The sequence below is a fragment of the Eupeodes corollae genome, chromosome 1 (genome assembly GCF_945859685.1).
Source record: "Eupeodes corollae chromosome 1, idEupCoro1.1, whole genome shotgun sequence".
Lineage (NCBI taxonomy): Eukaryota > Metazoa > Arthropoda > Insecta > Diptera > Syrphidae > Eupeodes > Eupeodes corollae.
In genome coordinates this window covers 158080833-158188973 of record NC_079147.1, presented here as the reverse complement: position 1 = coordinate 158188973, position 108141 = coordinate 158080833, and the positions used below count along the sequence as shown (strand labels likewise).

The following is a 108141-nucleotide window of genomic DNA, read 5'->3' as shown; positions in this document are numbered from 1 at the left end:
CGGCACCTAATGGACAATTTTTGAACTAAAATATGACTTGATCTAGACCACCTAGATGCTGAAATTTCAGGATTGTGATCTAGGAATCATTCCCTTTCCATTGGTGTGCCTATCTTTGAATAAGACCAACTCTACAACAAGTTATGGGCAAAAATCCATGTCCAAACTTTAAATGCGAATATCTCGCTTAAAACGCATCTAAAAGGGATAAAAGTCGGCACCTAATAGACAATTTTTGAACTCCAATATTTCTTGATCTAGACGAACTAGATGGCTGAAATTTCAGGATTGTGATCTAGGAATCATTCCCTTTCCATTGGTGTGCCTATCTTTGAATAAGACCAACTCTACAACAAGTTATGGGTAAAAATCCATGTCCAAACTTTAAATGCGAATATCTCGCTTAAAACGCATCTAAAAGGTATCAAAGTCGGCACCTAATGGACAATTTTTGAACTCCAATATTTCTTGATCTAGACCACCTAGATGGCTGAAATTTCAGGATTGTGATCTAGGAATCATTCCCTTTCCATTGGTGTGCCTATCTTTGAAAAAGACCAACTCTACAAGAAGTTATGGGTGAAAATCCATGTCCAAACTTTAAATGCGAATATCTCGCTTAAAACGCATCTAAAAGGTTTCAAAGTCGGCACCTAATGGACAATTTTTGAACTCCAATATTTCTTGATCTAGACCACCTAGATGGCTGAAATTTCAGGATTGTGATCTAGGAATCATTCCCTTTCCATTGGTGTGCCTATCTTTGAATAAGACCAACTGTACAACAAGTTATGGGCAAAAATCCATGTCCAAACTTTAAATGCGAATATCTCGCTTAAAACGCATCTAAAAGGCATAAAAGTCGGCACCTAATAGACAATTTTTGAACTCCAATACTTCTTGATCTAGACCAACTAGATGGCTGAAATTTCAGGATTGTGATCTAGGAATCATTCCCTTTCCATTGGTGTGCCTATCTTTGAATAAGACCAACTCTACAACAAGTTATGGGCAAAAATCCATGTCCAAACTTTAAATGCGAATATCTCGCTTAAAACGCATCTAAAAGGTATCAAAGTCGGCACCTAATGGACAATTTTTGAACTCCAATATTTATTGATCTAGACCACCTAGATGGCTGAAATTTCAGGATTGTGATCTAGGAATCATTCCCTTTCCATTGGTGTGCCTATCTTTGAAAAAGACCAACTCTACAAGAAGTTATGGGTGAAAATCCATGTCCAAACTTTAAATGCGAATATCTCGCTTAAAACGCATCTAAAAGGTATCAAAGTCGGCACCTAATGGACAATTTTTGAACTCCAATATTTCTTGATCTAGACCACCTAGATGGCTGAAATTTTAGTATTGTGATCTAGGAATCATTCCCTTTCCATTGGTGTGCCTATCTTTGAATAAGACTAACTCTACAACAAGTTATGGGCAAAAATCCATGTCCAAACTTTAAATGCGAATATCTCTCTTAAAACGCATCTAAAAGGTATCAAAGTCGGCACCTAATGGACAATTTTTGAACTCCAATATTTCTTGATCTAGACCACCTAGATGGCTGAAATTTCAGGATTGTGATCTAGGAATCATTCCCTTTCCATTGGTGTGCCTATCTTTGAATAAGACCAACTCTACAACAAGTTATGGGCAAAAATCCATGTCCAAACTTTAAATGCGAATATCTCGCTTAAAACGCATCTAAAAGGGATAAAAGTCGGCACCTAATGGACAATTTTTGAACTCCAATCCTTCTTGATCTAGACCAACTAGATGGCTGAAATTTCAGGATTGTGATCTAGGAATCATTCCCTTTCCATTGGTGTGCCTATCTTTGAATAAGACCCACTCTACAACAAGTTATGGGCAAAAATCCATGTCCAAACTTTAAATGCGAATATCTCGCATAAAACGCATCTAAAAGGTATCAAAGTCGGCACCTAATGGACAATTTTTGAACTCCAATATTTCTTGATCTGGACCACCTAGATGGCTGAAATTTCAGGATTGTGATCTAGGAATCATTCCCTTTCCATTGGTGTGCCTATCTTTGAATAAGACCAACTCTACAACAAGTTATGGGCAAAAATCCATGTCCAAACTTTAAATGCGAATATCTCGCTTAAAACGCATCTAAAAGGGATAAAAGTCGGCACCTAATGGACAATTTTTGAACTCCAATACTTCTTGATCTAGACCAACTAGATGGCTGAAATTTCAGGATTGTGATCTAGGAATCATTCCCTTTCCATTGGTGTGCCTATCTTTGAATAAGACCAACTCTACAACAGGTTAGGTTAGGTTAGAGTGGCTGTCCAGATATCATTGACACACGTAGACCTCAAGGGTCCATTGTGATACCACTAATGAGGTTACTCATGGGAGAGTAATGAATTTAAACAAACCATTTTGTACTTTTATATTTATACTAAAGTTAGAGAGACGTTTTGTGTCAATATTTGCCAGTTCACTGGTATTATCGAAGAAGGGATTACCGAGAAAGTAATTCCTTCTAATGGAGAGTGCTGGACATGTACATAGAAGGTGTTGGACTGTTTCCTCTTCCTCCTCGTCCATGCAGCTTCTACAGAAGTCATTTGTGTAGACCCCTAGCCTCAGAGCATGTCTACCTATGAGGCAGTGTCCTGTTATTACTTCAATTGTAGACCTTATACTTTGTCTGCTTAGTGATATCAAGCCTTTTGACCGTTTTAAGTCAATTCTTGGCCATATTTGCTTGGTTGCCAGGCAGGTGGTACTTTGTGACCATCTAGTATTTGTTGTTTCTAAAGCATATTGCTTGAGAAGATATTTGCATGTAGCAAGTGGTGTTCCTATGTTATGTTTTTGTCTAACATTAGGCAGAAGTGTTCCGTTTTTGGCGAGCTCATCGGCTTTACAATTTCCCGGAATGTCTCTGTGGCCCGGCACCCAAATGAGGTGAATATTAAACTGTTCCGTCATCTCATTCAGAGATGATCGACAATCGTTGACTGTTTGAGAGTTTGTGGAGACAGACGCGAGAGATTTAAGAGCGGCTTGGCTGTCTGAGAAGATTCGTATATCCTTGCAAGAAATAACGTTTTTTTGAGCCAGGATAGTGCTTCTTTAATCGCCATTATTTCGGCCTGGAATACACTGCATTGATTGGAAAGTCTATAGGATAGACTGAGATTCAGTTGTTCTGAAAAGATAAAACTTCCAACTCCGTGATCGGTCTTTGAACCGTCAGTATAGAAGTGTACCGCATCGTCTTCCAGGGGTTTCTCTTCTTCCCAAGAGAACCACCATTTTTGGGGTGGTATAGTCTAAGCGATCTGTCTAGAATAGTAGTATGTCCAGTATTGTTACTGGTCCATTGAGAGAAGGCGCTAAGCCTTACACATGAGTTGGCAGCCACCTTTTTAGAGAAGATGTCAAGTGGTGTTAGGTTTAAAAGCACTTCCAGTGCTGCGGTTGGTGTTGTGCGAAGTGCTCCTGTGATGCACATACCTGCTGACCGCTGGACTTTGATGAGCTTATTTAGATTTACCATCTTGTCCAGTGCGGTCCACCATACGACAGCTCCATAAATGAGTATCGGTCTGATTACCGAAGTGATCATTTGATAGCCTTTTTGACTCTTTCATCAATATTTGCCTTTTTTGTTTAAAAAGAGGCCTAAATATTAACCTTCCGATGCCAAGTGGGGTTACCCATCACCCCACTACGTTTTATAAAACCTCAAAAGAATACCTTTCTCTGTTTCTTCTAATGTAAATACTCGATCTTTAATAAATTATAATAATTGATTTTCAGTTTCATTACTGTTTTTTTTTATAAAAGTTGATGGGACGATGAACAACAGCAGATGTAATTCACTAAGGCAAAAAAGCCTTGCCTTCGGAAGGTTAAGCTTGGTCGAAAAAGCTTAATGGTATTCATTTAATCTTGGGTGGGCTAATCTGAGGAATTTTGTATCTTCTTGGGGGTGCTTTCCAGATACTGATATTGTAACGTCGTCAGCATAGGCAATCACCCTGAAACCATCTGCTTCCAATGATGTAAGTAGGTCGGAGCCCACCTTGGGATGTGCCCCGATTCACCGATCTGGTGGTAGTAAAACTTCTCATGTTAAAAATTATTGTCCTGCTTTTAAGCATGAGACTTACAAGATCTATGAGTGATTTCTCTAATTTCAGCTTATATATTTCTGTTGTGATCGCCTGGTAACTGACGTTGTTGAAAGCTCCTTCAATATCTAGGAACGGTACCAGGTTATATTCTTTGGATTAGAGGGAATATTCAATAATACGTACCAGCGAATGAAATGCTGATTCTACTAATTTTCCCTTAGAGTAAGTATGCTGTGGAAATGAGACATGGTTTTAAGTTATAAATTTCAATCAATCTTTTCAAGGTTTTAAGAAGGAAGGATAAAAGGCTGATAGGTCGTAGATCTTAAGGGTTAACGTGGGAGGGTTTCCTTGCTTTAGGAATGAAGACTGCTTTTGCCCCTCTCCAGGCTTTGGGAATATATCTCAATCTTACACAGCTTGTCAGAATGATTTAAAATGGTGGAATAATCATGTCTGAGCATTGTTGTAGTTCGGCCGGAATGATTCCATCTGGTCCTGGAGATTTATATGGATCAAAGGTGTCTATAGCCCATTGCAGTTTTCCCGCGTTATTAGATCAACTAAATCGCTTGTAGAAGCTTGAGACTCTGATGTTAAGTCGTTGAGTATGTTAGAACTACCTGGAAAGTGGGTGTCTAATAACAGATTAAGAGATTCTTCATCTGTGATAGTCCACGTGCCTGCTTCTGTCTTTAAAGCACTGGGTATTGTTGGACTTTTTGAGAGAATTTTCCTGAGTCTCAAGGCTTCTGAAGTATTTTCTATTTTACCACAAAAATTTCTCCAAGAAGACCTCTTACTCTTCCTTAATTCTCTTTTTATTGCTTTAGAGCTTGTTTGTATAAGTCCCAGTCATAAGGAGATCTAGTGTTCTTAGATCTGTTGAAGAGTTTGCGACAGCTCTTTCTGAATGGTTCTAGTTCTTTATGCCACCAATAAGGTTTCTTTTTACCCTTTAAAATGGTTACAAGGCAAGAAGATCTCATTGATTCATTTAAGGCTTTGGTGAGATGATTTACAGAAAGGTCTAGTTCATCTTTACTGGAGGAGCTTTTAAGAAGGTTGTGGTCAAGCAGTTGTATTCCGGTGATTTCAAAAGCCCCTAGATGTATTTGCCACATCTTTAAGCTCAAACTGAATGTATTTGTGGTCAGAGAAGAAATTCTCTTTTAAAACATGCCAGTTTAAAATCATATTGTGGATCGAGTCAGAGGTAAGTGTAATATCAAGTACCTCTTTCCTATGCTTGGTTTCAAAAGTGGGTTCATTACCAATATTACTTATGAATAGGTTAGTGCTTAGTAAATAATCAAATAAAGACTCACATCTCTCATTTATATCAGAGCTACCCCATACCGTGTGATGGGCGTTAGCGTCTGAACCAATTAGGAGCCCAACTTTTTTCGATTGCGCGTCCGCAATTGCCTTCCTCAAGGTGTTTCCTGGAACTGGGCTGTCGTGGCCAAGGTAGGAGGATATGAGCCAGTAGGTGGCTTTATCCGTTGTTAGGACAGCGGTGGTGGTGTCCTTGTCGCCTTAATTGGGGAGTAAAAATATGTTTAAGTCATTTTTTACTAACATGCATGACCTTGGTTCACCTTTCTGCGATGCATACAATATTTTATAGCCAGGACTCGTGAGACCTCTGATGATGGAGTTTGAGACCCACGGCTCCTGTATTAAGACGATGTCTTCCTTGTTCATATGCAGTCGGAGTATCAGGTTGTTCGTGGCCATGATGGCGTGATGGAGATTAATCTGTACTAATCGCAGCATTGCTACTATTAGTCAGATCAACCTCCACCACTGTTTTGTCGGCGTTTTCCTCGTCTCCATGTCGGAGTTACTGTCGACTGTAGTTTTAGCCTCCACGTCGGATGGCTTATTTGGGACTGTGGATGTCGATGGTTCCACTTTTGGTGTTGCATCGACTTCCATTTTCGTTGCCAATGAAGCGCTTCCCTCCACTGAAGAGGCTTCAGTGGGGTGCGTGTTTAGCGTATCTTCATCTTTTTTGTATATGCGGATCATGATTTCATCAAAACCATACCTAATCACGCCTTTGGTCGCGGCCGGTGGAGCCAGTGATTCCCTATTGATCAGCACGAGAGCCGATCTATAGTGACCCACTGACTCCTTCTCAACCTTTGGTACTTTCCAGTCGTGCATAGGCAGGTCCGGATTACTTGTTCTCATCAGTTTCATGATCATGTCTGGGCAGTTGTGTAGAGCCGGGACCATTATACGTGCTCTTGGCCGGCAAGGAATATTCTCCCTTGCAACAACCTCGAGCTTGTCACCCGGCCAGACTTCTGGCAAGCCATTGACAGCAGCCCTTTATAGATCGAAAGATCTCGGATCACCACAGGCGATTAGTTTGATACGATTTTGGTACCATCCTGCATCGGCTGTGTCTGGGAGAGGCCCCGGATTTTCTTCCATGACAGATAGATAAAAATCTGAAACCGAGGTGAGCCTTGACCTCTGCCCACTGATCATGATACCATCTACATGACTCCTGTCAATGACCGCGGCAATGATCTTACCTTGGAGCGCGTCGCTAAAGGAGAGATCTTTGTTGACGGCTGTTGTGCTGTTAAAAAGCACCTTCTGCCTTTTGGTTCGGGCTTGTCACCCTCGAAAGACCTATCTCGCTTTGACGTTGAGTCGCCGCAGGTCGGTTTAGCTTTTTTGCTAAGAAAGCCACTAGCCCACTCGAGTTTACGCGTTTGCTCTGGGGTTCTTTCCGCCGCCGGTATGACACCCAATGCGGCTAGAATCCTTTCAGTATTGCGTTGGTCTCGATTGGACTGTGACTTCTTGGGCTCCTTTTTGGCCGGCCCAGAGCTATCTCCGTGTGACACAGATGTGGTCCACCTCCAGATTTAGTCACTACCGATACCAATCCGGGTGTGCCCTCACTCTTCGAGTCAATTCCACATGTCACAGATTTTGTCTCTTCGGATGGGGTGTCCTTTCTTGGGGTCGCTTGCGACGTCCTTGCAGGAGCGGGGAAGAGGTGGGGGTGTGGAATTGACGCCCTTGGGACAGCCGAGCGTCACAGCTGTTCCACTGACAGGTAATTCCTTCAAGTAAAGGTTGCGGCTAATAGAGGGAGAAGGACTCTCGCCACTAGTAGCAACCACATGGTTGACAACACGTTCACACACCTGATTTGGCTCGACAGCCTTTTCAGGAGATGTGACCGCATTGGCAGCCATGGCACGATTTTTTTGTTGTATTATTGTTTTGCTTGTTTTTTGTGATTTGAATTTTTCATTTTGTTCCCACGAGTATTACGGAAAGACGGTCAGCCCTGGCAGAGCCGCTTGCCGGGGTAAGGCAGAAATATGACGGAAAGCATCCGAAAGAGCTCGTTAATGGCTGGTTTATCCCCCAGCCTTTCATTCTTCGGCACGGTTTTCGTACAAGTACGCTCACACCACCACTGACATTAAGAACCTCTAAACTATGATTAAATTGGGTTTCCGAACGTTGCACTATTGAGGAGTTACAACAATTCAGCGATCCAACTCTACCTTAGCTAATCACCATCCTGCCAAAAACGCACAGGACTACTGTGGTAATCATTGCCCGCCTGGCATCCTGGCCGGGCACCTAAATGCATACGTATTCAATAAAAAGTATTATAATTTTAAAAACAACAACAAATGTTGCCTTTTTATTACGATTTTTGCGGTCAATAATTAAAAACCTTTTTTTAAATAATTAAAAAATGAAATACTGGGAAGATCGTATTGTTAGTTAGCAATTTGTTATTACTATTTCGCAATTTCTTTTTATTTTGCTAATTATTTAATTTCTAATTGACTTTTATTAAAAAACCACAAACCAAACTTGTCTAAAAAGTAACAGCTCGTGAAAATAAACAATTCCAATACACTAATTAAACTGACCTATTAACTGGGATTCCCCACTGTTGACTGGACAATTCAATCCTCTGCTCTAATAGGAATAATTGTACAGGGATCAGAGAATATGTCTTAAGCAAATTGTTAAGCCATAGAAGATGTTAAAATCGTTGAAAATTAGGTAAAACATCTTTTTTTAACCCTAATAAATTGCTAAAAAATGGCTTTAACATTTCCAACTCAAACAGCTCTTTATGAAAAAAATCAACCGAAAATGTCAAACTTAGTTTGTTCAAAACCCCGAATTAATTGTTGATTGCTTTTCGAAGTTCCTTAGATGAAAATCACTGCTTCGTATAAATTTGTAAAATTATAAAATATTTGCATATTTGTATATTATATAAAATTGGAGTTCATACACCTGAATCGAAATTTTCATTCAGATACGATTTGATTCGATCTCTCAAATCACTCTTTCAGGTTACTGAACAGAGTGTTAGTTCACCATAATTCATTCATTCATTCATTGCTTCATTCAGTTACATAGTTCATCTTCTTTATCTTTGTTGTGTGGTGCAGGTGATTGACGGCAACAGTTAGTTTGTAAATTCTTGTGCTTCGTGTTTGCGATCGTCTCAAATTGAAAATAAAATAATTAATTAATATGTTTACTTTTAGTGTGCGTTCAAATAAATTCAAGCAAAATGTTAAGAAAGTTATAAGGTTTGATTTTATTTAAAGTATTTTCTGTAAAATGTAAAATAGAATGCAATTCGTTTTCTTTTAATTTTCATTTTCATTTTCATTCATCGTGTAGCTCATTTGGTCGGGTGGGTATTCGTATTCGGTTCGGTTCAGTTCGGTTGTGTTCGTTGGCGGGCGGTTTATTTAAAAATTTGAATTCTGTCTGTTTAGTGATGATTTCATTATTTCCTCCATTGTGTAGTAAAAAAGTGAAATAAAATATTATAAAATTAGTGATTGGAAGTTAATTTATTTAAATTTTTATTTCTTGCCTCGCGATCGGATTCAGTAGTGAATTTCTGATGTTGACGGTATTTGAAAATAATTTCTTTAAAGGAGTAAGTAATTTTATTTCTCATTAAATTTTTTTAACAAAAGTGTTTAATAAACATAACAGTTTTCTGTTGATATATTCAGCAAGTGTAGGCAATGTGAACAATTTTCGTAGTTGTAAATATTGTGTTAAGTTATAAATAAATCTTATTTAAATGTTGAGAAAAGTGCATCCATATAATTCATGAGGTTATATTATAATAATAAACATTTCTTTCAATTTTAAATGGAACAAAATTATTGCGAAAAACAAAAAAGTACAGCTAAGAAAAATTAAGGCTTTTTAATATTAATACAAGCTAATGCGAAATTCTCGCTTAAAACGCGTCCTACAAGGTCAAAAGTCGGGACCTAGAGGGACATTTTTGAACTCCATTATCTCTCGATTTAGACCACTTAGGATTTCAGGATTGTGATCTAGGAATCATTTCCTTTCCATTGATGTGCCTATCTTTGAATAAGACCAATTTTACAAAAAGTTATGGGCAAAAATCCATGTTCAAACTTAATATGCAAATATCTCGCTTATTATGCGTCCCAGAGGGGCAAAAGTCAGCAATTTTTGATCTCCATTATATCTCGATCTAGACCACCTAGAGGGCTGAAATTTTAGTATTGTAATCTAGGAATCATTTCCTTTCCATTGCTGTGCCTATCTTTGAATAAGATCAATTTTACAAAACGTTATCAGCAAAAATCCATGTTCAAACCTTAAATGCGAAGGGTCAAAAGTCGGAAATTTTTGATCTCCATTGTATCTCGATATAGACCACCTAGAGGACTGAAATTTCAGGATTGTGATCTAGGAATCATTCCCTTTTCATTGGTGTGCCTATCTTTGAATAAGACCAACTCTACAACAAGTTATGGGCAAAAATCCATGTTCAAACTTTAAATGCGAATATCTCGCTTTATACGCGTCTAAAAGGCATAAAAGTCGGCACCTAGAGGACAATTTTTGAACTCCAATATTTCTTGATCTAGACCACCTAGATGGCTGAAATTTCAGGATTGTTATCTAGGAATCAATCCCTTTCCATTGAAGTACCTATCTTTGCTTTAGACCAACTCTACAACAACTTATGGGCAAAAATAAATGTCCAAACTTTAAATGCGAATATCTCGCTTAATACCCGTCTAAAAGGCATAAAAGTCGGCACCAAGAGGACAATTTTTGAACTCCAATATTTCTTGATCTAGACCACCTAGATGACTGAAATTTCAGGATTGTGATCTAGGAATCATTCCCTTTCCATTGGTGTGCCTATCTTTGAATAAGACCAACTCTACAACAACTTATGGTCAAAAATCCATGTTCAAACTCTAAATGTGAATATCTCGCTTAATACGCGTCTAAAAGGCATAAAAGCCGGCACCTATAGGACATTTTTCGAATTCAAATATTTCTTTATCTAGACCACCTAGATGGTTGAAATTTCAGGATTGTGATCTAGGAATCATTCCCTTTCCATTGGTGTGCCTATCTTTGAATAAGACCAACTCTACAACAAGTTATGGGCAAAAATCCATGTCCAAACTTTAAATGCGAATATCTCGCTTAAAACGCATCTAAAAGGGATAAAAGTCGGCACCTAATGGACAATTTTTGAACTCCAATACTTCTTGATCTAGACCAACTAGATGGCTGAAATTTCAGGATTGTGATCTAGGAATCATTCCCTTTCCATTGGTGTGCCTATCTTTGAATAAGACCAACTCTACAACAAGTTATGGGCAAAAATCCATGTCCAAACTTTAAATGCGAATATCTCGCTTAAAACGCATCTAAAAGGCATAAAAGTCGGCACCTAATGGACAATTTTTGAACTCCAATATTTCTTGATCTAGACCACCTAGATGGCTGAAATTTCAGGATTGTGATCTAGGAATCATTCCCTTTCCATTGGTGTGCCTATCTTTGAATAAGACCAACTCTACAACAAGTTATGGGCAAAAATCCATGTCCAAACTTTAAATGCGAATATCTCGCTTAAAACGCATCTAAAAGGTATCAAAGTCGGCACCTAATGGACAATTTTTGAACTCCAATATTTCTTGATCTAGACCACCTAGATGGCTGAAATTTCAGGATTGTGATCTAGGAATCATTCCCTTTCCATTGGTGTGCCTATCTTTGAATAAGACCAACTCTACAACAAGTTATGGGCAAAAATCCATGTCCAAACTTTAAATGCGAATATCTCGCTTAAAACGCATCTAAAAGGTATCAAAGTCGGCACCTAATGGACAATTTTTGAACTCCAATATTTCTTGATCTAGACCACCTAGATGGCGAATATCTCGCTTAAAACGCATCTAAAAGGTATCAAAGTCGGCACCTAATGGACAATTTTTGAACTCCAATATTTCTTGATCTAGACCACCTAGATGGCTGAAATTTCAGGATTGTGATCTAGGAATCATTCCCTTTCCATTGGTGTGCCTATCTTTGAATAAAACCAACTCTACAACAAGTTATGGGCAAAAATCCATGTCCAAACTTTAAATGCGAATATCTCGCTTAAAACGCATCTAAAAGGCATAAAAGTCGGCACCTAATGGACAATTTTTGAACTCCAATATTTCTTGATCTAGACCACCTAGATGGCTGAAATTTCAGGATTGTGATCTAGGAATCATTCCCTTTCCATTGGTGTGCCTATCTTTGAATAAGACCAACTCTACAACAAGTTATGGGCAAAAATCCATGTCCAAACTTTAAATGCAAATATCTCGCTTAAAACGCATCTAAAAGGCATAAAAGTCGGCACCTAATGGACAATTTTTGAACTCCAATATTTCTTGATCTAGACCACCTAGATGGCTGAAATTTCAGGATTGTGATCTAGGAATCATTCCCTTTCCATTGGTGTGCCTATCTTTGAATAAGACCAACTCTACAACAAGTTATGGGCAAAAATCCATGTCCAAACTTTAAATGCGAATATCTCGCTTAAAACGCATCTAAAAGCGATAAAAGTCGGCACCTAATGGACAATTTTTGAACTCCAATATTTCTTGATCTAGACCAACTAGATGGCTGAAATTTCAGGATTGTGATCTAGGAATCATTCCCTTTCCATTGGTGTGCCTATCTTTGAATAAGACCAACTCTACAACAAGTTATGGGCAAAAATCCATGTCCAAACTTTAAATGCGAATATCTCGCTTAAAACGCATCTAAAAGGTATCAAAGTCGGCACCTAATGGACAATATTTGAACTCCAATATTTCTTGATCTAGACCACCTAGATGGCTGAAATTTCAGGATTGTGATCTAGGAATCATTCCCTTTCCATTGGTGTGCCTATCTTTCAATAAGACCAACTCTACAACAAGTTATGGGCAAAAATCCATGTCCAAACTTTAAATGCGAATATCTCGCTTAAAACGCATCTAAAAGGCATAAAAGTCGGCACCTAATGGACAATTTTTGAACTCCAATATTTCTTGATCTAGACCACCTAGATGGCTGAAATTTCAGGATTGTGATCTAGGAATCATTCCCTTTCCATTGGTGTGCCTATCTTTGAATAAGACCAACTCTACAACAAGTTATGGGCAAAAATCCATGTCCAAACTTTAAATGCGAATATCTCGCTTAAAACGCATCTAAAAGGTATCAAAGTCGGCACCTAATGGACAATTTTTGAACTCCAATATTTCTTGATCTAGACCACCTAGATGGCTGAAATTTCAGGATTGTGATCTAGGAATCATTCCCTTTCCATTGGTGTGCCTATCTTTGAATAAGACCAACTCTACAACAAGTTATGGGCAAAAATCCATGTCCAAACTTTAAATGCGAATATCTCGCTTAAAACGCATCTAAAAGGTATCAAAGTCGGCACCTAATGGACAATTTTTGAACTCCAATATTTCTTGATCTAGACCACCTAGATGGCTGAAATTTCAGGATTGTGATCTAGGAATCATTCCCTTTCCATTGGTGTGCCTATCTTTGAATAAGACCAACTCTACAACAAGTTATGGGCAAAAATCCATGTCCAAACTTTAAATGCAAATATCTCGCTTAAAACGCATCTAAAAGGTATCAAAGTCGGCACCTAATGGACAATTTTTGAACTCCAATATTTCTTGATCTAGACCACCTAGATGGCTGAAATTTCAGGATTGTGATCTAGGAATCATTCCCTTTCCATTGGTGTGCCTATCTTTGAATAAGACCAACTCTACAACAAGTTATGGGCAAAAATCCATGTCCAAACTTTAAATGCGAATATCTCGCTTAAAACGCATCTAAAAGGTATCAAAGTCGGAACCTAATGGACAATTTTTGAACTCCAATATTTCTTGATCTAGACCACCTAGATGGCTGAAATTTCAGGATTGTGATCTAGGAATCATTCCCTTTCCATTGGTGTGCCTATCTTTGAATAAGACCAACTCTACAACAAGTTATGGGCAAAAATCCATGTCCAAACTTTAAATGCGAATATCTCGCTTAAAACGCATCTAAAAGGCATAAAAGTCGGCACCTAATGGACAATTTTTGAACTCCAATATTTCTTGATCTAGACCACCTAGATGGCTGAAATTTCAGGATTGTGATCTAGGAATCATTCCCTTTCCATTGGTGTGCCTATCTTTGAATAAGACCAACTCTACAACAAGTTATGGGCAAAAATCCATGTCCAAACTTTAAATGCGAATATCTCGCTTAAAACGCATCTAAAAGGTATCAAAGTCGGCACCTAATGGACAATTTTTGAACTCCAATATTTCTTGATCTAGACCACCTAGATGGCTGAAATTTCAGGATTGTGATCTAGGAATCATTCCCTTTCCATTGGTGTGCCTATCTTTGAATAAGACCAACTCTACAACAAGTTATGGGCAAAAATCCATGTCCAAACTTTAAATGCGAATATCTCGCTTAAAACGCATCTAAAAGGTATCAAAGTCGGCACCTAATGGACAATTTTTGAACTCCAATATTTCTTGATCTAGACCACCTAGATGGCTGAAATTTCAGGATTGTGATCTAGGAATCATTCCCTTTCCATTGGTGTGCCTATCTTTGAATAAGACCAACTCTACAACAAGTTATGGGCAAAAATCCATGTCCAAACTTTAAATGCGAATATCTCGCTTAAAACGCATCTAAAAGGCATAAAAGTCGGCACCTAATGGACAATTTTTGAACTCCAATATTTCTTGATCTAGACCACCTAGATGGCTGAAATTTCAGGATTGTGATCTAGGAATCATTCCCTTTCCATTGGTGTGCCTATCTTTGAATAAGACCAACTCTACAACAAGTTATGGGCAAAAATCCATGTCCAAACTTTAAATGCGAATATCTCGCTTAAAACGCATCTAAAAGGTATCAAAGTCGGCACCTAATGGACAATTTTTGAACTCCAATATCGATGGCCCCATGCAAAACTATACTAAGTTAACTTAGTATAGTTTTGAGTTATTTATGTCATGTAAACCGCCGTAGCGACTTCTATTTCTCATTTTTTTTTCATGGAAATCCGACAAAAAACCTTGAAATTATAGCTTAAATAACACTTAGTATACAACCCTTTTTTAGTATTTTTTCCAAGCATTATCATTTTAACTGCTCTTAGTATTTTTATTATGCAAATTTCCATTTGCAACTTGTATACTATGTTCACATAGTATTTTTTTGCCTGGAATTTTCAAAAGTCAAATGCACTCAAGTGGCACGTGGTATTCTTTTCTGTGTGCAAAAGAGATCGAAGATTGCACCTAAGTAGCTGTTAGTATGATTCATACTGTCTCTTTTTGTCTCATATCATATTGTTAGTACCGTTACAATGTTTATGTCTGGAGGAATTTTGCACATTCTTGTTCGTGACCTAAGTAAGTGATAAAGTTTTTCCAAACAAATAATAAATTATGGCATCTAGAGCAAGAAAAATGCTTAATCTAGCAAGAAAATCCAATCAAATGAGTAAGTAATAACATCTAATGTTGGAAAACAATGATAAGAATAAAATTTAACGCAGATGAAAATATTAGCTGTCCTGAGAACGAATCCAGTGATTTCAAGTTAATTGACGACATGGATACAAGTAAATTATCTTTCAAAAGGCAATGGTATAATAAAAAAAGTAAACAATATTGTATTTGAATAGGTGTTCCGACTTGCTCTGCAGATCCAAATACCCTTGAATTTTGTGACGAGGTGGATTTGTTAGGTAACTTGGTACAAAAAACTTTTTGTTCTCAACTAATTGCTTCTTTTTATAGAGCCCTTTCAAGATAGTGGAAGCGAATATGCCCCAGACAATGAATATTCGACTGACTCCAGCATTTCCACGCCAGCACACAGTATTTTGACACCTCCTCAAAAGAATATTTATGATCATAACCATCAGTACGACACTCCCGAAAACCTGAAAACCAAATCTGGAAGAAAGCGCCCCATCAATCAAAAACTTTGGAAACGGAATCAAGCCAAACGTTTAAAAAATTCAGGAAAACCTTTCACTTCTTCAAAAGGTGTTTCAAGAGAAGAAAAACGTATGCTGAAAGGATGTGGAGACACTTGCAGGATGAAATGTGAAAGTAAAATTTCAGAGGAGGCCAGGTAGAATCTTTTTAAAAGCTTTTATAAACTTGGATGCAGAACAAGGCAGTGGGACTTTTTGTCAAGGCTTGTTGAAAATAATGATAAAAAACGAACTCTTGTTGGTGTAACTTCAAAAAGGACATGCACTAGAAAGTATAATTTAGTTTTCATTCAAGATAATAGTGAACACAAAGTCCAAGTTTGTCAAAAAATGTTTTTGAATACGTTTTCAATCTCTGCTCAAACGATCCGGACAGTTTTTGAAAAGATTGCGATGAGTAATGGAATAATCCTAAGTCCAGATAAAAGAGGGCAGCATTTTAGGCCAGTAAATGAGTTAAGAGAAAACTCAAAAATGTTTGTAAAGGAACACATTGAGTTATTTCCGCTAGTAGAATCACATTACTGCCGAAAGGATTCGAACAAAAAATACCTAAGTAATGAAATTAAGTCAGTTGGAGAAATGTTTCGTCTTTACGAAGAATGGTTTGAATCTAGAGGTTATGATTTAATAAATAAAGTAACATTAAGGCAGTATCGTGACATCTTTAACTTTAACTTTAATTTAAGTTTTTATGTTCCAAAGAAAGATCAATGCGATTTCTGCTTGAAATACGAAAACATGACTCCTGAAGAAAAAATAGCATCAAAATTTGAAAATGATCAACATTTGTTCAACAAACAAAAAGCTCGAGAGTTAAAAGAAGCAGACAAAACAGCTGCACAAGCTTCATCAGCCACTGTTACTGCTTGTTTTGACTTCGAAAAAATACTTTCCACTACTACTGCCAATGCAAGCTGCTTTTATTATAAAAGAAAACTAGAAGTTTATAATTTCACGGTTTATGAACTTGCCTCTCATGAAGCCAATTGCTATGTTTGGGATGAAACCATCGCCAAAAAGGGGTGTGTAGAGGTTTCAAACTGCCTTCTTAAATTTATTGAAGAATACGTGACAAAAGGTGTACGAAATTTCCATTTTTGGTCAGACAATTGTGGTGGACAAAATAAAAACAAGGTTTTGTTCGGTTTTTTTGGATGGGCATCCAAAAACTTTAAGGTAAACATCACACATAGATTCTTAGAGAAAGGCCACACCCAAAACGAGGGCGATAGTGTACATGCATTAATTGAAAAAAGTCAGAAAAATAAAATAGTCTACACACCAATCCAATGGTATTCAATTATTAGGAATGCAAAAACTAAAGAACCGGTTTATAAAGTAACAGAAATGATACAAGATGATTTCAAAGATTTTAAAACTTTTTCATATTCTCTAAATTGGATAAAAAATACAGGGGTGGAATCGGCTAAGGTGATTGTTGATAAATGACAATCAAAATGATAGAATTTGATCTACATAAGGTGATAGTCAAATTGATACCTAAAAAGCTATCACAAAAAAATGTGATAGTCGTTTTCAAACAAATTTGTTTATTCCGAATAGAGCTACCAGACTCTTACACAAACGACTGGAAAATGTTCTTAGTTCACTTTGTTTCTTTTAAAAAAACATTCCTGTGACCGACAAAGCTTACGACATTCGAAAAAAAAGCAAGAATTTTATTCAAAATCAGCCAATTTGAAACTTTTATTTAGATATTTTATAAGAATCAATTTAAAATTTCACCAAGGCAACAACGAATTTTGACAATTTGAATCTAAAATTGTTCAATCGAATTGAATTGAGTTGAATCATCTTACACAGACGGAATGAAAATGATAGTCAATTTGACTATCAAAAAATTGATAGTCAACAATCACCTTAGCCGATTCCACCCCTGATAAGGAAAAACTGACAATAAGTAAAATTCGTGAAGTATATTTCAATGCTGACAAACATTATGTAATGAACTACAAATATTTGTTTGAAGATGAATTCAAAATAATAGAATTAAACGCTGCAAAAACAAAAAATAGAAACAAGAACCGATCAAAAAAGTTTTCGCAGGAAGTGTTTGATAGAGTTTACAAGGAACCTATTGCCGTTTCCACTGAAAAATATTTGGACCTTATTTCGCTTTGCAACCAAAATCTTATTCCTTCAATTTACCAGGAATTCTACAGGACATTAAAAACCGCATCTTCTGTTCCAGCTCCATCAGATACCGAAAATGATGACTAAACATAATTACAAACAATGTGAAACTCTTTTTTTTTTGTTATAAATAAAAACGTTGATCTTAAATCGTTCTTTTTATTATTTGTATATTCTATAATTATACATTGAAAGTGCAAAAATTTCATAGTAAACAATTCTAAGTAACACTTAGGGCCCCGTGTTCTTAATATGTTGCGTCCACTTTCATACTAAGTGAACTTATAATAGATTTCAAATATATTCTTTCCATGCAGTTTAATACTAACATGACATAGAATCATTTTAAGTAAGAGCTGAACACTATTAAACATACCAACTCCAATTTAACCTAGATGACGCATTAACACTGATTCGACGTTTAATTAAAAAAAAGCATCCAAATAATATAATGACTGATGTATTCAACTCAGAAATCTATCACGTAAAAAAAAAGTTATACTCAAAAAACTTTGAACCTCTCTCCTGAAAAATAGCATATTTGCACTTAGTATAGTTTTGCATGGGGTCATCGATATTTCTTGATCTAGACCACCTAGATGGCTGAAATTTCAGGATTGTGATCTAGGAATCATTCCCTTTCCATTGGTGTGCCTATCTTTGAATAAGACCAACTCTACAACAAGTTATGGGCAAAAATCCATGTCCAAACTTTAAATGCGAATATCTCGCTTAAAACGCATCTAAAAGGGATAAAAGTCGGCACCTAATGGACAATTTTTGAACTCCAATACTTCTTGACCTAGACCAACTAGATGGCTGAAATTTCAGGATTGTGATCTAGGAATCATTCCCTTTCCATTGGTGTGCCTATCTTTGAATAAGACCAACTCTACAACAAGTTATGGGCAAAAATCCATGTCCAAACTTTAAATGAGAATATCTCGCTTAAAACGCATCTAAAAGGCATAAAAGTCGGCACCTAATGGACAATTTTTGAACTCCAATATTTCTTGATCTAGACCACCTAGATGGCTGAAATTTCAGGATTGTGATCTAGGAATCATTCCCTTTCCATTATTGTGCCTATCTTTGAATAAGACCAACTCTACAACAAGTTATGGGCAAAAATCCATGTCCAAACTTTAAATGCGAATATCTCGCTTAAAACGCATCTAAAAGGCATAAAAGTCGGCACCTAATGGACAATTTTTGAACTACCATATTTCTTGATCTAGACCACCTAGATGGCTGAAATTTCAGGATTGTGATCTAGGAATCATTCCGTTTCCATTTTTGTGCCTATCTTGGAATAAGACCAACTCTACAACAAGTTATGGGCAAAAATCCATGTCCAAACTTTAAATGCGAATATCTCGCTTAAAACGCATCTAAAAGGTATCAAAGTCGGCACCTAATGGACAATTTTTGAACTCCAATATTTCTTGATCTAGACCACCTAGATGGCTGAAATTTCAGGATTGTGATCTAGGAATCATTCCCTTTCCATTATTGTGACTATCTTTGAATAAGACCAACTCTACAACAAGTTATGGGCAAAAATCCATGTCCAAACTTTAAATGCGAATATCTCGCTTAAAACGCATCTAAAAGGCATAAAAGTCGGCACCTAATGGACAATTTTTGAACTCCAATATTCCTTGATCTAGACCACCTAGATGGCTGAAATTTCAGGATTGTGATCTAGGAATCATTCCCTTTCCATTGGTGTGCCTATCTTTGAATAAGACCAACTCTACAACAAATTATGGGCAAAAATCCATGTCCAAACTTTACATGCGAATATCTCGCTTAAAACGCATCTAAAAGGCATAAAAGTCGGCACCTAATGGACAATTTTTGAACTCCAATATTTCTTGATCTAGACCACCTAGATGGCTGAAATTTCAGGATTGTGATCTAGGAATCATTCCCTTTCCATTGGTGTGCCTATCTTTGAATAAGACCAACTCTACAACAAGTTATGGGCAAAAATCCATGTCCAAACTTTAAATGCGAATATATCGCTTAAAACGCATCTAAAAGGTATCAAAGTCGGCACCTAATGGACAATTTTTGAACTCCAATATTTCTTGATCTAGACCACCTAGATGGCTGAAATTTCAGGATTGTGATCTAGGAATCATTCTCTTTCCATTGGTGTGCCTATCTTTGAACAAGACCAACTCTACAACAAGTTATGGGCAAAAATCCATGTCCAAACTTTAAATGCGAATATCTCGCTTAAAACGCATCTAAAAGGTATCAAAGTCGGCACCTAATGGACAATTTTTGAACTCCAATATTTCTTGATCTAGACCACCTAGATGGCTGAAATTTCAGGATTGTGATCTAGGAATCATTCCCTTTCCATTGGTGTGCCTATCTTTGAATAAGACCAACTCTACAACAAGTTATGGGCAAAAATCCATGTCCAAACTTTAAATGCGAATATCTCGCATAAAACGCATCTAAAAGGTATCAAAGTCGGCACCTAATGGACAATTTTTGAACTCCAATATTTCTTGATCTAGACCACCTAGATGGCTGAAATTTCAGGATTGTGATCTAGGAATCATTCCCTTTCCATTGGTGTGCCTATCTTTGAATAAGACCAACTCTACAACAAGTTATGGGCAAAAATCCATGTCTAAACTTTAAATGCGAATATCTCGCTTAAAACGCATCTAAAAGGGATAAAAGTCGGCACCTAATGGACAATTTTTGAACTCCAATACTTCTTGATCTAGACCAACTAGATGGCTGAAATTTCAGGATTGTGATCTAGGAATCATTCCCTTTCCATTGGTGTGCCTATCTTTGAATAAGACCAACTCTACAACAAGTTATGGGCAAAAATCCATGTCCAAACTTTAAATGCGAATATCTCGCTTAAAACGCATCTAAAAGGGATAAAAGTCGGCACCTAATGGACAATTTTTGAACTCCAATACTTCTTGACCTAGACCAACTAGATGGCTGAAATTTCAGGATTGTGATCTAGGAATCATTCCCTTTCCATTGGTGTGCCTATCTTTGAATAAGACCAACTCTACAACAAGTTATGGGCAAAAATCCATGTCCAAACTTTAAATGAGAATATCTCGCTTAAAACGCATCTAAAAGGCATAAAAGTCGGCACCTAATGGACAATTTTTGAACTCCAATATTTCTTGATCTAGACCACCTAGATGGCTGAAATTTCAGGATTGTGATCTAGGAATCATTCCCTTTCCATTATTGTGCCTATCTTTGAATAAGACCAACTCTACAACAAGTTATGGGCAAAAATCCATGTCCAAACTTTAAATGCGAATATCTCGCTTAAAACGCATCTAAAAGGCATAAAAGTCGGCACCTAATGGACAATTTTTGAACTCCCATATTTCTTGATCTAGACCACCTAGATGGCTGAAATTTCAGGATTGTGATCTAGGAATCATTCTCTTTCCATTGGTGTGCCTATCTTTGAACAAGACCAACTCTACAACAAGTTATGGGCAAAAATCCATGTCCAAACTTTAAATGCGAATATCTCGCTTAAAACGCATCTAAAAGGTATCAAAGTCGGCACCTAATGGACAATTTTTGAACTCCAATATTTCTTGATCTAGACCACCTAGATGGCTGAAATTTCAGGATTGTGATCTAGGAATCATTCCCTTTCCATTGGTGTGCCTATCTTTGAATAAGACCAACTCTACAACAAGTTATGGGCAAAAATCCATGTCCAAACTTTAAATGCGAATATCTCGCTTAAAACGCATCTAAAAGGTATCAAAACCGGCACCTAATGGACAATTTTTGTACTCCAATATTTCTTGATCTAGACCACCTAGATGGCTGAAATTTCAGGATTGTGATCTAGGAATCATTCCCTTTCCATTGGTGTGCCTATCTTTGAATAAGACCAAGTCTACAACAAGTTATGGGCAAAAATCCATGTCCAAACTTTAAATGCGAATATCTCGCTTAAAACGCATCTAAAAGGTATCAAAGTCGGCACCTAATGGACAATTTTTGAACTCCAATATTTCTTGATCTAGACCACCTAGATGGCTGAAATTTCAGGATTGTGATCTAGGAATCATTCCCCTTCCATTGGTGTGCCTATCTTTGAATAAGACCAAGTCTACAACAAGTTATGGGCAAAAATCCATGTCCAAACTTTAAATGCGAATATCTCGCTTAAAACGCATCTAAAAGGTATCAAAGTCGGCACCTTTTGAACTCCAATATTTCTTGATCTAGACCACCTAGATGGCTGAAATTTCAGGATTGTGATCTAGGAATCATTCCCTTTCCATTGGTGTGCCTATCTTTGAATAAGACCAACTTTGCAACAAGCTATGGGCAAAAATCCATGTCCAAACTTTAAATGCGAATATCTCGCTTAAAACGCATCTAAAAGGTATCAAAACCGGCACCTAATGGACAATTTTTGTACTCCAATATTTCTTGATCTAGACCACCTAGATGGCTGAAATTTCAGGATTGTGATCTAGGAATCATTCCCTTTCCATTGGTGTGCCTATCTTTGAATAAGACCAAGTCTACAACAAGTTATGGGCAAAAATCCATGTCCAAACATTAAATGCGAATATCTCGCTTAAAACGCATCTAAAAGGTATCAAAGTCGGCACCTAATGGACAATTTTTGAACTCCAATATTTCTTGATCTAGACCACCTAGATGGCTGAAATTTCAGGATTGTGATCTAGGAATCATTCCCTTTCCATTGGTGTGCCTATCTTTGAATAAGACCAACTGTACAACAAGTTATGGGCAAAACTCCATGTTCTAACTTAAAATGCGAATATCTCGCTTAAAACGCATCTAAAAGGTATCAAAGTCGGCACCTAATGGACAATTTTTGAACACCAATATTTTTTGATCTAGACCACCTAGATGGCTGAAATTTCAGGATTGTGATCTAGGAATCATTTCCTTTCCATTGGTGTACCTATCTTTGAATAAGACCAACTCTACAACAAGTTATGGGCAAAAATCCATGTCCAAACTTTAAATGCGAATATCTCGCTTAAAACGCATCTAAAAGGTATCAAAGTCGGCACCTAATGGACAATTTTTGAACTCCAATATTTCTTGATCTAGACCACCTAGATGGCTGAAATTTCAGGATTGTGATCTAGGAATCATTCCCTTTCCATTGGTGTGCCTATCTTTGAATAAGACCAACTCTACAACAAGTTATGGGCAAAAATCCATGTCCAAACTTTAAATGCGAATATCTCGCTTCAAACGCATCTAAAAGGTATCAAAGTCGGCACCTAATGGACAATTTTTGAACTCCAATATTTCTTGATCTAGACCACCTAGATGGCTGAAATTTCAGGATTGTGATTTAGGAATCATTCCCTTTCCATTGGTGTGCCTATCTTTGAATAAGACCAACTCTACAACAAGTTATGGGCAAAAATCCATGTCCAAACTTTAAATGCGAATATCTCGCTTAAAACGCATCTAAAAGGCATAAAAGTCGGCACCTAATGGACAATTTTTGAACTCCAATATTTCTTGATCTAGACCACCTAGATGGCTGAAATTTCAGGATTGTGATCTAGGAATCATTCCCTTTCCATTGGTGTGCCTATCTTTGAATAAGACCAACTCTACAACAAGTTATGGGCAAAAATCCATGTCCAAACTTTAAATGCGAATATCTCGCTTAAAACGCATCTGAAAGGTATCAAAGTCGGCACCTAATGGACAATTTTTGAACTTAAATATGACTTGATCTAGACCACCTAGATGGCTGAAATTTCAGGATTGTGATCTAGGAATCATTCCCTTTCCATTGGTGTGCCTATCTTTGAATAAGACCAACTCTACAACAAGTTATGGGCAAAAATCCATGTCCAAACTTTAAATGCGAATATCTCGCTTAAAACGCATCTAAAAGGTATCAAAGTCGGCACCTAATGGACAATTTTTGAACTCCAATATTTCTTGATCTAGACCACCTAGATGGCTGAAATTTCAGGATTGTGATCTAGGAATCATTCCCTTTCCATTGGTGTGCCTATCTTTGAATAAGACCAACTCTACAACAAGTTATGGGCAAAAATCCATGTCCAAACTTTAAATGCGAATATCTCGCTTAAAACGCATCTAAAAGGCATAAAAGTCGGCACCTAATGGACAATTTTTGAACTCCAATATTTCTTGATCTAGACCACCTAGATGGCTGAAATTTCAGGATTGTGATCTAGGAATCATTCCCTTTCCATTGGTGTGCCTATTTTTGAATAACACCAACTCTACAACAAGTTATGGGCAAAAATCCATGTCCAAACTTTAAATGCGAATATCTCGCTTAAAACGCATCTGAAAGGTATCAAAGTCGGCACCTAATGGACAATTTTTGAACTAAAATATGACTTGATCTAGACCACCTAGATGGCTGAAATTTCAGGATTGTGATCTAGGAATCATTCCCTTTCCATTGGTGTGCCTATCTTTGAATAAGACCAACTCTTCAACAAGTTATGGGCAAAAATCCATGTCCAAACTTTAAATGCGAATATCTCGCTTAAAACGCATCTAAAAGGTATCAAAATCGGCACCTTATGGACAATTTTTGAACTCCAATATTTCTTGATCTAGACCACCTAGATGGCTGAAATTTCAGGATTGTGATCTAGGAATCATTCCCTTTCCATTGGTGTGCCTATCTTTGAATAAGACCAACTCTACAACAAGTTATGGGCAAAAATCCATGTCCTAACTTTAAATGCGAATATCTCGCTTAAAACGCATCTGAAAGGTATCAAAGTCGGCACCTAATGGACAATTTTTGAACTAAAATATGACTTGATCTAGACCACCTAGATGGCTGAAATTTCAGGATTGTGATCTAGGAATCATTCCCTTTCCATTGGTGTGCCTATCTTTGAATAAGACCAAGTCTACAACAAGTTATGGGCAAAAATCCATGTCCAAACTTTAAATGCGAATATCTCGCTTAAAACGCATCTAAAAGGTATCAAAGTCGGCACCTAATGGACAATTTTTGAACTCCAATATTTCTTGATCTAGACCACCTAGATGGCTGAAATTTCAGGATTGTGATCTAGGAATCATTCCCTTTCCATTGGTGTGCCTATCTTTGAATAAGACCAACTCTACAACAAGTTATGGGCAAAAATCCATATCCAAACTTTAAATGCGAATATCTCGCTTAAAACGCATCTAAAAGGGATAAAAGTCGGCACCTAATGGACAATTTTTGAACTCCAATACTTCTTGATCTAGACCAACTAGATGGCTGAAATTTCAGGATTGTGATCTAGGAATCATTCCCTTTCCATTGGTGTGCCTATCTTTGAATAAGACCAACTCTACAACAAGTTATGGGCAAAAATCCATGTCCAAACTTTAAATGCGAATATCTCGCTTAAAACGCATCTAAAAGGCATAAAAGTCGGCACCTAATGGACAATTTTTGAACTCCAATATTTCTTGATCTAGACCACCTAGATGGCTGAAATTTCAGGATTGTGATCTAGGAATCATTCCCTTTCCATTGGTGTGCCTATCTTTGAATAAGACCAACTCTACAACAAGTTATGGGCAAAAATCCATGTCCAAACTTTAAATGCGAATATCTCGCTTAAAACGCATCTGAAAGGTATCAAAGTCGGCACCTAATGGACAATTTTTGAACTAAAATATGACTTGATCTAGACCACCTAGATGGCTCAAATTTCAGGATTGTGATCTAGGAATCATTCCCTTTCCATTGGTGTGCCTATCTTTGAATAAGACCAACTCTACAACAAGTTATGGGCAAAAATCCATGTCCAAACTTTAAATGCGAATATCTCGCTTAAAACGCATCTAAAAGGTATCAAAGTCGGCACCTAATGGACAATTTTTGAACTCCAATATTTCTTGATCTAGACCACCTAGATGGCTGAAATTTCAGGATTGTGATCTAGGAATCATTCCCTTTCCATTGGTGTGCCTATCTTTGAATAAGACCAACTCTACAACAAGTTATGGGCAAAAATCCATGTCCAAACTTTAAATGCGAATATCTCGCTTAAAACGCATCTAAAAGGGATAAAAGTCGGCACCTAATGGACAATTTTTGAACTCCAATATTTCTTGATCTAGACCACCTAGATGGCTGAAATTTCAGGATTGTGATCTAGGAATCATTCCCTTTCCATTGGTGTGCCTATCTTTGAATAAGACCCACTCTACAACAAGTTATGGGCAAAAATCCATGTCCAAACTTTAAATGCGAATATCTCGCTTCAAACGCATCTAAAAGGTATCAAAGTCGGCACCTAATGGACAATTTTTGAACTCCAATATTTCTTGATCTAGACCACCTAGATGGCTGAAATTTCAGGATTGTGATCTAGGAATCATTCCCTTTCCATTGGTGTGCCTATCTTTGAATAAGACCAACTCTACAACAAGTTATGGGCAAAAATCCATGTCCAAACTTTAAATGCGAATATCTCGCTTAAAACGCATCTTAAAGGGATAAAAGTCGGCACCTAATGGACAATTTTTGAACTCCAATACTTCTTGATCTAGACCAACTAGATGGCTGAAATTTCAGGATTGTGATCTAGGAATCATTCCCTTTCCATTGGTGTGCCTATCTTTGAATAAGACCAACTCTACAACAGGTTAGGTTAGGTTAGAGTGGCTGTCCAGATATCATTGACACACGTAGACCTCAAGGGTCCATTGTGATACCACTAATGAGGTTACTCATGGGAGAGTAATGAATTTAAACAAACCATTTTGTACTTTTATATTTATTCTAAAGTTAGAGAGACGTTTTGTGTCAATATTTGCCAGTTCACTGGTATTATCGAAGAAGGGATTACCGAGAAAGTAATTCCTTCTAATGGAGAGTGCTGGACATGTACATAGAAGGTGTTGGACTGTTTCCTCTTCCTCCTCGTCCATGCAGCTTCTACAGAAGTCATTTGTGTAGACCCCTAGCCTCAGAGCATGTCTACCTATGAGGCAGTGTCCTGTTATTACTTCAATTGTAGAGCTTATACTTTGTCTGCTTAGTGATATCAAGCCTTTTGACCGTTTTAAGTCAATTCTTGGCCATATTTGCTTGGTTGCCAGGCAGGTGGTACTTTGTGACCATCTAGTATTTGTTGTTTCTAAAGCATATTGCTTGAGAAGATATTTGCATGTAGCAAGTGGTGTTCCTATGTTATGTTTTTGTCTAACATTAGGCAGAAGTGTTCCGTTTTTGGCGAGCTCATCGGCTTTACAATTGCCCGGAATGTCTCTGTGGCCCGGCACCCAAATGAGGTGAATATTAAATTGTTCCGTCATCTCATTCAGAGATGATCGACAATCGTTGACTGTTTGAGAGTTTGTGGAGACAGACGCGAGAGATTTAAGAGCGGCTTGGCTGTCTGAGAAGATTCGTATATCCTTGCAAGAAATAACGTTTTTTTGAGCCAGGATAGTGCTTCTTTAATCGCCATTATTTCGGCCTGGAATACACTGCATTGATTGGAAAGTCTATAGGATAGACTGAGATTCAGTTGTTCTGAAAAGATAAAACTTCCAACTCCGTGATCGGTCTTTGAACCGTCAGTATAGAAGTGTACCGCATCGTCTTCCAGGGGTTTCTCTTCTTCCCAAGAGAACCACCATTTTTGGGGTGGTATAGTCTAAGCGATCTGTCTAGAATAGCAGTATGTCCAGTATTGTTACTGGTCCATTGAGAGAAGGCGCTAAGCCTTACACATGAGTTGGCAGCCACCTTTTTAGAGAAGATGTCAAGTGGTGTTAGGTTAAAAAGCACTTCCAGTGCTGCGGTTGGTGTTGTGCGAAGTGCTCCTGTGATGCACATACCTGCTGACCGCTGGACTTTGATGAGCTTATTTAGATTTACCATCTTGTCCAGTGCGGTCCACCATACGACAGCTCCATAAATGAGTATCGGTCTGATTACCGAAGTGATCATTTGATAGCCTTTTTGACTCTTTCATCAATATTTGCCTTTTTTGTTTAAAAAGAGGCCTAAATATTAACCTTCAGATGCCAAGTGTGGTTACCCATCACCCCACTACGTTTTATAAAACCTCAAAAGAATACCTTTCTCTGTTTCTTCTAATGTAAATACTCGATCTTTAATAAATTATAATAATTGATTTTCAGTTTCATTACTGTTTTTTTTTATAAAAGTTGATGGGACGATGAACAACAGCAGATGTAATTCACTAAGGCAAAAAAGCCTTGCCTTCGGAAGGTTAAGCTTGGTCGAAAAAGCTTAATGGTATTCATTTAATCTTGGGTGGGCTAATCTGAGGAATTTTATATCTTCTTGGGGGTGCTTTCCAGATACTGATATTGTAACGTCGTCAGCATAGGCAATCACCCTGAAACCATCTGCTTCCAATGATATAAGTAGGTCGGAGCCCACCTTGGGATGTGCCCCGATTCACCGATCTGGTGGTAGTAAAACTTCTCATGTTAAAAATTATTGTCCTGCTTTTGAGCATGAGACTTACAAGATCTATGAGTGATTTCTCTAATTTCAGCTTATATATTTCTGTTGTGATCGCCTGGTAACTGACGTTGTTGAAAGCTCCTTCAATATCTAGGAACGGTACCAGGTTATATTCTTTGGATTAGAGGGAATATTCAATAATACGTACCAGCGAATGAAATGCTGATTCTACTAATTTTCCCTTAGAGTAAGTATGCTGTGGAAATGAGACATGGTTTTAAGTTATAAATTTCAATCAATCTTTTCAAGGTTTTAAGAAGGAAGGATAAAAGGCTGATAGGTCGTAGATCTTAAGGGTTAACGTGGGAGGGTTTCCTTGCTTTAGGAATGAAGACTGCTTTTGCCCCTCTCCAGGCTTTGGGAATATATCTCAATCTTACACAGCTTGTCAGAATGATTTCCAATGGTGGAATAATCATGTCTGAGCATTGTTGTAGTTCGGCCGGAATGATTCCATCTGGTCCTGGAGATTTATATGGATCAAAGGTGTCTATAGCCCATTGCAGTTTTCCCGCGTTATTAGATCAACTAAATCGCTTGTAGAAGCTTGAGACTCTGATGTTAAGTCGTTGAGTATGTTAGAACTACCTGGAAAGTGGGTGTCTAATAACAGATTAAGAGATTCTTCATCTGTGATAGTCCACGTGCCTGCTTCTGTCTTTAAAGCACTGGGTATTGTTGGACTTTTTGAGAGAATTTTCCTGAGTCTCAAGGCTTCTGAAGTATTTTCTATGTTACCACAAAAATTTCTCCAAGAAGACCTCTTACTCTTCCTTAATTCTCTTTTTATTGCTTTAGAGCTTGTTTGTATAAGTCCCAGTCATAAGGAGATCTAGTGTTCTTAGATCTGTTGAAGAGTTTGCGACAGCTCTTTCTGAATGGTTCTAGTTCTTTATGCCACCAATAAGGTTTCTTTTTACCCTTTAAAATGGTTACAGGGCAAGAAGATCTCATTGATTCATTTAAGGCTTTGGTGAGATGATTTACAGAAAGGTCTAGTTCATCTTTACTGGAGGAGCTTTTAAGAAGGTTGTGGTCAAGCAGTTGTGCTAGTACCTCCCCATATCGCTCCCAGTTTGTATTCCGGTGATTTCAAAAGCCCCTAGATGTATTTGCCACATCTTTAAGCTCAAACTGAATGTATTTGTGGTCAGAGAAGAAATTCTCTTTTGAGACATGCCAGTTTAAAATCATATTGTGGATCGAGTCAGAGGTAAGTGTAATATCAAGTACCTCTTTCCTATGCTTGGTTTCAAAAGTGGGTTCATTACCAATATTACTTATGAATAGGTTAGTGCTTAGTAAATAATCAAATAAAGACTCACATCTCTCATTTATATCAGAGCTACCCCATACCGTGTGATGGGCGTTAGCGTCTGAACCAATTAGGAGCCCAACTTTTTTCGATTGCGCGTCCGCAATTGCCTTCCTCAAGGTGTTTCCTGGAACTGGGCTGTCGTGGCCAAGGTAGGAGGATATGAGCCAGTAGGTGGCTTTATCCGTTGTTAGGACAGCGGTGGTGGTGTCCTTGTCGCCTTAATTGGGGAGTAAAAATATGTTTAAGTCATTTTTTACTAACATGCATGACCTTGGTTCACCTTTCTGCGATGCATACAATATTTTATAGCCAGGAGTCGTGAGACCTCTGATGATGGAGTTTGAGACCCACGGCTCCTGTATTAAGACGATGTCTTCCTTGTTCATATGCAGTCGGAGTATCAGGTTGTTCGTGGCCATGATGGCGTGATGGAGATTAATCTGTACTAATCGCAGCATTGCTACTATTAGTCAGATCAACCTCCACCACTGTTTTGTCGGCGTTTTCCTCGTCTCCATGTCGGAGTTACTGTCGACTGTAGTTTTAGCCTCCACGTCGGATGACTTATTTGGGACTGTGGATGTCGATGGTTCCACTTTTGGTGTTGCATCGACTTCCATTTTCGTTGCCAATGAAGCGCTTCCCTCCACTGAAGAGGCTTCAGTGGGGTGCGTGTTTAGCGTATCTTCATCTTTTTTGTATATGCGGATCATGATTTCATCAAAACCATACCTAATCACGTCTTTGGTCGCGGCCGGTGGAGCCAGTGATTCCCTATTGATCAGCACGAGAGCCGATCTATAGTGACCCACTGACTCCTTCTCAACCTTTGGTACTTTCCAGTCGTGCATAGGCAGGTCCGGATTACTTGTTCTCATCAGTTTCATGATCATGTCTGGGCAGTTGTGTAGAGCCGGGACCATTATACGTGCTCTTGGCCGGCAAGGAATATTCTCCCTTGCAACAACCTCGAGCTTGTCACCCGGCCAGACTTCTGGCAAGCCATTGACAGCAGCCCTTTATAGATCGAAAGATCTCGGATCACCACAGGCGATTAGTTTGATACGATTTTGGTACCATCCTGCATCGGCTGTGTCTGGGAGAGGCCCCGGATTTTCTTCCATGACAGATAGATAAAAATCTGAAACCGAGGTGAGCCTTGACCTCTGCCCACTGATCATGATACCATCTACATGACTCCTGTCAATGACCGCGGCAATGATCTTACCTTGGAGCGCGTCGCTAAAGGAGAGATCTTTGTTGACGGCTGTTGTGCTGTTAAAAAGCACCTTCTGCCTTTTGGTTCGGGCTTGTCACCCTCGAAAGACCTATCTCGCTTTGACGTTGAGTCGCCGCAGGTCGGTTTAGCTTTTTTGCTAAGAAAGCCACTAGCCCACTCGAGTTTACGCGTTTGCTCTGGGGTTCTTTCCGCCGCCGGTATGACACCCAATGCGGCTAGAATCCTTTCAGTATTGCGTTGGTCTCGATTGGACTGTGACTTCTTGGGCTCCTTTTTGGCCGGCCCAGAGCTATCTCCGTGTGACACAGATGTGGGTCCACCTCCAGATTTAGTCACTACCGATACCAATCCGGGTGTGCCCTCACTCTTCGAGTCAATTCCACAAGTCACAGATTTTGTCTCTTCGGATGGGGTGTCCTTTCTTGGGGTCGCTTGCGACGTCCTTGCAGGAGCGGGGAAGAGGTGGGGTGTGGAATTGACGCCCTTGGGACAGCCGAGCGTCACAGCTGTTCCACTGACAGGTAATTCCTTCAAGTAAAGGTTGCGGCTAGTAGAGGGAGAAGGACTCTCGCCACTAGTAGCAACCACATGGTTGACAACACGTTCACACACCTGATTTGGCTCGACAGCCTTTTCAGGAGATGTGACCGCATTGGCAGCCATGGCACGATTTTTTTGTTGTATTATTGTTTTGCTTGTTTTTTGTGATTTGAATTTTTCATTTTGTTCCCACGAGTATTACGGAAAGACGGTCAGCCCTGGCAGAGCCGCTTGCCGGGGTAAGGCAGAAATATGACGGAAAGCATCCGAAAGAGCTCGTTAATGGCTGGTTTATCCCCCAGCCTTTCATTCTTCGGCACGGTTTTCGTACAAGTACGCTCACACCACCACTGACATTAAGAACCTCTAAACTATGATTAAATTGGGTTTCCGAACGTTGCACTATTGAGGAGTTACAACAATTCAGCGATCCAACTCTACCTTAGCTAATCACCATCCTGCCAAAAACGCACAGGACTACTGTGGTAATCATTGCCCGCCTGGCATCCTGGCCGGGCACCTAAATGCATACGTATTCAATAAAAAGTATTATAATTTTAAAAACAACAACAAATGTTGCCTTTTTATTACGATTTTTGCGGTCAATAAGGAAAAACCTTTTTTTAAATAATTAAAAAATGAAATACTGGGAAGATCGTATTGTTAGTTAGCAATTTGTTATTACTATTTCGCAATTTCTTTTTATTTTGCTAATTATTTCATTTCTAATTGACTTTTATTAAAAAACCACAAACCAAACTTGTCTAAAAAGTAACAGCTCGTGAAAATAAACAATTCCAATACACTAATTAAACTGACCTATTAACTGGGATTCCCCACTGTTGACTGGACAATTCAATCCTCTGCTCTAATAGGAATAATTGTACAGGGATCAGAGAATATGTCTTAAGCAAATTGTTAAGCCATAGAAGATGTTAAAATCGTTGAAAATTAGGTAAAACATCTTTTTTTAACCCTAATAAATTGCTAAAAAATGGCTTTAACATTTCCAACTCAAACAGCTCTTTATGAAAAAAATCAACCGAAAATGTCAAACTTAGTTTGTTCAAAACCCCGAATTAATTGTTGATTGCTTTTCGAAGTTCCTTAGATGAAAATCACTGCTTCGTATAAATTTGTAAAATTATAAAATATTTGCATATTTGTATATTATATAAAATTGGAGTTCATACACCTGAATCGAAATTTTCATTCAGATACGATTCGATTCGATCTCTCAAACCACTCTTTCAGGTTACTGAACAGAGTGTTAGTTCACCATAATTCATTCATTCATTCATTGCTTCATTCAGTTACATAGTTCATCTTCTTTATCTTTGTTGTGTGGTGCAGGTGATTGACGGCAACAGTTAGTTTGTAAATTCTTGTGCTTCGTGTTTGCGATCGTCTCAAATTGAAAATAAAATAATTAATTAATATGTTTACTTTTAGTGTGCGTTCAAATAAATTCAAGCAAAATGTTAAGAAAGTTATAAGGTTTGATTTTATTTAAAGTATTTTCTGTAAAATGTAAAATAGAATGCAATTCGTTTTCTTTTAATTTTCATTTTCATTTTCATTCATCGTGTAGCTCATTCGGTCGGGTGGGTATTCGTATTCGGTTCGGTTCAGTTCGGTTGTGTTCGTTGGCGGGCGGTTTATTTAAAAATTTGAATTCTGTCTGTTTAGTGATGATTTCATTATTTCCTCCATTGTGTAGTAAAAAAGTGAAATAAAATATTATAAAATTAGTGATTGGAAGTTAATTTATTTAAATTTTTATTTCTTGCCTCGCGATCGGATTCAGTAGTGAATTTCTGATGTTGACGGTATTTGAAAATAATTTCTTTAAAGGAGTAAGTAATTTTATTTCTCATTAAATTTTTTTAACAAAAGTGTTTAATAAACATAACAGTTTTCTGTTGATATATTCAACAAGTGTAGGCAATGTGAACAATTTTCGTAGTTGTAAATATTGTGTTAAGTTATAAATAAATCTTATTTAAATGTTGAGAAAAGTGCATCCATATAATTCATGAGGTTATATAATAATAAACATTTCTTTCAATTTTAAATGGAACAAAATTATTGCGAAAAACAAAAAAGTAGAGCTAAGAAAAATTAAGGCTTTTTAATATTAATACAAGCTAATGCGAAATTCTCGCTTAAAACGCGTCCTACAAGGTCAAAAGTCGGGACCTAGAGGGACATTTTTGAACTCCATTATCTCTCGATTTAGACCACTTAGGATTTCAGGATTGTGATCTAGGAATCATTTCCTTTCCATTGATGTGCCTATCTTTGAATAAGACCAATTTTACAAAAAGTTATGGGCAAAAATCCATGTTCAAACTTAATATGCAAATATCTCGCTTATTATGCGTCCCAGAGGGGCAAAAGTCAGCAATTTTTGATCTCCATTATATCTCGATCTAGACCACCTAGAGGGCTGAAATTTTAGTATTGTAATCTAGGAATCATTTCCTTTCCATTGCTGTGCCTATCTTTGAATAAGATCAATTTTACAAAACGTTATCGGCAAAAATCCATGTTCAAACCTTAAATGCGAAGGGTCAAAAGTCGGAAATTTTTGATCTCCATTGTATCTCGATATAGACCACCTAGAGGACTGAAATTTCAGGATTGTGATCTAGGAATCATTCCCTTTTCATTGGTGTGCCTATCTTTGAATAAGACCAACTCTACAACAAGTTATGGGCAAAAATCCATGTTCAAACTTTAAATGCGAATATCTCGCTTTATACGCGTCTAAAAGGCATAAAAGTCGGCACCTAGAGGCCAATTTTTGAACTCCAATATTTCTTGATCTAGACCACCTAGATGGCTGAAATTTTAGGATTGTGATCTAGGAATCAATCCCTTTCCATTGAAGTACCTATCATTGAATTAGACCAACTCTACGACAACTTATGGGCAAAAATAAATGTTCAAACTTTAAATGCGAATATCTCGCTTTAAACGCGTCTAAAAGGCATAAAAGTCGGCACCTAGAGGACAATTTTTGAACTCCAATATTTCTTGATCTAGACCACCTAGATGGCTGAAATTTCAGGATTGTTATCTAGGAATCAATCCCTTTCCATTGAAGTACCTATCTTTGCTTTAGACCAACTCTACAACAACTTATGGGCAAAAATAAATGTTCAAACTTTAAATGCGAATATCTCGCTTAGTACACGTCTAAAAGGCATAAAAGTCGGCACCAAGAGGACAATTTTTGAACTCCAATATTTCTTGATTTAGACCACCTAGATGACTGAAATTTCAGGATTGTGATCTAGGAATCATTCCCTTTCCATTGGTGTGCCTATCTTTGAATAAGACCAACTCTACAACAAGTTATGGGCAAAAATCCATGTTCAAACTTTAAATGCGAATATCTCGCTTAATACGCGTTTAAAAGGCATAAAAGTCGACACCTAGAGGACAATTTTTGAACTCCAATATTTCTTGATCTAGACCACCTAGATGACTGAAATTTCAGGATTGTGATCTAGGAATCATTCCCTTTCCATTGGTGTGCCTATCTTTGAATAAGACCAACTCTACAACAAGTTATGGTCAAAAATCCATGTTCAAACTTTAAATGTGAATATCTCGCTTAATACGCGTCTAAAAGGCATAAAAGCCGGCACCTATAGGACATTTTTCGAATTCAAATATTTCTTGATCTAGACCACCTAGATGGTTGAAATTTCAGGATTGTGATCTTGGAATCATTCCCTTTCCATTGGTGTGCCTATCTTGAATAAGACCAACTCTACAACAAGTTATGGGCAAAAATCCATGTCCAAACTTTAAATGCGAATATCTCGCTTAAAACGCATCTAAAAGGTATCAAAGTCGGCACCTAATGGACAATTTTTGAACTCCAATACTTCTTGATCTAGACCACCTAGATGGCTGAAATTTCAGGATTGTGATCTAGGAATCAATCCCTTTATATTGGTGTGCCTATCTTTGAATAAGACCAACTCTACAACAAGTTATGGGCAAAAATCCATGTCCAAACTTTAAATGCGAATGTTTCGCTTAATACGCGTCTAAAAGGCATAAAAGTCGGCACCTAGAGAAAAATTTTTGAACTCCAATATTTCTTGATCTAGAAGACCTTGATGTCTGAAAATTCAGGATTGTGATCTATCAATCATTCCCTTTCCATTGGTGTGCCTATCTTTAAATAAGACCAATTTTACAAAAAGTTATGGGCAAAAATCCATGTTCAAACTTTAAATGCGAATATCTCGCTCAATACCCGTCTAAAAGGCATAAAAGCCGGCACCTATAGGACATTTTTCGAATTCAAATATTTCTTGATCTAGACCACCTAGATGGTTGAAATTTCAGGATTGTGATCTAGGAATCATTCCCTTTCCATTGGTGTGCCTATCTTTGAATAAGACCAACTCTACAACAAGTTATGGGCAAAAATCCATGTTCAAACTTTAAATGCGAATATCTCGCTTAAAAACCCATCTTAAAGGTATCAAAGTCGGCACCTAATGGACAATTTTTGAACTCCAATATTTCTTGATCTAGACCACCTAGATGGCTGAAATTTCAGGATTATGATCTAGGAATCAATCCCTTTATATTGGTGTGCCTATCTTTGAATAAGACCAACTCTACAACAAGTTATGGGCAAAAATCCATGTCCAAACTTTAAATGCTAATATCTCGCTTAAAACGCATCTAAAAGGTATCAAAGTCGGCACCTAATGGACAATTTTTGAACTCCAATATTTCTTGATCTAGACCACCTAGATGGCTGTAATTCAGGATTGTGATCTAGGAATCATTCCCTTTCCATTGGTGTGCCTATCTTTGAATAAGACCAACTCTACAACAAGTTATGGGCAAAAATCCATGTCCAAACTTTAAATGCGAATATCTCGCTTAAACGCATCTAAAAGGTATCAAAGTCGGCAGCTAATGGACAATTTTTGAACTCCAATATTTCTTGATCTAGACCACCTAGGTGGCTGAAATTTCAGGATTGTGATCTAGGAATCAATCTCTTTGCATTGGTGTCCCTATCTTTGAATAAGACCAACTCTACAACAAGTTATGTGCAAAAATCCATGTCCAAACTTTAAAATGAGAATATCTCGCTTACAACGGATCTAAAAGGTATCAAAGTCGGCACCTAATGGACAATTTTTGAACTCCAATATTTCTCGATCTAGACCACATACTCCAATATTTCTTGATCTAGACCACCTAGATGGCTGAAATTTCAGGATTGTGATCTAGGAATCATTCCCTTTATATTGGTGTGCCTATCTTTGAATAAGACCAACTCTACAACAAGTTATGGGCAAAAATCCATTTCCAAACTTTAAATGCTAATATCTCTCGCTTAAAACGCATCTAAAAGGTATCAAAGTCGGCACCTAATTGGACAATTTTGAACTCCAATATTTCTTGATCTAGACCACCTAGATGGCTGAAATTTCAGGATTGTGATCTAGGAATCATTCCCTTTCCATTGGTGTGCCTATCTTTGAATAAGACCTACTCTACAACAAGTTATGGGCAAAAATCCATGTCCAAACTTTAAATGCGAATATCTCGCTTAAAACGCATCTAAAAGGTATCAAAGTCGGCACCTAATGGACAATTTTTGAACTCCAATATTTCTTGATCTAGACCACCTAGGTGGCTGAAATTTCAGGATTGTGATCTAGGAATCAATCTCTTTCCATTGGTGTGCCTCCATTGGTGTGCCTATCTTTGAATAAGACCAACTCTACAACAAGTTATGGGCAAAAATCCATGTCCAAACTTTAAATTGCGAATATCTCGCTTAAAACGGATCTAAAAGGTATCAAAGTCGGCACCTAATGGACAATTTTTGAACTCCAATATTTCTTGATCTAGACCACATACTCCAATATTTCTTGATCTAGACCACCTAGATGGCTGAAATTTCAGGATTGTGATCTAGGAATCAATCCCTTTATATTGGTGTGCCTGTCTTTGAATAAGACCAACTCTGCAACAAGTTATGGGCAAAAATCCATGTCCAAACTTTAAATGCGAATATCTCGCTTAAAACGCATCTAAAAGGTATCAAAGTCGGCACCTAATGGACAATTTTTGAACTCCAATATTTCTTCATCTAGGCCACCTAGATGGCTGAAATTTTAGGATTGTGATCTAGGAATCATTCCCTTTCTATTGGTGTGCCTATCTTTGAATAAGACCAACTCTACAACAAGTTATGGGCAAAAATCCATGTCCAAACTTTAAATGCGAATATCTCGCTTAAAACGCATCTAAAAGGTATCAAAGTCGGCACCTAATGGACAATTTTTGAACTCCAATATTTCTTGATCTAGACCACCTAGATGACTGAAATTTCAGGATTGTGATTAAGGAATCATTCCCTTTCCATTGGTGTGCCTATCTTTGAATAAGACCTACTCTACAACAAGTTATGGGCAAAAATCCATGTCCAAACTTTAAATGAGAATATCTCGCTTAAAAGGTATCAAAGTCGGCACCTATTTTTTGATAAGATCAATTTTACAAAACGTTATCGGCAAAAATCCATGTTCAAACCTTAAATGCGAAGGGTCAAAAGTCGGAAATTTTTGATCTCCATTATATCTCGATATAGACCACCTAGAGGACTGAAATTTCAGGATTGTGATCTAGGAATCATTCCCTTTTCATTGGTGTGCCTATCTTTGAATAAGACTAACTCTACAACAAGTTATGGGCAAAAATCGATGTCCAAACTTTAAATGCGAATATCTCGCTTTATACGCGTCTAAAAGGCATAAAAGTCGGCACCTAGAGGCCAATTTTTGAACTCCAATATTTCTTGATCTAGACCACCTAGATGGCTGAAATTTTAGGATTGTGATCTAGGAATCAATCCCTTTCCATTGAAGTACATATCTTTGAATTAGACCAACTCTACGACAACTTATGGGCAAAAATAAATGTTCAAACTTTAAATGCGAATATCTCGCTTTAAAACGCGTCTAAAAGGCATAAAAGTCGGCACCTAGAGGACAATTTTTGAACTCCAATATTTCTTGATCTAGACCACCTAGATGGCTGAAATTTCAGGATTGTTATCTAGGAATCAATCCCTTTCCATTGAAGTACCTATCTTTGCTTTAGACCAACTCTACAACAACTTATGGGCAAAAATAAATGTTCAAACTTTAAATGCGAATATCTCGCTTAATACCCGTCTAAAAGGCATAAAAGTTGGCACCAAGAGGACAATTTTTGAACTCCAATATTTCTTGATCTAGACCACCTAGATGGCTGAAATTTCAGGATTGTGATCTAGGAATCATTCCCTTTCCATTGGTGTGCCTATCTTTGAATAAGACCAACTCTACAACAAGTTATGGGCAAAAATCCATGTCCAAACTTTAAATGCGAATATCTCGCTTAAAACGCATCTAAAAGGTATCAAAGTCGGCACCTAATGGACAATTTTTGAACTCCAATATTTCTTGATCTAGACCACCTAGGTGGCTGAAATTTCAGGATTGTGATCTAGTAATCAATCTCTTTCCATTGGTGTGCCTATCTTTGAATAAGACCAACTCTACAACAAGTTATGGCCAAAAATCCATGTCCAAACTTTAAATGCGAATAGCTCGCTTAAAACGCATCTAAAAGGTATCAAAGTCGGCACCTAATGGACAATTTTTGAACTCCAATATTTCTTGATCTAGACCACCTATATGACTGAAATTTCAGGATTGTTATTAAGGAATCATTCCTTTCCATTGGTCTGCCTATCTTTGAATAAGACCAACTCTACAACAAGTTATGGGTAAAAATCCATGTCCAAACTTTAAATGAGAATATCTCGCTTAAAACGCATCTAAAAGGTATCAAAGTCGGCACCTAATAGACAATTTTTGAACTCCAATATTTCTTGATCTAGACCACCTAGATGGCTGAAATTTCAGGATTGTGATCTAGGAATCATTCCCTTTCCATTGGTGTGCCTATCTTAGAATAAGACCAACTCTACAACAAGTTATGGGCAAAAATCCATGTCCAAACTTTAAATGCGAATATCTCGCTTAAAACGCATCTAAAAGGTATCAAAGTCGGCACCTAATGGACAATTTTTGAACTCCAATATTTCTTGATCTAGACCACCTAGGTGGCTGAAATTTCAGGATTGTGATCTAGGAATCAATCTCTTTCCATTGGTGTGCCTATCTTTGAATAAGACCAACTCTACAACAAGTTATGGGCAAAAATCCATGTCCAAACTTTAAATGAGAATATCTCGCTTAAAACGGATCTAAAAAGTATCAAAGTCGGCACCTAATGGACAATTTTTGAACTCCAATATTTCTTGATCTAGACCACCTAGATGGCTGAAATTTCAGGATTGTGATCTAGGAATCAATCCCTTTATATTGGTGTGCCTATCTTTGAATAAGACCAACTCTACAACAAGTTATGGGCAAAAATCCATGTCCAAACTTTAAATGCGAATATCTCGCTTAAAACGCATCTAAAAGGCATAAAAGTCGGCACCTAATGGACAATTTTTGAACTCCAATATTTCTTGATCTAGACCACCTAGATGGCTGAAATTTCAGGATTGTGATCTAGGAATCATTCCCTTTCCATTGGTGTGCCTATCTTTGAATAAGACCAACTCTACAACAAGTTATGGGCAAAAATCCATGTCCAAACTTTAAATGCGAATATCTCGCTTAATACGCGTCTAAAAGGCATAAAAGTCGGCACCTAGAGAAAAATTTTTGAACTCCAATATTTCTTGATCTTGAAGACCTTGATGTCTGAAAATTCAGGATTGTGATCTATCAATCATTCCCTTTCCATTGGTGTGCCTATCTTTGAATAAGACCTACTCTACAACAAGTTATGGGCAAAAATCCATGCCCAAACTTTAAATGAGAATATCTCGCTTAAAAGGTATCAAAGTCGGCACCTAATGGACAATTTTTGAACTCCAATATTTCTTGATCTAGACCACCTAGATGGCTGAAATTTCAGGATTTTGATCTAGGAATCATTCCCTTTCCATTGGTGTGCCTATCTTTGAATAAGACCAACTCTACAACAAGTTATGGGCAAAAATCCATGTCCAAACTTTAAATGCGAATATCTCGCTTAAAACGCATCTAAAAGGTATCAAAGTCGGCATTTAATGGACAATTTTTGAACTCCAATATTTCTTGATCTAGACCACCTAGATGGCTGAAATTTCAGGATTGTGATCTAGGAATCATTCCCTTTCCATTGGTGTGCCTATCTTTGAATAAGACCAACTCTACAACAAGTTATGGGCAAAAATCCATGTCCAAACTTTAAATGCGAATATCTCGCTTAAAACGCATCTAAAAGGCATAAAAGTCGGCACCTAATGGACAATTTTTGAACTCCAATATTTCTTGATCTAGACCACCTAGATGGCTGAAATTTCAGTATTGTGATCTAGGAATCATTCCCCTTCCATTGGTGTGCCTATCTTTGAATAAGACCAACTCTACAACAAGTTATGGGCAAAAATCCATGTCCAAACTTTAAATGCGAATATCTCGCTTAAAACGCATCTAAAAGGCATAAAAGTCGGCACCTAATGGACAATTTTTGAACTCCAATATTTCTTGATCTAGACCACCTAGATGGCTGAAATTTCAGGATTGTGATCTAGGAATCATTCCCCTTCCATTGGTGTGCCTATCTTTGAATAAGACCAACTCTACAACAAGTTATGGGCAAAAATCCATGTCCAAACTTTAAATGCAAATATCTCGCTTAAAACGCATCTAAAAGGTATCAAAGTCGGCACCTAATGGACAATTTTTGAACTCCAATATTTCTTGATCTAGACCACCTAGATGGCTGAAATTTCAGGATTGTGATCTAGGAATCATTCCCTTTCCATTGGTGTGCCTATCTTTGAGTAAGACCAACTCTACAACAAGTTATGGGCAAAAATCCATGTCCAAACTTTAAATGCGAATATCTCGCTTAAAACGCATCTAAAAGGCATAAAAGTCGGCACCAAATGGACAATTTTTGAACTCTAATATTTCTTGATCTAGACCACCTAGATGGCTGAAATTTCAGGATTGTGATCTAGGAATCATTCCCTTTCCATTGGTGTGCCTATCTTTGAATAAGACCAACTCTACAACAAGTTATGGGCAAAAATCCATGTCCAAACTTTAAATGCGAATATCTCGCTTAAAACGCATCTAAAAAGTATCAAAGTCGGCACCTAATGGACAATTTTTGAACTCCAATATTTCTTGATCTAGACCAATTAGATGGCTGATATTTTAGGATTGTGATCTAGGAATCATTCCCTTTCCATTGGTCTGCCTATCTTTGAATAAGACCAAGTCTACAACAAGTTATGGGCAAAAATCCATGTCCAGACTTTAAATGAGAATATCTCGCTTAAAACGCATCTAAAAGGTATCAAAGTCGGCACCTAATGGACAATTTTTGAACTCCAATATTTCTTGATCTAGACCACCTAGATGGCTGAAATTTCAGGATTGTGATCTAGGAATCATTCCCTTTCCATTGGTGTGCCTATCTTTGAATAAGACCAACTCTACAACAAGTTATGGGCAAAAATCCATGTCCAAACTTTAAATGCGAATATCTCGCTTAAAACGCATCTAAAAGGCATAAAAGTCGGCACCAAATGGACAATTTTTGAACTCTAATATTTCTTGATCTAGACCACCTAGATGGCTGAAATTTCAGGATTATGATCTAGGAATCATTCCCTTTCCATTGGTGTGCCTATCTTTGAATAAGACCAACTCTACAACAAGTTATGGGCAAAAATCCATGTCCAAACTTTAAATGCGAATATCTCGCTTAAAACGCATCTAAAAGGTATCAAAGTCGGCATTTAATGGACAATTTTTGAACTCCAATATTTCTTGATCTAGACCACCTAGATGGCTGAAATTTCAGGATTGTGATCTAGGAATCATTCCCTTTCCATTGGTGTGCCTATCTTTGAATAAGACCAACTCTACAACAAGTTATGGGCAAAAATCCATGTCCAAACTTTAAATGCGAATATCTCGCTTAAAACGCATCTAAAAGGCATAAAAGTCGGCACCTAATGGACAATTTTTGAACTCCAATATTTCTTGATCTAGACCACCTAGATGGCTGAAATTTCAGTATTGTGATCTAGGAATCATTCCCCTTCCATTGGTGTGCCTATCTTTGAATAAGACCAACTCTACAACAAGTTATGGGCAAAAATCCATGTCCAAACTTTAAATGCGAATATCTCGCTTAAAACGCATCTAAAAGGCATAAAAGTCGGCACCTAATGGACAATTTTTGAACTCCAATATTTCTTGATCTAGACCACCTAGATGGCTGAAATTTCAGGATTGTGATCTAGGAATCATTCCCCTTCCATTGGTGTGCCTATCTTTGAATAAGACCAACTCTACAACAAGTTATGGGCAAAAATCCATGTCCAAACTTTAAATGCGAATATCTCGCTTAAAACGCATCTAAAAGGCATAAAAGTCGGCACCAAATGGACAATTTTGAACTCTAATATTTCTTGCTCTAGACCACCTAGATGGCTGAAATTTCAGGATTGTGATCTAGGAATCATTCCCTTTCCATTGGTGTGCCTATCTTTGAATAAGACCAACTCTACAACAAGTTATGGGCAAAAATCCATGTCCAAACTTTAAATGCGAATATCTCGCTTAAAACGCATCTAAAAGGTATCAAAGTCGGCACCTAATGGACAATTTTTGAACTCCAATATTTCTTGATCTAGACCAATTAGATGGCTGAAATTTTAGGATTGTGATCTAGGAATCATTCCCTTTCCATTGGTCTGCCTATCTTGAATAAGACCAAGTCTAAAACAAGTTATGGGCAAAAATCCATGTCCAGACTTTAAATGAGAATATCTCGCTTAAAACGCATCTAAAAGGTATCAAAGTCGGCACCTAATGGACAATTTTTGAACTCCAATATTTCTTGATCTAGACCACCTATATGACTGAAATTTCAGGATTGTGATCTAGGAATCATTCCCTTTCCATTGGTGTGCCTATCTTTGAATAAGACCAACTCTACAACAAGTTATGGGCAAAAATCCATGTCCAAACTTTAAATGAAAATATCTCGCTTAAAACGCATCTAAAAGGTATCAAAGTCGGCACCTAATGGACAATTTTTGAACTCCAATATTTCTTGATCTAGACCACATACTCCAATATTTCTTGATCTAGACCACCTAGATGGCTGAAATTTAAGGATTGTGATCTAGGAATCAATCCTTTTATATTGGTGTGCCTATTTTTGAATAAGACCAACTCTACAACAAGTTATGGGCAAAAATCCATGTCCAAACTTTAAATGCGAATATCTCGCTTAAAACGCATCTAAAAGGCATAAAAGTCGGCACCAAATGGACAATTTTTGAACTCTAATATTTCTTGATCTAGACCACCTAGATGGCTGAAATTTCAGGATTATGATCTAGGAATCATTCCCTTTCCATTGGTGTGCCTATCTTTGAATAAGACCAACTCTACAACAAGTTATGGGCAAAAATCCATGTCCAAACTTTAAATGCGAATATCTCGCTTAAAACGCATCTAAAAGGTATCAAAGTCGGCACCTAATGGACAATTTTTGAACTCCAATATTTCTTGATCTAGACCAATTAGATGGCTGAAATTTTAGGATTGTGATCTAGGAATCATTCCCTTTCCATTGGTCTGCCTATCTTTGAATAAGACCAAGTCTAAAACAAGTTATGGGCAAAAATCCATGTCCAGACTTTAAATGAGAATATCTCGCTTAAAACGCATCTAAAAGGTATCAAAGTCGGCACCTAATGGACAATTTTTGAACTCCAATATTTCTTGATCTAGACCACCTATATGACTGAAATTTCAGGATTGTGATCTAGGAATCATTCCCTTTCCATTGGTGTGCCTATCTTTGAATAAGACCAACTCTACAACAAGTTATGGGCAAAAATCCATGTCCAAACTTTAAATGAAAATATCTCGCTTAAAACGCATCTAAAAGGTATCAAAGTCGGCACCTAATGGACAATTTTTGAACTCCAATATTTCTTGATCTAGACCACATACTCCAATATTTCTTGATCTAGACCACCTAGATGGCTGAAATTTAAGGATTGTGATCTAGGAATCAATCCTTTTATATTGGTGTGCCTATTTTTGAATAAGACCAACTCTACAACAAGTTATGGGCAAAAATCCATGTCCAAACTTTAAATGCGAATATCTCGCTTAAAACGCATCTAAAAGGCATAAAAGTCGGCACCAAATGGACAATTTTTGAACTCTAATATTTCTTGATCTAGACCACCTAGATGGCTGAAATTTCAGGATTATGATCTAGGAATCATTCCCTTTCCATTGGTGTGCCTATCTTTGAATAAGACCAACTCTACAACAAGTTATGGGCAAAAATCCATGTCCAAACTTTAAATGCGAATATCTCGCTTAAAACGCATCTAAAAGGTATCAAAGTCGGCACCTAATGGACAATTTTTGAACTCCAATATTTCTTGATCTAGACCAATTAGATGGCTGAAATTTTAGGATTGTGATCTAGGAATCATTCCCTTTCCATTGGTCTGCCTATCTTTGAATAAGACCAAGTCTACAACAAGTTATGGGCAAAAATCCATGTCCAGACTTTAATGAGAATATCTCGCTTAAAACGCATCTAAAAGGTATCAAAGTCGGCACCTAATGGACAATTTTTGAACTCCAATATTTCTTGATCTAGAACACCTATATGACTGAAATTTCAGGATTGTGATCTAGGAATCATTCCCTTTCCATTGGTGTGCCTATCTTTGAATAAGACCAACTCTACAACAAGTTATGGGCAAAAATCCATGTCCAAACTTTAAATGAAAATATCTCGCTTAAAACGCATCTAAAAGGTATCAAAGTCGGCACCTAATGGACAATTTTTGAACTCCAATATTTCTTGATCTAGACCACATACTCCAATATTTCTTGATCTAGACCACCTAGATGGCTGAAATTTAAGGATTGTGATCTAGGAATCAATCCCTTTATATTGGTGTGCCTATTTTTGAATAAGACCAACTCTACAACAAGTTATGGGCAAAAATCCATGTCCAAACTTTAAATGCTAATATCTCGCTTAAAACGCATCTAAAAGGTATCAAAGTCGGCACCTAATGGACAATTTTTGAACTCCAATATTTCTTGATCTAGACCACCTAGGTGGCTGAAATTTCAGGATTGTGATCTAGGAATCAATCTCTTTCCATTGGTGTGCCTATCTTTGAATAAGACCAACTCTACAACAAGTTATGGGCAAAAATCCATGTCCAAACTTTAAATGAGAATATCTCGCTTAAAACGGATCTAAAAAGTATCAAAGTCGGCACCTAATGGACAATTTTTGAACTCCAATATTTCTTGATCTAGACCACCTAGATGGCTGAAATTTCAGGATTGTGATCTAGGAATCAATCCCTTTATATTGGTGTGCCTATCTTTGAATAAGACCAACTCTACAACAAGTTATGGGCAAAAATCCATGTCCAAACTTTAAATGCGAATATCTCGCTTAAAACGCATCTAAAAGGCATAAAAGTCGGCACCTAATGGACAATTTTTGAACTCCAATATTTCTTGATCTAGACCACCTAGATGGCTGAAATTTCAGGATTGTGATCTAGAATCATTCCCTTTCCATTGGTGTGCCTATCTTTGAATAAGACCAACTCTACAACAAGTTATGGGCAAAAATCCATGTCCAAACTTTAAATGCGAATATCTCGCTTAAAACGCATCTAAAAGGCATAAAAGTCGGCACCTAATGGACAATTTTTGAACTCCAATATTTCTTGATCTAGACCACCTAGATGGCTGAAATTTCAGTATTGTGATCTAGGAATCATTCCCCTTCCATTGGTGTGCCTATCTTTGAATAAGACCAACTCTACAACAAGTTATGGGCAAAAATCCATGTCCAAACTTTAAATGCGAATATCTCGCTTAAAACGCATCTAAAAGGCATAAAAGTCGGCAACCTAATGGACAATTTTTGAACTCCAATATTTCTTGATCTAGACCACCTAGATGGCTGAAATTTCAGGATTGTGATCTAGGAATCATTCCCCTTCCATTGGTGTGCCTATCTTTGAATAAGACCAACTCTACAACAAGTTATGGGCAAAAATCCATGTCCAGACTTTAAATGAGAATTATCTCGCTTAAAAACGCATCTAAAAGGTATCAAAGTCGGCACCTAATGGAAAATTTTTGAACTCCAATATTTCTTGATCTAGACCACCTATATGACTGAAATTTCAGTATTGTGATCTAGGAATCATTCCCCTTCCATTGGTGTGCCTATCTTTGAATAAGACCAACTCTACAACAAGTTATGGGCAAAAATCCATGTCCAAACTTTAAATGCGAATATCTCGCTTAAAACGCATCTAAAAGGCATAAAAGTCGGCACCTAATGGACAATTTTTGAACTCCAATATTTCTTGATCTAGACCACCTAGATGGCTGAAATTTCAGGATTGTGATCTAGAATCATTCCCCTTCCATTGGTGTGCTATCTTTGAATAAGACCAACTCTACAACTCTACAACAAGTTATGGGCAAAAATCCATGTCCAGACTTTAAATGAGAATATCTCGCTTTAAAACGCATCTAAAAGGTATCAAAGTCGGACAATTTTTGAACTCCAATATTTCTTGATCTAGACCACCTATATGACTGAAATTTCAGGATTGTGATCTAGGAATCATTCCCTTTCCATTGGTGTGCCTATCTTTGAATAAGACCAACTCTACAACAAGTTATGGGCAAAAATCCATGTCCAAACTTTAAATGAAAATATCTCGCTTAAAACGCATCTAAAAGGTATCAAAGTCGGCACCTAATGGACAATTTTTGAACTCCAATATTTCTTGATCTAGACCACATACTCCAATATTTCTTGATCTAGACCACCTAGATGGCTGAAATTTCAGGATTGTGATCTAGGAATCAATCCCTTTATATTGGTGTGCCTATTTTTGAATAAGACCAACTCTACAACAAGTTATGGGAAAAAATCCATGTCCAAACTTTAAATGCTAATATCTCGCTTAAAACGCATCTAAAAGGTATCAAAGTCGGCACCTAATGGACAATTTTTGAACTCCAATATTTCTTGATCTAGACCACCTAGATGGCTGAAATTTCAGGATTGTGATCTAGGAATCATTCCCTTTCCATTGGTGTGCCTATCTTTGAATAAGACCAACTCTACAACAAGTTATGGGCAAAAATCCATGTCCAAACTTTAAATGCGAATATCTCGCTTAAAACGCATCTAAAAGGCATAAAAGTCGGCACCTAATGGACAATTTTTGAACTCCAATATTTCTTGATCTAGACCACCTAGATGGCTGAAATTTCAGGATTGTGATCTAGGAATCATTCCCTTTCCATTGGTGTGCCTATCTTTGAATAACACCAACTCTACAACAAGTTATGGGCAAAAATCCATGTCCAAACTTTAAATGCGAATATCTCGCTTAAAACGCATCTAACAGGTATCAAAGTCGGCACCTAATGGACAATTTTTGAACTCCAATATTTCTTGATCTAGACCACCTAGATGGCTGAAATTTCAGGATTGTGATCTAGGAATCATTCCCTTTCCATTGGTGTGCCTATCTTTGAATAAGACCAACTCTACAACAAGTTATGGGCAAAAATCCATGTCCAAACTTTAAATGCGAATATCTCGCTTAAAACGCATTTAAAAGGCATAAAAGTCGGCACCTAATGGACAATTTTTGAACTCCAATATTTCTTGATCTAGACCACCTAGATGGCTGAAATTTCAGGATTGTGATCTAGGAATCATTCCCTTTCCATTGGTGTGCCTATCTTTGAATAAGACCAACTCTACAACAAGTTATGGGCAAAAATCCATGTCCAAACTTTAAATGCGAATATCTCGCTTAAAAGGTATCAAAGTCGGCACCTAATGGACAATTTTTGAACTCCAATATTTCTTGATCTAGACCACCTAGATGGCTGAAATTTCAGGATTGTGATCTAGGAATCATTCCCTTTCCATTGGTCTGCCTATCTTTGAATAAGACCTACTCTACAACAAGTTATGGGCAAAAATCCATGTCCAAACTTTAAATGCGAATATCTCGCTTAAAACGCATCTAAAAGGTATCAAAGTCGGCACCTAATGGACAATTTTTGAACTCCAATATTTCTTGATCTAGACCACCTAGATGGCTGAAATTTCAGGATTGTGATCTAGGAATCATTCCCTTTCCATTGGTGTGCCTATCTTTGAATAAGACCTACTCTACAACAAGTTATGGGCAAAAATCCATGTCTAAACTTTAAATGCGAATATCTCGCTTAAAACGCATCTAAAAGGTATCAAAGTCGGCACCTAATGGACAATTTTTGAACTCCAATATTTCTTGATCTAGACCACCTAGATGGCTGAAATTTCAGGATTTTGATCTAGGAATCATTCCCTTTCCATTGGTGTGCCTATCTTTGAATAAGACCAACTCTACAACAAGTTATGGGCAAAAATCCATGTCCAAACTTTAAATGCGAATATCTCGCTTAAAACGCATCTAAAAGGTATCAAAGTCGGCACCTAATGGACAATTTTTGAACTCCAATATTTCTTGATCTAGACCACCTAGATGGCTGAAATTTCAGGATTGTGATCTAGGAATCATTCCCTTTCCATTGGTGTGCCTTTCTTTGAATAAGACCAACTCTACAACAAGTTATGGGCAAAAATCCATGTCCAAACTTTAAATGCGAATATCTCGCTTAAAACGCATCTAAAAGGCATAAAAGTCGGCACCTAATGGACAATTTTTGAACTCCAATATTTCTTGATCTAGACCACCTAGATGGCTGAAATTTCAGGATTGTGATCTAGGAATCATTCCCTTTCCATTGGTGTGCCTATCTTTGAATAAGACCAACTCTACAACAAGTTATGGGCAAAAATCCATGTCCAAACTTTAAATGCGAATATCTCGCTTAAAACGCATCTAAAAGGTATCAAAGTCGGCACCTAATGGACAATTTTTGAACTCCAATATTTCTTGATCTAGACCACCTAGATGGCTAAAATTTCAGGATTGTGATCTAGGAATCATTCCCTTTCCATTGGTCTGCCTATCTTTGAATAAGACCTACTCTACAACAAGTTATGGGCAAAAATCCATGTCTAAACTTTAAATGCGAATATCTCGCTTAAAACGCATCTAAAAGGTATCAAAGTCGGCACCTAATGGACAATTTTTGAACTCCAATATTTCTTGATCTAGACCACCTAGATGGCTGAAATTTCAGGATTGTGATCTAGGAATCATTCCCTTTCCATTGGTGTGCCTATCTTTGAATAAGACCAACTCTACAACAAGTTATGGGCAAAAATCCATGTCCAAACTTTAAATGCGAATTTTTCGCTTAAAACGCATCTAAAAGGTATCAAAGTCGGCACCTAATGGACAATTTTTGAACTCCAATATTTCTTGATCTAGACCACCTAGATGGCTGAAATTTCAGGATTGTGATCTAGGAATCATTCCCTTTCCATTGGTGTGCCTATCTTTGAATAAGACCAACTCTACAACAAGTTATGGGCAAAAATCCATGTCCACACTTTAAATGCGAATATCTCGCTTAAAACGTATCTAAAAGGTATCACCGTCGGCAACTAATGGACAATTTTTGAACTCCAATATTTTTTGATCTAGACCACCTAGATGGCTGAAATTTCAGGATTGTGATCTAGGAATCATTCCCTTTCCATTGGTGTGCCTATCTTTGAATAAGACCAACTCTACAACAAGTTATGGGCAAAAATCCATGTCCACACTTTAAATGCGAATATCTCGCTTAAAACGCATCTTAAAGGTATCAACGTCGGCAACTAATGGACAATTTTTGAACTCCAATATTTTTTGATCTAGACCACCTAGATGGCTGAAATTTCAGGATTGTGATCTAGGAATCATTCCCTTTCCATTGGTGTGCCTATCTTTGAATAAGACCAACTCTACAACAAGTTATGGGCAAAAATCCATGTCCAAACTTTAAATGCGAATATCTCGCTTAAAACGCATCTAAAAGGTATCAAAGTCGGCACCTAATGGACAATTTTTGAACTCCAATATTTCTTGATCTAGACCACCTAGATGGCTGAAATTTCAGGATTGTGATCTAGGAATCATTCCCTTTCCATTGGTGTGTCTATCTTTGAATAAGACCAACTCTACAACAAGTTATGGGCAAAAATCCATGTCTAAACTTTAAATGCGAATATCTCGCTTAAAACGCATCTAAAAGGTATCAAAGTCGGCACCTAATGGACAATTTTTGAACTCCAATATTTCTTGATCTAGACCACCTAGATGGCTGAAATTTCAGGATTGTGATCTAGGAATCATTCCCTTTCCATTGGTCTGCCTATCTTTGAATAAGACCTACTCTACAACAAGTTATGGGCAAAAATCCATGTCCAAACTTTAAATGCGAATATCTCGCTTAAAACGCATCTAAAAGGTATCAAAGTCGGCACCTAATGGACAATTTTTGAACTCCAATATTTCTTGATCTAGACCACCTAGATGGCTGAAATTTCAGGATTGTGATCTAGGAATCATTCCCTTTCCATTGGTGTGCCTATCTTTGAATAAGACCTACTCTACAACAAGTTATGGGCAAAAATCCATGTCCAAACTTTAAATGCGAATATCTCGCTTAAAACGCATCTAAAAGGTATCAAAGTCGGCACCTAATGGACAATTTTTGAACTCCAATATTTCTTGATCTAGACCACCTAGATGGCTGATATTTCAGGATTGTGATCTAGGAATCATTCCCTTTCCATTGGTGTGCCTATCTTTGAATAAGACCAACTCTACAACAAGTTATGGACAAAAATCCATGTCCAAACTTTAAATGCGAATATCTCGCTTAAAACGCATCTAAAAGGTATCAAAGTCGGCACCTAATGGACAATTTTTGCACTCCAATATTTCTTGATCTAGACCACCTAGATGGCTGAAATTTCAGGATTGTGATCTAGGAATCATTCCCTTTCCATTGGTGTGCCTATCTTTGAATAAGACCAACTCTACAACAAGTTATGGGCAAAAATCCATGTCCAAACTTTAAATGCGAATATCTCGCTTAAAACGCATCTAAAAGGTATCAAAGTCGGCACCTAATGGACAATTTTTGAACTCCAATATTTCTTGATCTAGACCACCTAGATGGCTAAAATTTCAGGATTGTGATCTAGGAATCATTCCCTTTCCATTGGTCTGCCTATCTTTGAATAAGACCTACTCTACAACAAGTTATGGGCAAAAATCCATGTCTAAACTTTAAATGCGAATATCTCGCTTAAAACGCATCTAAAAGGTATCAAAGTCGGCACCTAATGGACAATTTTTGAACTCCAATATTTCTTGATCTAGACCACCTAGATGGCTGAAATTTCAGGATTGTGATCTAGGAATCATTCCCTTTCCATTGGTGTGCCTATCTTTGAATAAGACCAACTCTACAACAAGTTATGGGCAAAAATCCATGTCCAAACTTTAAATGCGAATTTTTCGCTTAAAACGCATCTAAAAGGTATCAAAGTCGGCACCTAATGGACAATTTTTGAACTCCAATATTTCTTGATCTAGACCACCTAGATGGCTGAAATTTCAGGATTGTGATCTAGGAATCATTCCCTTTCCATTGGTGTGCCTATCTTTGAATAAGACCAACTCTACAACAAGTTATGGGCAAAAATCCATGTCCACACTTTAAATGCGAATATCTCGCTTAAAACGTATCTAAAAGGTATCACCGTCGGCAACTAATGGACAATTTTTGAACTCCAATATTTTTTGATCTAGACCACCTAGATGGCTGAAATTTCAGGATTGTGATCTAGGAATCATTCCCTTTCCATTGGTGTGCCTATCTTTGAATAAGACCAACTCTACAACAAGTTATGGGCAAAAATCCATGTCCACACTTTAAATGCGAATATCTCGCTTAAAACGCATCTTAAAGGTATCAACGTCGGCAACTAATGGACAATTTTTGAACTCCAATATTTTTTGATCTAGACCACCTAGATGGCTGAAATTTCAGGATTGTGATCTAGGAATCATTCCCTTTCCATTGGTGTGCCTATCTTTGAATAAGACCAACTCTACAACAAGTTATGGGCAAAAATCCATGTCCAAACTTTAAATGCGAATATCTCGCTTAAAACGCATCTAAAAGGTATCAAAGTCGGCACCTAATGGACAATTTTTGAACTCCAATATTTCTTGATCTAGACCACCTAGATGGCTGAAATTTCAGGATTGTGATCTAGGAATCATTCCCTTTCCATTGGTGTGTCTATCTTTGAATAAGACCAACTCTACAACAAGTTATGGGCAAAAATCCATGTCTAAACTTTAAATGCGAATATCTCGCTTAAAACGCATCTAAAAGGTATCAAAGTCGGCACCTAATGGACAATTTTTGAACTCCAATATTTCTTGATCTAGACCACCTAGATGGCTGAAATTTCAGGATTGTGATCTAGGAATCATTCCCTTTCCATTGGTCTGCCTATCTTTGAATAAGACCTACTCTACAACAAGTTATGGGCAAAAATCCATGTCCAAACTTTAAATGCGAATATCTCGCTTAAAACGCATCTAAAAGGTATCAAAGTCGGCACCTAATGGACAATTTTTGAACTCCAATATTTCTTGATCTAGACCACCTAGATGGCTGAAATTTCAGGATTGTGATCTAGGAATCATTCCCTTTCCATTGGTGTGCCTATCTTTGAATAAGACCTACTCTACAACAAGTTATGGGCAAAAATCCATGTCCAAACTTTAAATGCGAATATCTCGCTTAAAACGCATCTAAAAGGTATCAAAGTCGGCACCTAATGGACAATTTTTGAACTCCAATATTTCTTGATCTAGACCACCTAGATGGCTGATATTTCAGGATTGTGATCTAGGAATCATTCCCTTTCCATTGGTGTGCCTATCTTTGAATAAGACCAACTCTACAACAAGTTATGGACAAAAATCCATGTCCAAACTTTAAATGCGAATATCTCGCTTAAAACGCATCTAAAAGGTATCAAAGTCGGCACCTAATGGACAATTTTTGCACTCCAATATTTCTTGATCTAGACCACCTAGATGGCTGAAATTTCAGGATTGTGATCTAGGAATCATTCCCTTTCCATTGGTGTGCCTATCTTTGAATAAGACCAACTCTACAACAAGTTATGGGCAAAAATCCATGTCCAAACTTTAAATGCGAATATCTCGCTTAAAACGCATCTAAGAGGCATAAAAGTCGGCACCTAATGGACAATTTTTGAACTCCAATATTTCTTGATCTAGACCACCTAGATGGCTAAAATTTCAGGATTGTGATCTAGGAATCATTCCCTTTCCATTGGTGTGCATATCATTGAATAAGACCAACTCTACAACAAGTTATGGGCAAAAATCCATGTCCACACTTTAAATGCGAATATCTCGCTTAAAACGCATCTTAAAGGTATCAACGTCGGCAACTAATGGACAATTTTTGAACTCCAATATTTTTTGATCTAGACCACCTAAATGGGTGAAATTTCAGGATTGTGATCTAGGAATCATTCCCTTTCCATTGGTGTGCCTATCTTTGAATAAGACCAACTCTACAACAAGTTATGGGCAAAAATCCATGTCCAAACTTTAAATGCGAATATCTCGCTTAAAACGCATCTAAAAGGTATCAAAGTCGGCACCTAATGGACAATTTTTGAACTCCAATATTTCTTGACCTAGACCACCTAGATGGCTGAAATTTCAGGATTGTGATCTAGGAATCATTCCCTTTCCATTGGTGTGCCTATCTTTGAATAAGACCAACTCTACAACAAGTTATGGGCAAAAATCCATGTCCAAAATAACTCGCTTAAAACGCATCTAAAAGGTATCAAAGTCGGCACCTAATGGACAATTTTTGAACTCCAATATTTCTTGATCTAGACCACCTAGATGGCTGAAATTTCAGGATTGTGATCTAGGAATCATTCCCAACTCTACAACAAGTTATGGGCAAAAATCCATGTCCAAACTTTAAATGCGAATATCTCGCTTAAAACGCGTCTAAAAGGCATAAAAGTCGGCACCTAATGGACAATTTTTGAACTCCAATATTTCTTGATCTAGACCACCTAGATGGCTGAAATTTCAGGATTGTGATCTAGGAATCATTCCCTTTCCATTGGTGTGCCTATCTTTGAATAAGACCTACTCTACAACAAGTTATGGGCAAAAATCCATGTCTAAACTTTAAATGCAAATATCTCGCTTAAAACGCATCTAAAAGGTATCAAAGTCGGCACCTAATGGACAATTTTTGAACTCCAATATTTCTTGATCTAGACCACCTAGATGGCTGAAATTTCAGGATTGTGATCTAGGAATCATTCCCTTTCCATTGGTGTGCCTATCTTTGAATAAGACCAACTCTACAACAAGTTATGGGCAAAAATCCATGTCCAAACTTTAAATGCGAATATCTCGCTTAAAACGCATCTAAGAGGCATAAAAGTCGGCACCTAATGGACAATTTTTGAACTCCAATATTTCTTGATCTAGACCACCTAGATGGCTGAAATTTCAGGATTGTGATCTAGGAATCATTCCCTTTCCATTAGTGTGCCTATCTTTGAATAAGACCAACTCTACAACAAGTTATGGGCAAAAATCCATGTCCAAACTTTAAATGCGAATATCTCGCTTAAAACGCATCTAAAAGGTATCAAAGTCGGCACCTAATGGACAATTTTTGAACTCCAATATTTCTTGATCTAGACCACCTAGATGGCTGAAATTTCAGGATTGTGATCTAGGAATCATTCCCTTTCCATTGGTGTGCCTATCTTTGAATAAGACCAACTCTACAACAAGTTATGGGCAAAAATCCATGTCCAAACTTTAAATGCGAATATCTCGCTTAAAACGCATCTAAGAGGCATAAAAGTCGGCACCTAATGGACAATTTTTGAACTCCAATATTTCTTGATCTAGACCACCTAGATGGCTGAAATTTCAGGATTGTGATCTAGGAATCATTCCCTTTCCATTAGTGTGCCTATCTTTGAATAAGACCAACTCTACAACAAGTTATGGGCAAAAATCCATGTCCAAACTTTAAATGCGAATATCTCGCTTAAAACGCATCTAAAAGGTATCAAAGTCGGCACCTAATGGACAATTTTTGAACTCCAATACTTCTTGATCTAGACCAACTAGATGGCTGAAATTTCAGGATTGTGATCTAGGAATCATTCCCTTTCCATTGGTGTGCCTATCTTTGAATAAGACCAACTCTACAACAAGTTATGGGCAAAAATCCATGTCCAAACTTTAAATGCGAATATCTCGCTTAAAACGCATCTAAAAGGTATCAAAGTCGGCACCTAATGGACAATATTTGAACTCCAATATTTCTTGATCTAGACCACCTAGATGGCTGAAATTTCAGGATTGTGATCTAGGAATCATTCCCTTTCCATTGGTGTGCCTATCTTTGAATAAGACCAACTCTACAACAAGTTATGGGCAAAAATCCATGTCCAAACTTTAAATGCGAATATCTCGCTTAAAACGCATCTAAAAGGCATAAAAGTCGGCACCTAATGGACAATTTTTGAACTCCAATATTTCTTGATCTAGACCACCTAGATGGCTGAAATTTCAGGATTGTGATCTAGGAATCATTCCCTTTCCATTGGTGTGCCTATCTTTGAATAAGACCAACTCTACAACAAGTTATGGGCAAAAATCCATGTCCAAACTTTAAATGCGAATATCTCGCTTAAAACGCATCTAAAAGGTATCAAAGTCGGCACCTAATGGACAATTTTTGAACTCCAATATTTCTTGATCTAGACCACCTAGATGGCTGAAATTTCAGGATTGTGATCTAGGAATCATTCCCTTTCCATTGGTGTGCCTATCTTTGAATAAGACCAACTCTACAACAAGTTATGGGCAAAAATCCATGTCCAAACTTTAAATGCGAATATCTCGCTTAAAACGCATCTAAAAGGTATCAAAGTCGGCACCTAATGGACAATTTTTGAACTCCAATATTTCTTGATCTAGACCACCTAGATGGCTGAAATTTCAGGATTGTGATCTAGGAATCATTCCCTTTCCATTGGTGTGCCTATCTTTGAATAAGACCAACTCTACAACAAGTTATGGGCAAAAATCCATGTCCAAACTTTAAATGCAAATATCTCGCTTAAAACGCATCTAAAAGGTATCAAAGTCGGCACCTAATGGACAATTTTTGAACTCCAATATTTCTTGATCTAGACCACCTAGATGGCTGAAATTTCAGGATTGTGATCTAGGAATCATTCCCTTTCCATTGGTGTGCCTATCTTTGAATAAGACCAACTCTACAACAAGTTATGGGCAAAAATCCATGTCCAAACTTTAAATGCGAATATCTCGCTTAAAACGCATCTAAAAGGTATCAAAGTAGGCACCTAATGGACAATTTTTGAACTCCAATATTTCTTGATCTAGACCACCTAGATGGCTGAAATTTCAGGATTGTGATCTAGGAATCATTCCCTTTCCATTGGTGTGCCTATCTTTGAATAAGACCAACTCTACAACAAGTTATGGGCAAAAATCCATGTCCAAACTTTAAATGCGAATATCTCGCTTAAAACGCATCTAAAAGGCATAAAAGTCGGCACCTAATGGACAATTTTTGAACTGCAATATTTCTTGATCTAGACCACCTAGATGGCTGAAATTTCAGGATTGTGATCTAGGAATCATTCCCTTTCCATTGGTGTGCCTATCTTTGAATAAGACCAACTCTACAACAAGTTATGGGCAAAAATCCATGTCCAAACTTTAAATGCGAATATCTCGCTTAAAACGCATCTAAAAGGTATCAAAGTCGGCACCTAATGGACAATTTTTGAACTCCAATATTTCTTGATCTAGACCACCTAGATGGCTGAAATTTCAGGATTGTGATCTAGGAATCATTCCCTTTCCATTGGTGTGCCTATCTTTGAATAAGACCAACTCTACAACAAGTTATGGGCAAAAATCCATGTCCAAACTTTAAATGCGAATATCTCGCTTAAAACGCATCTAAAAGGCATAAAAGTCGGCACCTAATGGACAATTTTTGAACTCCAATATTTCTTGATCTAGACCACCTAGATGGCTGAAATTTCAGGATTGTCATCTAGGAATCATTCCCTTTCCATTGGTGTGCCTATCTTTGAATAAGACCAACTCTACAACAAGTTATGGGCAAAAATCCATGTCCAAACTTTAAATGCAAATATCTCGCTTAAAACGCATCTAAAAGGCATAAAAGTCGGCACCTAATTGACAATTTTTGAACTCCAATATTTCTTGATCTAGACCACCTAGATGGCTGAAATTTCAGGATTGTGATCTAGGAATCATTCCCTTTCCATTGGTGTGCCTATCTTTGAATAAGACCAACTCTACAACAAGTTATGGGCAAAAATCCATGTCCAAACTTTAAATGCGAATATCTCGCTTAAAACGCATCTAAAAGGGATAAAAGTCGGCACCTAATGGACAATTTTTGAACTCCAATACTTCTTGATCTAGACCAACTAGATGGCTGAAATTTCAGGATTGTGATCTAGGAATCATTCCCTTTCCATTGGTGTGCCTATCTTTGAATAAGACCAACTCTACAACAAGTTATGGGCAAAAATCCATGTCCAAACTTTAAATGCGAATATCTCGCTTAAAACGCATCTAAAAGGCATAAAAGTCGGCACCTAATGGACAATTTTTGAACTCCAATATTTCTTGATCTAGACCACCTAGATGGCTGAAATTTCAGGATTGTGATCTAGGAATTATTCCCTTTCCATTGGTGTGCCTATCTTTGAATAAGACCAACTCTACAACAAGTTATGGGCAAAAATCCATGTCCAAACTTTAAATGCGAATATCTCGCTTAAAACGCATCTAAAAGGTATCAAAGTCGGCACCTAATGGACAATTTTTGAACTCCAATATTTCTTGATCTAGACCACCTAGATGGCTGAAATTTCAGGATTGTGATCTAGGAATCATTCCCTTTCCATTGGTGTGCCTATCTTTGAATAAGACCAACTCTACAACAAGTTATGGGCAAAAATCCATGTCCAAACTTTAAATGCGAATATCTCGCTTAAAACAAATCTAAAAGGTATCAAAGTCGGCACCTAATGGACAATTTTTGAACTCCAATATTTCTTGATCTAGACCACCTAGATGGCTGAAATTTCAGGATTGTGATCTAGGAATCATTCCCTTTCCATTGGTGTGCCTATCTTTGAATAAGACCAACTCTACAACAAGTTATGGGCAAAAATCCATGTCCAAACTTTAAATGCAAATATCTCGCTTAAAACGCATCTAAAAGGTATCAAAGTCGGCACCTAATGGACAATTTTTGAACTCCAATATTTCTTGATCTAGACCACCTAGATGGCTGAAATTTCAGGATTGTGATCTAGGAATCATTCCCTTTCCATTGGTGTGCCTATCTTTGAATAAGACCAACTCTACAACAAGTTATGGGCAAAAATCCATGTCCAAACTTTAAATGCGAATATCTCGCTTAAAACGCATCTAAAAGGTATCAAAGTCGGAACCTAATGGACAATTTTTGAACTCCAATATTTCTTGATCTAGACCACCTAGATGGCTGAAATTTCAGGATTGTGATCTAGGAATCATTCCCTTTCCATTGGTGTGCCTATCTTTGAATAAGACCAACTCTACAACAAGTTATGGGCAAAAATCCATGTCCAAACTTTAAATGCGAATATCTCGCTTAAAACGCATCTAAAAGGCATAAAAGTCGGCACCTAATGGACAATTTTTGAACTCCAATATTTCTTGATCTAGACCACCTAGATGGCTGAAATTTCAGGATTGTGATCTAGGAATCATTCCCTTTCCATTGGTGTGCCTATCTTTGAATAAGACCAACTCTACAACAAGTTATGGGCAAAAATCCATGTCCAAACTTTAAATGCGAATATCTCGCTTAAAACGCATCTAAAAGGTATCAAAGTCGGCACCTAATGGACAATTTTTGAACTCCAATATTTCTTGATCTAGACCACCTAGATGGCTGAAATTTCAGGATTGTGATCTAGGAATCATTCCCTTTCCATTATTGTGACTATCTTTGAATAAGACCAACTCTACAACAAGTTATGGGCAAAAATCCATGTCCAAACTTTAAATGCGAATATCTCGCTTAAAACGCATCTAAGAGGCATAAAAGTCGGCACCTAATGGACAATTTTTGAACTCCAATATTCCTTGATCTAGACCACCTAGATGGCTGAAATTTCAGGATTGTGATCTAGGAATCATTCCCTTTCCATTGGTGTGCCTATCTTTGAATAAGACCAACTCTACAACAAGTTATGGGCAAAAATCCATGTCCAAACTTTAAATGCGAATATCTCGCTTAAAACGCATCTAAAAGGTATCAAAGTCGGCACCTAATGGACAATTTTTGAACTCCAATATTTCTTGATCTAGACCACCTAGATGGCTGAAATTTCAGGATTGTGATCTAGGAATCATTCCCTTTCCATTGGTGTGCCTATCTTTGAATAAGACCAACTCTACAACAAGTTATGGGCAAAAATCCATGTCCAAACTTTAAATGCGAATATCTCGCATAAAACGCATCTAAAAGGTATCAAAATCGGCACCTAATGGACAATTTTTGAACTCCAATATTTCTTGATCTAGACCACCTAGATGGCTGAAATTTCAGGATTGTGATCTAGGAATCATTCCCTTTCCATTGGTGTGCCTATCTTTGAATAAGACCAAGTCTACAACAAGTTATGGGCAAAAATCCATGTCCAAACTTTAAATGCGAATATCTCGCTTAAAACGCATCTAAAAGGTATCAAAGTCGGCACCTAATGGACAATTTTTGAACTCCAATATTTCTTGATCTAGACCACCTAGATGGCTGAAATTTCAGGATTGTGATCTAGGAATCATTCCCCTTCCATTGGTGTGCCTATCTTTGAATAAGACCAAGTCTACAACAAGTTATGGGCAAAAATCCATGTCCAAACTTTAAATGCGAATATCTCGCTTAAAACGCATCTAAAAGGTATCAAAGTCGGCACCTAATGGACTATTTTTGAACTCCAATATTTCTTGATCTAGACCACCTAGATGGCTGAAATTTCAGGATTGTGATCTAGGAATCATTCCCTTTCCATTGGTGTGCCTATCTTTGAATAAGACCAACTCTACAACAAGTTATGGGCAAAAATCCATGTCCAAACTTTAAATGCGAATATCTCGCTTAAAACGCATCTAAAAGGTATCAAAGTCGCACCTAATGGACAATTTTTGAACTCCAATATTTCTTGATCTAGACCACCTAGATGGCTGAAATTTCAGGATTGTGATCTAGGAATCATTCCCTTTCCATTGGTGTGCCTATCTTTGAATAAGACCAACTGTACAACAAGTTATGGGCAAAACTCCATGTTCTAACTTAAAATGCGAATATCTCGCTTAAAACGCATCTAAAAGGTATCAAAGTCGGCACCTAATGGACAATTTTTGAACACCAATATTTTTTGATCTAGACCACCTAGATGGCTGAAATTTCAGGATTGTGATCTAGGAATCATTTCCTTTCCATTGGTGTACCTATCTTTGAATAAGACCAACTCTACAAGAAGTTATGGGCAAAAATCCATGTCCAAACTTTAAATGCGAATATCTCGCTTAAAACGCATCTAAAAGGTATCAAAGTCGGCACCTAATGGACAATTTTTGAACTCCAATATTTCTTGATCTAGACCACCTAGATGGCTGAAATTTCAGGATTGTGATCTAGGAATCATTCCCTTTCCATTGGTGTGCCTATCTTTGAATAAGACCAACTCTACAACAAGTTATGGGCAAAAATCCATGTCCAAACTTTAAATGCGAATATCTCGCTTCAAACGCATCTAAAAGGTATCAAAGTCGGCACCTAATGGACAATTTTTGAACTCCAATATTTCTTGATCTAGACCACCTAGATGGCTGAAATTTCAGGATTGTGATTTAGGAATCATTCCCTTTCCATTGGTGTGCCTATCTTTGAATAAGACCAACTCTACAACAAGTTATGGGCAAAAATCCATGTCCAAACTTTAAATGAGAATATCTCGCTTAAAACGCATCTAAAAGGTATCAAAGTCGGCACCTAATGGACAATTTTTGAACTCCAATATTTCTTGATCTAGACCACCTAGATGGCTGAAATTTCAGGATTGTGATCTAGGAATCATTCCCTTTCCGTTGGTGTGCCTATCTTTGAATAAGACCAACTCTACAACAAGTTATGGGCAAAAATCCATGTCCAAACTTTAAATGCGAATATCTCGCTTAAAACGCATATAAAAGGCATAAAAGTCGGCACCTAATGGACAATTTTTGAACTCCAATATTTCTTGATCTAGACCACCTAGATGGCTGAAATTTCAGGATTGTGATCTAGGAATCATTCCCTTTCCATTGGTGTGCCTATCTTTGAATAAGACCAACTCTACAACAAGTTATGGGCAAAAATCCATGTCCAAACTTTAAATGCGAATATCTCGCTTAAAACGCATCTAAAAGGTATCAAAGTCGGCACCTAATGGACAATTTTTGAACTCCAATATTTCTTGATCTAGACCACCTAGATGGCTGAAATTTCAGGATTGTGATCTAGGAATCATTCCCTTTCCATTGGTGTGCCTATCTTTGAATAAGACCAACTCTACAACAAGTTATGGGCAAAAATCCATGTCCAAACTTTAAATGCGAATATCTCGCTTAAAACGCATCTAAAAGGCATAAAAGTCGGCACCTAATGGACAATTTTTGAACTCCAATATTTCTTGATCTAGACCACCTAGATGGCTGAAATTTCAGGATTGTGATCTAGGAATCATTCCCTTTCTATTGGTGTGCTTATCTTTGAATAAGACCAACTCTACAACAAGTTATGGGCAAAAATCCATGTCCAAACTTTAAATGCGAATATCTCGCTTAAAACGCATCTGAAAGGTATCAAAGTCGGCACCTAATGGACAATTTTTGAACTAAAATATGACTTGATCTAGACCACCTAGATGGCTGAAATTTCAGGATTGTGATCTAGGAATCATTCCCTTTCCATTGGTGTGCCTATCTTTGAATAAGACCAACTCTACAACAAGTTATGGGCAAAAATCCATGTCCAAACTTTAAATGCGAATATCTCGCTTAAAACGCATCTAAAAGGTATCAAAGTCGGCACCTAATGGACAATTTTTGAACTCCAATATTGCTTGATCTAGACCACCTAGATGGCTGAAATTTCAGGATTGTGATCTAGGAATCATTCCCTTTCCATTGGTGTGCCTATCTTTGAATAAGACCAACTCTACAACAAGTTATGGGCAAAAATCCATGTCCAAACTTTAAATGCGAATATCTCGCTTAAAACGCATCTAAAAGGCATAAAAGTCGGCACCTAATGGACAATTTTTGAACTCCAATATTTCTTGATCTAGACCACCTAGATGGCTGAAATTTCAGGATTGTGATCTAGGAATCATTCCCTTTCCATTGGTGTGCCTATCTTTGAATAACACCAACTCTACAACAAGTTATGGGCAAAAATCCATGTCCAAACTTTAAATGCGAATATCTCGCTTAAAACGCATCTGAAAGGTATCAAAGTCGGCACCTAATGGACAATTTTTGAACTAAAATATGACTTGATCTAGACCACCTAGATGGCTGAAATTTCAGGATTGTGATCTAGGAATCATTCCCTTTCCATTGGTGTGCCTATCTTTGAATAAGACCAACTCTTCAACAAGTTATGGGCAAAAATCCATGTCCAAACTTTAAATGCGAATATCTCGCTTAAAACGCATCTAAAAGGTATCAAAATCGGCACCTAATGGACAATTTTTGAACTCCAATATTTCTTGATCTAGACCACCTAGATGGCTGAAATTTCAGGATTGTGATCAAGGAATCATTCCCTTTCCATTGGTGTGCCTATCTTTGAATAAGACCAACTCTACAACAAGTTATGGGCAAAAATCCATGTCCTAACTTTAAATGCGAATATCTCGCTTAAAACGCATCTGAAAGGTATCAAAGTCGGCACCTAATGGACAATTTTTGAACTAAAATATGACTTGATCTAGACCACCTAGATGGCTGAAATTTCAGGATTGTGATCTAGGAATCATTCCCTTTCCATTGGTGTGCCTATCTTTGAATAAGACCAACTCTACAACAAGTTATGGGCAAAAATTCATGTCCAAACTTTAAATGCGAATATCTCGCTTAAAACGCATCTAAAAGGTATCAAAGTCGGCACCTAATGGACAATTTTTGAACTCCAATATTTCTTGATCTAGACCACCTAGATGGCTGAAATTTCAGGATTGTGATCAAGGAATCATTCCCTTTCCATTGGTGTGCCTATCTTTGAATAAGACCAACTCTACAACAAGTTATGGGCAAAAATCCATGTCCAAACTTTAAATGCGAATATCTCGCTTAAAACGCATCTAAAAGGGATAAAAGTCGGCACCTAATGGACAATTTTTGAACTCCAATACTTCTTGATCTAGACCAACTAGATGGCTGAAATTTCAGGATTGTGATCTAGGAATCATTCCCTTTCCATTGGTGTGCCTATCTTTGAATAAGACCAACTCTACAACAAGTTATGGGCAAAAATCCATGTCCAAACTTTAAATGCGAATATCTCGCTTAAAACGCATCTAAAAGGCATAAAAGTCGGCACCTAATGGACAATTTTTGAACTCCAATATTTCTTGATCTAGACCACCTAGATGGCTGAAATTTCAGGATTGTGATCTAGGAATCATTCCCTTTCCATTGGTGTGCCTATCTTTGAATAAGACCAACTCTACAACAAGTTATGGGCAAAAATCCATGTCCAAACTTTAAATGCGAATATCTCGCTTAAAACGCATCTGAAAGGTATCAAAGTCGGCACCTAATGGACAATTTTTGAACTAAAATATGACTTGATCTAGACCACCTAGATGGCTGAAATTTCAGGATTGTGATCTAGGAATCATTCCCTTTCCATTGGTGTGCCTATCTTTGAATAAGACCAACTCTACAACAAGTTATGGGCAAAAATCCATGTCCAAACTTTAAATGCGAATATCTCGCTTAAAACGCATCTAAAAGGTATCAAAGTCGGCACCTAATGGACAATTTTTGAACTCCAATATTTCTTGATCTAGACCACCTAGATGGCTGAAATTTCAGGATTGTGATCTAGGAATCATTCCCTTTCCATTGGTGTGCCTATCTTTGAATAAGACCAACTCTACAACAAGTTATGGGCAAAAATCCATGTCCAAACTTTAAATGCGAATATCTCGCTTAAAACGCATCTAAAAGGGATAAAAGTCGGCACCTAATAGACAATTTTTGAACTCCAATACTTCTTGATCTAGACCAACTAGATGGCTGAAATTTCAGGATTGTTATTTAGGAATCATTCCCTTTCCATTGGTGTGCCTATCTTTGAATAAGACCTACTCTACAACAAGTTATGGGTAAAAATCCATGTCCAAACTTTAAATGAGAATATCTCGCTTAAAACGCATCTAAAAGGTATCAAAGTCGGCACCTAATGGACAATTTTTGAACTCCAATATTTCTTGATCTAGACCACATACTCCAATATTTCTTGATCTAGACCACCTAGATGGCTGAAATTTCAGGATTGTGATCTAGGAATCATTCCCTTTCTATTGGTGTGCCTATCTTTGAATAAAACCAACTCTACAACAAGTTATGGGCAAAAATCCATGTCCAAACTTTAAATGCGAATATCTCGCTTAAAACGCATCTAAAAGGTATCAAAGTCGGCACCTAATGGACAATTTTTGAACTCCAATATTTCTTCATCTAGGCCACCTAGATGGCTGAAATTTTAGGATTGTGATCTAGGAATCATTCCCTTTCTATTGGTGTGCCTATCTTTGAATAAAACCAACTCTACAACAAGTTATGGGCAAAAATCCATGTCCAAACTTTAAATGCGAATATCTCGCTTAAAACGCATCTAAAAGGTATCAAAGTCGGCACCTAATGGACAATTTTTGAACTCCAATATTTCTTGATCTAGACCACCTAGATGACTGAAATTTCAGGATTGTGATTAAGGAATCATTCCCTTTCCATTGGTGTGCCTATCTTTGAATAAGACCTACTCTACAACAAGTTATGGGTAAAAATCCATGTCCAAACTTTAAATGAGAATATCTCGCTTAAAACGCATCTAAAAGGTATCAAAGTCGGCACCTAATGGACAATTTTTGAACTCCAATATTTCTTGATCTAGACCACCTAGATGACTGAAATTTCAGGATTGTGATTAAGGAATCATTCCCTTTCCATTGGTGTGCCTATCTTTGAATAAGACCTACTCTACAACAAGTTATGGGTAAAAATCCATGTCCAAACTTTAAATGAGAATATCTCGCTTAAAACGCATCTAAAAGGGATAAAAGTCGGCACCTAATGGACAATTTTTGAACTCCAATACTTCTTGATCTAGACCAACTAGATGGCTGAAATTTCAGGATTGTGATCTAGGAATCATTCCCTTTCCATTGGTGTGCCTATCTTTGAATAAGACCAACTCTACAACAAGTTATGGGCAAAAATCCATGTCCAAACTTTAAATGCGAATATCTCGCTTAAAACGCATCTAAAAGGCATAAAAGTCGGCACCTAATGGACAATTTTTGAACTCCAATATTTCTTGATCTAGACCACCTAGATGGCTGAAATTTCAGGATTGTGATCTAGGAATCATTCCCTTTCCATTGGTGTGCCTATCTTTGAATAAGACCAACTCTACAACAAGTTATGGGCAAAAATCCATGTCCAAACTTTAAATGCGAATATCTCGCTTAAAACGCATCTGAAAGGTATCAAAGTCGGCACCTAATGGACAATTTTTGAACTAAAATATGACTTGATCTAGACCACCTAGATGGCTGAAATTTCAGGATTGTGATCTAGGAATCATTCCCTTTCCATTGGTGTGCCTATCTTTGAATAAGACCAACTCTACAACAAGTTATGGGCAAAAATCCATGTCCAAACTTTAAATGCGAATATCTCGCTTAAAACGCATCTAAAAGGTATCAAAGTCGGCACCTAATGGACAATTTTTGAACTCCAATATTTCTTGATCTAGACCACCTAGATGGCTGAAATTTCAGGATTGTGATCTAGGAATCATTCCCTTTCCATTGGTGTGCCTATCTTTGAATAAGACCAACTCTACAACAAGTTATGGGCAAAAATCCATGTCCAAACTTTAAATGCGAATATCTCGCTTAAAACGCATCTAAAAGGGATAAAAGTCGGCACCTAATAGACAATTTTTGAACTCCAATACTTCTTGATCTAGACCAACTAGATGGCTGAAATTTCAGGATTGTGATCTAGGAATCATTCCCTTTCCATTGGTGTGCCTATCTTTGAATAAGACCAACTCTACAACAAGTTATGGGCAAAAATCCATGTCCAAACTTTAAATGCGAATATCTCGCTTAAAACGCATCTAAAAGGTATCAAAGTCGGCACCTAATGGACAATTTTTGAACTCCAATATTTCTTGATCTAGGCCACCTAGATGGCTGAAATTTCAGGATTGTGATCTAGGAATCATTCCCTTTCCATTGGTGTGCCTATCTTTGAAAAAGACCAACTCTACAAGAAGTTATGGGTGAAAATCCATGTCCAAACTTTAAATGCGAATATCTCGCTTAAAACGCATCTAAAAGGTATCAAAGTCGGCACCTAATGGACAATTTTTGAACTCCAATATTTCTTGATCTAGACCACCTAGATGGCTGAAATTTCAGGATTGTGATCTAGGAATCATTCCCTTTCCATTGGTGTGCCTATCTTTGAATAAGACCAACTCTACAACAAGTTATGGGCAAAAATTCATGTCCAAACTTTAAATGCGAATATCTCGCTTAAAACGCATCTAAAAGGTATCAAAGTCGGCACCTAATGGACAATTTTTGAACTCCAATATTTCTTGATCTAGACCACCTAGATGGCTGAAATTTTAGGATTGTGATCTAGGAATCATTCCCTTTCCATTGGTGTGCCTATCTTTGAATAAGACTAACTCTACAACAAGTTATGGGCAAAAATCCATGTCCAAACTTTAAATGCGAATATCTCGCTTAAAACGCATCTAAAAGGTATCAAAGTCGGCACCTAATGGACAATTTTTGAACTCCAATATTTCTTGATCTAGACCACCTAGATGGCTGAAATTTCAGGATTGTGATCTAGGAATCATTCCCTTTCCATTGGTGTGCCTATCTTTGAATAAGACCAACTCTACAACAAGTTATGGGCAAAAATCCATGTCCAAACTTTAAATGCGAATATCTCGCTTAAAACGCATCTAAAAGGGATAAAAGTCGGCACCTAATGGACAATTTTTGAACTCCAATATTTCTTGATCTAGACCAACTAGATGGCTGAAATTTCAGGATTGTGATCTAGGAATCATTCCCTTTCCATTGGTGTGCCTATCTTTGAATAAGACCAACTCTACAACAAGTTATGGGCAAAAATCCATGTCCAAACTTTAAATGCGAATATCTCGCTTAAAACGCATCTAAAAGGTATCAAAGTCGGCACCTAATGGACAATTTTTGAACTCCAATATTTCTTGATCTAGACCACCTAGATGGCTGAAATTTCAGGATTGTGATCTAGGAATCATTCCCTTTCCATTGGTGTGCCTATCTTTGAATAAGACCCACTCTACAACAAGTTATGGGCAAAAATCCATGTCCAAACTTTAAATGCGAATATCTCGCATAAAACGCATCTAAAAGGTATCAAAGTCGGCACCTAATGGACAATTTTTGAACTCCAATATTTCTTGATCTAGACCACCTAGATGGCTGAAATTTCAGGATTGTGATCTAGGAATCATTCCCTTTCCATTGGTGTGCCTATCTTTGAATAAGACCAACTCTACAACAAGTTATGGGCAAAAATCCATGTCCAAACTTTAAATGCGAATATCTCGCTTAAAACGCATCTTAAAGGGATAAAAGTCGGCACCTAATGGACAATTTTTGAACTCCAATACTTCTTGATCTAGACCAACTAGATGGCTGAAATTTCAGGATTGTGATCTAGGAATCATTCCCTTTCCATTGGTGTGCCTATCTTTGAATAAGACCAACTCTACAACAGGTTAGGTTAGGTTAGAGTGGCTGTCCAGATATCATTGACACACGTAGACCTCAAGGGTCCATTGTGATACCACTAATGAGGTTACTCATGGGAGAGTAATGAATTTAAACAAACCATTTTGTACTTTTATATTTATACTAAAGTTAGAGAGACGTTTTGTGTCAATATTTGCCAGTTCACTGGTATTATCGAAGAAGGGATTACCGAGAAAGTAATTCCTTCTAATGGAGAGTGCTGGACATGTACATAGAAGGTGTTGGACTGTTTCCTCTTCCTCCTCGTCCATGCAGCTTCTACAGAAGTCATTTGTGTAGACCCCTAGCCTCAGAGCATGTCTACCTATGAGGCAGTGTCCTGTTATTACTTCAATTGTAGAGCTTATACTTTGTCTGCTTAGTGATATCAAGCCTTTTGACCGTTTTAAGTCAATTCTTGGCCATATTTGCTTGGTTGCCAGGCAGGTGGTACTTTGTGACCATCTAGTATTTGTTGTTTCTAAAGCATATTGCTTGAGAAGATATTTGCATGTAGCAAGTGGTGTTCCTATGTTATGTTTTTGTCTAACATTAGGCAGAAGTGTTCCGTTTTTGGCGAGCTCATCGGCTTTACAATTGCCCGGAATGTCTCTGTGGCCCGGCACCCAAATGAGGTGAATATTAAATTGTTCCGTCATCTCATTCAGAGATGATCGACAATCGTTGACTGTTTGAGAGTTTGTGGAGACAGACGCGAGAGATTTAAGAGCGGCTTGGCTGTCTGAGAAGATTCGTATATCCTTGCAAGAAATAACGTTTTTTTGAGCCAGGATAGTGCTTCTTTAATCGCCATTATTTCGGCCTGGAATACACTGCATTGATTGGAAAGTCTATAGGATAGACTGAGATTCAGTTGTTCTGAAAAGATAAAACTTCCAACTCCGTGATCGGTCTTTGAACCGTCAGTATAGAAGTGTACCGCATCGTCTTCCAGGGGTTTCTCTTCTTCCCAAGAGAACCACCATTTTTGGGGTGGTATAGTCTAAGCGATCTGTCTAGAATAGCAGTATGTCCAGTATTGTTACTGGTCCATTGAGAGAAGGCGCTAAGCCTTACACATGAGTTGGCAGCCACCTTTTTAGAGAAGATGTCAAGTGGTGTTAGGTTTAAAAGCACTTCCAGTGCTGCGGTTGGTGTTGTGCGAAGTGCTCCTGTGATGCACATACCTGCTGACCGCTGGACTTTGATGAGCTTATTTAGATCTACCATCTTGTCCAGTGCGGTCCACCATACGACAGCTCCATAAATGAGTATCGGTCTGATTACCGAAGTGATCATTTGATAGCCTTTTTGACTCTTTCATCAATATTTGCCTTTTTTGTTTAAAAAGAGGCCTAAATATTAACCTTCCGATGCCAAGTGGGGTTACCCATCACCCCACTACGTTTTATAAAACCTCAAAAGAATACCTTTCTCTGTTTCTTCTAATGTAAATACTCGATCTTTAATAAATTATAATAATTGATTTTCAGTTTCATTACTGTTTTTTTTTTATAAAAGTTGATGGGACGATGAACAACAGCAGATGTAATTCACTAAGGCAAAAAAGCCTTGCCTTCGGAAGGTTAAGCTTGGTCGAAAAAGCTTAATGGTATTCATTTAATCTTGGGTGGGCTAATCTGAGGAATTTTATATCTTCTTGGGGGTGCTTTCCAGATACTGATATTGTAACGTCGTCAGCATAGGCAATCACCCTGAAACCATCTGCTTCCAATGATGTAAGTAGGTCGGAGCCCACCTTGGGATGTGCCCCGATTCACCGATCTGGTGGTAGTAAAACTTCTCATGTTAAAAATTATTGTCCTGCTTTTGAGCATGAGACTTACAAGATCTATGAGTGATTTCTCTAATTTCAGCTTATATATTTCTGTTGTGATCGCCTGGTAACTGACGTTGTTGAAAGCTCCTTCAATATCTAGGAACGGTACCAGGTTATATTCTTTGGATTAGAGGGAATATTCAATAATACGTACCAGCGAATGAAATGCTGATTCTACTAATTTTCCCTTAGAGTAAGTATGCTGTGGAAATGAGACATGGTTTTAAGTTATAAATTTCAATCAATCTTTTCAAGGTTTTAAGAAGGAAGGATAAAAGGCTGATAGGTCGTAGATCTTAAGGGTTAACGTGGGAGGGTTTCCTTGCTTTAGGAATGAAGACTGCTTTTGCCCCTCTCCAGGCTTTGGGAATATATCTCAATCTTACACAGCTTGTCAGAATGATTTCCAATGGTGGAATAATCATGTCTGAGCATTGTTGTAGTTCGGCCGGAATGATTCCATCTGGTCCTGGAGATTTATATGGATCAAAGGTGTCTATAGCCCATTGCAGTTTTCCCGCGTTATTAGATCAACTAAATCGCTTGTAGAAGCTTGAGACTCTGATGTTAAGTCGTTGAGTATGTTAGAACTACCTGGAAAGTGGGTGTCTAATAACAGATTAAGAGATTCTTCATCTGTGATAGTCCACGTGCCTGCTTCTGTCTTTAAAGCACTGGGTATTGTTGGACTTTTTGAGAGAATTTTCCTGAGTCTCAAGGCTTCTGAAGTATTTTCTATGTTACCACAAAAATTTCTCCAAGAAGACCTTTTACTCTTCCTTAATTCTCTTTTTATTGCTTTAGAGCTTGTTTGTATAAGTCCCAGTCATAAGGAGATCTAGTGTTCTTAGATCTGTTGAAGAGTTTGCGACAGCTCTTTCTGAATGGTTCTAGTTCTTTATGCCACCAATAAGGTTTCTTTTTACCCTTTAAAATGGTTACAGGGCAAGAAGATCTCATTGATTCATTTAAGGCTTTGGTGAGATGATTTACAGAAAGGTCTAGTTCATCTTTACTGGAGGAGCTTTTAAGAAGGTTGTGGTCAAGCAGTTGTGCTAGTACCTCCCCATATCGCTCCCAGTTTGTATTCCGGTGATTTCAAAAGCCCCTAGATGTATTTGCCACATCTTTAAGCTCAAACTGAATGTATTTGTGGTCAGAGAAGAAATTCTCTTTTGAGACATGCCAGTTTAAAATCATATTGTGGATCGAGTCAGAGGTAAGTGTAATATCAAGTACCTCTTTCCTATGCTTGGTTTCAAAAGTGGGTTCATTACCAATATTACTTATGAATAGGTTAGTGCTTAGTAAATAATCAAATAAAGACTCACATCTCTCATTTATATCAGAGCTACCCCATACCGTGTGATGGGCGTTAGCGTCTGAACCAATTAGGAGCCCAACTTTTTTCGATTGCGCGTCCGCAATTGCCTTCCTCAAGGTGTTTCCTGGAACTGGGCTGTCGTGGCCAAGGTAGGAGGATATGAGCCAGTAGGTGGCTTTATCCGTTGTTAGGACAGCGGTGGTGGTGTCCTTGTCGCCTTAATTGGGGAGTAAAAATATGTTTAAGTCATTTTTTACTAACATGCATGACCTTGGTTCACCTTTCTGCGATGCATACAATATTTTATAGCCAGGAGTCGTGAGACCTCTGATGATGGAGTTTGAGACCCACGGCTCCTGTATTAAGACGATGTCTTCCTTGTTCATATGCAGTCGGAGTATCAGGTTGTTTGTGGCCATGATGGCGTGATGAAGATTAATCTGTACTAATCGCAGCATTGCTACTATTAGTCAGATCAACCTCCACCACTGTTTTGTCGGCGTTTTCCTCGTCTCCATGTCGGAGTTACTGTCGACTGTAGTTTTAGCCTCCACGTCGGATGGCTTATTTGGGACTGTGGATGTCGATGGTTCCACTTTTGGTGTTGCATCGACTTCCATTTTCGTTGCCAATGAAGCGCTTCCCTCCACTGAAGAGGCTTCAGTATATGCGGATCATGAATGCGGCTAGAATCCTTTCAGTATTGCGTTGGTCTCGATTGGACTGTGGCTTCTTGGGCTCCTTTTTGGCCGGCCCAGAGCTATCTCCGTGTGACACAGATGTGGGTCCACCTCCAGATTTAGTCACTACCGATACCAATCCGGGTGTGTCCTCACTCTTCGAGTCAATTCCACATGTCACAGATTTTGTCTCTTCGGATGGGGTGTCCTTTCTTGGGGTCGCTTGCGACGTCCTTGCAGGAGCGGGGAAGAGGTGGAGTGTGGAATTGACGCCCTTGGGACAGCCGAGCGTCACAGCTGTTCCACTGACAGGTAATTCCTTCAAGTAAAGGTTGCGGCTAGTAGAGGGAGAAGGACTCTCGCCACTAGTAGCAACCACATGGTTGACAACACGTTCACACACCTGATTTGGCTCGACAGCCTTTTCAGGAGATGTGACCGCATTGGCAGTCATGGCACGATTTTTTTGTTGTATTATTGTTTTGCTTGTTTTTTGTGATTTGAATTTTTCATTTTGTTCCCACGAGTATTACGGAAAGACGGTCAGCCCTGGCAGAGCCGCTTGCCGGGGTAAGGCAGAAATATGACGGAAAGCATCCGAAAGAGCTCGTTAATGGCTGGTTTATCCCCCAGCCTTTCATTCTTCGGCACGGTTTTCGTACAAGTACGCTCACACCACCACTGACATTAAGAACCTCTAAACTATGATTAAATTGGGTTTCCGAACGTTGCACTATTGAGGAGTTACAACAATTCAGCGATCCAACTCTACCTTAGCTAATCACCATCCTGCCAAAAACGCACAGGACTACTGTGGTAATCATTGCCCGCCTGGCATCCTGGCCGGGCACCTAAATGCATACGTATTCAATAAAAAGTATTATAATTTTAAAAACAACAACAAATGTTGCCTTTTTATTACGATTTTTGCGGTCAATAAGGAAAAAACCATTTTTTAAATAATTAAAAAATGAAATACTGGGAAGATCGTATTGTTAGTTAGCAATTTGTTATTACTATTTCGCAATTTCTTTTTATTTTGCTAATTATTTAATTTCTAATTGACTTTTATTAAAAAACCACAAACCAAACTTGTCTAAAAAGTAACAGCTCGTGAAAATAAACAATTCCAATACACTAATTAAACTGACCTATTAACTGGGATTCCCCACTGTTGACTGGACAATTCAATCCTCTGCTCTAATAGGAATAATTGTACAGGGATCAGAGAATATGTCTTAATCAAATTGTTAAGCCATAGAAGATGTTAAAATCGTTGAAAATTAGGTAAAACATCTTTTTTTAACCCTAATAAATTGCTAAAAAATGGCTTTAACATTTCCAACTCAAACAGCTCTTTATGAAAAAAATCAACCGAAAATGTCAAACTTAGTTTGTTCAAAACCCCGAATTAATTGTTGATTGCTTTTCGAAGTTCCTTAGATGAAAATCACTGCTTCGTATAAATTTGTAAAATTATAAAATATTTGCATATTTGTATATTATATAAAATTGGAGTTCATACACCTGAATCGAAATTTTCATTCAGATACGATTCGATTCGATCTCTCAAACCACTCTTTCAGGTTGCTGAACAGAGTGTTAGTTCACCATAATTCATTCATTCATTCATTGCTTCATTCAGTTACATAGTTCATCTTCTTTATCTTTGTTGTGTGGTGCAGGTGATTGACGGCAACAGTTAGTTTGTAAATTCTTGTGCTTCGTGTTTGCGATCGTCTCAAATTGAAAATAAAATAATTAATTAATATGTTTACTTTTAGTGTGCGTTCAAATAAATTCAAGCAAAATGTTAAGAAAGTTATAAGGTTTGATTTTATTTAAAGTATTTTCTGTAAAATGTAAAATAGAATGCAATTCGTTTTCTTTTAATTTTCATTTTCATTTTCATTCATCGTGTAGCTCATTCGGTCGGGTGGGTATTCGTATTCGGTTCGGTTCAGTTCGGTTGTGTTCGTTGGCGGGCGGTTTATTTAAAAATTTGAATTCTGTCTGTTTAGTGATGATTTCATTATTTCCTCCATTGTGTAGTAAAAAAGTGAAATAAAATATTATAAAATTAGTGATTGGAAGTTAATTTATTTAAATTTTTATTTCTTGCCTCGCGATCGGATTCAGTAGTGAATTTCTGATGTTGACGGTATTTGAAAATAATTTCTTTAAAGGAGTAAGTAATTTTATTTCTCATTAAATTTTTTTAACAAAAGTGTTTAATAAACATAACAGTTTTCTGTTGATATATTCAACAAGTGTAGGCAATGTGAACAATTTTCGTAGTTGTAAATATTGTGTTAAGTTATAAATAAATCTTATTTAAATGTTGAGAAAAGTGCATCCATATAATTCATGAGGTTATATAATAATAAACATTTCTTTCAATTTTAAATGGAACAAAATTATTGCGAAAAACAAAAAAGTACAGCTAAGAAAAATTAAGGCTTTTTAATATTAATACAAGCTAATGCGAAATTCTCGCTTAAAACGCGTCCTACAAGGTCAAAAGTCGGGACCTAGAGGGACATTTTTGAACTCCATTATCTCTCGATTTAGACCACTTAGGATTTCAGGATTGTGATCTAGGAATCATTTCCTTTCCATTGATGTGCCTATCTTTGAATAAGACCAACTCTACAACAAGTTATGGGCAAAAATCCATGTTCAAACTTAATATGCAAATATCTCGCTTATTATGCGTCCCAGAGGGGCAAAAGTCAGCAATTTTTGATCTCCATTATATCTCGATCTAGACCACCTAGTATTGTAATCTAGGAATCATTTCCTTTCCATTGCTGTGCCTATCTTTGAATAAGATCAATTTTACAAAACGTTATCGGCAAAAATCCATGTTCAAACCTTAAATGCGAAGGGTCAAAAGTCGGAAATTTTTACTCTCCATTGTATCTCGATATAGACCACCTAGAGGACTGAAATTTCAGGATTGTGATCTAGGAATCATTCCCTTTTCATTGGTGTGCCTATCTTTGAATAAGACCAACTCTACAACAAGTTATGGGCAAAAATCCATGTTCAAACTTTAAATGCGAATATCTCGCTTTATACGCGTCTAAAAGGCATAAAAGTCGGCACCTAGAGGCCAATTTTTGAACTCCAATATTTCTTGATCTAGACCACCTAGATGGCTGAAATTTTAGGATTGTGATCTAGGAATCAATCCCTTTCCATTGAAGTACCTATCTTTGAATTAGACCAACTCTACGACAACTTATGGGCAAAAATAAATGTTCAAACTTTAAATGCGAATATCTCGCTTTAAACGCGTCTAAAAGGCATAAAAGTCGGCACCTAGAGGACAATTTTTGAACTCCAATATTTCTTGATCTAGACCACCTAGATGGCTGAAATTTCAGGATTGTTATCTAGGAATCAATCCCTTTCCATTGAATTACCTATCTTTGCTTTAGACCAACTCTACAACAACTTATGGGCAAAAATAAATGTTCAAACTTTAAATGCGAATATCTCGGATTTGTGATCTAGGAATCATTCCCTTTCCATTGGTGTGCCTATCTTTGAATAAGACCAACTCTACAACAAGTTATGGTCAAAAATCCATGTTCAAACTTTAAATGTGAATATCTCGCTTAATACGCGTCTAAAAGGCATAAAAGCCGGCACCTATAGGACATTTTTCGAATTCAAATATTTCTTGATCTAGACCACCTAGATGGTTGAAATTTCAGGATTGTGATCTAGGAATCATTCCCTTTCCATTGGTGTGCCTATCTTTGAATAAGACCAACTCTACAACAAGTTATGGGCAAAAATCCATGTCCAAACTTTAAATGCGAATATCTCGCTTAAAACGCATCTAAAAGGGATAAAAGTCTGTAGGAAACCTGTGGTCTCAACTATCAGCTAGACCATATCAGGAAGATTGTGTCAGAACAAAGAACTGCATCCTTTTCTCATAACGAAAGAGTCGAGGAGCGAACTCGATCTGTTAGTTTATTTTTTTTAGAATAGTAGGTCAAAAGTTTGAGAAGCTGTGAAAGATTAGATTTTTATTACATCATAAATTTAACGTTAAAATGGTTGCATATTCGCAGGCGGCTTAAATATTATTATTGCTTGTTTCGAATGCTAAATTTATATATCTAATATTTATTATGTAGTTTTAATAAATAATGTTGATTTTCAAAATTTGATTAAGAAAAAAAAACAGTAATAATTAAATAAAAGTTTAAAAAAATAAAAATGAAAAATAATAATATAAAAAGTTTTATAAACAAAACTAAAATTATTGGTGTGCGCACTAGGGATCGAACCGGGTACAAGTGGTGTGGGACCGGAGTCTCAACCCTTTGTACTACGGGACACCCTAAATTTTTGCCATTCATAAATTGAAATGTTTGTGAAAGCAAATTGAAAAAGCGAATACAAAAACAGTTGAAAAACATCAAAACAATTTCAAGGCCAAATTAGCCGAAGTTTGGAAGTCCGAAATCACATGACTGGAAAAAACTTACACCTACATTCAACATAAAGCCTGTACATTTTCTTTTAATCAAAATATTTTAACTAAAATATTTTGGAAACCTAACACTTATTTAAGAAAAAAAATTTAATGAATTTTGGTATGGAATTTGGATTTTTTTGGTTAAAATTCATAAAGAAAAATGTAAATCGGAAACTGAAAATGTACGTCCATATTTATTTTGGTTGAATGTATGTGTGGAAGAATCAGGGTAGGTTGAGGGTATAAATACCAGTGCTCAACCCGAAAATTGTTCTTTTTGGTGTTTTTTCTAGATTTATAAAAAGTATTAAAGATATAAGATTGTGAGCCTGTACAAAAAATTTTGTTTTTCGGCAATATACAAATTTTACAAGTTATTGTAAAAAGTCTTTAATCAAATAAGATACATATGCGATATATAGTGCAAAATAAAATAAAACATAAAACAGAAGGTGAGATATCGGTGTTAAGAAAATATAAGTGCGCGAGAAAGAATTTTCCCTTATACCTATTCCGTGTTGTTTTTTTTCTTCAACCAGGTGCTCCAGTGGAAAACCACAAATCGATTAAATACTATTTAATTAGACACCTATAAATTTAGCGTATTGTTCTGGTTCTGGTTAAAATAGTTAATCACTTGGTCAAGGTTGTCTTTTTCTTGGCACACCACACTACACGATACCGTGCTGCGAGACATAAGGCTCAAGCACAATTCTCCTCTAAGCGCTATAAAAAAAAAGGGAAACAAAAATTGGCTCACAGAAAAAAACACCTCCCAAAAAAAAAAAGTTCCACCTTGACATTTTATCTGAACCAATTCTTGGAACAATTTTTTTCGAACCTTCAGAACTTCTCTATATACATACGCTCATCGTTCAAATATTCATATACACATTGAGAACACCATAGAACAATCCATTCACTCAGAAGCAATAAGCTGAAACGAACATGCATGCATCATCCAAATACAACATATATACAATCATCAGAATCATCCAGTTTCGTCCAGGATTCCTAAAACCAACATCTTCAATTCCACATACATACATACATATATCCAATCGCACCAATTTAACTTACCTTCAATAGTCAACATATTAATTTTAATTAAAAGCTAAGTACCGACTTCCATTCATTCCTTCTTGTGAAAAAAAAGATCATAAAATTTAAAAGAAAAGATCAGTATACATTAGTATACCTGACAAACCAAAAAGAAAAGATTCTTTTTTTTTCATAACGTCATGTAAAATCAAATTCGTTCAAATCAAGTTTTTTTTTATTTTTATAAACCTTTAAAGTCTAGCTGCATACAAAAGTGTTCTGCAACAACAAAAACCATCCTGCGATGCTGTGCACAACATCAGGAGGAATGGAGCAATTATAAGTGGAGTAAAAGTACACCAAATGGGGTAACCCAGAAAAATATGCAATATAATGCGGTAAGTGATCTTTAACTCAATACTTTATTTGAACGAAAAAGAGAACATAGACAATAAATTAAATTTAATAAAACTTAGTGACAATATTTGAAAAATCTTAAAATTAATTGTAACTAAACTAAATTGGAAAAATTTAAGTTTTTTTTTGTTTTTACATAATTAGTATTTTAGTCTCTTTTTAATATTTTTTATTTATAATTGGGATAAAAGATAAAAGATTTTAAATTTCATTAGGCTAAATATCCAATTATAATTTTGGTATTGTCCTTTCTAAATTAAGTGATTTGGAATAAAATGTTAATTGTTATTGTTTTTCGAAATTTAAAAACGTTTTTTTTGGAATTGAGATATTTCTTTTTGAGACAAATGGGTTTGCCTAATTTCTTTCACTCCTTTTCTTTTACATTAAAAATCGATGTGATGATTTTTTTTCTGTAATTTTATTTTTGTCGAATTTTTAATTTAGTTTTGAAAACCATGATTATGGTTTAGATATTTTGTAACTTTTAGGTGGATGTAGCTCTGATAATAAGGGCTAAGCGATAACGAAGGCATACGACAAAATGGGAACATAAAATTATGTTTTCATAATCGTTTGGGGTTACCAAAATAGTTGAGGTCTTGGTAACCAGGTTGGTCGCATGGTCTTGCTCATAGAGTGAGATTGTATGATAAAAGGGTGGGATAATCCTCTGAGGGCAGAACATAAAACATTAATTCAAGAAAAAGGACAAGTCAGCTCCGCGAATATTATAGTACGAATTTTTAAACGGCATGAAAAAAAAACGTAACGGCCGTCCAATTTCCAAACCAAAAGAACCCCGACAACCCGACGAGCTAACCTTTGGCCATGCAAGCATGCCGCGGGGACATAAAACATTAATTCAAGAAAAAGGACAAGTCAGCTCCGCGAATATTATAGTACGAATTTTTAAACGGCATGAAAAAAAAAACGTAACGGCCGTCCAATTTCCAAACCAAAAGAACCCCGACAACCCGACGAGCTAACCTTTGGCCATGCAAGCATGCCGCGGTAAGGAAATTGGGCACCCATACACTTTGCTGCCAGGACAGTTTTGGAGTTCCTGTAAGCGCTAAGACTTACTGGTAGTGTACGGAGTGTATGGTTTAGAGGGTTGAGATTTTTGTATTTCATCCCTTACTCGATGTCAGCTCGAGGTACGTTACAGGTGGCGCCCAACGTGGGGCCCGATTTATTTAGCATCCTTTAGTTTGTTTTTAAAGAAAAAACTTTTACTGTCTTGAATTTAGCGTTGCGTTTGTGCGAGCAAGATTTTTAGTGCATTCATTAATTTTATAATAAAATTTTAGTTATTTTTCTTTAGTCATATTGCCTGACAAGATTTTCGAGAACTGGACCAGTAATTGGGTGAAATCCTCAATTAGTCTGCAGCTGGTATACGTTTAATACTTGTCAAAGAAAAGATAGTGATTATGAAATTATCTCGGCAATAAAAATCAATATAATTTGCTCTCAAATTAATATTGGAAAAGATGTCCAGTAGATGGGTGATATCCTCATCTAGTCTGTTGCTTCGGACCTTTATCTTTTTGCAGACTTAAGCATTTTTACCTTCATATCCGCTCAGTATTTGGTTTATTTTAGTTTCAGTTTTTTTTGATGAATTGTTGTTTGATCTTTTGACCGATAGCGTGGCTAAGAGCCTGACTAGTTCGCTGCAGAAGTTAAACAACTTTTCCAACTCTATTTTTGATTTATTTAAATTTCTTCTTTTTTTAAATCTATAGTTTTAACGAAACAAAGGAAATGTTGAATTACATTTCTTTTGTAGCCCTATAAGCACTAATTTTCTGAAATCGTCAACGCATGCTCAGTAAAAATATTCGAAGACATTGTTTCTTAATGTGAGTGAGTTAAACAAAGTTAACTTCGTCGTTTAGCCTCGGGTGTATCCTAAAAACAGAGTTATATCCACCTACACAATGAATAGTGAACAAAAACAAGCATTTAGATTTTTTTTTAACTTAATAAAGTTGAAGATATTTTGTGTATAAATATTAAATATCTTTAGTTGGAAAGGTTTTACTTTTATTTATCTTATAGTATTTTTTTTTTTGATTAACTTTTCGAGTCCATTGCAATTTTGATCGTGATTTGACTGAACTAGGATTACTCATTTCTAAAGTTTAAACCTCGATACAGTTCTTATAAAATCTTAATGTTTTCCTTTTACGATTAATTCAGCTATTTTTTTTTTATTTTGGGTTTCAATATTTCTGGATTAAAGTCCTGATTTGTTTTTGAAACCAATTTTGAGTTGAGACCTTAAGTTTTGTTGGAAACATTTTTTACAATTGCTCAATGTCAAAATTCTGACGCTTGAGCTATATATATATTTTCTTTTCTTTCGGAGTGTTAAATATTTTTCACCATGTCGAGAAGGGGTCTTCCTCCTAGGAAAGGGACCTTTTATGGCCGGAATCGAAACAATAATTTCAGTATCAATGATCGGTCGATCAACATGACAAATGATACTTCAAATGCGGGGAGGGCTTCAAGTGCCTCCAATTTATCTGACGCACCAAGTTTAAACATAGGGAATCAAAATCCAACTGGCGCTATCCCAAAAGTTCCACCTAATAATCAAACATCCACACACAATCAAACAGAAGCTTCAGAGGACATTGGTGAACGAGAATTTTCAAATTATGTCCAGGGAATTGTTTCTGCTACAGTAGGATTAGGTAGAGCTGAAGACATGGTATATATGCAACAAGAATTGGAGAGGAGGACTGCTTTGATAAGACAAGAGCTGGCCGCTCAAATCCGTCAAGAACTGACTGTTGCGGTTTCAGAAACTGCAGCAGCAGTGTCTCCCACTGAATATGACTTGCATAAAAGCAGTGATGCTCTCCCAAAATCAGTCTCAGTTAATCCTCCTATACAACGAGACTCACAACAACAACATCAGACTTCTGCTTTAGATTCGCATCAATCACCGAATGCTACAGCTAACGAATTCTTAGCTCAACTTCATAACTTAAGGCTCAGCGATCCGTCCATTATTGCTTCAGGGGCAATCCCACCTTCCCAAGCTAATGCAAACGTGTCAGGTAGATCTTCTAATTCAAGTTCTAAATTCTTTAAATGTGATAGATGGGGTCTCAAGTTTAATAGCACTAATATGGCCATAGATGAGTTCCTGTTCAGGTTAGAGCGTCTTAAAGAATGTTATGGGGCAACTTGGCACGATATTTATCTCAATTTTCACCATTTTGTTAGTGGCTTCGCTGAAAGTTGGTATTGGTTGTACAGCAAATCACACCCTTCTGCTGATTGGTGTACTTTGAGAGTAGCTCTTATTGACCAGTTTCGCACTCTGGAAACAGATGCAGAATTGTCAAAAAAATTATACGATAGACGTCAAGGACCAAGTGAGAAATTTGATGACTTTTATGTAGATTTGCAAAGATTAAACTCAAGACTTCCTGTTCCAAAACCAGACTTTGAATTAATAAGTCTTATTAAGCAAAATGTGCGTAGGAGGATGGGCGAATTACTTTTAACCTACCAAACACACCACTTGCAGGAAATGGTCTACGTATGTAGAAAAATTGAGAAATATATCTACGACCAAGATGCTTTAAGAAATAAGACTCAGCCAGTTTCACAGTTTCGCAAATATGTCAACGAAGTTGACTTTGATACAATTAGTCCCTCGTTAGAGCCAGATGGCCAAATTGAAGAAATACAATTGAAAAAAGATTCAGGTTTATACAAATGTTGGAATTGTAAGGTTGTTGGTCACGGTTATGTAGAATGCCCAGTGGACCAAAGGTCGCTGTTTTGTTATAGATGTGGGAAGGAAGATACAACCTCTCCACATTGCACGAATCCCAAATGTCCGGGAAACATGCGAAAGAGCAATCGGGTTCCCGAAACTTATTGCTCTCAGAACAAAAATCGGGAAATGAAATAATAACAGAATCGAAAATAGAAAACAATTTGAATCCAAATAAAGAGCAGGCAATTCAAATTGTAAAAAGAACAATTGGAATGGAACCCAAAGAAATTGAAACAAAATCAGAAAAAAAAGAATATCCACCTAGAAAATCTTTACACCAACGTCTTTTAGAGTATGATGCAGCTAGGGAAAGAATCTTTGGCCCTAAGTCTACACCACTTTCTAAAAACATCCACAGAATCAGAAAAAAAGCCAGATCCAAAAAGATAATCCATAAGGCTGTAGAAGCAACCACTCTTTGTACAAATGGAGATCTCCGCCCTTATGCTGAGGTGACCATTTGTGGAGAGACTATGTTGGGGTTGCTTGACAGTGGCGCTAGTATTAGTTGTTTAGGACAAGGTGGGCAAGATTTGCTGAAGAAATGGGGCGTTCCGTGCGAAGACTTTACATCTAAAGTTAAAACAGCGGATGGAAAAAATCAAGCTGTTGAAGGAAAGTTTACAACATCAATAACTTATAAAGGTCTTAGTAAAGATATTGAAGTCTTCGTAGTTCCATCATTGAAGCAACCATTGTATTTAGGTATAAATTTTTGGTTAGCATTTAGCTTAGCACCACAAATTATTTCTGAGATAGTACCGGACAGACCAGACAAAGAAACATATCATAATTGTTTTGAACCACACGAGTTGACAATAGAACAGTCGAGAAGACTTCAATCAGTAATTAAAATGTTTCCGTCATTTGCCATACATGGTCTAGGTCGTACCACCTTAGAGAAGCACTACATCGACACCGGGGATGCCAAGCCCATAAAGCAGCGGCATTATCCCGTTTCTCCCGCTATCCAAGAACTAATGTTTGCAGAACTGGATCGTATGATGAAGATGGGTATCATTCAAGAGAGCAATAGTGCATGGAGCTCTCCTGTAGTATTAGTGCGTAAGCCCGGGAAAAATCGCTTATGCCTGGACTACAGAAAGGTAAATGCTGTTTCTAAGAATGACGCCTATCCGCTTCATCCGATTGAGGGTCTTTTATCGAGGGTTGAAGATGCGGTCTTTATTTCGAGCATTGATCTCAAAGATGCGTTCTTACAAATCCCACTAGAAAAGTCATCAAGGGAAAAAACAGCCTTCACGGTACCTGGAAAGCCCTTGTTAGAATTCGTAGTAATGCCTCCTGGTCTAAGTGGTGGTGTCCAACGAATGTGTCGGCTTATGGACAAGGTGATGACACCTGAGCTTAAGCTAAACGTCTTTCCATATGTAGACGATCTTTTAGTTATCTCACGTACTTTCGACGAACATATCAAAATCCTAATGCAACTTGCTAGTAGGTTAAGCGTAGCTAATCTTACGATAAATGTCGAAAAATCGAAATTTTGCTACAAAGAATTGAAGTTTTTAGGATATGTTGTTAGTAACGGATGTTTAAAAACGGATAAAGATAAGGTAGCAGCAATTCGAGATTTTCCAGTTCCAACCACACCTCGTCAAGTCCGCAGGTTTTTGGGTATGTCAGGATGGTATAGGAGATTTATTCGAGATTTTGCTACCCTGGCTACACCAATAACGAATACCTTGAAAAAGGGGGTAAAATTTGAATTTGGCGATGACGCTGTTAAGGCTTTTGAAATTTTAAAGGACATGCTTACGACATCTCCTGTGCTTGTTTATCCAGATTTCTCTAAGCCGTTCGTTATACTTTGTGACGCATCAGATTCAGGAATCGGATGTGTGTTATGTCAGCTAGACGAGAATGGAGTAGAACGCCCAATATACTTTTACTCACACAAGTTGAATGGCGCACAAAGGAACTACAGCGTGACTGAAAGAGAATGTTTAGCAGCAGTGATGGGGGTGGCCAAATTTCGACAGTATATTGAAGGTTACAAATTTAAAATCATTACAGACCATGCAAGCCTGAAATGGCTGATGGGACAGCAAAATCTGAGTGGTAGGTTAGCTCGATGGTCCTTAAAACTTCAAGGATATGACTTTGAAATCGAGCATCGAAAAGGTTCACTGCATGTGGTGCCTGATGCTCTCTCTAGGGTTCATTCATCAGATGCAGTGAGCCTGGAAGCTCTTTCAATCGACCCTTCTGATGTCCTTCACATAGATCTTACAGATTCCGCTTTCAAATCGGACGAATATCTGAAGATAATTGATGGCATCGAAAAACAAAAACACCAGCTACCTGATCTTCTTGTTTCGGACGGTTTCGTTTACAAGAAGGTTAACCATAGTACAGGTAATCCACTTGAAGATGACCAAACATGGAAGTTGTGGGTACCGTCGTTGCTAACAGATCATCTCATTTCTCTAGCTCATCAGCCTGCTAAAGCAGCACATGGGGGAATAGCTAAAACTTTATACCGTCTCAGACAAAGGTTCTTTTGGCCAAATATGGCCTCTCAAGTCAAGACATTTTTAAACAGTTGTGAAACATGTAAAACATCAAAATCATCTAATCGAATTTTGCGAGAGCAAATGGGAAAAGCGTTTACCGTCGACTACCCTTTCCAACATCTTTATGTGGACTTTCTTGGTCCATATCCACGTTCCAAAAAAGGTAACACGTATATCATTATTGCTCTAGACCAATTGACTAAATTTGTCACCGTAAAAGCTTTGCGAAACGCAACTTCGGAAGTTGCAATCCAATTCTTACATGAAAACATATTTTGTTTGTTCGGAGTACCGGAGTCCTTAATGACTGACAACGGAAAACAGTTTACTAGCGCATCCTTCACAAAATACTTAGAATCTTTAGGCATACGGCACATCAAAACAGCATCGTACGCCCCCCAAGCTAACGCTAGCGAACGAGTTAATCGCTCCATACTCACAGCGATAAGATCATATCTTAAGCAAGATCAGAGAGATTGGGATACCCATCTACCAGCCATTGGTTGTGCTCTGCGTACCGCGGTGCACTCTGCAATTGGAGTATCTCCGTATGAGGCGTTGTTCGGTCAAAAGATGATAGAGCATGGTTCGGATTTCAGGCTTTTAAGAAAATTAGGCAAAGTAAACAGCTCGGAGTTAAATATAATTCCTAGGTCTTCAAAAATCAACATGCTACATGCAAAAATTAAGGAGGCGCTTGAAAAGGCACACTCGCAATATGAGCATAAATATAATACCAGGAGTAAGGCCACAAATTTCAAAGTCGGTGATGTAGTCTATAGACGAAACTTTATCTTAAGTGATGCGTTTAAGAAAAGAAATGCTAAACTATGTCCTAAATTTCTGAAAGCAAAAATAGTTAGAGTAGTAGGTAATCATTCATATGAGCTTGAAAATGAACAAGGACAAATAATAGGCGTATTCCACTCGAAAGACCTTAAAGAGTAAAAAAGGGTCCGGCTAGCTCAGTCTGAACATGAGACACTTGTTGGGGTGTGGGTTTTAGTTTTTTTCTCTTCTCTACACTCAAATACAGGTTTCTTTCCATTTTCATTTGTTCGCTTTAGAAGCTCACGAAGTGAAAAAGTTTTGTAGGAAACCTGTGGTCTCAACTATCAGCTAGACCATATCAGGAAGATTGTGTCAGAACAAAGAACTGCATCCTTTTCTCATAACGAAAGAGTCGAGGAGCGAACTCGATCTGTTAGTTTATTTTTTTTAGAATAGTAGGTCAAAAGTTTGAGAAGCTGTGAAAGATTAGATTTTTATTACATCATAAATTTAACGTTAAAATGGTTGCATATTCGCAGGCGGCTTAAATATTATTATTGCTTGTTTCGAATGCTAAATTTATATATCTAATACTTATTATGTAGTTTTAATAAATAATGTTGATTTTCATAATTTGATTAAGAAAAAGAAACAGTAATAAATTAAATAAAAGTTTAAAAAAAGAAAAATGAAAAATAATAATATAAAAAGTTTTATAAACAAAACTAAAATTATTGGTGTGCGCACTAGGGATCGAACCGGGTACAAATGGTGTGGGACCGGAGTCTCAACCCTTTGTACTACGAGACACCCTAAATTTTTGCCATTCATAAATTGAAATGTTTGTGAAAGCAAATTGAAAAAGCGAATACAAAAACAGTTGAAAAACATCAAAACAATTTCAAGGCCAAATTAGCCGAAGTTTCGAAGTCCAAAATCACATGACTGGAAAAAACTTACACCTACATTCAACATAAAGCCTGTACATTTTCTTTTAATCAAAATATTTTAACTAAAATATTTTGGAAACCTAACACTTATTTAAGAAAAAAAATGTAATGAATTTTGGTATGGAATTTGGATTTTTTTGGTTAAAATTCATAAAGAAAATTGTAAATCGGAAACTGAAAATGTACGTCCATATTTATTTTGGTTGAATGTATGTGTGGAAGAATCAGGGTAGGTTGAGGGTATAAATACCAGTGCTCAACCCGAAAATTGTTCTTTTTGGTGTTTTTTCTAGATTTATAAAAAGTATTAAAGATATAAGATTGTGAGCCTGTACAAAAAATTTTGTTTTTCGGCAATATACAAATTTTACAAGTTATTGTAAAAATCTTTAATCAAATAAGATACATATGCGATATATAGTGCAAAATAAAATAAAACATAAAACAGAAGGTGAGATATCGGTGTTAAGAAAATATAAGTGCGCGAGAAAGAATTTTCCCTATACCTATTCCGTGTTTTTTTTTTCTTCAACCAGGTGCTCCAGTGGAAAACCACAAATCGATTAAATACTATTTAATTAGACACCTATAAATTTAGCGTATTGTTCTGGTTCTGGTTAAAATAGTTAATCACTTGGTCAAGGTTGTCTTTTTCTTGGCACACTACACTACACGATACCGTGCTGCGAGACATAAGGCTCAAGCACAATTCTCTTCTAAGCGCTATAAAAAAAAGGGAAACAAAAATTGGCTCACAGAAAAAAAAACACCTCCCAAAAAAAAGTTCCACCTTGAAATTTTATCTGAACCAATTCTTGGAACAATTTTTTTCGAACCTTCAGAACTTCTCTATATACATACGCTCATCGTTCAAATATTCATATACACATTGAGAACACCATAGAACAATCCATTCACTCAGAAGCATAAAGCTGAAACGAACATACACACATCATCCATACACAATCATCAGAATCATCCAGTTTCATCCAGGATTCCTAAAAACAGCATCTTCAATTCCACATACATACATTATATCCAATCTCACCAACTTAACTTACCTTCAATAGTCAACATATTAATTTTAATTAAAAGCTAAGTACCTACTTTCATTCATTCCTTCTTGTGAAAAAAAAGATCATAAAATTTAAAAGAAAAGATCAGTATACATTAGTATACCTGACAAACCAAAAAGAAAAGATTCTTTTTTTTCATAACGTCATGTAAAATCAAATTCGTTCAAATCAAGTTTTTTTTTATTTTTATAAACCTTTAAAGTCTAGCATACAAAAGTGTTCTGCAACAACAAAAACCATCCTGCGATGCTGTGCACAACATCAGGAGGAATGGAGCAATTATAAGTGAAGTAAAAGTACACCAAATGGGGTAACCCAGAAAAGTATGCAATATAATGCGGTAAGTGATCTTTAACTCAATACTTTATTTGAACGAAAAAGAGAACATAGAGAATAAATTAAATTTAATAAAACTTAGTGACAATATTTGAAAAATCTTAAAATTAATTGTAACTAAATTAAATTGGAAAAATTTAAGTTTTTTTTTGTTTTTACATAATTAGTATTTTAGTCTCTTTTTAATATTTTTATTTATAATTGGGATAAAAGATAAAAGATTTTAAATTTCATTAGGCTAAATATCCAATTATAATTTTGGTATCGTCCTTTCTAAATTAAGTGATTTGGAATAAAATATTAATTGTTATTGTTTTTCGAAATTTAAAAACGTTTTTTTTTGGAATTGAGATATTTCTTTTTGAGACAAATGGGTTTGCCTAATTTCTTTCACTCCTTTTCTTTTACATTGAAATCGATGTGATGATTTTTGTCTGTAATTTTATTTTTGTCGAATTTTTAATTTAGTTTTGAAAACCATGATTATGGTTTAGATATTTTGTAACTTTTAGGTGGATGTAGCTCTGATAATAAGGGCTAAGCGATAACGAGGGCATACGACAAAATGGGAACATAAAATTATGTTTTCATAATCGTTTGGGGTTACCAAAATGGTTGAGGTCTTGGTAACCAGGTTGATCGCATAGTCTTGCTCATAGAGTGAGATTGTATGATAAAAGGGTGGGATAATCCTCTGAGGGCAGAACATCTAGCTCTCCTCACACACACAGGGACATAAAACATTAATTCAAGAAAAAGGACAAGTCAGCTCCGCGAATATTATAGTACGAATTTTTAAACGGCATGAAAAAAAAAACGTAACGGCCGTCCAATTTCCAAACCAAAAGAACCCCGACAACCCGACGAGCTAACCTTTGGCCATGCAAGCATGCCGCGGTAAGGAAATTGGGCACCCATACACTTTGCTGCCAGGACAGTTTTGGAGTCCCTGTAAGCTCTAAGACTTACTGGTAGTGTACGGAGTGTATGGTTTAGAGGGTTGAGATTTTTGTATTTCATCCCTTACTCGATGTCAGCTCGAGGTACGTTACAAACTTTAAATGCGAATATCTCGCTTAAAACGCATCTAAAAGGTATCAAAGTCGGCACCTAATGGACAATTTTTGAACTCCAATATTTCTTGATCTAGACCACCTAGATGGCTGAAATTTCAGGATTGTGATCTAGGAATCATTCCCTTTCCATTGGTGTGCCTTTCTTTGAATAAGACCAACTCTACAACAAGTTATGGGCAAAAATCCATGTCCAAACTTTAAATGCGAATATCTCGCTTAAAACGCATCTAAAAGGTATCAAAGTCGGCACCTAATGGACAATTTTTGAACTCCAATATTTCTTGATCTAGACCACCTAGATGGCTGAAATTTCAGGATTGTGATCTAGGAATCATTCCCTTTCCATTGGTGTGCCTATCTTTGAATAAGACCAACTCTACAACAAGTTATGGGCAAAAAGCCATGTCCAAACTTTAAATGCGAATATCTCGCTTAAAACGCATCTAAAAGGCATAAAAGTCGGCACCTAATGGAAAATTTTTGAACTCCAATATTTCTTGATCTAGACCACCTAGATGGCTGAAATTTCAGGATTGTGATCTAAGAATCATTCCCTTTCCATTGGCGTGCCTATCTTTGAATAAGACCAACTCTACAACAAGTTATGGGCAAAAATCCATGTCCAAACTTTAAATGCGAATATCTCGCTTAAAACGCATCTAAAAGGTATCAAAGTCGGCACCTAATGGACAATTTTTGAACTCCAATATTTCTTGATCTAGACCACCTAGATGGCTGAAATTTCAGGATTGTGATCTAGGAATCATTCCCTTTCCATTGGTGTGCCTATCTTTGAATAAGACCAACTCTACAACAAGTTATGGGCAAAAATCCATGTCCAAACTTTAAATGCGAATATCTCGCTTAAAACGCATCTAAAAGGCATAAAAGTCGGCACCTAATGGACAATTTTTGAACTCCAATATTTCTTGATCTAGACCACCTAGATGGCTGAAATTTCAGGATTGTGATCTAGGAATCATTCCCTTTCCATTGGTGTGCCTATCTTTGAATAAGACCAACTCTACAACAAGTTATGGGCAAAAATCCATGTCCAAACTTTAAATGCGAATATCTCGCTTAAAACGCATCTAAAAGGTATCAAAGTCGGCACCTAATGGACAATTTTTGAACTCCAATATTTCTTGATCTAGACCACCTAGATGGCTGAAATTTCAGGATTGTTATCTAGGAATCATTCCCTTTCCATTGGTGTGCCTATCTTTGAATAAGACCAACTCTACAACAAGTTATGGGCAAAAATCCATGTCCAAACTTTAAATGCGAATATCTCGCTTAAAACGCATCTAAAAGGCATAAAAGTTGGCACCTAATGGACAATTTTTGAACTCCAATATTTCTTGATCTAGACCACCTAGATGGCTGAAATTTCAGGATTGTGATCTAGGAATCATTCCCTTTCCATTGGTGTGCCTATCTTTGAATAAGACCAACTCTACAACAAGTTATGGGCAAAAATCCATGTCCAAACTTTAAATGCGAATATCTCGCTTAAAACGCATCTAAAAGGCATAAAAGTCGTCACCTAATATACAATTTTTGAACTCCAATATTTCTTGATCTAGACCACCTAGATGGCTGAAATTTCAGGATTGTGATCTAGGAATCATTCCCTTTCCATTGGTGTGCCTATCTTTGAATAAGACCAACTCTACAACAAGTTATGGGCAAAAATCCATGTCCAAACTTTAAATGCAAATATCTCGCTTAAAACGCATACAAAAGGCATAAAAGTCGGCACCTAATGGACAATTTTTGAACTCCAATATTTCTTGATCTAGACCACCTAGATGGCTGAAATTTCAGGATTGTGATCTAGGAATCATTCCCTTTCCATTGGTGTGCCTATCTTTGAGTAAGACCAACTCTACAACAAGTTATGGGCAAAAATCCATGTCCAAACTTTAAATGCGAATATCTCGCTTAAAACGCATCTAAAAGGCATAAAAGTCGGCACCAAATGGACAATTTTTGAACTCCAATATTTCTTGATCTAGACCACCTAGATGGCTGAAATTTCAGGATTGTGATCTAGGAATCATTCCCTTTCCATTGGTGTGCCTATCTTTGAATAAGACCAACTCTACAACAAGTTATGGGCAAAAATCCATGTCCAAACTTTAAATGCGAATATCTCGCTTAAAACGCATCTAAAAGGTATCAAAGTCGGCACCTAATGGACAATTTTTGAACTCCAATATTTCTTGATCTAGACCACCTAGATGGCTGAAATTTCAGGATTGTTATCTAGGAATCATTCCCTTTCCATTGGTGTGCCTATCTTTGAATAAGACCAACTCTACAACAAGTTATGGGCAAAAATCCATGTCCAAACTTTAAATGCGAATATCTCGCTTAAAACGCATCTAAAAGGCATAAAAGTTGGCACCTAATGGACAATTTTTGAACTCCAATATTTCTTGATCTAGACCACCTAGATGGCTGAAATTTCAGGATTGTGATCTAGGAATCATTCCCTTTCCATTGGTGTGCCTATCTTTGAATAAGACCAACTCTACAACAAGTTATGGGCAAAAATCCATGTCCAAACTTTAAATGCGAATATCTCGCTTAAAACGCATCTAAAAGGCATAAAAGTCGTCACCTAATATACAATTTTTGAACTCCAATATTTCTTGATCTAGACCACCTAGATGGCTGAAATTTCAGGATTGTGATCTAGGAATCATTCCCTTTCCATTGGTGTGCCTATCTTTGAATAAGACCAACTCTACAACAAGTTATGGGCAAAAATCCATGTCCAAACTTTAAATGCAAATATCTCGCTTAAAACGCATACAAAAGGCATAAAAGTCGGCACCTAATGGACAATTTTTGAACTCCAATATTTCTTGATCTAGACCACCTAGATGGCTGAAATTTCAGGATTGTGATCTAGGAATCATTCCCTTTCCATTGGTGTGCCTATCTTTGAATAAGACCAACTCTACAACAAGTTATGGGCAAAAATCCATGTCCAAACTTTAAATGCGAATATCTCGCTTAAAATGCATCTAAAAGGCATAAAAGTCGGCACCTAATGGACAATTTTTGAACTCTAATATTTCTTGATCTAGACCACCTAGATGGCTGAAATTTCAGGATTGTGATCTAGGAATCATTCCCTTTCCATTGGTGTGCCTATCTTTGAATAAGACCAACTCTACAACAAGTTATGGGCAAAAATCCATGTCCAAACTTTAAATGCGAATATCTCGCTTAAAACGCATCTAAAAGGTATCAAAGTCGGCACCTAATGGACAATTTTTGAACTCCAATATTTCTTGATCTAGACCACCTAGATGGCTGAAATTTCAGGATTGTTATCTAGGAATCATTCCCTTTCCATTGGTGTGCCTATCTTTGAATAAGACCAACTCTACAACAAGTTATGGGCAAAAATCCATGTCCAAACTTTAAATGCGAATATCTCGCTTAAAACGCATCTAAAAGGTATCAAAGTCGGCACCTAATGGACAATTTTTGAACTCCAATATTTCTTGATCTAGACCACCTAGATGGCTGAAATTTCAGGATTGTGATCTAGGAATCATTCCCTTTCCATTGGTGTGCCTATCTTTGAATAAGACCAACTCTACAACAAGTTATGGGCAAAAATCCATGTCCAAACTTTAAATGCGAATATCTCGCTTAAAACGCATCTAAAAGGTATCAAAGTCGGCACCTAATGGACAATTTTTGAACTCCAATATTTCTTGATCTAGACCACCTAGATGGCTGAAATTTCAGGATTGTGATCTAGGAATCATTCCCTTTCCATTGGTGTGCCTATCTTTGAATAAGACCAACTCTACAACAAGTTATGGGCAAAAATCCATATCCAAACTTTAAATGCGAATATCTCGCTTAAAACGCATCTAAAAGGCATAAAAGTCGGCACCTAATGGACAATTTTTGAACTCCAATATTTCTTGATCTAGACCACCTAGATGGCTGAAATTTCAGGATTGTGATCTAGGAATCATTCCCTTTCCATTGGTGTGCCTATCTTTGAATAAGACCAACTCTACAACAAGAAATGGGCAAAAATCCATGTCCAAACTTTAAATGCGAATATCTCGCTTAAAACGCATCTAAAAGGCATAAAAGTCGGCACCTAATGGACAATTTTTGAACTCCAATATTTCTTGATCTAGACCACCTAGATGGCTGAAATTTCAGGATTGTGATCTAGGAATCATTCCCTTTCCATTGGTGTGCCTATCTTTGAATAAGACCAACTCTACAACAAATTATGGGCAAAAATCCATGTCCAAACTTTAAATGCGAATATCTCGCTTAAAACGCATCTAAAAGGTATCAAAGTCGGCACCTAATGGACAATTTTTGAACTCCAATATTTCTTGATCTAGACCACCTAGATGGCTGAAATTTCAGGATTGTTATCTAGGAATCATTCCCTTTCCATTGGTGTGCCTATCTTTGAATAAGACCAACTCTACAACAAGTTATGGGCAAAAATCCATGTCCAAACTTTAAATGCGAATATCTCGCTTAAAACGCATCTAAAAGGCATAAAAGTCGGCACCTAATGGACAATTTTTGAACTCCAATATTTCTTGATCTAGACCACCTAGATGGCTGAAATTTCAGGATTGTGATCTAGGAATCATTCCCTTTCCATTGGTGTGCCTATCTTTGAATAAGACCAACTCTACAACAAGTTATATGCAAAAATCCATGTCCAAACTTTAAATGCGAATATCTCGCTTAAAACGCATCTAAAAGGCATAAAAGTCGGCACCTAATGGACAATTTTTGAACTCCAATATTTCTTGATCTAGACCACCTAGATGGCTGAAATTTCAGGATTGTGATCTAAGAATCATTCCCTTTCCATTGGTGTGCCTATCTTTGAATAAGACCAACTCTACAACAAGTTATGGGCAAAAATCCATGTCCAAACTTTAAATGCGAATATCTCGCTTAAAACGCATCTAAAAGGCATAAAAGTCGGCACCTAATGGACAATTTTTGAACTCCAATATTTCTTGATCTAGACCACCTAGATGGCTTAAATTTCAGGATTGTTATCTAGGAATCATTCCCTTTCCATTGGTGTGCCTATCTTTGAATAAGCCCAACTCTACAACAAGTTATGGGCAAAAATCCATGTCCAAACTTTAAATGCGAATATCTCCCTTAAAACGCATCTAAAAGGCATAAAAGTCGGCACCTAATGGACAATTTTTGAACTCCAATATTTCTTGATCTAGACCACCTAGATGGCTGAAATTTCAGGATTGTGATCTAGGAATCATTCCCTTTCCATTGGTGTGCCTATCTTTGAATAAGACCAACTCTACAACAAGTTATGGGCAAAAATCCATGTCCAAACTTTAAATGCAAATATCTCGCTTAAAACGCATACAAAAGGCATAAAAGTCGGCACCTAATGGACAATTTTTGAACTCCAATATTTCTTGATCTAGACCACCTAGATGGCTGAAATTTCAGGATTGTGATCTAGGAATCATTCCCTTTCCATTGGTGTGCCTACCTTTGAATAAGACCAACTCTACAACAAGTTATGGGCAAAAATCCATGTCCAAACTTTAAATGCGAATATCTCGCTTAAAACGCATCTAAAAGGTATCAAAGTCGGCACCTAATGGACAATTTTTGAACTCCAATATTTCTTGATCTAGACCACCTAGATGGCTGAAATTTCAGGATTGTCATCAAGGAATCATTCCCCTTCCATTGGTGTGCCTATCTTTGAATAAGACCAACTCTACAACAAGTTATGGGCAAAAAACCATGTCCAAACTTTAAATGCGAATATCTCGCTTAAAACGCATCTAAAGGGCATAAAAGTCGGAACCTAATAGACAATTTTTGAACTCCAATATTTCTTGATCTAGACCACCTAGATGGCTGAAATTTCAGGATTGTGATCTAGGAATCATTCCCTTTCCATTGGTGTGCCTATCTTTGAATAAGACCAACTCTACAACAAGTTATGGGCAAAAATCCATGTCCAAGCTTTAAATGCGAATATCTTCCTTAAGACGCATCTAAAAGGCATAAAAGTCGGCACCTAATGGACAATTTTTGAACTCCAATATTTCTTGATCTAGACCACCTAGATGGCTGAAATTTCAGGATTGTGATCTAGGAATCATTCCCTTTCCATTGGTGTGCCTATCTTTGAATAAGATCAACTCTACAACAAGTTATGGGCAAAAATCCATGTCCAAACTTTAAATGCGAATATCTCGCTTAAAACGCATCTATAAGGTATCAAAGTCGGCACCTAATGGACAATTTTTGAACTCCAATATTTCTTGATCTAGACCACCTAGATGGCTGAAATTTCAGGATTGTGATCTAGGAATCATTCCCTTTCCATTGGTGTGCCTATCTTTGAATAAGACCAACTCTACAACAAGTTATGGGCAAAAATCCATGTCCAAGCTTTAAATGCGAATATCTTCCTTAAGACGCATCTAAAAGGCATAAAAGTCGGCACCTAATGGACAATTTTTGAACTCCAATATTTCTTGATCTAGACCACCTAGATGGCTGAAATTTCAGGATTGTGATCTAGGAATCATTCCCTTTTCATTGGTGTGCCTATCTTTGAATAAGATCAACTCTACAACAAGTTATGGGCAAAAATCCATGTCCAAACTTTAAATGCGAATATCTCGCTTAAAACGCATCTATAAGGTATCAAAGTCGGCACCTAATGGACAATTTTTGAACTCCAATATTTCTTGATCTAGACCACCTAGATGGCTGAAATTTCAGGATTGTGATCTAGGAATCATTCCCTTTCCATTGGTGTGCCTATCTTTGAATAAGACCAACTCTACAACAAGTTATGGGCAAAAATCCATGTCCAAGCTTTAAATGCGAATATCTTCCTTAAGACGCATCTAAAAGGCATAAAAGTCGGCACCTAATGGACAATTTTTGAACTCCAATATTTCTTGATCTAGACCACCTAGATGGCTGAAATTTCAGGATTGTGATCTAGGAATCATTCCCTTTCCATTGGTGTGCCTATCTTTGAATAAGATCAACTCTACAACAAGTTATGGGCAAAAATCCATGTCCAAACTTTAAATGCGAATATCTCGCTTAAAACGCATCTATAAGGTATCAAAGTCGGCACCTAATGGACAATTTTTGAACTCCAATATTTCTTGATCTAGACCACCTAGATGGCTGAAATTTCAGGATTGTGATCTAGGAATCATTCCCTTTCCATTGGTGTGCCTACCTTTGAATAAGACCAACTCTACAACAAGTTATGGGCAAAAATCCATGTCCAAACTTTAAATGCGAATATCTCGCTTAAAACGCATCTAAAAGGTATCAAAGTCGGCACCTAATGGACAATTTTTGAACTCCAATATTTCTTGATCTAGACCACCTAGATGGCTGAAATTTCAGGATTGTCATCAAGGAATCATTCCCCTTCCATTGGTGTGCCTATCTTTGAATAAGACCAACTCTACAACAAGTTATGGGCAAAAAACCATGTCCAAACTTTAAATGCGAATATCTCGCTTAAAACGCATCTAAAGGGCATAAAAGTCGGAACCTAATAGACAATTTTTGAACTCCAATATTTCTTGATCTAGACCACCTAGATGGCTGAAATTTCAGGATTGTGATCTAGGAATCATTCCCTTTCCATTGGTGTGCCTATCTTTGAATAAGACCAACTCTACAACAAGTTATGGGCAAAAATCCATGTCCAAGCTTTAAATGCGAATATCTTCCTTAAGACGCATCTAAAAGGCATAAAAGTCGGCACCTAATGGACAATTTTTGAACTCCAATATTTCTTGATCTAGACCACCTAGATGGCTGAAATTTCAGGATTGTGATCTAGGAATCATTCCCTTTCCATTGGTGTGCCTATCTTTGAATAAGATCAACTCTACAACAAGTTATGGGCAAAAATCCATGTCCAAACTTTAAATGCGAATATCTCGCTTAAAACGCATCTATAAGGTATCAAAGTCGGCACCTAATGGACAATTTTTGAACTCCAATATTTCTTGATCTAGACCACCTAGATGGCTGAAATTTCAGGATTGTGATCTAGGAATCATTCCCTTTCCATTGGTGTGCCTATCTTTGAATAAGACCAACTCTACAACAAGTTATGGGCAAAAATCCATGTCCAAGCTTTAAATGCGAATATCTTCCTTAAGACGCATCTAAAAGGCATAAAAGTCGGCACCTAATGGACAATTTTTGAACTCCAATATTTCTTGATCTAGACCACCTAGATGGCTGAAATTTCAGGATTGTGATCTAGGAATCATTCCCTTTTCATTGGTGTGCCTATCTTTGAATAAGATCAACTCTACAACAAGTTATGGGCAAAAATCCATGTCCAAACTTTAAATGCGAATATCTCGCTTAAAACGCATCTATAAGGTATCAAAGTCGGCACCTAATGGACAATTTTTGAACTCCAATATTTCTTGATCTAGACCACCTAGATGGCTGAAATTTCAGGATTGTGATCTAGGAATCATTCCCTTTCCATTGGTGTGCCTATCTTTGAATAAGACCAACTCTACAACAAGTTATGGGCAAAAATCCATGTCCAAGCTTTAAATGCGAATATCTTCCTTAAGACGCATCTAAAAGGCATAAAAGTCGGCACCTAATGGACAATTTTTGAACTCCAATATTTCTTGATCTAGACCACCTAGATGGCTGAAATTTCAGGATTGTGATCTAGGAATCATTCCCTTTCCATTGGTGTGCCTATCTTTGAATAAGATCAACTCTACAACAAGTTATGGGCAAAAATCCATGTCCAAACTTTAAATGCGAATATCTCGCTTAAAACGCATCTATAAGGTATCAAAGTCGGCACCTAATGGACAATTTTTGAACTCCAATATTTCTTGATCTAGACCACCTAGATGGCTGAAATTTCAGGATTGTGATCTAGAAATCATTCCCTTTCCATTGGTGTGCCTATCTTTGAATAAGACCAACTCTACAACAAGTTATGGGCAAAAATCCATGTCCAAGCTTTAAATGCGAATATCTTCCTTAAGACGCATCTAAAAGGCATAAAAGTCGGCACCTAATGGACAATTTTTGAACTCCAATATTTCTTGATCTAGACCACCTAGATGGCTGAAATTTCAGGATTGTGATCTAGGAATCATTCCCCTTCCATTGGTGTGCCTATCTTTGAATTAGACCAACTCTACAACAAGTAATGGGCAAAAATCCATGTCCAAACTTTAAATGCGAATATCTCGCTTAAAACGCATCTAAAAGGCATAAAAGTCGGCACCTAATGGACAATTTTTGAACTCCAATATTTCTTGATCTAGACCACCTAGATGGCTGAAATTTCAGGATTGTGATCTAGGAATCATTCCCCTTCCATTGGTGTGCCTATCTTTGAATAAGACCAACTCTACAACAAGTTATGGGCAAAAATCTATGTCCAAACTTTAAATGCGAATATCTCGCTTAAAACGCATCTAAAAGGCATCAAAGTCGGCACCCAATGGACAATTTTTGAACTCCAATATTTCTTGATCTAGACCACCTAGATGGCTGAAATTTCAGGATTGTGATCTAGGAATCATTCCCTTTCCATTGGTGTGCCTATCTTTGAATAAGACCAACTCTACAACAAGTTATGGGCAAAAATCCATGTCCAAACTTTAAATGCGAATATCTCGCTTAAAACGCATCTAAAAGGCACAAAAGTCGGCACCTAATGGACAATTTTTGAACTCCAATATTTCTTGATCTAGACCACCTAGATGGCTGAAATTTCAGGATTGTGATCTAGGAATCATTCCCTTTCCATTGGTGTGCCTATCTTTTAACAAGACCAACTCTACAACAAGTTATGGGCAAAAATCCATGTCCAAACTTTAAATGCGAATATCTCGCTTAAAACGCATCTAAAAGGCATAAAAGTCGGCACCTAATGGACAATTTTTGAACTTCAATATTTCTTGATCTAGACCACCTAGATGGCTGACATTTCAGGATTGTGATCTAGGAATCATTCCCTTTCCATTGGTGTGCCTATCTTTGAATAAGACCAACTCTTCAACAAGTTATGGGCAAAAATCCATGTCCAAACTTTAAATGCGAATATCTCGCTTAAAACGCATCTAAAAGGTATCAAAGTCGGCACCTAATGGACAATTTTTGAACTCCAATATTTCTTGATCTAGACCACCTAGATGGCTGAAATTTCAGGATTGTGATCTAGGAATCATTCCCCTTCCATTGGTGTGCCTATTTTTGAATAAGACCAACTCTACAACAAGTTATGGGCAAAAATCCAAAATCCATGTCCAAACTTTAAATGCGAATATCTCGCTTAAAACGCATCTAAAAGGCATAAAAGTCGGCACCTAATGGACAATTTTTGAACTCCAATATTTCTTGATCTAGACCACCTAGATGGCTGAAATTTCAGGATTGTGATCTAGGAATCATTCCCTTTCCATTGGTGTGCCTATCTTCGAATAAGACCAACTCTACAACAAGTTATGGGCAAAAATCCATGTCCAAACTTTAAATGCGAATATCTCGCTTAAAACGCATCTAAAAGGTATCAAAGTCGGCACCTAATGGACAATATTTGAACTCCAATATTTCTTGATCTAGACCACCTAGATGGCTGAAATTTCAGGATTGTGATCTAGGAATCATTCCCTTTCCATTGGTGTGCCTATCTTTGAATAAGACAAACTCTACAACAAGTTATGGGCAAAAATCCATGTCCAAACTTTAAATGCGAATATCTCGCTTAAAACGCATCTAAAAGGCATAAAAGTCGGCACCTAATGGACAATTTTTGAACTCCAATATTTCTTGATCTAGACCACCTACATGGCTGAAATTTCAGGATTGTGATCTAGGAATCATTCCCTTTCCATTGGTGTGCCTATCTTTGAATAAGATCAACTCTACAACAAGTTATGGGCAAAAATCCATGTCCAAACATTAAATGCGAATATCTCGCTTAAAACGCATCTAAAAGGTATCAAAGTCGGCACCTAATGGACAATTTTTGAACTCCAATATTTCTTGATCTAGACCACCTAGATGGCTGAAATTTCAGGATTGTGATCTAGGAATCATTCCCTTTCCATTGGTGTGCCTATCTTTGAATAAGATCAACTCTACAACAAGTTATGGGCAAAAATCCATGTCCAAACATTAAATGCGAATATCTCGCTTAAAACGCATCTAAAAGGTATCAAAGTCGGGCACCTAATGGACAATTTTTGAACTCCAATATTTCTTGATCTAGACCACCTAGATGGCTGAAATTTCAGGATTGTGATCTAGGAATCATTCCCCTTCCATTGGTGTGCCTATTTTTGAATAAGACCAACTCTACAACAAGTTATGGGCAAAAAATCCAAAATCCATGTCCAAACTTTAAATGCGAATATCTCGCTTAAAACGCATCTAAAAGGCATAAAAGTCGGCACCTAATGGACAATTTTTGAACTCCAATATTTCTTGATCTAGACCACCTAGATGGCTGAAATTTCAGGATTGTGATCTAGGAATCATTCCCCTTCCATTGGTGTGCCTATTTTTGAATAAGACCAACTCTACAACAAGTTATGGGCAAAAATCCAAAATCCATGTCCAAACTTTAAATGCGAATATCTCGCTTAAAACGCATCTAAAAGGCATAAAAGTCGGCACCTAATGGACAATTTTTGAACTCCAATATTTCTTGATCTAGACCACCTAGATGGCTGAAATTTCAGGATTGTGATCTAGGAATCATTCCCTTTCCATTGGTGTGCCTATCTTCGAATAAGACCAACTCTACAACAAGTTATGGGCAAAAATCCATGTCCAAACTTTAAATGCGAATATCTCGCTTAAAACGCATCTAAAAGGTATCAAAGTCGGCACCTAATGGACAATATTTGAACTCCAATATTTCTTGATCTAGACCACCTAGATGGCTGAAATTTCAGGATTGTGATCTAGGAATCATTCCCTTTCCATTGGTGTGCCTATCTTTGAATAAGACAAACTCTACAACAAGTTATGGGCAAAAATCCATGTCCAAACTTTAAATGCGAATATCTCGCTTAAAACGCATCTAAAAGGCATAAAAGTCGGCACCTAATGGACAATTTTTGAACTCCAATATTTCTTGATCTAGACCACCTACATGGCTGAAATTTCAGGATTGTGATCTAGGAATCATTCCCTTTCCATTGGTGTGCCTATCTTTGAATAAGATCAACTCTACAACAAGTTATGGGCAAAAATCCATGTCCAAACATTAAATGCGAATATCTCGCTTAAAACGCATCTAAAAGGTATCAAAGTCGGCACCTAATGGACAATTTTTGAACTCCAATATTTCTTGATCTAGACCACCTAGATGGCTGAAATTTCAGGATTGTGATCTAGGAATCATTCCCTTTCCATTGGTGTGCCTATCTTTGAATAAGATCAACTCTACAACAAGTTATGGGCAAAAATCCATGTCCAAACATTAAATGCGAATATCTCGCTTAAAACGCATCTAAAAGGTATCAAAGTCGGCACCTAATGGACAATTTTTGAACTCCAATATTTCTTGATCTAGACCACCTAGATGGCTGAAATTTCAGGATTGTGATCTAGGAATCATTCCCCTTCCATTGGTGTGCCTATTTTTGAATAAGACCAACTCTACAACAAGTTATGGGCAAAAATCCAAAATCCATGTCCAAACTTTAAATGCGAATATCTCGCTTAAAACGCATCTAAAAGGCATAAAAGTCGGCACCTAATGGACAATTTTTGAACTCCAATATTTCTTGATCTAGACCACCTAGATGGCTGAAATTTCAGGATTGTGATCTAGGAATCATTCCCTTTCCATTGGTGTGCCTATCTTCGAATAAGACCAACTCTACAACAAGTTATGGGCAAAAATCCATGTCCAAACTTTAAATGCGAATATCTCGCTTAAAACGCATCTAAAAGGTATCAAAGTCGGCACCTAATGGACAATATTTGAACTCCAATATTTCTTGATCTAGACCACCTAGATGGCTGAAATTTCAGGATTGTGATCTAGGAATCATTCCCTTTCCATTGGTGTGCCTATCTTTGAATAAGACAAACTCTACAACAAGTTATGGGCAAAAATCCATGTCCAAACTTTAAATGCGAATATCTCGCTTAAAACGCATCTAAAAGGCATAAAAGTCGGCACCTAATGGACAATTTTTGAACTCCAATATTTCTTGATCTAGACCACCTACATGGCTGAAATTTCAGGATTGTGATCTAGGAATCATTCCCTTTCCATTGGTGTGCCTATCTTTGAATTAGACCAACTCTACAACAAGTTATGGGCAAAAATCCATGTCCAAACTTTAAATGCGAATATCTCGCTTAAAACGCATCTAAAAGGCATAAAAGTCGGCACCTAATGGACAATTTTTGAACTCCAATATTTCTTGATCTAGACCACCTAGATGGCTGAAATTTCAGGATTGTGATCTAGGAATCATTCCCCTTCCATTGGTGTGCCTATCTTTGAATAAGACCAACTCTACAACAAGTTATGGGCAAAAATCTATGTCCAAACTTTAAATGCGAATATCTCGCTTAAAACGCATCTAAAAGGCATAAAAGTCGGCACCTAATGGACAATTTTTGAACTCCAATATTTCTTGATCTAGACCACCTAGATGGCTGAAATTTCAGGATTGTGATCTAGGAATCATTCCCTTCCATTGGTGTGCCTATCTTTGAATAAGACCAACTCTACAACAAGTTATGGGCAAAAATCCATGTCCAAACTTTAAAGGCGAATATCTCGCTTAAAACGCATCTAAAAGGCATAAAAGTCGGCACCTAATGGACAATTTTTGAACTCCAATATTTCTTGATCTAGACCACCTAGATGGCTGAAATTTCAGGATTGTGATCTAGGAATCATTCCCTTTCCATTGGTGTGCCTATCTTTTAACAAGACCAACTCTACAACAAGTTATGGGCAAAAATCCATGTCCAAACTTTAAATGCGAATATCTCGCTTAAAACGCATCTAAAAGGCATAAAAGTCGGCACCTAATGGACAATTTTTGAACTCCAATATTTCTTGATCTAGACCACCTAGATGGCTGAAATTTCAGGATTGTGATCTAGGAATCATTCCCTTTCCATTGGTGTGCCTATCTTTTAACAAGACCAACTCTACAACAAGTTATGGGCAAAAATCCATGTCCAAACTTTAAATGCGAATATCTCGCTTAAAACGCATCTAAAAGGCATAAAAGTCGGCACCTAATGGACAATTTTTGAACTCCAATATTTCTTGATCTAGACCACCTAGATGGCTGAAATTTCAGGATTGTGATCTAGGAATCATTCCCTTTCCATTGGTGTGCCTATCTTTGAATAAGATCAACTCTACAACAAGTTATGGGCAAAAATCCATGTCCAAACTTTAAATGCGAATATCTCGCTTAAAACGCATCTATAAGGTATCAAAGTCGGCACCTAATGGACAATTTTTGAACTCCAATATTTCTTGATCTAGACCACCTAGATGGCTGAAATTTCAGGATTGTGATCTAGGAATCATTCCCTTTCCATTGGTGTGCCTATCTTTGAATAAGACCAACTCTACAACAAGTTATGGGCAAAAATCCATGTCCAAGCTTTAAATGCGAATATCTTCCTCAAGACGCATCTAAAAGGCATAAAAGTCGGCACCTAATGGACAATTTTTGAACTCCAATATTTCTTGATCTAGACCACCTAGATGGCTGAAATTTCAGGATTGTGATCTAGGAATCATTCCCCTTCCATTGGTGTGCCTATCTTTGAATTAGACCAACTCTACAACAAGTAATGGGCAAAAATCCATGTCCAAACTTTAAATGCGAATATCTCGCTTAAAACGCATCTAAAAGGCATAAAAGTCGGCACCTAATGGACAATTTTTGAACTCCAATATTTCTTGATCTAGACCACCTAGATGGCTGAAATTTCAGGATTGTGATCTAGGAATCATTCCCCTTCCATTGGTGTGCCTATCTTTGAATAAGACCAACTCTACAACAAGTTATGGGCAAAAATCTATGTCCAAACTTTAAATGCGAATATCTCGCTTAAAACGCATCTAAAAGGCATCAAAGTCGGCACCTAATGGACAATTTTTGAACTCCAATATTTCTTGATCTAGACCACCTAGATGGCTGAAATTTCAGGATTGTGATCTAGGAATCATTCCCTTTCCATTGGTGTGCCTATCTTTGAATAAGACCAACTCTACAACAAGTTATGGGCAAAAATCCATGTCCAAACTTTAAATGCGAATATCTCGCTTAAAACGCATCTAAAAGGCACAAAAGTCGGCACCTAATGGACAATTTTTGAACTCCAATATTTCTTGATCTAGACCACCTAGATGGCTGAAATTTCAGGATTGTGATCTAGGAATCATTCCCCTTCCATTGGTGTGCCTATTTTTGAATAAGACCAACTCTACAACAAGTTATGGGCAAAAATCCAAAATCCATGTCCAAACTTTAAATGCGAATATCTCGCTTAAAACGCATCTAAAAGGCATAAAAGTCGGCACCTAATGGACAATTTTTGAACTCCAATATTTCTTGATCTAGACCACCTAGATGGCTGAAATTTCAGGATTGTGATCTAGGAATCATTCCCTTTCCATTGGTGTGCCTATCTTCGAATAAGACCAACTCTACAACAAGTTATGGGCAAAAATCCATGTCCAAACTTTAAATGCGAATATCTCGCTTAAAACGCATCTAAAAGGTATCAAAGTCGGCACCTAATGGACAATATTTGAACTCCAATATTTCTTGATCTAGACCACCTAGATGGCTGAAATTTCAGGATTGTGATCTAGGAATCATTCCCTTTCCATTGGTGTGCCTATCTTTGAATAAGACAAACTCTACAACAAGTTATGGGCAAAAATCCATGTCCAAACTTTAAATGCGAATATCTCGCTTAAAACGCATCTAAAAGGCATAAAAGTCGGCACCTAATGGACAATTTTTGAACTCCAATATTTCTTGATCTAGACCACCTACATGGCTGAAATTTCAGGATTGTGATCTAGGAATCATTCCCTTTCCATTGGTGTGCCTATCTTTGAATAAGATCAACTCTACAACAAGTTATGGGCAAAAATCCATGTCCAAACATTAAATGCGAATATCTCGCTTAAAACGCATCTAAAAGGTATCAAAGTCGGCACCTAATGGACAATTTTTGAACTCCAATATTTCTTGATCTAGACCACCTAGATGGCTGAAATTTCAGGATTGTGATCTAGGAATAATTCCCTTTCCATTGGTGTGCCTATCTTTGAATAAGACCAACTCTACAACAAGTTATGGGCAAAAATCCATGTCCAAACTTTAAATGCGAATATCTCGCTTAAGACGCATCTAAAAGGCACAAAAGTCGGCACCTAATGGACAATTTTTGAACTCCAATATTTCTTGATCTAGACCACCTAGATGGCTGAAATTTCAGGATTGTGATCTAGGAATCATTCCCTTTTCATTGGTGTGCCTATCTTTTAACAAGACCAACTCTACAACAAGTTATATGCAAAAATCCATGTCCAAACTTTAAATGCGAATATCTCGCTTAAAACGCATCTAAAAGGCATAAAAGTCGGCACCTAATGGACAATTTTTGAACTCCAATATTTTTTGATCTAGACCACCTAGATGGCTGAAATTTCAAGATTGTGATCTAGGAATCATTCCCCTTCCATTGGTGTGCCTATCTTTGAATAAGACCAACTCTACAACAAGTTATGGGCAAAAATCCATGTCCAAACTTTAAATGCGAATATCGCGCTTAAAACGCATCTAAAAGGTATCAAAGTCGGCACCTAATGGACAATTTTTGAACTCCAATATTTCTTGATCTAGACCACCTAGATGGCTGAAATTTCAGGATTGTGATCTAGGAATCATTCCCTTTCCATTGGTGTGCCTATCTTTGAATAAGACCAACTCTACAACAAGTTATGGGCAAAAATCCATGTCCAAACTTTAAATGCGAATATCTCGCATAAAACGCATCTAAAAGGTATCAAAGTCGGCACCTAATGGACAATTTTTGAACTCCAATATTTCTTGATCTAGACCACCTAGATGGCTGAAATTTCAGGATTGTGATATAGGAATCATTTCCTTTCCATTAGTGTGCCTATCTTTGAATAAGACCAACTCTACAACAAGTTATGGGCAAAAATCCATGTCCAAACTTTAAATGCGAATATCTCGCTTAAAACGCATCTAAAAGGTATCAAAGTCGGCACCTAATGGACAATTTTTGAACTCCAATATTTCTTGATCTAGACCACCTAGATGGCTGAAATTTCAGGATTGTGATCTAGGAATCATTCCCTTTCCATTGGTGTGCCTATCTTTGAATAAGACCAACTCTACAACAAGTTATGGGCAAAAATCCATGTCCAAACTTTAAATGCGACTATCTCGCTTAAAACGCATCTAAAAGGTATCAAAGTCGGCACCTAATGGACAATTTTTGAACTCCAATATTTCTTGATCTAGACCACCTAGATGGCTGAAATTTCAGGATTGTAATCTAGGAATCATTCCCTTTCCATTGGTGTGCCTATCTTTGAATAAGACCAACTCTACAACAAGTTATGGGCAAAACTCCATGTTCTAACTTAAAATGCGAATAACTCGCTTAGAACGCATCTAAAATGTATCAAAGTCGGCATCTAATGGACAATTTTTGAACTCCAATATTTCTTGATCTAGACCACCTAGATGGCTGAAATTTCAGGATTGTGATCTAGGAATCATTCCCTTTCCATTGGTGTGCCTATCTTTGAATAAGACCAACTCTACAACAAGTTATGGGCAAAAATCCATGTCCAAACTTTAAATGCGAATATCTCGCTTAAAACGCATCTAAAAGGCATAAAAGTCGGCACCTAATGGACAATTTTTGAACTCCAATATTTCTTAATCTAGACCACCTAGATGGCTGAAATTTCAGGATTGTGATCTAGGAATCATTCCCTTTCCATTGGTGTGCCTATCTTTGAATAAGACCAACTCTACAACAAGTTATGGACAAAAATCCATGTCCAAACTTTAAATGCGAATATCTCGCTTAAAACGCATCTAAAAGGTATCAAAGTCGGCACCTAATGGACAATTTTTGAACTCCAATATTTCTTGATCTAGACCACCTAGATGGCTGAAATTTCAGGATTGTGATCTAGGAATCATTCCCTTTCCATTGGTGTGCCTATCTTTGAATAAGACCAACTCTACAACAAGTTATGGGCAAAAATCCATGTCCAAACTTTAAATGCGAATATCTCGCTTAAAACGCATCTAAAAGGTGTCAAAGTCGGCACCTAATGGACAATTTTTGAACTCCAATATTTCTTGATCTAGACCACCTAGATGGCTGAAATTTCAGGATTGTGATCTAGGAATCATTCCCTTTCCATTGGTGTGCCTATCTTTGAATAAGACCAACTCTACAACAAGTTATGGGCAAAAATCCATGTCCAAACTTTAAATGCGAATATCTCGCTTAAAACGCATCTAAAAGGTATCAAAGTCGGCACCTAATGGACAATTTTTGAACTCCAATATTTCTTGATCTAGACCACCTAGATGGCTGAAATTTCAGGATTGTGATCTAGGAATCATTCCCTTTCCATTGGTGTGCCTATCTTTGAATAAGACCAACTCTACAACAAGTTATGGGCAAAAATCCATGTCCAAACTTTAAATGCGAATATCTCGCTTAAAACGCATCTAAAAGGCATAAAGTCGGCACCTAATGGACAATTTTTGAACTGCAATATTTCTTGATCTAGACCACCTAGATGGCTGAAATTTCAGGATTGTGATCTAGGAATCATTTCCTTTCCATTGGTGTGCCTATCTTCGAATAAGACCAACTC

General features: G+C 37.1%; 1 protein-coding gene across 1 annotated transcript; it reads left to right on the top strand.

The window, feature by feature from the left end:
- The first annotated feature begins 15007 nt into the window (after nucleotides 1-15007).
- LOC129946218 (uncharacterized) lies at nucleotides 15008-78630 on the top strand. Its single transcript, XM_056056329.1, has 4 exons — nucleotides 15008-15141; nucleotides 15205-16956; nucleotides 78440-78580; nucleotides 78622-78630. The coding sequence occupies exons 2-4, from the start codon at nucleotides 15853-15855 to the stop codon at nucleotides 78628-78630; spliced, it is 1254 nt and encodes a 417-aa protein (XP_055912304.1). The 5' UTR covers nucleotides 15008-15141; nucleotides 15205-15852.
- The last annotated feature ends 29511 nt before the right edge of the window (nucleotides 78631-108141 follow it).

Coding starts and splice junctions, on each gene's coding strand:
- LOC129946218 (XM_056056329.1), top strand. CDS start 15,853: ATGTTTTTGAATACGTTTTCAATCTCTGCTCAAACGATCCGGACAGTT. Junction 16,957..78,439: donor CAGGGGTGGAATCGGCTAAG/GTGATTGTTGAT, acceptor AAACCTTTAAAG/TCTAGCTGCATACAAAAGTG.